General features: G+C 53.5%; 12 protein-coding genes, 1 long non-coding RNA gene and 1 other non-coding gene across 28 annotated transcripts; 7 read left to right on the forward strand and 7 right to left on the reverse strand.

Moving 5' to 3' along the window:
• Nucleotides 1-4171: 4171 nt before the first annotated feature.
• LOC118898814 lies at nt 4172-15245 on the reverse strand. The gene is made up of 3 exons (XR_005020823.1): nt 13601-15245; nt 5874-6157; nt 4172-4341 (listed from the first exon to the last, which is right to left on the reverse strand). It is a non-coding gene; the product is annotated as an uncharacterized LOC118898814 (long non-coding RNA).
• Nucleotides 15246-15467: 222 nt separating this feature from the next.
• Nucleotides 15468-25442, forward strand: SNX32 (sorting nexin 32). Of its 5 annotated transcripts, none has more exons than XM_036859175.1 (13): nt 15468-15885; nt 21061-21165; nt 21557-21667; nt 21788-21909; nt 22106-22229; nt 22376-22480; nt 22676-22781; nt 22944-23019; nt 23251-23290; nt 24047-24133; nt 24213-24398; nt 24474-24559; nt 24888-25442. In XM_036859175.1, the coding sequence occupies exons 1-13, from the start codon at nt 15850-15852 to the stop codon at nt 25021-25023; spliced, it is 1320 nt and encodes a 439-aa protein (XP_036715070.1). In that variant the 5' UTR covers nt 15468-15849; the 3' UTR covers nt 25024-25442. The 5 variants fall into 5 exon arrangements, with proteins under 5 accessions (XP_036715070.1, XP_036715073.1, XP_036715071.1 ...); XM_036859178.1 differs by having other exon boundaries at nt 24239-24398; XM_036859176.1 differs by having other exon boundaries at nt 24047-24398.
• Nucleotides 25443-26386: 944 nt separating this feature from the next.
• CFL1 (cofilin 1) lies at nt 26387-30145 on the reverse strand. Its single transcript, XM_036861934.1, has 4 exons — nt 29876-30145; nt 27610-27917; nt 27277-27353; nt 26387-27052 (listed from the first exon to the last, which is right to left on the reverse strand). Exons 1-4 carry the CDS (start codon nt 30128-30130, stop codon nt 26940-26942), a joined length of 753 nt encoding a protein of 250 aa, XP_036717829.1. The 5' UTR covers nt 30131-30145; the 3' UTR covers nt 26387-26939.
• A 2005-nt stretch (nt 30146-32150) lies between these two features.
• MUS81 (MUS81 structure-specific endonuclease subunit) lies at nt 32151-37762 on the forward strand. Of its 6 annotated transcripts, none has more exons than XM_036861818.1 (16): nt 32151-32567; nt 32661-32790; nt 33034-33113; nt 33663-33761; nt 33877-33945; nt 34106-34191; nt 34467-34607; nt 34780-34875; nt 34962-35083; nt 35177-35274; nt 35831-35947; nt 36042-36137; nt 36319-36447; nt 36524-36627; nt 37424-37507; nt 37599-37762. In XM_036861818.1, exons 1-16 carry the CDS (start codon nt 32433-32435, stop codon nt 37663-37665), a joined length of 1653 nt encoding a protein of 550 aa, XP_036717713.1. In that variant the 5' UTR covers nt 32151-32432; the 3' UTR covers nt 37666-37762. The 6 variants fall into 6 exon arrangements, 5 of the variants coding, with proteins under 5 accessions (XP_036717713.1, XP_036717714.1, XP_036717718.1 ...); XM_036861819.1 differs by having other exon boundaries at nt 32152-32567; nt 32661-32787; XR_005020994.1 differs by lacking the exon at nt 36524-36627 and having other exon boundaries at nt 32169-32567.
• A 211-nt stretch (nt 37763-37973) lies between these two features.
• EFEMP2 (EGF containing fibulin extracellular matrix protein 2) lies at nt 37974-44727 on the reverse strand. Its single transcript, XM_036861824.1, has 11 exons — nt 44595-44727; nt 44170-44287; nt 43895-43943; nt 43066-43272; nt 42339-42461; nt 41942-42058; nt 41678-41797; nt 40195-40314; nt 39981-40107; nt 39543-39738; nt 37974-38677 (listed from the first exon to the last, which is right to left on the reverse strand). The coding sequence occupies exons 2-11, from the start codon at nt 44278-44280 to the stop codon at nt 38516-38518; spliced, it is 1332 nt and encodes a 443-aa protein (XP_036717719.1). The 5' UTR covers nt 44281-44287; nt 44595-44727; the 3' UTR covers nt 37974-38515.
• A 2854-nt stretch (nt 44728-47581) lies between these two features.
• Nucleotides 47582-51381, forward strand: CTSW (cathepsin W). Its single transcript, XM_036861204.1, is given in 10 exon segments — nt 47582-47986; nt 48230-48314; nt 49153-49266; nt 49662-49816; nt 49924-50020; nt 50103-50210; nt 50393-50518; nt 50725-50789; nt 50869-51078; nt 51164-51381. Coding segments are annotated over 10 exon segments (1158 nt in total). The 5' UTR covers nt 47582-47899; the 3' UTR covers nt 51275-51381.
• A 215-nt stretch (nt 51382-51596) lies between these two features.
• LOC118899193 (FGF1 intracellular binding protein) lies at nt 51597-55330 on the reverse strand. Of its 4 annotated transcripts, none has more exons than XM_036860500.1 (10): nt 55064-55330; nt 54739-54937; nt 54411-54537; nt 53806-53906; nt 53141-53295; nt 52711-52819; nt 52570-52633; nt 52234-52320; nt 52049-52146; nt 51597-51718 (listed from the first exon to the last, which is right to left on the reverse strand). In XM_036860500.1, the coding sequence occupies exons 1-10, from the start codon at nt 55221-55223 to the stop codon at nt 51649-51651; spliced, it is 1170 nt and encodes a 389-aa protein (XP_036716395.1). In that variant the 5' UTR covers nt 55224-55330; the 3' UTR covers nt 51597-51648. The 4 variants fall into 4 exon arrangements, with proteins under 4 accessions (XP_036716395.1, XP_036716397.1, XP_036716396.1 ...); XM_036860502.1 differs by having other exon boundaries at nt 55139-55329; XM_036860501.1 differs by having other exon boundaries at nt 53162-53295; nt 55064-55329.
• A 1439-nt stretch (nt 55331-56769) lies between these two features.
• On the forward strand, nt 56770-58226 carry CCDC85B (coiled-coil domain containing 85B). Its single transcript, XM_036860507.1, has one exon. It carries the CDS (start codon nt 57379-57381, stop codon nt 57985-57987), a length of 609 nt encoding a protein of 202 aa, XP_036716402.1. The 5' UTR covers nt 56770-57378; the 3' UTR covers nt 57988-58226.
• A 150-nt stretch (nt 58227-58376) lies between these two features.
• FOSL1 (FOS like 1, AP-1 transcription factor subunit) lies at nt 58377-64758 on the reverse strand. Of its 2 annotated transcripts, XM_036860506.1 has the most exons (5): nt 64412-64706; nt 63302-64071; nt 62391-62588; nt 60353-60460; nt 58377-59902 (listed from the first exon to the last, which is right to left on the reverse strand). In XM_036860506.1, the coding sequence occupies exons 3-5, from the start codon at nt 62529-62531 to the stop codon at nt 59483-59485; spliced, it is 669 nt and encodes a 222-aa protein (XP_036716401.1). In that variant the 5' UTR covers nt 62532-62588; nt 63302-64071; nt 64412-64706; the 3' UTR covers nt 58377-59482. The 2 variants fall into 2 exon arrangements, with proteins under 2 accessions (XP_036716401.1, XP_036716400.1); XM_036860505.1 differs by lacking the exon at nt 63302-64071 and having other exon boundaries at nt 58828-59902; nt 64412-64758.
• A 13894-nt stretch (nt 64759-78652) lies between these two features.
• C8H11orf68 (chromosome 8 C11orf68 homolog) lies at nt 78653-80895 on the reverse strand. Of its 2 annotated transcripts, none has more exons than XM_036861808.1 (2): nt 80748-80895; nt 78653-80074 (listed from the first exon to the last, which is right to left on the reverse strand). In XM_036861808.1, exons 1-2 carry the CDS (start codon nt 80864-80866, stop codon nt 79318-79320), a joined length of 876 nt encoding a protein of 291 aa, XP_036717703.1. In that variant the 5' UTR covers nt 80867-80895; the 3' UTR covers nt 78653-79317. The 2 variants fall into 2 exon arrangements, with proteins under 2 accessions (XP_036717703.1, XP_036717704.1); XM_036861809.1 differs by lacking the exon at nt 80748-80895 and adding an exon at nt 80360-80725.
• A 244-nt stretch (nt 80896-81139) lies between these two features.
• DRAP1 (DR1 associated protein 1) lies at nt 81140-83328 on the forward strand. The gene is made up of 7 exons (XM_036861810.1): nt 81140-81297; nt 81542-81614; nt 81724-81817; nt 82111-82230; nt 82351-82444; nt 82671-82759; nt 83110-83328. Exons 1-7 carry the CDS (start codon nt 81256-81258, stop codon nt 83213-83215), a joined length of 618 nt encoding a protein of 205 aa, XP_036717705.1. The 5' UTR covers nt 81140-81255; the 3' UTR covers nt 83216-83328.
• A 16871-nt stretch (nt 83329-100199) lies between these two features.
• On the reverse strand, nt 100200-100306 carry LOC118900330. Its single transcript, XR_005021109.1, has one exon. It is a non-coding gene; the product is annotated as a U6 spliceosomal RNA (small nuclear RNA).
• Nucleotides 100307-102928: 2622 nt separating this feature from the next.
• Nucleotides 102929-111907, forward strand: LOC118899920 (testis specific 10 interacting protein). Its single transcript, XM_036861944.1, has 8 exons — nt 102929-103446; nt 104326-104459; nt 104561-105258; nt 105428-105575; nt 107690-107860; nt 110696-110795; nt 111004-111128; nt 111755-111907. The coding sequence occupies exons 1-8, from the start codon at nt 103249-103251 to the stop codon at nt 111876-111878; spliced, it is 1698 nt and encodes a 565-aa protein (XP_036717839.1). The 5' UTR covers nt 102929-103248; the 3' UTR covers nt 111879-111907.
• A 1083-nt stretch (nt 111908-112990) lies between these two features.
• Nucleotides 112991-129607, forward strand: SART1 (spliceosome associated factor 1, recruiter of U4/U6.U5 tri-snRNP). The gene is made up of 20 exons (XM_036861205.1): nt 112991-113369; nt 115193-115250; nt 115627-115682; nt 116220-116346; nt 116464-116569; nt 116821-116898; nt 117023-117122; nt 117214-117356; nt 117450-117656; nt 118393-118517; nt 118597-118730; nt 118864-118997; nt 125959-126132; nt 126317-126427; nt 126753-126840; nt 127349-127439; nt 127529-127664; nt 128153-128242; nt 128344-128465; nt 128568-129607. The coding sequence occupies exons 1-20, from the start codon at nt 113051-113053 to the stop codon at nt 128584-128586; spliced, it is 2418 nt and encodes an 805-aa protein (XP_036717100.1). The 5' UTR covers nt 112991-113050; the 3' UTR covers nt 128587-129607.
• The last annotated feature ends 4378 nt before the right edge of the window (nt 129608-133985 follow it).

Raw genomic sequence — 133985 nt, forward strand, 5'->3', positions numbered from 1 at the left:
TGATTAAAGCAGACGTTCAAACAGTACTCCAAACTGACCTATCCACAATTTTCATTTTCATTTTTTCCCATCAAATCAGTGCCTGTCCCCCCTCCCTTTAAAAAGAGATATGTCAGCAGTACATGAACATAACTTCGCCTACTGATTCCCAGCAGGAGGTGTTTCTGCTCTCTATCAGACTGGCTCTTTCCAGATTAAAAAGTAATTCTTCCAAAAGAAGGTTTTATGGTTAAAATTAAACCACAGTCCAAAAGCTATTAGAACCTGGACTGTGGACAAATGCCAAAGACGACAGTCCTGGGCATCTTCCAGACAGAGGAGAAAAGAGACCCACTAGAAGGACGAAATCTTCAATGATCACATAAAAAAGCTAAGTAAAATGTTGGAACCTGTTCAACCAACCTACTTCAGTTAGAAGGTACATTTTAACAACATTAGGAAAGCGAAACTAGCTGTGGGTGGGGTGGAAATGCTGCCAGGTCATCCCGCCTAAAGAAACCCCAAGATTGTGCCTACATGATGGACGTGCTGTGGTGGCACCACGGTGGCACCGCCACACCACGCGGCCATGAGGATCACACTAGCATTTTCCGGACTCCTGCCCGGAGGGCTCTACCCATGTTTGGTGATCACTAGCTCATCACTTGAGGTCACTTGGGTTACTAGCCCTGATTTGTTATTCCACAGCATGATTAAGAAACAATCATCTAGGAAAACGATGTGTGCATGAAAAGGCCCGAGGGTGCTGAGAGCTTGCTGGGTCAGGCGTCTCGGTGGGAGGGTGGGAGGGGAGTGGGCAGGAAGGCAGGACCCGGGGAGGTCTGGCGAGATGACTCCGAGGCCAGCCTAGCAGCGCCCTCCCCTGGAAGGCTGGGAGCACGCCATCTGGGCTGGGTGGATGCTGACCAACGTCCTCTTCCAACCAGATGTGCGACTGCCCTCTATTGGACAAAATGCTTTTCCATTTTGCCGGACAGATGGCTGAAGGGAAACATTGGCTAGAAGGCCCGCCAGGTGGCATCAGGCAAGGCAGGACCTTCTAAGTCTCAGTTTCCACATCTATAAAATGGGAGGGATGGTAACAGTATCTGTCCTTGAAAGGGTCATTATCAGGAGGAAATGAATGAAGTACCACTGTTTTCTACCTTTGCCTGCCTGCTCACTCTCTGCCCTGACATCATCCAGGTCACTTTCCTGAGGTGATCTTTCACTCCAGTGTCTCTGAACCAGAGGCACGATGATAAAAACAATATAGTCATGTTATTCTAAGCTCTAATAGCTAGTGGCATCTCACTTCTGGTAGCGTTAATAACTTCACAAATGTTTTAAACATAATTTTCAAAGCATTTTTTCTTATAAGCATTTATATCATAATTTAAATCAATTTTCTGATAACTTATGTTCATTGTCTAAATCCCCCAGTGGATTATGAGTCCTCTAAATGCAGGGACCTGTGTGTCCTCTGTAACCCCAGTACCTACCCAGCATGGTGCCAACTGCACAGCAGATGCCTGATAAACAATCTGCTGAATAAACACATGGATGAATCATAAGAATTGGTGAAGGCCAGCCAGGAAGGGCAGTCAGATATGGGGAAAAAAGTCCTTTTTCAAGAGTGGTAACATAAACTAATATTAAAAGTGAAAAGAAAGGGTGATGAAAGTTTTGGAACTAAATAGAGGTAGTCGTTGCACAACAGTGTGAAGGCACTAAATGTCACTGGATCATACACTTTAAAATGGTTAATTATACGTTATATGAATTTCACCTCAATAATAAAAAAAATGAAAGGGCAGAATCGTAATATAATAATTACGATCCATGATGATTTAGACATTCTACAAATACTTGATAAATCAATATAAAGAGAATAATTTTGATACAGTGCCTGATGGTTTACATAAATGTTTCCACATAAGTGATTTCATCTGTTCCTCACGACAAGCCCATGGACTTGCAGAGGAGGAAACCGAGAAGTGCAGAGGTCCCGGCAGCGACTTCCTGTTCCTCAGACAGGCCAGACGCACTCGCCACTGGGAGGCGCTGTCCGCGAGGCCTCCTGCCTGAAAAGGACTTCCTCCAAAAAGGACTTCCTCCAAAAAGGACTTCCTACTTCTCTCTCACCTCCGTCTGGGCCCCACTTGGAGAGTCACCTCATCAGAAAGGCCTTCCCCAACCACCTTATCTAAAAGAGCAGCCCAAACACCCCACTCTTGTCATTCTCTCTCCCTTACTCTGCTTGGTTTTTCTTCAAAATTCTTAGCTCATATTACATATTGACACAATTTTTCTGTCTCCTGCTTACAATAGCGTAAGCAACAGAACAGGGATATCTGTCAGTTTTGTTCTCTGTTACAATCGTGACTTCTGGAATAGTGCCAAATAATAGGTGCTTGATAAATATTTGTTAAAGAATGAATAAGCAGTAGAATTTTACCATGAACCTGGCTGGATCTTTTGTGGACCCTAGGCTTTTTAAGCCACACCACAAAAATGAAACTGTAATGTGACTGAGATACAATACCAGTTGTTATAGTGGGAAGCAGCTGCATTGCACGGGGGGGTCAGCTCGGTGCTTTGTGACCAACTAGAGGGGTGGGATAGGGAGGGTGGGAGCGAGACACAAGAAGGAGGGGATGTGGGGATATATGTATACATATAGCTGATTCACTTTGTTATACAGCAGAAACTAACACAACATTGTAACACAATTATACTCCAATAAAGATGTTAAAAATAAATAAATAAATAGAGAAAGGTTAAAAAAAAATACCAGTTGTTAGAGCACTATGACAAAGTGCTACGTTGTTCAGGAATGAGTCCCTTCGTGCTCCTCTTGTCTCCAAGGGTGGGGCACCTGTCTGTTGTATCTCTGGCTCAGCACAGTGCCAACCACCTAGTATGGGCACTTGTCTATACGATATCAATAAGACATGGTGGATTCTGGGCAATACAGCCGAGAATGGAAGAACTGACCACAACACGCGTCCGGGACCCACCCTGGGAGTGCACACCGGGGACTCTCTGAGGAGGAGAGGAAGGAGGAAGGAGAACGTGCTAGGCAGGGGTCAGAGTCCAAGGAGCACCAGGGTATGGCCTCGCAAGCCTTGAGTAATCAGGGTAGAAATGGCTCCTGAGACCAAATTGATCTGCAATGCCAACCTTGTACAATTAATTCAGGCTCTCAGGGAAAGCTTGCAGGGCTGGCCTCTTAACAGTTGGGTCAGGGTGGTCTGACAGGATGGGTGACCCTTGCGAGATGGACAATGAACCTCTGAAACCCAGTGGCCATCCCAGAATGATACCCAGTGGCCTCTGAGAAATTCGTGCCCAGCAGCAGCAGCTGCCTTTCTTCAGCCTCTGAATCAGGCAGCCAGGCATGGTGGAAAACTGTCTGGGGTCACACCGATTAGGGGCCAAACTCCTGAAGCTCTGGTGTCAGCTCTGTTCCTTGCACCTGTTTGAACCTGTGTCTCTAAGTGCAGTTTTCAAATTGCGAACAAACTCACACAAGCATAAAAATCTATCATTTGTCCAAACTGACTGCTGCCATGGGCCTTGTTGCATCTTAAATGGAACAAAATATTTAACATGGACAGATACCTGTTTGCCATCCTGTGCCTCACATTCTAACTTAATGGTACGGAAGCATGTTTTCAACTTTTAGTAAAGTCGTAAAATCTTTTAAAAATGTTCTGAAATTGAATTTCTGCAGAGAATTCCAAGCTATGTAAGCTATGATACACACACACACACACACACACGCATACACACACGTATTTTCTCTAGAAGCTTCCTTATAATACGTCCAAAGTACACAGCTCAAAATTCAAGCAAATTATTAATTACAAAACAAATTAAACAGAAAAAAATCACAGCATGATTTGTATAGCTGCCACTACTTTGGCCATTTTCCATGGGATGACTGATATTTCATTTTAATGGGTGCTGGTTTCAGGAACCATGACCATTCACCTTTGGCCTACACTGCCTGTATGTAACCCTCCTCCCTGTGGGCACTCAAGCATGGGTGGGTATTTAGTTTTTCTCAATTCCCACAGCATGAAAGAAAAAACAAACAAAGCAAAACACGTTACTGTTTTTATCTTATATTCCCTAACATTCAAAAAGAGTATTTGGTCATCAATGGAGGCCTCAGCTTGACACGAGATCAAATGCACAAGCACCGCTTGGCATCAAACTGGACCAGCAAACTCGGGCACCTGCAAAGGTGGGCAGGGACGCCAGGCAGGCAGGCGGGCTCTGGCCAACTGCAGAGCACAGGAATGCAGACAGGCAGCAAGGGTTGCCATATGGGCCCAGGGTGGCCAGATCTTCTTACTTTTCAAGAAAAACCAGAAACCCAGGTTTTAATATGAACTCTAGATTTTTAAACATTAGCAGTTCGTTCTAAAAACTGCTTTAAGAATATTCTATCCAAACACTACACGTCTGTGGCTTGATATGGTGCTTGGGCAGCCTGTTCCTGAATCTGGGGAGTAGGAGGTGGTTCCAGTGGGTCCCGGCCCGAATCTGCCACTCATTAACTGCTCCCTGGTTGGTTGCGTCACGTCCCTCCCTTGGGTTCAAGTCCTTAGGTTCAAAGTGATGTACCTGCCTAATCACTTTGATTGACCAGTCCAGGCTCCAACTTCCTCATCTATAAAATGCAGATAGTAACACAACCCTGCTCATATGGCGATTATGGGAGTAAAGGAGATCCTGCAGGCAAAGCATCTAACTGCAAAGTAAGCATTTGGTGATAGATATCAGACACGATTAGCTGTAAGCTTGGTGCCTCCCTCCTCACCGTCATTCACAATTAATCAGCAAATCCTGTTAAATAGGTCTCCTAAAACCCTCTCCAGTCTATCCTCTTGTTTTCATCCCCACTTTCTGTGCCGTAGTTCATAGCCTCGTCCTCTCAACTCTGAACTGTTCCTTACATCGATCTAATGAACATACCTCCTGCTTTACTGAGCAGGGGACTCTGTGCCAGGGAGCTACTTAGTGTCCCACTTTGACCCACCCTCATACTGCGCCCAGCTGATTCGATCTCTCGGCTCAGCAAATTACTTAAAGCAAAGATCTGCTGGCGTCATTCTCCCTGTCACCTACAGAACAAAGGCCAACTTCCTTAGTCCTGCATTCAAGGCTGTCCCCAGGCTCTCCCCCAGCTCACATCCTACCGGTCTCTATAATCCTCTCTCTGCTCCGGCCACACCAAACTACTTTTCTCGCCTTTTCCAGAACGAGCCACACGGTTCCTGGTCATCATACATCAGCAACACTATTCTTTCTGCTTAGAATGTTTGTTTCTCTTCTTCTCACCCAACGTCAACCCCTTCTCACCCTTTGAAGTCCAGCCCTAAATGGTCATCCCCACCATGAAGCCTTCTCTGATCAGCCCCCTAACCAGCCCCCAGAGTCAGGCCCTCCCTCCTCTGCGTTTCCCACCACACTTAGTACCTATGTCCCTTCAAGCCCATCTCACAATGTGTGGTAACTGGCTTACTGAGACATCTGTCTCAACGTGAGATAGACAGGAGGCCAAGGGCAAGAACCTGGTCCCTTATATTTGTTGCATTCCCAACTAGCACATGGTGAGTGTTCAGTGCTGGCTGAATGAATTAATGGGACCAAGAGGGCATTTGAACAAAAGCCAAACAATGATGTCATTTTTAATACAACCTGTTGTTAGAAACAGGGATCTTTGGGAATATGCAAAGAAAGAATAATAAAAATACATAAAATCACTCAGGAGCTCTTAATTCCCTGTAGTGTGTGCATTTTGGTTAAGTTTAGTAAAAAAGGGTATTATATATATATGTAAAGTTGTAACTACCCAGATGATTGAAAATATCTGCACTTACAAAGCGGTGTCACAGTTTCTTGATCTTCACTTTTTCTTTCTGTGGTCTTGGTGGAATGCATCTGATATTCCAGGAGAAAATGTAATCCAGCCAAAGAACAAGTCTGATTATTTGGTTCACAATTTATATACTGTGAGGCATAATCTGAGAGACCCACACAACCGAAAACTGCTCGTCTTGACCTGGTGCCTGTGCAGGCTTCTTATAAGAAAGGCAACAATTCCTCGGTACTCAGATAATCACCAGAGGAGGCCAGCAGTGGATGGTCTTGGGAAGGCAGAGATCTGGGAAAGAAAATAAACATCATTTTTTTTGGCATATATGTTCTTAAAAACTTGTCTCTGAAGCGCTCATTCAACAAGCATTCACTGGGACTTCCCTGCTGGTCCAGTGGTTAAGACTCCGCACTTCCACTGCAGGGGGCGAGGGTTCCATTCCTAGTCTGGGAACTAAGATCCTGCACACCTTGCGGCAGCCAAAAACAAAATTTAAAAAACAAAACAAACAAAAAACAAAACAAAACAAAAACAACAAACATTCACTCAAGGAGTGGAAGGGTGGCTCCACGGCCTCACTCCCAGCCCCCCAAGCAGGATGGCAGACCTCGCTTTGGCAGGCTAGGAGAACAGGTTGTGGGGTTTGGCTAGTAAGAACAGAGGCAGTTCAGCAGGGTGGTTTCCCATGCGGGTCTGGGGTCAGGCTGCCTTGGCTCAGGGCCTGGCCCGGGGAAGTTTCTAGTTGGTAGAGCTGATAGAGTGATAGTTCTTATCTCAGAGAGTTGTTGGAAGGAATAGATGATAGAGAACATGTAAAGCGCTCAGCATGGTGCCTATGAGATGATTCTGATTATTATAAGAATTCAGTAAATGTTAGCGATCCTCATTTGTTAAAAACATCCTACTAATAGGCTTAAGCCTTCTGCAGCTTATCTTTACAACTCTTCCCACACCCAATATCTCTACTTTATTGTCTTAACTATGAGATCAGAGCTCCTAGAGAATGGAAGAAAGAGCAAGCTATAAACTTCTGACCAATAAATAAGCAGAAATAATGGAGCCAAAGAGAAGAAAACAGCCCACATACACTGAACACCTGGTTGTGTACAGTGGCTCAAGCATAAAATAGATCTGGATGCTTGATGGCCATACTTGAAGGGAGATAACGAAGGGGCATGCCTTTGAACTGCTGAAGGAAATTCTTTACCTAGACGAGCCAAGACAAGTGTGGAATAAGACATTTTCAGGCATCTGAGCCTTCAAAAAGTCTGAGATATTCTAAGGAACAGCATAAATTATTACAGCAACTTCTCAATAGATGTTAAATAGTATTAAGACAGGTAAAGTCACTGAATGTGAAGGACTGATTCATACCACAAATACATGCTGAGTGCCTGTGATGTGTTGGTTAGACAGTGGATTAGAACAAGTAACCCAGCAGACATACGTCATTCCCTCATGGAGCTTACATTCTAGTGGGGAGAGATAGATAGTAAACAACCACAGAAGGGAAACTCCGATTCAGATGAATGCTCCAGAGAAAGAAACTGGGCCAAAAGCCCCAATTTTGGGTATACAAGAACTATAGCACATAGAACATCCAGCTAAATGACATCATCTAGACGCAATCAGATAAATCCAGAATGTTGGCCATCTATAAGAATACAGGCCAGAATTCGTTAAAAAGTCAAAGTTGTTAAAAACAAGTGGGAGATTAATGTAGATTAAAGAGTTAACAATCACATTCAACATATGAGCCTTGATTGGATCCTGGACCACGGGAAAAATTTTATAAAAGATATTTTGGGGACAAGGAAGGACATTTGAATATAGATTGAATATTAGATGATATTAGAGAATTATTCTTAATTTTTAATTTATTAAATTTAAAAAAATTTTAATTTGCTTAGGTATTATGGGTATGTAGGAGAATGTCTCTATTCTTAGGAGATATATGCTGAAATATATAGACATAAAGCAAATAGGGCAGGGCTTCCCTGGTGGCGCAGTGGTTGAGAGTCTTCCTGCCGGTGCGGGGGACGGGGGTTCGAGCCCTGGTCTGGGGGGATCCCACATGCCGCGGAGCGGCTGGGCCCGTGGGCCACAGCTACTGAGCCTGTGCGTCTGGAGCTTGTGCTCCGCAACAAGAGAGGCCGCGATAGTGGGGGGCCCCGCGCACCGCAGTGAGGAGTGGCCCCCACTTGCCGCAACTGGAGAAAGCCCTTGCACAGAAACGAAGACCCAACGCAGACAAGGATGAAAAAAATAAATAAATAAATAATAAAAATAAAAGAATTCCTTTAAAAAAAAAAAAAAAGCAAATAAGGCAAACTGTTATCAACTGCTGAATCTAGAAGAGAATATTTAATTGCCTATTGCTCTAATCTTTCAACTTTTCTGTATATATTAAAATGTCCAATATAAAAAATTGGATAGGTCTTCCCCGGTGGCGCAGTGGTTAAGAATCCACCTGCCAATGCAGGGGCCACGGGTTCGAGCCCTGGTCTGGGAAGATCCCACATTCCGCGGAGCAACTAAGCCCGTGCGCCACAACTACTGAGCCTGCGCTCTAGAGCCCACGAGCCACAACTACTGAGCCCACGCGCCACAACAACTGAAGCCCACACACCTAGAGCCCGTGCTCCGAAACAAGAGAAGCCACCGCAGTGAGAAGCCCATGCACCGCAACGAAGGGTTGCCCTGGCTCACCACAACCAGAGAAAAGCCCGTGAGCAGCAACAAAGACCCAACGCAGCCAAAAAAATATATATGTATATATATATACATATATATATGTAAAACTGGATAAAAAGGAATGGAGGAGAAGTAAGCATAGATAACTTTTTGGAGGAATTTAGCTGTGAAGGGAGCGTATTAATTTCCTAGAGCTGCTGTAACAGATTACCACAAACTCGGTGGCTTAAAATGACAGAAGTTTATTCTCTCACAGTTCTAGAGGCCCAAATCAAGGTATTGAGAGAGGCCACACTCCCTGCAGAGGCTCTAGGGAAGACCCCATTGTGTGCTTTCCACCCTCTGGTGGCTATTAACATTCCTTGACTTGTGGCTGCCTCACTCCGGTCTCTGCCTCTGGGGTCACACTGCCTCCTCTTCTTCTGTGTGTGTCTGATCTCCTTCTGTCCCTCTCCTTATAAGGACACCTGTGCTGGCATATTGGGCTCACCCAGATTATCCAGAATAAGCTCCTTCTCTCAAGGTTTTTAACTTAATCACATCTTTCACCATATAAAGTAACATTCACTCTTCTGCCACAGGAGTAATAGTCACAGGTTCCTGGGGTTAGGAAGGGAATATATCTTTCGGGGCCGCTTCTGTGCCTAGCACAGGGAGGAAGAAAAATGGGACCGTAACTAGAGGGGAATGTGGAGCCAGAAAAGGTTTTGTTTGTTTTTTTTTAAGATACGAGAAATTATAGCATATTTACAATAACTGATTTGGGACAGTTTGTTGTACACTGCAGTAGCAGTACAATAATACAGTTGATTTGTTCATCGTGTTAGCCACTTGCACACAGGAAAATTCATAAAGAAAATAGCAAGGCCATCATCAAAAAGCCTACAAATAATAAATGCTGGAGAGGGTGTGGAGAAAAAGGATCACTCATACATTGCTGGTGGGAATGCAAATTGGTACAACGACTATAGAGAACAGTATGGAGGTTCCTTAAAAAACTGAAAATAGAGTTACCATATGATTCTGCAATCCCACTCCTGGGCATATATCTGAAGAAAACTATAATTCAAAAACATACATACACCTCAATGTTCATTGCAACACTATTTACAATAGCCAAGACATGGAACCTAAATGTCCATTGACAAATAAATGGATAAAGAAGATGTGGTATGTGTGTGTATGTATGTGTGTATATGTGTGTGTGTGTGTGTGTGTGTGTGTGTGTGTGTAATGGAATATTACTCAGCCATAAAAAAGAATGAAATAATGCCATTTACAGCAACATGGATGGACCTAGAGATTATCATACTAAGTGAAGTAAGCCAGACAGAGAAAGACAAATTTCATATGATAACGCTTATATGTGGAATCTTTAAAAAAAAGAAGATACAAATGAATTTATCTACAATACAGAAATAGACTCACATAGAAAACAAACTTATGGTTACCAAAAGGGAAAGGGGGAGAGGGATAAACTAAGAGGAGAAAAAAAGAAAATAGCTAAGTACCCTCAAGATGAAAATAACAGTTACTCTCTGAGAATTTGATTAAGAACAATGAAAAGGTAATGGAGGAGAACTTTTGTCAAACATGGCAGATTGAACAAATATATATGTTTATCTCCAAACCCCACCAAGATGAAAATAAAGGAATAAATGTGGTATAAAACCACAAAGACAGGGGCTTCCCTGGTGGCGCAGTGGTTGAGAATCTGCCTGCCAATGCAGGGGACAAGGGTTCGAGCCCTGGTCTGGGAAGATCCCACATGCCGCGGAGCAACTAGGCCCGTGAGCCACAACTACTGAGCCTGCGCGTCTGGAGCCTGTGCTCCGCAACAAGAGAGGCCGCGATAGTGAGAGGCCCGTGCACCACGATGAAGAGTGGCCCCCACTTGCCGCAACTAGAGAAAGCCCTCGCACAGAAATGAAGACCCAACACAGCCAAAAATAAATAAATTAATTAATTAAAAAAAAAACTTAAAAAAAAAACCACAAAGACAAAAGGAGCAGGAGAGCAGACAACAGTGGATCAGAGAGGTCAACAAAATTTTGGAGATGGAGGGGGAACTAACTTAGCAGAGTGTGGGAAGCTGGGACCTAAAGAGAATACAAACCAAAAGAGTAACAGTTCACTCTACTTGTCCCCCCAAAAGTTCAGGACCTGAAGGGACCAGATACCTCAGGTGGAAGGAGAAAGTCATGGAGCTGAAAACAGGGAAATTGATTAGAAGTCTGTATATAAATCAGTTAAACTCACAAATCCCTTCTCCAGCCCTTTATAGCCTGGCAATGACCCCCTTGCGGGATATCAGACGGTTTATTCTTTGGAGAAATTGAGTCTGCAAAACATTGACTCAGGGCCACCAGGCACAGCTGAAAGTAGTGGTGAGCACTGAGCTGAAAACAAAAGGACTGGGTGAAAGTAGGCGTGCTGAATGTTGGATCCAAAACCCTATCCCCCTTGCCCTGCTGCCAGAACCTCAACAGTGGTGACCATGCAAATAATCCCCAGATAGGAGACTGGAGAATCTTCTCTGGAGAAACTGAAGAGTTCCTGCAATGTGATCTACAGATTCTGACGTTTGAGGGTACCCACTAAAAAAACCCCGCTGCTCCAGTCACCTTAGAATGAAGCCCATCAATTAACAAGCCCCATCTGTGCACCTAGAGTTTCCAATTAGCTCTGCTCAGTGTCCTGTTCTTACATATGAATAGACAAATATCAAACATTTGAGGAAAACCTCCAACAACACACACACACACACACACACACACTCACACTCACACACCAGAAAGCGTGGAAGGGAATTCAGAGGAAACAATGTGAAAACCAGAAGAAAACTTAAAACCAGGAAAATTCCTCAGAGAGCTAAGAGCACATGTACATGAAACAAAAACAGAAATGCTATATGTAAAATAAGAAGCAATCAGTGAACAAGAGAGTTAAAATTAAAAATCTAATAGAAAGGATAAGAAGATAAAATTAATAACATTTTCTATCCAGAGAGTAGAAGAAAAAGAGGGTGACATAAGTAGAAAGAAAGATGAGTATAATGCAGGCTCCCACACCCTGAAAACCACAGAAAATGGGGTGAGAGTGCAGGTTGGGCTGTGGTGTGGTAGAAAACAGGTAATTTACATATGAAAGGAAAACAGGTCACATCCATAGAGTTTAAAAAAGAAGACGAACAAAACTGTACTTATAAACAGCAGCACTTGGAAGTTAGAAGAGCATGCCTTTGAAATTCTAAGGAAAAAACATTGCCAACCTAGAATCGCACACCCAGTTAAACTATCAGTCAAATATGAGAGAAGAATCAATATTTTCAAATAGATAAGGTGTTACAAAGTTTACCTCCCGTGGTTACTTTCTTTGGAAGCTATTAGATGATGTGGTTGACCAAAATGAGGCTGTAAAACAAAAAAGGGGAAGAAGATCTAAGATCCAGGCAGCAGGAGAACCAACACAGAAAAACAGAGAGAAGTGTTAAGAAGCTCAGGAAAGCAGCTCTGGAACAAGCCTAGAACGAGCCACCCTACATCAGACCCAGAGGACAAAGGACTCCAAGAAGGAAATTGCCAGGAAAAAAAAAAAAAAAAAAGGAATTGATAGATTATCTGTTAGATTTGACTATATGAACAAAAATAAGGCATAGAGTTTAACAGCACTTTTGGAGATGGGAAAATTAGGTAGGGGTGTGTAGAAAACTTAACAATTAAAAAACATGAGGCTATTATAAATTTGTGTTATGAGACTTATGATATGATGAAGTTTCTACCCCTCAGAAATTGTATAGACTTTAAAAAGTATGTGGAGGAGAAAGGGTGACGTATTCCTTTCATCCTAAGTATCCATGACTGCTTTTTGCCACCTCTTAGATCCCTACCCAAGAGTCTTGATATTGATGCCTTGACACTAGATACTCAGAGAATCTTCTCTCTTCCCTGGGTGACAATGGATGCTGGATGACATGTGGAAGACATAAAAGAAAGCCCCAAAGGAGACAGACACAAGGGGAAAAGTCCATGTGATTAGATGCGTCATTAAAAGTCAAAGATGGAAATAATAATAATAATACAAAATAATTGAGACCACTTCAAATTCAAATTTGATGTGGAGGTAAGGGGAACTTGTGGAAATGGTGATCATGGTGAAGTGATTAAAAAGGTGGAGCCCAGGGACTTCCCTGGTAGTCCAGTGGTTAAGAAACCCCCTTACAATGCAGGGGACGGGGTTTGATCCCTGGTTGGGGAACTAAGATCCCACATGCCGCGGGGCAACTAAGCCCACACGCCTCAACTACTGAGCCCGCATGCTCTAGAGTCTGCGTGCCATAACTAGAGAGCCCACGTGCTGCAATGAAGATCCCTGCGTGCCACAACTAAGACCCGATGCAGTCAAATAAATAAATAAATACATATTTTTCAAAAAATAGTGGCGCCCGGGACTTCCCTGGTGGTGTAGTGGTTAAGAATCCGCCTGTCAATGCAGGGGACATGGGTTCAATCCCTGGCCCGGGAAGATCCCACATGCCGCGGAGCAACAAAGCCCATGCGCCACAACTACTGAGCCTGCGCTCTAGAGCCCGTGAGCCGCAACTACTGAGCCTGCATGCCACAACTACTGAAGCCCACGCACCTAGAGCCTGTGCTCCGCAACAAGAGAAGCCACTGCAATGAGAAACCCACGCACCGCATCGAAGAGTAGCCCCCACTCGCTGTAACTAGAGAAAGCCCATGCGCAGCAGCGAAGACCCAAGGCAGCCAAAAATAAATAAATAAATAAATAAATAAATAAATGTATATATTAAAAAAAAATGGTGGAGCCCAGCAATTATTCTGGATACAATCTGGGGGCTAGTTAGAGGGAAGATCAGGGAGGCTGGGCTCAGTCCAGATATACAGGGCCCTGCGAGAGGCCTGTCCCATTACACTGTAAAATTGGCTACATGGGAGAGGAGGGTACAGAAATAGTAAAGGAAATAACTTTAAAATCCAACAAACATAATCACTATTGTGGGATTTGGCTTCTTACTTTTTTTCTTCACTTCTTTATTTTCTTATCTCTGCTCTTGCCTTTGTCACTTTGGAGCCCTTCATTATTCTTTAGGATCCTCTCTCAGAAACTGCACTCCAGCCTGCATCTCTGTCCACAACCTTCATGACCTATCCTTATCCTGCTGTAACTTTCCATTTTTCTCACTATGCATTCTCCTACATCTCATAAACCCAATCATGTGTTAAACTAAATCCTTCTAGCCTATCCTAAATCCATTTCTCAAACATTTCTCTGTAAGCTCCTCAGTCACAGCTCTTTTCCAAGAAACCAATGTCCACTTTTCCTCTACCTATCAACACATTAACAAATCTTCTCTTTCTTCTCAAAATGTTCCATTTCCCTCTTTATCACTCTTCTTCACTTCCTTTGGTCCTGGTCTCCGCCTTCATCCCCAGTAGCTCTTCATTCCCACTCTCTCTTCTCTTAGGCAAAGATGCTCTCCTTTCCCTCTCATATTTACCCCTTCAGGGTCAGTAACTTTCTGCTTGTCTCTAATTTCTCCTCTCTGACTTGCAATACTTCCCCTATCTCCTTCTCTTTCCTTCTTTACCTTAAATCCTTCATCTGCCTCATTCACTGGTACCTTTGTCTATAATCTTTCTCTTCCATAGAAACGGATTCATCAATATTATCATTCACTTCATCCAAGACATCCTCCTCAACCTCCACCCCTTCCTCAATCTCTTCATTGTTCTCCTCTACCTTTTCAAAAGGAATGTCCATCTCAGCATCAGTAATTTCTATCAATCTTTCATCACCAGTAACTTTCACCACTCTTTCAATTTTCTGTTCATTTATGCTCCCCATTCTTGAACCCTACAATTTCTCTCCACTAGTCCCCAGCTTCTCTCCCCTGGATCCCCGCCTTTCCCCGCTGAACAGCAGCTTCTCTCCCCAGGATCCCCGCCTTTCCCCGCTGAACAGCAGCTTCTCTCCACTTGACCTCAGCTTCTCTCCACTCGACCTCAGCTTCTCTCCACCTGACCTCAGCTTCTCTCCACTTGACCTCAGCTCCTCCGCATTCTGCCCTAGTTCGTATCCTCTGGATCTCGAGTCCTCTCCACTGGTTCCCACTCCAGTAAACTTCAACCTCTATTTAAACCCAAATCCCCCCCTAGACCCCGCTGTAGTCCCTGCATTCTCAGATTCAGCCTCTATTTCGTGTCTGACTTCTTGCTTTCCCCACACCTCTAGTTGTCTTTCCGCAAACCCGCGGAAGCCTGTAATGCACTTGCTACACTGCGCACTCGTTTCACATCCATCCTTTCCTGACTCCGGCCTGACTTTCCTCTCAAGACTGCCTTTTCCACATCTTCCAGTCTCCAGTCCTCAGACTCAAGCTTCGGGTCCCACATCCTAGGCTTTTGCGTGTTTCTACCCAGGAGCTCCATTCTCTTCCCGATCACGATGAGCCCGTTCCAGGGCATCCACAATTTTTCTCGCATCGTCTGCGCCCCTCTGCTTCCAGGCTCCAGTTGCGACCGCCCGCGGGTCCGGGCCTGGCCTCGGGCGCCCTGGCCGCGGGCCCTGTCGCGCCCCCTCGCCACCCTTTGCGGCTTACCCAGCCACTCCCTCATGTCCCAGAGCGGATGTCCAAACGGAACCCCTTTCTCCAAAGACATTAGCCCTTGTCCTCGTCCCTAGTCCGCCACCCCAACCCCGGCTCCCCATTCCCCTCACCCACGCCACCCTCCCACCCAGCCCTCTGGCCTGCCGCCCCGCCCACCACCTGGAGGGCGCGAGACTACGGTAGTGCGCACGCGCAGGCCGCGCCAGGCCATTAGAAGGCGCGGCACAGAGGGGCGGCGGGCCGGAGTCAGCCAGCCTGGGGCGTGGGCTGACGCGACACTAGACCTCTGCGATCCTAGAGGCCCCCCGCCGCCCCGACTCCATCCCCCACGCTGTCGCTTGTTCCCGGCCCTCTCAGTTCCGCGCTGCCCCTTAAAAGCTGGGGACTGGGCACAGGAACGACAGGCGTTGCAGCCAATGGCGTCCCGCACGGTAAAGCTGCTACCCAATCAAAAGGCGCGGCTGCGAGGGAACGGCGTGGAACCACGCCCGGCTCCAGGTGACTCCTTGGCAGGGAGGGGAGAGTTCCTCTGTCAGCTGATAGGATCCCCGCTGGGTCCGTTTCTCGGGGAGATTTACCGGGGACCAACCTACGGGAGCGCGCGGGCAGTGACCCGCCGCGGAATTCTTGTGTGCTGTAGTCGAGAACGAGAGTGATGGAGGAGCATCGAGAGGCTGGGAAGGAGAGCAAGGTAGAGAAAGGATGCAAACACCCTCCCAATCTTCACCTCACTCCATGATACCCAGTGATGCCCAATCAGGGAGTGGTGTGTGTGTGTGTGTTCGTGCCCACGCATGAGCCAGAGAAAGGCGAGACCTGAGCAAGGGGGTGGGGCGCTTCTGTGGCATCAGCATGGGGGCTGGTGAGGATGCCAAAGGAGGCAGGGTTTACCGTGGCCCAGACAGATGGAAAAGGACCCGTCACTCTTACTCATCCCCTCCCCAGGACCGACTCATGCTGGTTTGATGGGGAAGAAGAAGGAAGGATGTTAGGGATTGAGAAGGGGCTGGAGCACCCTACTCCTTTCCCAAGATGGGGGAATACTGTTCAGCACTAATGGCTTCACTTGTGTATCTATGTTCATGTAATCATGAGACCATTCATTCTTTCCTCTTGACTTCATTCAACAAATAGTTTCTGAGCATCCTTGTGCCAAGGATGGTTAGGGGTGGGGCATACAGATGTGCACACTTTTAGGGGTAGGAGGAATGTGCCTAGTGGTCTGTGACTGAGGATAAGGATGGAGCAGCTGTGGTCCACCTTTGAAGTCCCATCTCCCTCAAGCAGTTACCAAGCAGGAAGGAGACAGGGGACTTGGGGGCCTATTGCACCAATGAGCCAGACTTTGGGGGTGGGGGGCAGTTGGACGGAGGAAGAGCCTGCCATGGGGGTGTTGGAGAAGCCAAGAAGTGAGGAGTGGGGATCAAGTGGAATTTGAAGAAGTGAGAGGGGTGAGAGACCAAAGTATGGAACAGAAAGCATCTGTTTCAGTGTTTATCTATGTTCATATTCACGGTTAAATTAGTTAACACAGGGACTTCCCTGGTGGTCCAGTGGTTAAGACTTTGCCTTCCAATGCAGGGGGTGCAGGTTCGATCCCTGGTGGGGGAGCTAAGAGCCCACATAGGTTGTGGTCAAAAAACCAAAACATAAAACAGAAGCACTAATGTAACAAATTCAATAAAGACTTTAAAAATGGTCCACATCAAAAAAAAAATCTTTAAAAAAATTAGTTAATATATATAAACTGCTTAGAGCAATGCCTGGCATATAGGTAGAGCAAATATAAGTGTTAGCTATTATATTACTACTACTGTTACCAGTAATAGTGGATGCTATGTGTTCTGAGGATATACTGGACTGTCAAACTGAAGGGTGCACCCCTAACCTTTGTAGATGCCAGACTCTTTGAAAATCTATTATTAGACCATGTCCTCCAGAGTAATCATTGCCTTCTTCAAAATTATCCTATAAATATAGAGAAATGAAAAGAGTAATAAATGAATATGTAAGTAAAAATATGACAGAGAAAATGAAATAACGTAAAATACTTGACTAATCTAACAGAAATCAAGAAAGAAAGAATAAAGCAACTATACTCCAATAAAAATTAATTTAAAAAATAAAGAAAGAAAGAATAAAGGAACAAAAAACAGATGAGATGAAGAGAAAACAAAAAGTAAGATGGCAGGTTTATAGCCTACTATATCAGTAATTACAATAATAATGAATGGAACAAAAACTACAGTTAAAAAACAAACATCTGGGCTTCCCTGGTGGCGCAGTGGTTAAGAATCTGCCTGCCAATGCAGGAGACACGGGTTCGAGCCCTGGTCCAGGAAGATCCCACATGCCGCGGAGCAACTAAGCCTGTGTACCACGACTACTGAGCCTGCGCTCTAGAGCCCACAAGCCACAACTACGGAGCCCAAGTGCCACAAATACTGAAGCCTGCGTGCCTAGAGCCTGTGCTCTGCAACAAGAGAAGCCACGACAATGAGAAGCCCGCACACAGCAACGAAGAGTAGCCCCCGCTTGCCACAACTAGAGAAAGCCCGTGCACAGCAATGAAGACCTAACACAGCCATAAATAAATGAATAAATAAATAACTAAATTTATTTTAAAAAATCTTCAGATTGGATTTTTAAAAAACAACTTAATTCTGTTAAAAGAGACATACTTTATAAGGACACAGAAATATTGAAAAACTGATGGAATATATACACTATCAGCACACTAACAAAAAGAAAGCTGGTGTGGCTTTATCAATTTCAGACTGGAAGACAAGAAAGAAGTATTACTAGAAATAAAGAGGAACATTTTATAATGATTAAAGAGTCAATTCAACAGGAAAACACTCCTCAATTTTATGCACCTAATAACAGTTTCAAAATATGCAAAATAAAAAATTACATATGCCACAGAGCAGCTAAGCCCGTGCGCCACAACTACTGAGCCTGCACTCTAGAGCCCACGAGCCACAACTACCAAGGCCCACGCACCGCAACGAAGAGTAGCCCCCGCTCGCCGCAACCAGAGAAAAACCGCACACAGCAACGAAGACCCAACGCAGCCAAAAATAAACAAATAAATAAATTTATATATATATTAAAAAATTACTGAGAAAAATTAAAGACCTAAATCACTGGAAAGATATTCCATGTTCATGGATTGGAAGATTCAGTATTGTAAAAACGTCTGTCCTTCTCAATTTGATCTATAGATTCAATGTAATCTTAACCAAATCCCAGAAAGTTTTTTGGGGGTAGAAATTAACAAGCTGATTCTAAAATTTATGTGGAAATGCAAGGGACCTACAATAGCCAAAATGATTTTGAAAAAGAACAAAGTTAATTCTACCTGATTTCAACGTTGCCTGTCAATTACAGTAATCAAGAGAGTGTGATATTATCAAAAGTATAGATATATAGATAAGTGGAACAGAATAGAGAATATAGAACTGATCACACTTATGAGGTCAATTGATTTTCTACCAAGGTGTATACTAAAACAAATCAATAGTGAAAAAATAGTGTTTTTAAACAAATAGTGCTAAAATCACTGGCTATATATAGGGCAAAAATGAATCACAACCCATACCTTACACTGCATACAAAATGAATGAAATGGATCATAGACCTGCATATAAATATATGAAAATGGATCATAGACCTAAAACTGTTAATTTCTAGAAGAAAAAAATAGGAGAATATCTTCATGACCTTGGGGTAGGAGTGCTTCTTCAAGAGTACACAAACCACAAAAGAAAAGATTGATATGTTGAGCTTGTAAAATTATAAGCCATTAATAGAGTGAAAAGGCAACCCATAGAGTAGGAGATATTGGCAAAACATATGACTGACAAAGGGCTTGTCTCCAGGATATTTAAAGAGTTCCTACAAATCAATAAGAGAAAGATGATCTGATTTTTAAAAGAGGATGGCAGGGAGGAGCAAAAGACTTGAATAGGCACTTTACAAAAGAAGATATCTGAATGTCTAATAGGTACATGAAATGGTGTTCAATATCATTTCTCACCAGGGAGTACAAGTTAAAGCCACAATGCACTATTTTTTTTTTAAAGATGTATTTATTTATTTGGTGGTGCTGGTCTTTGTTGTGGCATGTGGGATCTTTTAGTTGTGGCATGCGGGATCTAGTTTCCCGACCGGGGATTGAACCCGGGACCCCTGCATTGGGAGCATGGAGTCTTAACCACTGGACCACCAGGGAAGTCCCCACAATGCAGTATTACTGTACCTCCACCAGTAAGGCTAAAATTAAAAGGACTAACAGTTCTGGGGGGCTTCCCTGGGCGTAGTGGTTGAGAGTCTGCCTGCCAATGCAGGGGACACGGGTTCGAGCCCTGGTCTGGGACGATCCCACATGCCACGGAGCAACTAGGCCCATGAGCCACAATTACTGAGCCTGCGCGTCTGGAGCTTGTGCTCCACAACAAGAGAGACCGCGATAGTGAGAGGCCCGCGCACCGCGATGAAGAGTGGCCCCCACTTGCCGTAACTAGAGAAAGCCCTCGCACAGAAACAAAGACCCAACACAGCCATAAATAAATAAATAAATAAATAAATAAATGGAGCATCACGTTTTAAAAAAAAAAGGACTAACAGTTCTAAATATTGGCAAGGATGTGGTGCAACTGGAACTTTCATTCAATGCTGGAGGGAGTGTGAATTAGTACAGTCACCTTGGAAAACTGTTTGGCAGTATCTATGAAAGCGTTTTAAACACATGCCTACCCTCTGACCAAGCCATTCTCGTACCCAACAGAAATGAGTACTTAGGTCCCTCAAAAGATATATGCAAGAATGTTCATGGCAGCTTTATTCATAATAGCCCCAAACTTGAAATAATCCAAATGACCACCAACAGTAGAATGGATAAACTACAATACGGTCATATGATGGAACACTACATAGCAATGAAAAAGAAACACTGCGCTCAATGACATAGATGGGTCTCACTAAAGAACATGGACACAAAATAGTATATACTGTGTAACTGCATTGATATGAGGCTCAAGGCCATGTAAAATTAATCTATGGTGCTAGAAGTCTAAGAGTGGTCCCACAGTGTCCCAAATAAGTGCTAAAGCCTGAGGAGAGAGGGAGGCCTCTGGGTGTGAGAGGTGGGCAGGTGCCAGTTTATATACTGGTGAGTAGTACTTGAAGGGAGAGTGGCTTCTGAGCCTCTACCTCTCTCCCTAGTACCTCTTGGCACAATGGTGTGGACATAGCAGGTGTTCAATAAATGCTTGTTGAGATAGCTCAGTGTAAGAATGAACTAGTAACTTGGTGCCTCAGGGACCTTTTCACTTAGAGAAATACAAGTGCTTGGCCTCCAAGTCAGTGCCTCTTGGCACCAAACGTAGTGAATGGAATGGTCTCAGGAGCTCCTCAAAAGGGGTGGGACCGTCTCATCCAGCTCACTTTACACCTGGTGAAAGGTACCTGAGGTAACCAGCTGAGAAGGGGTGGGCAGGTAACTGAGGAAGTGCATGGGGTTTGGAACCGAGAAACTCTGTTCAAATCTGGCCCTGCCACTTTGCAGCTGTGTGATCTCGGCCAAGTTATTTCACCTCTCTGGTGGTCGCAGCTTCCAGGCCTATAAAACGGGGAGAGTTCTGCCTACTTCAGAGGATGGAGGTGTGGGAAAGTGTCATTGTGAATCCCTGAGCAGTGACTTATCAGGATCCCTCGGGAGGTGGGGGGGAACAGCCGGCGACCCCAGGGCGTGGGGGAAGTAATGCTGCTGAGGTGGGCTCTGCAGGAGGACCAGGAGCCTGCGGCGAGGATGGGCGGGGGGGGGCCGTGGTCAGTCATGTCAGGGACCTCCCTTCCCCCACAGCCCTCCTCCATGTCCGTGGACCTGCAGGGAGACAGCTCCTTACAGGTGGAGATCTCTGATGCCGTCAGCGAGCGGGACAAGGTGAAATTCACTGTTCAAACCAAGGTGAGGCTGCGCGGGAGCGGGCGTGGGGGAGAGTGGGGTTCACATGGCTGCTTCAGGAGCCTGAGGAGCCTCCTTCCCGCAGCCTCTGCTCGCCTGGCGCGCAGATGCCAGCGCAGCCTCTGGGCCCTGCCCCTCAACCTGGCTCTTGGCCCCTGGCCCTCTGAGAAAGAGGGCATCTTGTCTAGTCTCGTACAGCCTCTGCCTAAGGCCCCAAGTCCTACCATCCCCTGTCCACCCTCCTGAGAGTAGTCATGGACGTGTGAGCCCCAACTTGGGCCTCCCCTGGGATGTGGGATTGGCGAGGCCCAAAAGTGGGTGCCCAGGAAGCTTGGTGGGTGTAGGGTTTGGGCAGGGGAGGAAAGACACCTCAGATAGGCTCCCCGGCTTCCAGAGCTGCGTCCCTCACTTCGCCCAGACCGAGTTCTCAGTCGTGCGACATCATGAGGAGTTCATCTGGCTACACAATGCCTACGTGGAAAACGAGGAGTACGCCGGTCTCATTGTGAGGAGAGGCCGGCCTGGGCACCCGGGGGAGGCCGGGAGGCTGGGCCAGGCTTCGGGTTGCGGGTGACGGCCTTCTCAACAGCGAGAGGACTTCCAGCTCTGTCCCTCCTTGGAGCAGATCCCCCCAGCCCCTCCAAGGCCAGACTTTGAGGCTTCGAGGGAAAAACTGCAGAAGCTGGGTGAGGGAGACAGCTCTATCACGCGGGAAGAGTTTGCCAAAATGAAGGAGGAGCTGGAAGCGTGAGTGCCACCCTCCTTTCCTGTCTGTGACAAAGCCCCAGCCCAGCCTCTCCTGACAGCCCCAGGGTTTCTCCCCTGACTGTCCCCCGTGGATGTTTAGGACCCTGCTCCTCACTCCAGGGCTGCCGAGGGGCAAGGGGGCAGGAGGGGGGAAGGAGGCAGGGAGGGCCCGTGAGCTGCCTGCCGTCCTCTGCAGGGAGTATCTGGCCATCTTTAAGAAGACAGTTGCGATGCACGAAGTCTTTCTGCAGCGCCTGGCGGCCCACCCCACCCTGCGTCGAGACCACAACTTCTTTGTCTTTTTGGAATATGGCCAGGATGTGAGCTGGGGTCCCCCCTGGGGGTGGGGGGCAAGGTTCTAAGCGGGCTCAGGCCTCTATCTCATCAGCTCGGCGAGTGGTATATGCCCGGGGTGGGAGGTGCAAATGCCCACCCTGACGTTGCACCCTCCCTACGTGTGCCTCAGCTGAGTGTCCGAGGAAAGAACAGGAAGGAGCTCCTTGGGGGGTTTCTGAGGAATATTGTGAAGTCTGCAGATGAAGCCCTCATCACTGGCATGTCAGGGCTCAAGGTGACTTGGGGGGGCCCCCTCTCTGGATTCAACCCAGGGCCTCAAGTCCCCAGCAAGGATTAAGACCCTGGGTGCCTGTGGGAGGGAAGCCACTGATGGGGCCCTGCCTAGAGGGAGATTGTGCCACGCCCGGGAGCCCGAGGCTGCGCTGCTCCTGGTGACTCGGTGTGAGTGGGTCCTGTCTGGCTCCCTTAGGAGGTGGATGACTTCTTCGAGCATGAGAGGACCTTCCTGCTGGAGTACCACACCCGCATCCGGGACGCCTGCCTTCGGGCAGACCGAGTCATGCACTCTCACAAGTGTACGCAGGGCCCCAGGGACCCTGGATTCTCCCCAGTGGCCCTACTCCCCAGGGGAGAGGAGAGAGCAGGAAATGCCCTGTGTCTGTCCGTGGCCACAAGCACCAGGGGTGGGGCTTGACGTGCAGACCAAGGGGCTCTGATAGAGGGCTCTTCCCCAACAGGCCTGGCAGATGATTATATCCCTATCTCAGCTGCACTGAGCAGTCTGGGAACACAGGAAGTCAACCAGCTAAAGACGTGAGGACTCCCTCTCGCCCCTCTGCCCTCTTTCTTTGCCTGTAATACTGTGTCTGTCCATGAGGGGTCACTCCATGGAAGCCTACTATCAGCTCTAGTGGGAGATGCAGAAGCTCCTCTTGGGCTTTGGGAGAGAAAGAGAGGGAGGGTTCCCCAAGGGGGACCCAAGGGCAGGGAAGCTTTAAGCAACCCCTAAGACCCCTGCCCTAACTCCCCCCCACCGTCTCCTAGGAGCTTCCTCAAATTGGCAGAGCTCTTTGAACGATTAAGGGTGAGTACTGCCTTCTGTGTTGAAAGGCCACCCAATGATCCTTTGCAGGGAAGAGAGTGTCCCGGGAGAGGGGGAAGCTGCAGAGTGATAACTGGGGCTCAGTGAGGCCCTGGACTCACTCTCCAGACTAGTTTAATAAGAGATGGAGTGGAGACAGGCATCCAACCTCAAGTGTGGGTGTGTGGTGATGGGGGAGGAGGTGGGAGGTGGGCTTGGCGAGGCACTTAGAAGGATGTGCCGCGTACCTCTGGCAGATCGTTCTGTGCTGCCAGCATCCTGCCCCAGACACACTCTTCCTGAACTCCTCTCCAAGAAAGTCACCGGAGTGTGCCAGTCTTCCTAAAATGTCCGTTGGACCCCATCTCTTCCCTGCTCAGGGCCCTTCAGTGACCCTATCCCTCCTAGAAACTACCCAAGACACAAAGCTCAAAGTCCCTAGCTTGCATCTTAAGCCTGTTGTGATCTGGCCCACTGCTGCCCAAGTGCCCCACTGAACTTATGGTTCCCTGAAAACATACCAGGCCTGCACAACTGCAAAGCCTTTGGCTGTTGTCTAATCCCTACTCAACCCCCAAGATCCAGATCAGATGCCACCTCCTCTGTGAAGCCTTCCCTGGCCTGCTCCCCTGAACCTCAGGGCTTGACATAGCGTGGGTATCAAGTGACCCTACTTGGTATTTAGATGAACAGCAGCACCCCCAGTCCTTAGCTGCCCCCGCACCAGCTCCCTCCCCAGCCTCCACTTTCCTGATTCAGAAACTGGAGGGCCGAGTGGCTTCTGATGAGGACCTGAAGCTGTCGGACATGCTGAGGTACTACGTGCGCGACTCACAGGCAGCCAAGGTGAGAGGTGGCCCCAGAGCAGACCTCAGGGCTGGAGCCACCAGGGAGGGCGGGCAGGCAGGCAAGGGCCGTGGGCCAGGGATCCTGTGCCCCTGCCGGCCCCAGGGCCTGCTGTACCGGCGGCTGCGGGCGCTGGCAGACTATGAGAATGCCAACAAGACACTGGACAAGGCGCGCACCAGGAACCGGGAGGTGCGGACCGCCGAGAGCCACCAGCAGCTGTGCTGCCAGCGCTTCGAACGCCTCTCCGACTCAGCCAAGCAGGGTAAGCCCCACGGCCCTGGTGCCCCTGCCACTGCACTGCTGACCCTGCCGGGGTCCCCATTCCTCTCTTCTCCAGAGCTCATGGACTTCAGATCCCGCCGCGTCTCCTCTTTCCGCAAGAACCTCATGGAGCTGGCGGAGCTGGAGCTCAAACATGCTAAGGTGAGCCCTCCAGCCTCCCCAAGCCTTCTTGCTGCTTTCCTGGCCTCCCACCCCTGGGCCTCTAGGCTCTTATCAAGTGTCTTGGTGCATGGGGGGGTGCGGTGGAGCTTGGGGGGAGGTTAGGCTGCCAGGAGCAGCCCCAGCTGTTCAGGGCCACACAGTTCCCCATCTTGGATCAGGACCATTCCCTTCTGTCATTGGTAGTGAGGCCTCAGTAAATGGTAGCTGTTATTGCTGAGGACAGGGATGGGGACAGAGGAGCTATCCAAGGTGGGGTAACAGAGGCGGTAGCAGCAAATGGGAGACATCAAGAATCTCTCCTCTGCAGGCCAGCACCCTGCTTCTCCGGAACACCCTTGTCATCCTCAAGGGAGAACCTTAGAGCCACCAGAGTCCCCCCAGACCTCCCACCCCAGCAAGATGCCTCCTTCCCCACCCCAGGAGCCACTCACCATGCCCCGTGACTTCTCAGGGCAAGGCCCACCCCCACCCCAAGGTGCCAGGCCCTGCAAGATAGGGCAGCATGGGCACCACACTTGGCCACAGGTAAGCAGAGCCCTCACCTGGGGAAACCCAGGGGCCCTGACCTCCCTCCCCAGAGGCTATGGGGCAGCCGCAACCCACCTCTGGCCCCCCAAATTCATTTGTCTCCAGCTGGTTCACAAATAAAAAGCCTGGTTCTGTAGCAAGGAGGCTTGCTTGTCCTGACTTCCCAGTTGGAGGGCCCACCAAGTACATCCTCTATCGGGGCACCATGGTAGAGACCAGATCCGGGGGGGACACCCCTGCAGTTTCTTCAGCCACTTTTCAGAGTGCCAGTAGTGCTCTCTGTGGGAAGGTACAAGACCCAGAACTTGGAATCCAGGAGCAGTGTTCAAGGCGTGCCAACACCCTCATAAACCCTGGCACAGACCACACATAAAACGAATTACAAATCCTCTACACCCATTTCCTAATCAGTAAAATGGAACTACCCCTTCCTGCCTCCCTACCAGAGATACTGGCAAGCTCCAAGGAACTAAGGAACCAGCTCTAACTCCAGGAGGCTTTTTTTAGTTGATTGGGGCAGGGTGGGGGCCGGGTATAAATCCTCCATCACCACCACCCCTAGGGCAACACTTCCACTTTTACCTGCGGGGCAGGTGAAAGCCCAAAGCATGGGCTGGAAAGAGCCCACAGCAATGCCAGCAAGAAGCGTGGGGCTCCAGCCAACACCCTCTTAGTTAAACACAGGCAGTTGGAGCCCAAGACACTTGGGTCTGAAGTCCCGGACTCCACCTGGCTGGCCCCGCCCCAGACCCCGGCCACATCTGCAGAAGGCCAGAGACTCAACCTGGCGTCTGACTCACAGCAGCTGCTGGACCCAGCGCTCATAAATGAGTCAGCCATCCAGGAGAGAGCGCAGAGCAAAGACCAAATACTGAAGGTGGAGAAAAAGCTCAAGAAGCAACCAGTGACTTGCAGTCTCAGGGCCCACATCTGGGCGAGACTGCACAGGGATCAGAGAATGGGCCTCACTGTCCTGCTGCCCACCTGGGTCAAGGCAGCAGAAGAAACCAGTTCAGGGATTAAGCCCCTCTGTTCAAGGAACCCCTGCGGCCAGTAGCAGACACACCCTGGCTCAGCTACCTTCCGCACAGCCAGGCTGGTGCCAACTATGACACCAGCATGTAGAGAGGGAACTGTCAGAAGGGAGGCTCAGCTAGTCACTGGGGCCAAATGAGGGTGTGTGGGGCTGGCTGGAGGCAGGGTCAGGGAAGAGATGCTGCTCATTCTCCCAGCCTACGCCCCCCCAAGGTCCCCTGGGCCCCAACCTCGAAACAAACATCCCATTAGTGAGCCTTTTTATTGTTGTGTGTTTTTTTGTTTTTTTGTTTTTAATTGAGGGTCCCTTACTGGTCCTGCTTCCATGAGTGGCTGTGACCAGGGGCAAGGGGGAGGGGAACCAGGCGGCGCAGGGAGGGGTCATCTCCACAACATTCCATTTATACACAGAACTAAACAGACAAGCACAGAGTCACTATTGCGGTTAGAAGTTGGCAGCATGGGAAAAGGGAGGAACAAGGGGGGAACTGGGGTGTCGTTAAAAAAAATACAGGTCCCCCCCAAACAGGGGTTCCTGGGGGGAACTTGGTCTGTTTCAACCCAAGAGGAATCAGAAGATCAAAAGCGGTTTGGGAAGGCCAGAACCGTCAGGGATGGAGGGAGGAGGAGGAAGGTCCAGGGGGTGGGGGGGCTGTTTGGCAACTGGGTGAAGGGACTGCCCTCCCCCTGCTGGGATCCCCCCAGCCCCTCCGGTCTGGCAGGAAGGGGGCAGCCTGCAACCCCCATGGGCAGGTCTGGGGCTGCCAGATGCTCCAGGCAGGGGGCTGGAGGGGGCTCACAAAGGCTTGCCCTCCAGAGAGATGACGGCGCTGCCCCCCAGCTTCTCTGCCAGGGTGCAGCGGTCCTTGACCTCCTCGTAGCAGTTTGCTTGCAATTCATGCTTGATCCCTGTGGAGGAGAAGGGGGAGCATCTGTGAGGAGGAGCACTGGGGCGGGGGTGGGTGTGCTGCGGCTGGGAAGGAGCCAGTACAACAGATGGCGGGATAAGGCTACATCCAGCAGGCAGTGAGGAGGAGACAGAGAGAGGGCTCTCCTCCACCATGCCGTCTACCCCACCCTGCAGCCAAGGCCTGAACGCAAGGGCATATGGCACCACCAACGCTGGCCCTTACCCGTCAGCTTCTTCTTGATGGCGTCCTTGGAGCTGGCATAGATCATTTTGCTCTTAAGGGGTGCACTCTCAGGGGCCCTGGAGGGAAACAGAATCAGAGAACTTGCCGCAAAGCCCCCTCCTCCAAGTCTAGCAAGTGCCCTCAAGTGATACAGGACTTCCAGAAACCCCTGAGCTGGCCCCTAACATTCAAGCTTTTATCAAGTTCCTCACTGACAGGCATTTTATTACAACACCCTACCCTGAAACGCACACCTCTGGGTTAACAAGGAGCCACAGACCTTCCTGTCCTGAGAAAAGGGGGTGGGGCAGAGCTACGGCAGGAGAAGCTCACCAGAAGATGAACACCAGGTCCTCCTTCTTGCTCTCCTTGGTCTCATAGGTTGCGTCATAGAGGGCGTAGCGGCAGTCCTTGTCTGGCAGCATCTTGACAAAGGTGGTGTAGGGGTCGTCTACAGTCTGGCCCACATCACCTACCAGGATCTCCTTGCCCTCCTCCAGGATGATGTTCTTCTTGTCCTCGCTCAGGCAGAAGAGCACCGCCTTCTTGCGCTTCTTCACCTCCTCTGGTGTTGACGACTTACGCACCTTCATGTCGTTGAACACTTTGATGACCCCATCAGAGACAGCCACGCCAGAGGCCTAGAGGACGAGCCACACGCACCTCATAAGGAACAAGTTTCTGGGACGTGCCCTTAAGTCCTTCCTTTGCTTTCTTAGAAAATCTGTCTAGATGTCAACAAATATAGTCCTCAGCCCCAAGAAGTCATTAATCCCCTTCCCAAGACAAGTATCACTATTTTCCCACCCAAGTCACTGTCAAAGGATCAGATGTGACACAACCCCAGAATAGCCGCCATAGAAGAGACCTCTGATCACATAATTCAACACCATTCCTCCCCACCCCGACATCCTGCAAGCTAGATTAAAGACCTGTGAAAAGCAATGTCTTGGCCAAGATGTGAACCCAGAATTAAAAGAACCTACAAGCTCACGGTAAATAGAACCTACAGACTCACGGTACTCAGTCTCAGCTTTTGCATAGTGCTGACTCAGAACTTCACAGAGAGTAGAGGGGACCCAGACAACCAAGTCATGGTCATAGATAGATCTAAGAGAAAAACAGGACCCACAACGCTAGATGGGTCACCAACGGTGCTCAACGGTTCTAGCAAGCCCATCAGAACTGTTCAACGCAGTTATCACACAAGGTATCCCCTTCTCTGCTGGGGTCTTCCTAAACCAAAGCAAGAACAACAAACCCCTAATTACGGCCCTACCCGACAACTCCCTACAACAAACCCCTAATTACGGCCCTACCCGACAACTCCCTGTTCTCCGGAAAAAAATGCAGGCCCCAAAGATCGCTGATAGAAGTTAGCAGTCCAAACTCAAGGGCCCACGGTCCGTGAGAGCTCTTTAAACTTCTATTCCGGGTCGTGCTGGGGGCCACCCTAGCCAGGAATGGGAGTGAAACTGTCCACGGTGAAATCTGCCCCCGCTCCCGGAACTGCAGAGGAAGCCGGCCACGTGATTGAGCCACTTCCGGAGTAGGCGGGGAAAGGAGATCGGCTAGACTCAGCCCCCTCCCCGAAAAAAACCCGTACCTAGAGGCAGCAGCACCTCCAAGGCCTCAACGCTAAGGAAGCGCCCTTACCGACAAGCGTATCGGCCCTCCGCGCTGCGGGCCTGGGCAAGTTACCCAAGCTTGGGGTCTCGCAGCCCTCGGGCCGAACACAGAGGACGGGGTAGTTTCCGGGCGGTGCCCGCCTGGGTCACTTCCCTAAACTCGGCTCCACCCTCAGGCCCCATCCGGGAAAGCCGACAGCCCCGCTGGTCCACGGCTTCGGGCCCAGCAGCCAGGCCTGACCGTGTGCGCACGCGCCGGCCGACAGCGCCGTTCCAGCCTCCGCCGGGTGTAGTCTGCGAACCCAGCTCGCCTTGTGGGCTCGCTAGCTCCCGAGCACGGCCGTGATCTCCGCGGTGTCCGCTCTGTGCCGCGCGGTGCAAGTCCCTAATCCCAGGCGCCTGCGCCCGGACCCGGACACCCCCGCATCCCCGCCGCCCCCGCCCCTTGCGAGCATCCCTGCCACCTGCTCTCGAGACAGACCCGCCTGAGAGGGAGGGTGACGCCGTGACAGGAACAGCCCTTGGGTGGGGCGCGCGCGCCGAGACCGCTCGCGCGCTTTTCCTTCGCCGCTCCCGGGCCAGCTTTGGATGCCGCGTGCTCCCGTCGAGCGCGCCCCCGTGAACCGACTCTCTTCGGCCCCGCCGCGGCGCGCGACACCGGCTGCTCAGCGAGGGACGGGCGCGCGCGCCCTGGACCCCTCCCCCACGGCCCTTGTCCGCGCGGGCGCAACAGCGGGGTGGGGGAGGGGAAGGGAGTCCAGGGGGCGCGCGAGCGACGTCCAAGCCGGCCCTCACCGGCGCCCGCGGGCGCGCACGCGCGTCCCGGCGCCGCCCGCCCCTCAGCACGAGACCCTCATCCCGCCCGGGGAGCTGGGGGAGGGGGTTCCGACGTCGCTCCCCCGTTCCCTTTAGCGCGCGCAGATGATCGACTCGCAGCCACCTCCCCTCCGGCGCCGTGGCCTGCCGCTCACCATGTTTCCGGAAGAGAAAAGGAGATAGCAAGGAGAGCCAGAAAAGACAAGAGGCGCTGCAGCTGCTGCCGGGATCCGACTGAACGCGGCCTCTCCCGGCCCCTTCCGTTTAGTACGAGCCGCACAATGAGGGGCGGGGCGGGCTTCCGGCGCTCCCCCCGCGGGCCGACGGGAAATGAAGTCCGAGGGTCCTGCGCCGTCTTCGGGCTCGCTGGGTAACAGAGTCTTTTTCATCTGACGGCCTCCTGGCTCCATGTTGCATACTGGGAAATGTAGTTCAAAACAGCCGAGAGAGGCGGGGCTATGGCACGGAGAGCGCACCCGCTGGTCGAACTTCCCAGGAAACGCTCGGAGCTGAGCGAAGGCCTCGGCGTTGGGTAGTATGACCTGAAAATGAGCCCCGACTCCGCGGCTCTCTCCCCCCGAGGGAAACGGTTTTCCTAAGATCTATCTTGGCACTGTCTGGATCCTTTGGTCTGAAAATTTTCAGTGAGTTAGTATTTTGGTTTTCCGAATTGAAGCACCTATTCATTGGCCTGGAATCCAGTCCTAGAGCAAGGAGAATCGCAAGTATAAAGCACCTTCTATCCAATAAACATTCGTTAAGCATCCTCCGTGTGTAAAGCCACTCTTGTCTACTGAGAAAAAGCCATATGCAACGTCAATAAAATAAGAGAAAAAAACACAAGGGAAAGGCTACAAGGAAATCTTTGAAAATAGAGATTTGTACTTGTTTTTAGGGTGTTTGGCAAAATCATGAGGTAATAAAGGGAGGACAGGGGTTTGTGCCTTCAATTCAAGGATATGTGCCTTTTACTAAACAGTGAAAAGCGGAAATAGATATTAAACCAAACTTGAGTCTCATTCTCGACTTGGTAACCAGGCATATGGTTAATTAGTACCCGCAGAAATTGAGACAGAAGCTCTGTGGGAGCATAACCTTCAAAAAAAGAAACTGGGGTGGGGGACTCCGGGAAGATTTCTTTGGCCTCGAACAAAGGCCATGGCCTCTTACTCTGCAGGAAGAGAAGACAAGGTCGCAAACAAGAGAATTGGGGGCATTGATCCCATATGCAGAATAAAGGGTGTAAATGAAGAGCCAGAAGCCTGGTCTTCAGGACCCGGGGAGCGACTCCCGAGAGTGGGGTACGTCGCAGAGCATGCCGGGGGTTGTAGTCGGGGACCTTCCGCCGCATCGCCCACCAACCGATCTCCCGGGAGCCTCAGGTGGGGGCCGCAGCTCAACCGCCTCCCGCAAGCGACCCTGCCTGGAGAGGAGGCTGGCTCCACCTTTTTTGAGCTTCGGAGTTTCCTAGAGCAACGACGAGGGGGAGGGAGACTTCGCAGTTACCCTGGAGACGCGCTCCCGCCCGCCCCTAGCTGCGGGATGCCCTAGATGTCCTTATTAGGACATGTGGCTAGAGGGGGCGGGGCCAAACCGAATGCCCGCTAGAGGCTCCTTATAAGGCAGCGTCGGGCGGGAGTGTGGAGCAGGCTGGGGGGTGAGGGATCGAGGCGGGGCGGAGTTTGAAGGGGCGGGCCTGGAGCTCTGGCGCCCGCCTCTCCGCTCCAGTAAGGCCTCAGATCCGCACCTCGCCACTTCCGGTGTAGCAGATGAGGGCTGCTCTAATTTGCTGGCGAGACTCTCGTGTTCAACTGGGTCCCCTCTGCATAGTTCCCATCTTAACCTCCCTGAGGGTCCCCCACCTCCAATGACTCTCAAAAACGATGAAGTGTTTTCCCCTTGTCCGAGCTTCTTACTCCCAGGCTGCTACCCCGAATCCAACAACGTGCCCACTTCAGCCCCTCCCACATATCCCGATGTCCAGTACCTCCTATTTGTTCCCTCTTTACTTGTCCTCTGTCCCACTCTCCCCGTCCTGCAAGCTTTGGCCTTCCCTGCGTGTCCCCGACTTCGCGCCCCTCCCCCATGGAGGCCCCAGCTCGGGATCACCATTTCCTCGGAGGGTCTTTCAGCTGCTCTCGCGTTACCTTTGTGTCCTCATTCCCTGTACCCATTTCTAATGTCCCTCCGACAAAACTACCTGCAACCCATTTGTTCCCCCACCCCCACCCCCACCCCGGACTCTTCATAAACCCAGTCTCTACACAGTCCTCCGCTAGAGCGAGCCTGAAACTGACATTACTCGGTATGCACCGCCCCAACCAGACCTCCCAGCCACAGGGCGGCGCTGTCCACCTTCCTCTCTCCTGCACAAAGAGGACCCCCCCCCACCCCCGCTCTCGAATCTGGGGTGGGAGGAAGGGGCGGGTCAAGGCCTGGGGCGGGTGGGGCGCGTCCGAAAGGCCCGTCCTGTCCCGGGGCGGCGGGAGGGCGAAAGGCGGTAGAGATTGCGCTTGGCAGCGACCACTTAGAGTAGTACGGGGGCGGGGAGGGCAGCAGAAATCAGTCCTCTGGTTAGTTCCCCGCGTGGGACCACGTGATTGGAGAGGTCCCGCCCCCCTCCGCCGGAACCAGGTGTTCGAATCCCGTCTCCAGAACTAGCGGCATTTCAGTCCTGCCGGCGTGAGGGCTGGGGCTCACACCTCCGGGCTCATGGCAGCGCCGGTCCGCCTGGGCCGGAAACGACCGCTGCCCGTTTGCGCCAACCCGCTCTTCGTACGCTGGCTGACCGAGTGGCGGGACGAGGCAGCCAGCAGAGGGCGCCGCACGCAATTCGTGTTTCAGAAGGTGGGTTCTGGCCGGGCCTGATGGGGGACAGGTGCTGGCCGGGCCAGATAGCCCCGTCCAGCCTGACCCAGTACTGTACCTCTACCCCGCCAGGCACTGCGCTCCCTACGGCGGTACCCACTGCCCCTGCACAGTGGCAAGGAAGCTAAGATCCTACAGCACTTCGGAGACGGGCTCTGCCGGATGCTGGACCGGCGGCTGCAGCAGCACAAAGCATCAGGTGGTGAGCGCTGGGAGCAGGGGTCGGTGGTCCCCTGAGCCTCCCCCAGATGCAGCCTCTGTAACCACCTGGGATACCTTGGCTTCAAGCTCTCTACTCCTGTCCAAGTTGCTCTTTGACGTTGGGCTCGTGGCTGACCTTTTCAGAACCTCACCGCTCTCACCAACCACTTGAGCTGGCAGCGTCCCAGACCATCCTACCTGCTGGATTCCAGGGTCCAGGGTTGACTCTCTTCTACTCCCGCAGGTGACCATGCCCCATGTTCACCACCTGGAGCGAAGAGTCCAGCCCGGGAAAGGCCTGCCGAAGTCCAGGATCCGAAGCCAGTGAGGAGAGGGCAGGGGGAGTGAAGGGAAAGCGGGAGCACCAGGAGTAAGATTCTCTGGCTTGGGGGACTTAGCTGGGCTGGGTCCAAATCCCACCAGTGACACCTGGCTCTGGGCAAATGACTTATTCTGTCTGATGCTTAGTTTTCTTATCTGTAGGTGTAGATAGTGAGTTATAATAGAGTCAGTTGAGAGAATTCCATAATCGAGCTATTTAGGGGGCCAAGCCCAGTAAGTTATGGAATTTGCTGTTGAGTCTTCTTGTCTTACCTCCTTTGTCCTGTGCTAGAACTGAGGCTGGGCCAGGCCGATTACACCCCTACCCCACCCCCCCGTACCCTGAAACTGTCCACCGTCTCATCCCAAGTTTGCAGGAGATCATACTATCACATGGCTCATTTTAAAGACACAGAAGCTAGAGAGGCAGCTGAGTAATTTGCTCAGGTCCATTTAGCCTGCTGAGGTAGAACCTGAACCTCAGCTTTGCCAGGGATTCCGTCTGCAACAGCTGGCTGGCTTTTGGCTTCAAAGGCCCCCTGTACCTTTCAGGGTCCAACCCAGCTCAAAGCAGGAGGCTCTGGCAAGTATTGGCCAGCTCGGCACTCGGGAGCTCGAGCAGTACTGCTGCTGCTGTACGGGGAACACCTGGTGAGCGCCCGACCAAATCGGGAGTCCGGGGAACTGAGGCCACGGGCCTGCGGCTCCTGTGGCAGGCTGCTCGGGCACTGAACCTAAGTTGGTTACATTTCTGCCTTGGTTACAGAATCCTAGCAGTCACGGCTTCCTAACCAAGGAGGAGCTGCTGCAGAGGTGTGCCCAGAAGGCTCCAAGGGTGAGCACTGAGAGGGGGAAGGAGGGAGCCAAGTGGCTCTGGATCTGACCCTGAGCCCACCACAGGCTGCCCTTCTTGGGAGCAAGCAGCGGGGTGGGGCAAGGGAGTGGGCAGGTGGTAGCCCTGGGAGCTCTCTAAGGGTCTCCTCCCCTGCGAACAGGTGGCCCCTGGAAGTGCTCGGCCCTGGCCAGTCCTCCGCTCCCTCCTCCACAGGAACCTGGTCGTCAGGACGCAGCAGCCAGCTAGGTGGGGAGAACTACGTGAGATGCAGGAGGCAGGGTCGGGGAGCAGGCGTGACGTGCTGAGTTGTTGCCGACCTGAGGAGTGGCCCTGGGCAGGTCCAGAGGCAGCTGGTCTGAGGGGCGAGAACATGGCTAGCAGGAGGGGCGTTGGGCAGCCACTGGCCTTGTTTGTGAAGGGTTGCCCAGGCTGGTGAGACCAGCCTAGCTGGGGGCAGGCAGGGGAGCCCGCCAGGCATGAGTGAAGAAGGGAGATCTGTGCTCTTCTTTTCCACCCACCAGGTACTCACTGACCCCAGAGGGTCTGGAGCTGGCCCAGAAGCTGGCTGAGTCGGAGGGCCTGAGCTTGCTGAATGTGGGCAGCGGGCCAGAGGAGCCCCCTGGGGAGGAGCCTGCGGTGCCAGGAGCGGCCTCGGCTGAGCTGTGAGGAGGGGGAGGGGGGAGAACAGGGGAGCAGGAGTCGTCCCCAAAATGAGGCCAGGACCCCACCCTGTCTCCATCCGCTCCAGCTGAGCTGTGGCTGCCCCACCTCCTAGGGGTTAGAGCAGCAGCCCCGGCCTTGCACACGCCGACTCCCACCTCTTCTCCCTGGTAGTGGCGCCAGCGAAGGGAATGTCCAGCAGCCACCGCTGCAGCTGGGGCCTGGAGAGTACAGGGTGCTGTTGTGCGTGGACGTTGGCGAGACCAAGGGGTGAGTGAGGTGGGGGGAGGTGAGGGAGAGGATGCGGCGAGGGCCCTGGCCTGCCCTGCCTCAGGCCTCCCACCGTGCAACTCCAGGGCGGGACCCAGGCCAGAGCTGCTCCGAGAGCTGCAGCGGCTGCACGTGACCCACACGGTGCGCAAGCTGCACGTCGGGGACTTCGTGTGGGTGGCCCAAGAGACCAGTCCCAGGGACCCGGGTAAGGGGTGTGGACGGGCAGGTGGGGGTCAGAGGCAGGGCCTGGCGGGTGAGGGGACGTGAGCCGACGGGACCCTTCTTGGCCTCTCGGCAGCACGACCTGGAGAACTAGTCCTGGACCACATCGTGGAACGAAAGCGGCTGGATGACCTGTGCAGCAGCATCATCGACGGCCGCTTCCGGGAGCAAAAGGTTCCTTCACTGGCCTCACCACCCTCCCTGCCCCGGGCCCGCTCAGGGGCACTTCTGGGTGGTATCCAGGCAGAGCTCCCACACCTCCAGCCACACCCCCTCTAGAGCTGCTCCAGGGCAGCCCCGAGATCAGACCCCCTCGGGCCCCTCCAGGCGCACAGTAGGTGTGCAGGGTCTCTGGGCGGGGCTGAGGAGCATGTGAAGACCCCTAGGGCGTCCAGCCCCTGCAGTCTGGGGTAAACAAGGCTCACCCCTCCAGGACTGGAGTGCAGCAGCTGTGTGTCAGTGCTGGCTGCTAGGCTGACCCCATAGGCCACGTGTAGGCCAAGGGAAGCTTGAAGAATGGGCATTGCTCAGATGGTGGCCGGGCTTTCTGTGCAAGAGTAGCAGCGTGAGCAAACGTGTGGAGGCCACTCTGAGGCAGGTGGAGAAGCTAGGGAGGATGAGGAGGCGAACTGGTGGGACCAAGGTCTCGTGACCAGGGAGACCTGATGGACACCTAGCATGTGAGCATCCAGGTCTTGACCCACCTCACCCTCCCCAACTGCCTGCCCAGTTCCGGCTGAAGCGCTGCGGCCTGGGGCGTCGAGTATACCTGGTGGAGGAGCATGGCTCAGTGCGTAACCTCAGCCTTCCCGAGGGCACGCTGCTGCAGGCTGTCACCAACACTCAGGTGAGCCGGGAGGGCGGGGCCAGGCTGGCAGGGACCCTGTGGTCTACGGCTCCGCTCAGGAGCCGCTCTGCTTCCCTTGGATCCTCTCCTCCAGGTCATCGATGGCTTCTTTGTGAAACGCACAGCAGATATTAAGGAGTCAGCAGCCTACCTGGCCCTGTTGACAAGGGGCCTGCAGAGACTCTACCAGGTGAGCAGGTGCATCTGTCCGGCACTGGCCCCTTACTTGGGTCCCGTGTTCCCTCAAGGAAGGCGAGGTGAGTGAGATCCCTGTTTCTCAAGCTGGCCCACTGAGGCCTGGAATGGGGCAAGGCCTGGCTGGGGGTTGTCCCCTAGAGCTCTGGCCTGGCCTCAGCTCCCTCTTCCCTCAGGGCCACACCCTCCACAGTCGCCCCTGGGGAACCCCAGGGGACCCTGAATCAAGGGCTGGGCCCTCCGCAAACCCTCTCTGCTCACTCCTCACCTTCAACGATTTCAACGCAGGAGCCATCAAGAACAAGGTACTGCCTCTGCCCAGCGCCTCCTTATAAGGTCCAGTCCCGGGCCGCTCCTCATATGGTCCTCCCCCGACCCCAGGCCCAGTCTGTGCGGGAGGTGTTTGTCAGGCAGCTGATGCAGGTGCACAGAGTGAGCGGGGAGAAGGCGGCAGCCCTGGTAGATCAGTACAGCACCCCTGCCAGGTAGGCCGCCACAGAGCCCCTGTCCTCTGCCCCCGCCCACCCTGCGTGGACGTCAACTCAGCCAGTGCCTTGCGGGTGGTCTGGCTCTGTGAGGGCTGGACAGACCCAGCTGATACCTGAGGAGTTCATGGAGGTCAGGTGGTGAGGAAGACAGAGCCAGCCAAGACCAGACAGAATCTCAGGCATTGGGAGGAGGGAGAGAAAGACATTCTACAGTAAGTCGCCTACATACGAACAAGTTCCGTTCCGAGAGCACGTTCATAAGTCCGATTTGTTTGTAAGTCTAACAAAGTTAGCCTAGATACCCAACTAACACAGTCAACTACATACTGCTGCTTGAAATAAAGATACTGTACTACTGTACTCTATACAGTACTGTAAAGCACACGAAAGCACAACCACCTGTAGAGGATACACGTGAGTGAGCGTGTACACCAGACACGTGAACTAACTTACGTGACTGGACATGCGAACATATGTTCGCATCTTTGAAAGTTTGCAACTTGAAGGTTCGTATGGAGGGGACTTCCTGTACCTGGTGCAGCAGAGAAGGCTTCCTGGAGGAGTGGGTGGGCCATGAAGACTGGGCCAAGAACAGCCATACTTGGGAAACATTTGCAGGAGCATGAAAGGGTGAGCAGGATGGAGCAGGGCCTTGAATGCCAGGTTCAGGAAGTGCGGCCATGGTCCTGACTCCTCTAACCCATGCCAACCCCTTCCGGCCTGTCTCCCGTGATGGGCCAGTAGTCAGCCATTGCCGAAACTTAGAGACTCATACTCCCCACCCCACCCTCAGCCTACTGGCTGCCTATGACGCCTGTGCCACGCCGGAGGAAAAGGAGATGCTGCTGAGCACCATCAAGTGTGGACCACTGCAGAGGTGAGGGCAGAGGTGAGACCCTGGAGAGAGCAGGTGGGGTGCGGTGACCCTCACCCAGGCCTGACCCTTACTTGCCTTTCTCTTTGTGCAGGAATCTGGGGCCCGCTCTGAGCAGGACCTTATCACAGCTTTACTGCAGCCATGGCCCCCTGACCTGAGCTATGCCACAAGACAGACCCCCGCCCCCATCTTCCCAGGCTATGCAGCCTTTTAACTGGGATCTTTGGGCTACAATAAAAATCTTAAGTGTTTGCAGCTTTATGTGTTAGGAGGAGATGCCAGGTAGGAACTGGGGAGACCATTGGGTCCAGTTTGTAAACTGAGCTCCTCAGGACCCCTGGGGTTCCCCTGGCAGGGCACTGAGACTGCCAGGGAGATGAAGTCAGTGAGGCGTTGCAACTTTGAATCTGGTTTATGTCATCAGAGTTCTCTGATCAAATAAAATTTCCTTTGAGAAGAAGTTCTGTAGCTTGGAAAAGAAAAGTTTATAAAGCGCTAACAGTCCAGTTGCCTCATTTTATGGATTGGAACAGTGAGGCTCAGGGAGCTACTAGGATTTCTCCAAATTGATCATTTGAGGCCAAGCTAGGATTGAAACCCAGGGCCTCCTGGCACTGTCTAGAGCAGGACTGTTCGGGCCCACTGCAGACCAGCCAAGCCCACGTTTCTGGGCTGGGGCCTGGGGTCTGCAGCCTCATTACCTCTTCCCGTCTCGGGGTGATTCTGATGCCCCTGGTATATAGGCTGGTTCCAGTGTCAATGGAGCCCTTCAGCCTGGACAGAGACACCCCCCGCCTTTAGGTGGACGTGGCCCGCCTCCCATGAGCCTGCCCTTTCCCCACTCTGGGGTTCACTGCAGTGTGACCCACCCACCTCAGCCACCAGGACTCCTTCTTTCTCCCTTTATTGCCTTTCTCTCTCTACCCTTCACAACAGCGTCATCCCTGAGCCCCAGGCTCCTCGGCTACAGGGAACCTCCCCCTCCCTGAGAGCTCCCCCGCCCACTCCTCAGAAGGTGTAGGCCCCCACGAAGACGGTGAGTCTCAGTACAGAGCTGGCCCGGTAGCTCATGAGGGAGTTCATGGTGACCATCTCGAGGTCCAGCACGTACTCCCGGGGGCCTGTCACAGGCCGCGCGAGGACCAGCATGGCGCTGACATTGTTGATTTGCTGCAGGGTACAGTGGGTGGGGGGACACGTAGATTGCGTCAACCTACGCACCAGGACCCTACCCCGGCGTCACCTCCCTGCCCCGAGTCTGGTATCCACAACCAGTGGCTGTGAAGTGGAGAGAGCCCTGGCCAGCCTGGGACCCCAGGCGCTCATCCAGATCTGTGACTCCCTCGACATCTGCACCCGGGCTCGTGCCCTCAGAAACATCTCACTGGTGCTCTTCCCACCCTTTCCAGCTAGTTCTTCTTTTGTCTAACCACGGTCAACTGATTCAGGGCCAGGTGTGAGACTCTGGGGAGCAGTGGGGCCTTTGGTGACCTGGAGCAGGCAGACTCCCCTTCAAAGCACTCAATTCCAGAAAGAGAAAACCAGCACCGGAACCAGACAAACCCTTACACCCCTCTCACTGTGTCACATCCGGACCGTGCCCTCCTCCCACCTCCACCAGCAGAGAGCTGGATTCTCAGACCCCAGGCCCCTGCGCCAACCCCTGCTGCCTCTCTCTCCAAGATCCAGCTCCACTTGCTTGCCCTTCCCAGAATCTGCTGTGTCTGTTACCTCCAGCCTCTCATGCTGGTCCCTTGTCCTGAGGGTGAAGCAGTTGAAGCCAGATACGCAGACAGGGACTCAAACCCCAGTGTCTGAGTGCCTTGCTAGAATTGTATTTAACAATCTGTAGTTTGTACCAAGGGAACTTAGAACACTCCTACCTCGCTACAGAAATTCTGACCCCTGGGGGGAGGGACACTGAGAGAAGAGGCAGGGCATGGTGGCATAGTTGAGTCTCCCACTTAAGGTTTCCTGGAATTCAGTTTTGGATTATGCAAGTCAGTTGAGGGGTGGGGTTAGGGGAAAGCCTTACCCTAATGTAGAAGTCTCCCTGCGAGTTTCCAGCACGGATCTGAAAAGCATTGTAGGCGCCAGGGTAGACGGAGGTCGCTTGGATTTGGAACACGTCGGCCGGTACGCTCCGCTCCGAGGTGATGCTCATGTAGCGGTGCACGATGGACGAGGGCTGCTCCCGGCACAGGGGGTTGGAAGCCGGACAGAGGCAGCGACTGGAGACCCCGAGATGGGAACACGAATAAGGTCATAGCCCATCCTCCAAATCTGGCCCACCCCCAAAATTAGGGATCCCAAAAGGATCCTCCCACTCCTGCTGTAACAGCATATGTGATTTAGTCGGACTACAACTCCCATCGGCCCTCAGAGCACTCGCCAGCCCGAACAGGTGCCAGTCAGCCGCAGAGCTCTCTGGGAGTTGTAGTTTCTGCCATGGCCTGGTGTCGAGTTGACTCACTTGTCCGACACCTGGACATAGGGCTCCACGCAGCGGTTGGTGTCCACGCAGCGGTAGCCCCCGTGGAAGTTGACACACGTTTGGGCCTCAGAGCACTGGTGCGCACCCGACTCACACTCGTCAATGTCTGTGCCGGGGGAGAGGGGCTGGAACCCGGATACCAGGCCACCAGCCCCTGACACCACCCTGCCCGCTGCACCGGGGCAACCTGTACCTTGGCACAGGCGCGTGGCCAGCAACTGGTAGCCCTGCGGGCAGTGGCAGGAGAAGCGGCCTGGCTCGTTGACACAGCGGTACTGGCAGAGGTAACTGGAGTAGCTGCACTCATCGATATCTGGGGGGGGGGGGGGGGGGCGGGGCGGGGCTGAGGACTGGGCTGCGGCAGTCCTCCAGCTCAGCCCCACACATGCTCATCTCATCGACTGAGCCTGGCCCCAGGTTAGGCTCAGTGTAGGAAGAAGCAGAAGAGACAGGCCCTGCGGAACTCAGCAGCGGACAGAGGGTTCAAGAAAGAACTGCCCAGAGGACTTTCCTGGCGGTCCAGTGGTTAAGACTCCGCGCTTCCACTGCAGGGGGCACGGGTTCCATCCCTGGTCTGGGAACTAAGATCCCAGAAGCCACGTGGCCAAAAAAAAAAAAGAAAGGACTGCCCAGCTCACAGATCTCTCTTTGCCCCAGGACTATAACGTGATACTAAATGAGAGCACTGGGAATCTAGAGGTTTGGCTTTATATCCTACTGACTGAGTTTGGGGAACCTCAGTTTTCCTGTCAATAAAATCAGTGGCTTAGACTGATGAGCCCTCGAGGCATCCCAGCCTGCTCTGGGTTTCAGCACTTTGCCCGAATCCTGCAACCTACAATCCGCCCAAGCACACAGTCACCTCCTGCCAACCGTGAGCAGCACAGGCAGGAGCCAGGTTTTCTCCTCTGTGCCCCTTACGCTGCCCGGCACCTAGCCAGGTACCAATGCGGCCTGCCTCGGCAGCAAAGCACAAAGTGTAACAGAAACAGCGTACATGGCCGGTTGACATGGAGTGAGATAGAACCCTGGCCCCATTGGGCAAGTCACTCAACCTCTCCTCATTGAAGTATTTTATCTTATTTTTTGTAATCCTCCCAACAAAATTTGAGGGAAGTATTAATGTCATTTTGCAGAGGAGGAAAAACTGCTATTTATCTCATAGGATTGTTGGCAGGATTAAATAAGGCCAAATATGTAAGGAAAGCATACTGCACAGGGCAGGTTCTCAATAAATGCTAATTCACTTTAAAGCGTTGCTGCTTGGGACTTGAAAAAGTCTGTCGTCATTTTCTCACTTAATTCTCAAGACAACCTATTCTACAGAAGAAGAAATGGACTCAGAGAGAAGAGTGACTTGCCCTGGTCCAGGATTCGCATGCACATCAGCCTGATTCCCAGGGAGGGGGGCACCTACATCTTCGTTCAGTCTCCCTACTGAGCTTCAGTGGGGATCTAACTGCTCCCCTCTGTGCCTTCCCCACCAGGCTGGGAGTTCTGGTGGGCAGCTGTGTAGGTGCCCAGCCACCAGCTGGGGTGGAGTACCAGGAGGCACATGGGTGCAGGATGGACAGGACGTGGAGGCATCAAGGGGAGGGCTGTGTGGCAGGAGGTGCAGCATGACACAGGGCCTGGGGGACCAATGGAGGGACACGCGGCAGGGGCAGAGCTCTCACCACTGCAGGAGAAGCCATCCCGGTGCAGCTCATAGCCCTGGTGGCAGCGACACAGGAAGGTCCCATAGGAGTTGAAGCAGCGCTGCTCGCACGGAGCCCCCATGTCGCATTCGTTCACATCTGGGGGTGCCGGGAAGAGGGGGAGGGGTGAAAGCCGAGGAGCAGCCCAGAGCCCCCGCTGCCCCTGGGCTGGTCAGGAAGGGAGCTCCCCCACCCCACACCACCCTGCTCAGGACCCAGTAGCCTGGCCCAGCCCGGCCTCACCCACACAGGAGCGGTTGTTGGGCCCCAGCTGGAAGCCCGGCTCGCACTGGCATCGAAAGGAACCAGGCAAGTTCACGCAGCGGTGCTGGCAGTAGCGGTAGCGGCACTCGTCTATATCTGGATGGAAGCAGGGAAAGGACAGCAGAGGGCAAATATCAGGTGCGGCCCAGGCCAGCTGGGACTCATCACCCGTAGTCTTGCTTGTGTCTGGGCTGGGCCAGATCAGCCAGGACTCACACATACACGCATACAGTCCTGTGTCTGGGGACAGTAAGGCAGAGGTGGCAGGGGACTGGGGTGAAACCTGGGGGTGGGTTGGAATGGGGATCAGGTGCTAGAGTGAGAGCCAGGCCATGGGCACAGAGCAGGGACCAGAAAGGCCGCTCCCCAGACTCACCCACACACTCGGGCCCGATCTTGCGGTAGCCGTCGGGGCAAGTACACTGGTAGGAGCCAGGCAGGTTATGGCACTCCTGGCTGGGGCGGCAGTCGTGCAGGGCCTGGGCACACTCGTCCACGTCTGCAGGAGACACCACTCAGCCCCCGCCTGGCAGCCCATGCACCACCCGACATGACAGACACCTCAGTATGGGAGCACACAGGTCAGGTACCACTTACATGGATGTGTGGGTGACTGACGCACCCACAACAGGAACACGTGGACCCGCCCAACAGCACAAATAAGAGTCTACCAGCTTGGAGCCAATGAGAACGGCACCCCTACGCTGGGAGGCCTCATGCCAGGGAAGCATAGGATAAGGCCCTGCCCATACTCCCAGGAGCACAGATTCCAGGGCCTTCCTCCAAGGCCCGAGGCACCCAGGGGTGGGGTGCAGACCAGGAAGGGGCAGGGGCAGAGGCTGAGAGGCAGAGCTCTTGCAGTACATCTGCAGCAGTCAAGGTGAGGGTCCCAGAGGCTGGCTGGGCAGTATAACAGGAGCCGGGGCCACCTGCGGCAGGCCCCACGCAAAGTGAGGATCTGGACAAGGGTCTGGATGTTATCCTAGTGGCCCTGAGGAGGCTCTTGAGCAAGGGAGGAACACGAGGTGTAAGTTTTTAAGATGCAGTGAGAGACGCTCGGTAGAAGGGTTGGAAGCCTCAGTGCCAGGGTGACCCTTACTCACCCGTGCAGCTCTCTTGCTCATCGGGCTCATAACCCGGGAAGCAGGGGTTGGGGTGCTCAGCAGGGGGCACTGGTGGTGGTGGTCCCTCGCCATGCAGGTCATTGATGACAGCAGCCGAGCGGGGAAGGCACAAGTAGCCCCCATAGTGGTTGATACATTTCATTTCCCCCTTGCAGGCCTCCGGGATGGTCAGGCACTCGTTGACATCTGCGGAGAGGGGCCTGCTGGGCACAGCCAGTCTCCTGGGCCGGCCGTGGAGGGGGTGGGAGGCAGGAGCCCAGCTCAGCCTTCTCTAAGCTGAGTGACCCGGGCAGGGCCTTCCCTCTCTACTCAACAAGCTAAGGCTGCCTGCCCAGGACCCCTTCCCAGGGCCTGTGAGGGCTGATGGTGGGGCAGCTGTTCCTATAGTCACCCCCATTTTCTTGCCCCCGAGAGGGTCTCTGTCCCTCTCCAAAGCCCTGGCCCTGACTCAGCCTAAGAGTGATGTGCAGGCTTCCTTACCCACCCCCGCAGGCACTGCTCTCCTGGAGCCGTGATGGGACAAAGCTGGATAGGACAGTGATTAGAGGAGGTATCCAGGGCAGTGCCCTGTTGCTCTCTAGACTCCTGAGGGGGCGGGGGGGGGGGGGTGGGCTGGCCGGGTGTCCTGGGTTTCTCTGAGAGGGAGGGGCCTGGATGGTTTCTCCACCCCTAGCCAAGCTGGCCCCCTGAGAACCAGCGCTGGCCGCGGCCAGGCAGAGCTGGGCAGGAGACAGAGCAGCTCTTGGAGGTGGGGTTGCAATCCCCTTCCCGGTTCTCGGGGGTGGCTCGGTCCCCCAAGCATCCTCACCCCGGCAGTGCTGGCTGTCAGGGTCCCACTCATAGCCGTCTGTGCATTCCTACAAGGGGACCAGAGGTGGCCAGTGGTCACCCCTGGCCCCCTCTAGCTGACCAGGCCAAGACCAGGGCCCAAGCCTGGCCACCCTCCCCGCCTGCTCCAAACAATGGCCCCAGCTGCTCCACCAACCAGCGGAGGGGAGAATCTTCCCCAGCAGCAGCCGCCACCCCAGGATCCTGGTCTCTGTGTCCCAGCCCAGCCCAGGCCAGTGACCCCACTGTCCCCACCGTGTAGCTGTCGGGCTCCTCGGAATCCTGGGGAGACGCTGCCCCCAAGAGCAACAGCAGCAGCGCCCAGAGCAGTAGAGACGCAGGGAGGCAGGAGGCGAAGGGGAGCATCCTGGGGCTGGGGGATGGTGGGCGGGGGTCAGGGCGCCTCTGCCACAGCAGCCCGCACTCCCGGTACCAGGACTCAGAGCCGTGGCCCCGGCCGCCTCCCGCCCGGAACCGTGCTTGGGGCCCCGGAGCCTCCCAGGGCCGAGGGCCGACTCCTCACGCAGGCCGGGGTTCAGGGCCCACCCGCCCGGGGCCGCCCCGCCCCCCGCCCGGTCCCCCAGCGGCTCCGGCCGAGGAGCGCGGGCCTCTCGGCTCCTTGCTGACGCGACTCGGCCGAGACTCTGGCTCGCGCCCTCCCCCCATGGACGGCCACTCACTTGGGCCCGCGACGGCCCCGCGGCCCGCGGCTCCGGCGGCTCGGCTGGCTTCGGCAGTGCCTGCGGCAGACGGACAGGCGGACGGCGCAGCTCCCTGGACGCGCGGCCCCAGGAAGCGCCCCCCGCCCGCCCGCCCGCCGCGGCGCGGCCCACCCCGGCGCCTCCGCCCGCCCCTCAGCGGATTCCTGAGCCCGCGCCAGGGGGAGGGACCCCGACCCCCCACTTCTCCGCCCCCAGCCGGCCGCAGGCCCCCACCCGGTCCCCCGCGGCGCCGCCCGGAGCCGCCTCCCGGCGCCGGGCCAGGGTCCCCGAGCGCCCGATCCTGGGGGCATTGGCCCTGATGCCAGGCCCCCGACTCACTTAGGAGCCCCCACGCTTTCACTTTGCGCACCCCAAAATGTCATCCTGCGCACCTAGACCCTACCTAATCTGCGCCCCCAGAATTCCTGTGCACTTAAGGCCGGGGCCCACAGACTCTTTCTGCGCCTCCCAGAATGTCATCCTGGGGACCTAGACCCCACCTAATCCTGGGACTTCCAGATGCTCACTCTGCACCCTCCAGAATGTTATTCTGTGCACGCGGACAGTCACTCTGGAAATACCAAAACCTCGTCCAGGGTCCCCAGACCCTCGCCCTAAGAAGAGACGCTCCCAGGTCCAGAACTGTCCATCTCGGTCCCTTCTCCCCTCCATCCCCAGGGCTGTCTTCAGCCAGGTGGTCCCTTCACTCCAGAACGGCCTCCTGCGAGTCCTCAGTCCGAGAGGCTACCTCAGTTTGGGGCGGGGGGCGGCAGTTCACTTCTGGCCCAGAATGAATGGAAGCCCCTGAGAAGGCTGGCAGGGCGAACTCGGGCGTGCAGATGCCAGGGTCCGGTGCCATCGCCTTCCTGGCCATCCTCCCACCAGCGTCCCTCCCCGACCCCACACACACCACCCCGCCCCCCAGTCCCCGGGTTTCTGCCTCCTCTCCCAAGCAGAGGGAGAGCCCTAAGGGGAGGAGTTAGGGCGGAGCTGGCTCCCAGCAAGGGGTTGGGGTCTTGCCCTGCCCACGTCTCAGGGCGGGGCCAGACGGGAAAGGGCTGAGTGTCTAGGGATCCCCCGCCTGGAGGCAGACAGCGTGTGGGAACTGCCGAGCCCTCGGTCCCTTTCCCACCCCCGTTATCTTCACATCGCCCCGCCCGGGGAGGGGGGTGTAGTAGGAGAGGACTTAAACGGTGGGTCCTGGGGTGAGCCTTCAGGGTGCGGTGTGAACTGGAGAGCACCTCGCCACCCCCAAATCCTTCCCAGCACCATCCCCCAACGTGGGGGGGAGGAGGCTAAAAATAATAGTTCTTTAAAACCAAAAAGACAGACAGTAACAAGTGCTGGCGAGGAGATGGAGAAATTGGAACCCTCACACACTGTGGGTGGGAATGTAAGATGGGGCAGCCGCTGTGGAAAACAGTCTGGCAGGTCGTCAGAAATGTTACCACGTGACCCAGCGATTTCACTCCTAGGTATATACCCAGGGGGATTGAAAACACAATCCACACACACACACGAAATCTGTACACAGTGTTCATAGCAACATTATTCATAAGAACCAAAATATAGAACCAATCTAATGTTCGTCAATTGATGAAAGGATAAGCAAAAAATGGTAACACGGTGGAATGTTATTCAGCCATAAAGAGGAATGAAGTACTGATATATGCTACAACATGGATGAATCTTGAAAATAGTACACTAGTTGAAAGGAGCCAGACACAAAAGGCCACATATGCCATTTATATGACACAACCAGAATAGGCAAATCTGAAAGACAAACTAGATGAGTGTTTGCGAGGGGAAGGGGGAATGGGGAAATGACTTCTAATGGGTATGGGGTTTCTTTTCGGGTGATGAAAATGCTCTGATATTAGACAGTGGTGATGGTTGCACCATTATGCAAATACGTGAAAAACCGCTGAATTGTACACTTAAAAATGGTGAATTTTATGGTATGTGAATTATACCTCAATAAAGCTGTTATTTGAACCTCCAGCTCTGAGGGCTGACATGGGGCTTTAGTCATAGGTCACACACAGCCAAAACCAGCTTGGGACACATGCCTGGGATCTAGAATCATGAAGCCAGGTACCCCTCTGTGGATGGTCTGTCTACTGTATTTTAATAAAGGCAGCATCACACTTTTTTCCAAATAGAGGAGTCCCTTGGCTTACTATCCGGGGTGTGTGTGGGGGGTGGGGTGGGGGCTGGGTGCAGCAAAACGAGATCTCACAGCTTTGGGAAGATTCCTAATGAACGAAGAAACGAGGTGGTGAACACATGAGTGGATGGATCCCTTCCCCTCGCTCCCATCTCCTTGGAACCCCGAGAAAGCCAGTTTTTTTTCTCACCCATCTCTGGTATTGGGTGCTGGTTGCCAGCTTGGAGGCCCAAATGGGAGCTCCCTAGCCCAAGGACCCACTTAAAACCAAGGCAGAAGTAACAGGTGTCAACACCCTTGCCCAGCCCTTAGCCTCCGGCCTTACTCGTCTGAGATGCCAATCCTGCTATCTTTCTGCCCCCTCAGGCCCACCCACACCCCTCATCCCCATCCCCAGACTGTGACAGGAATGAAGAACAGAAGGAGGTAGTAGATGCCACTTGCTGTCCCCTGGACCCTGAACTTTACTGTTTAAAACCCATGACGACCAATCGCTCAGTCAACAAATCCCCATTGAGCCAGCTCTGTGCCCGGCCCCTTCCTGGGTGCTGAGGACACAAGCAAGGCAGATACCTCCGGTGTGGTTGGGACGCAGATGCCAAGTAGGCACAGGCACACCAGGGGCTCAAGGAGCTGCAGGTTACACCACAGGATGGGTGAGCTTCTTGGAGGTGACTTCTGAGCTGACTGAGCTTTGTAATAGGATGAACAAGAATGCTTCCTGGGGGGCACTGACCACCATCCATCCCCCCAGTCATCAGGGCCCGTGGCTTCCATAGCCCCCCGTTTCCCCCTCAAGGCACTGATGGCCTTATATTGTCACTGCCCACTTAGGATCTGTCTCCTCCTGTCCCCTTAAGGACAGATCCATCTCCATATCCCTAGAACTGCCCAGAACAGGGTGGGCGGAGAGCCTCTGTTGAATAAAGTGGTGGAGCTGGGTACAGGAAGGCAGGGGGCCATGTAGGGACAAAAGCCTGAAGGCCTCTTGTGCTTGGGGGTCCTCCTCCCCCTCGCAGCCTGGTTTCCCCTTTGTGGTTTCTCCAGCTCCACCCTCTCAGCCCCTCCACCTTGCTCTGCATAGCTTCCTGCCCCTGACACTCTGGTCTGCAGCATCATGTCACTAACTGTCCATCTCTCCTATCTCCTGGCCCTGTTGGTGGCAGGCCTGGCCCAAGGCATCAAGGGCTCCCTCAGGGGCCAGGTAAGTGTCCCCAACCTGCTCCTCATGCCTGGGGCTCACCCCCTCAGAGACAGTGCTTTGTTCCTATTTCTCAGAGGGAGGAACTGAGGCTGGAGAGGTGACTGACGTGTCCAGGCCCCCACAGGGAGAAGAGCGGGTGAACTTGCTGCTCCCCTAACCCAGTCCTGGCACATCTGGGAGCTGAGGTCCCAGCGATGACTCTGCACCTCTCCCCCTCCCCACTGCCCTTGGTTGTTCTTCCAGGACCCAGGTCCCCAGCCTCTGGAGCTGAAAGAGGTCTTCACATTGTTCCAGATCCGATACAACCGGAGTTACTCACACCCAGCAGGTATCATGGGGCGCAAATGTCTCCGGTCCAACCCCCCTTCTCCCATTTAATAGACAAGGAAATCAAGGCCCAGCGTGGGGAATGTGCTTGGCCACAGCCACTCAGCAGGACAGGGACAGGGCTGGGGGTGTACGCCCTGGTTTCCCAAATGCACAAGTGGGGACAGGATCATCCTTGGCTACGAACCTGGAGGAAGGCGGCAGCTGTTGGGGGTCTGACTGGTCCAAGAGGATCCTTCGCCTCCAGGGCCACTTTGCTGTGACTGCAGGCAGCAGGCAGGAGGCCGCCATCTAGTCATGAGTTCATTCAGCAAACACCCAAGGATACCCATGTTGTCCCCAAGCTGGGGACTCTCTCCACCCCCAGGAGCTGCCAGCCCTGCCCCTGCCCTCTGGATCTCATCTCCCATAGGGGGATGGTCTGTGAGCACCTTTCAGCCCAGACTTCCTGTGCCATGGACCTGTACCCCACCCTCCCCCACCTCGTTCCAGCCACAGACTTGCGGTCAGAGATGTGAAGTACAGAGAGAGATGACCTGGCAGGAAGCCGGTCTCTAACCATCCACTTTTCCCTTGAGTCACTCTGCCTTCCGACCCTTTCCTTGGCTTCTTCCCCAGGTGGGCGGAGATACCCCTCTTCTGGCCTCCTAGGAAAACCCAACCCTAGGGGCGCTGGGGAGCCACTTCCTTGGCCCAGGTGTCTGTAGCAGGGCCTGCAAGGACCACGGGAAACGAGCCAGTGCTCACCTGGGCGAGTGTGGATGGGAAGCCAAGCCAGTGACCACTTCCTACCCCTGGGGGCTTGGGAGCCAGCCTAGGACAACCTCCTTTTGGTCTAGAGCATGCTCGCCGCCTGGACATCTTTGCCCGAAACCTGGCCAAGGCTCAGCAGCTGCAAGAGGAGGACTTGGGCACAGCTGAGTTTGGGGTGACTCCATTCAGTGACCTCACAGGTACTGGGAGCCCCTCCTGGCCCCTAGGTGGTAGGTGGGGAAGCAGAACCTTCTCCAGGGATACTAGCAGATGGACAGGGCAGGTTTTTGGCTTTTGTTTCCCAGAGGGACTCTGAGGACCAGAGGCCTGGGTGCTTGGCCCAAATCAGAGATCAGGGGCAGGAACTCCGGAGGCCTGGGTCGCAGCCCAGCTCAGGGGGAGGCAGCAGGTGCAGGGGAGTGCACCCCAGCAAGGAACCTGGCCTCTCTCTAGGCCTCAGTACCCTCGCCTTGCTGTCTCCCAGGGTATTAGGGGGACTCAGATGGCTGAGGATGTGGATGGCTGAAGTGAGAGGCAGCCTGTGGGGGAGAGGGGGTAAAAACTGCGAAACTTGGGGGCCCCATCTGTCTCCCAGAGGAGGAGTTTGGCCAGCTTTATGGGCATCAGAGGGTGGCTGGAGAGGCCCCAACTGTGAGCCAAAAGGTAGGGTCTGAAGAGTGGGGGCAGTCGGTGCCCCCGACCTGTGACTGGCGGAAGAAGGCTGGCATCATCTCATCCATCAGGAACCAGGTATCTGCCCCCATGCGGCCTGGCCCAATCCAGCCCTGGTGGCGGGAGGGGGAGGAGAGGGACAAGGCCTGCATTCCCTACCCCGACCCCCATCCTTCTACCACTAGCAAAACTGCAACTGTTGCTGGGCCATGGCAGCAGCGGGCAACATCGAGGCCCTGTGGGCCATCAAATACCATCAGTCTCTGGAAGTCTCCGTGCAAGGTATGGCTGGGGGAGGGGACCTGTGTGACTGAGGCGGGGATGCCTGAGGCCCGGGCACCCACACTGTCCCTGCTTGCAACAGAGCTGCTCGACTGTGACCGCTGTGGGAATGGCTGCTAAGGGCGGCTTGTCTGGGACGCGTTCATAACTGTCCTCAACAAACAGTGAGTGCCTGTCTCTCGGGGCAGGGGTGTGTGTGTGTGTGTGGTGTGTGTGTGTGTGTTGTGCGTGCGTGCGTGCGTGCGTGAGGGTGTGTGTGTGTGTGTGTGTCTGGGGGGGGTGGGATGTTCGGAGTAGTGAGTGTTGTGTCGGGGGGGGGGGGGATGTTCCGGAGCTGAGCCGAGTCTCCTCCGGGGCCTTGCCCATGTCCAGGTGGCCTGGCCAGTGACAAGGACTACCCATTCAAGGGGAACAGCAAAACCCACAGATGCCTGGCTAAGAAGCATAAGAAGGTGGCCTGGATCCAGGATTTCATCATGCTGCAGCCCTGCGAGCAGAGTACGGGCAGGATGGAGACACACGGGCGGGCCCAGGGGGGAGAATGACAGGGACAGACAGACCAGGACAGACGGGGCTACAGACAGAGATGGAGGGATTTGGGGGCGGGGGGTAGGGCGTGGGAAAGAGAAAGAGATAGAGACACCCATGAGCCGAGAGCAGGGGGCACAGGGCAGGCAGGGCCTGACGGCACCTTCCACCCCCAGGCATCGCCAGGTACTTGGCCACCCAAGGCCCCATCACTGTGACCATCAACATGAAGCTACTGCAGGTAGGTGGGATAGGTAGGGAACTGGGGGGAGGGGTATACAGGGGAGGTGGCCCCCGACTCAGCCTCTCTGCCCCTGCAGCAATACCAGAAGGGTGTGATCAAGGCCACACCTACCACCTGTGACCCCCAGCTTGTGGATCATTCTGTCCTGCTGGTGGGTTTTGGTAAAAGCAAGTCGGTGGAGGGGAGGCAGGCAGAGGCGATCTCATCCCGGTCTCATCCTCATCCTCGCTACTCCATCCCATACTGGATCCTGAAGAACTCCTGGGGGGCCAACTGGGGTGAGGAGGTGAGTGTGATCTACTGGGGGCGGGAGGACAGGGCAGGACAGACCTCTCCCTACCGTCTGGCCCTGATGTCCCCTAACTTCCTAGGGCTATTTCCGGCTGCACCGAGGGAGCAATACCTGCGGCATCACCAAGTACCCGTTCACTGCCAGAGTGGACAAACTCGTTAAGAAGCACCAAGTCTCCTGCCCTCCCTGAGCCCACCTGGCTGCCCCTCAGCTCTCTCCTGCTGTGCCAGCTACCTCCCTGCCCACCCCACCCCAAGGTTTTTGCCTATTCTCCCAGTATTTCTGCTACGGATTGAATAAACCTAGACAAGACCCCTGTCTTCAGAGTGGACTCAGCTGGGGTGGGGAAATGGATGGGGAGTACATAGATACCATTCTCTGACATGTCCTAGTCCCTGCGGGGCCAACGGACACATACATCCTTAGACACTGTGACACTCAGAGACACACGCGTGCAACCTGCACACACTCCCACACGCAGACCCATATGTGTACCCACTCACAGCCTCCTCCAAAGTCATGGCAACTTTATTGTCAATGTGGGCAGGGCAGGGGGAGGGGGCCTCAGTCATGACAGAGACGCAGGAGGCAGCCACGGAGGGTGCCCATGTAGCGGTCCCAGAGGGCCTGGTGCCTGCAATGATAACAGTAACGGTATTGGCTGATGTTTACTGTATCCCCATCGTGTCATGACACTGCTCTAAGTGCTCTCTACACCTTCACTCGTTTAATCCTCACAATATTCCTATGATCCTTATCACCCCCAGCTTATGTATGAGGGAACTGAGGAAAGGAGAGGTTAAGGAACCTGTCCAAAGTCGGGGTCACAGCTTCCAAGAGGTGGAGCTGAGCCTCTAGTCGACAGAGACTTCCACCTCCAGGGTGACAGAACAGGGAACTCTGAGTCTGCAGGAGGGCTAGGCCCCAGGAGGCCGGCAGAGTGAGGAGGCCTGGGGTGTCTCACCGGAAGCCATCCAGGGAGTGGACCGATGCCGAATACTGATTCAGGAAGAGTCGCACATCATTCAACGGCCAGTGATCGGAGCGGCAGGGTTCCACGAACTGTGGGCCCAAGGTAACATCTAGCACTGGTACAGCCCAGGGACAGGCCAGGATGGGGATCAGACGGCAGCGGGCAGGACAGCTCACCTTCTCCACAAGGTCCACAAACAGGTCTCTGACATCCTTATTGTGGGTCAGCTTGGCGGCCACATTCACCAGCCCCCGGGACAGGTTCTGTGGGGCAGGGAGCCTGGGAGTTCTGCCTTCTGCCCAAGAGGCTGGGGGCTGAGCCCAAATCTATCCACCTCCCTCAATCAAATAACTCCCCATTGTTTAAGAGCTGGCTCCCCGCTCACAGGCAGGCAGAGGGAGCAGCAGCGCCACCTGCCGGTCAATCTCAGGCATGAGCAGAGTTGCCCGGAGGGGACAGTGCTCTGGAGGCTGACGATGCCAATGGGACAGAGGCTGGATTGGGCCACAGACCTTGAAGTTGGCTTCCATCTCAGAGAAGACCCCGAGCTTTCCCCGGAGGGCAGTGCACACCAGGCTGCAGGGAGACAGGGTCAAGCCCAGAGTCGCCTGGGCCCCCACTTCAGGCCCCGCCCCACAGACCCCAAGGGTCACCTCTTGTGCAGGTCCAGAAGGTCCTTGTCAGCAACAAGCACCTTGAGCTCCTTCAAGTCCTGGAGAAACTCCTTGTCTAAGTCCATGTCCATGTCATCCGCCTGGGGGTCTGAGTGAGGTCCATGAAGGGAGTTGGGGTGGGAGATAAAAACCCCTCCTGTGACATCCCGAGCCTTCCTCCCCCACCACCTCATTGCGCCCCATGAGACAAAAGAGCAAGTGGAGTGTGAGGGAGGCGGAGTGACTGGCCCCAAGCCACAGGGAAGCCGGGGGCCCTTTGTCTGCAGACGTGTGGGTGGGAACACTGGAGTGTGAGCAGAAGTGGTCGGGGAGGGGCCCCGAAGAAGAAAGGATGCTGGCAACGGGGGCCTGCAGGAGAAACCGCTGGGGGGAAGCCAGGCCCTGAGAAGGTGAGGAGGTGTCCAGGCACCTGGGTCAGTGGGGGCCTCACCGACGGCTCCAAGGGTCCAGTTCTGGATCATGAGCTCAGCACAGAAGGCAAAGTCCCCAAAGCTCAGATACTGCAGTTTTTTCTTCCCTGTCTCAAAGCGATTGTTGGCAAAGAAGACGATGGCTGCATAGTCTCTGCAGGGAGGGGAGAGTGGGCCCATCAGGGCTTGAAATTCCTTCTTAGCAAGCAGCTCCCACCTGCAACACTGGCTGGGCATCCGAGTTCTGGCCTCTCTCTACCCTAACTCACTGTGTGATGTGTGTTTCAAGTCACTTTTCTCTGGGCCTCCTCATCTGGGCAAAGAGAAGGTTTCAGCCCAGGTCTCCTAAGGGACACAATGGGAGACCACAGGGTAACAGCTACCATTCACTGAGTACATACTAAGCCCCAGGGGCTGTGCCATCATGGGCTTTCCATGTGGCACCTCACAATAGCCCAGTTGGTGAATGGCCAGGCTGGGATTCAAACCCAGGCCAGTCTGATCCAAAGTACAGACCAGGAGTGGGATAACCATCCCCCCAGCCCAGCCAGGAGGTCAAGCGGGTTGGGGTGGGGAATATGGACCAGCCTCAGGGGGCAAGGAAGGAGTGTGCAGGAGGGGGAGGCAGCTGGCTCCTCACCTAGCCCCTCACCTGGCCCCTCACCTGGCCAGCCGGTCGGACAGGAGGAAGTGTTGCTGGATGTTATCGACCAGGGAGCCCCGCATTTCCTCCACCACCTTGAAGACTCGCTTAAAGTTGTCAAACTGCAGGGCAGTTAGAGGAGGAGGGAGGACTGGTCAGAGGTTGCTCACCCAATAAGCTGTTTAGTGAACGTCCCTCTATCACCTACCCACCTATCCAGTCAACAGACACTGATGGAGCATTTGTTATTCCTTCAACAAACTATTAATTATTAATACCCGTTATCAATTCAACAAGTGTTCACCAGCTTCTGCCATCTTGCCTTGGATACATGTTTACTCACTCTTATCAATAAATTCACCCCCATTTTAGCATCATGTTCTCTAGTTCGTCACTAATTTGTGCTGAAACTGACCCTCCTGGCTAAGCCCCAGGAAAGCTAAGGTCAGATCTGGGCTTCTGAGAGGTCACTCTGGCTGAAGAGTAGGGGATGGCTTGGAAGGGACAAAAAGGGAGCAGAGTGGATATGAAGCCACTGCCACCGAGGTGCTGGAGGAGCCTGGAGGTGGGGCAGTGACCAAAGGGATGGTGTGAAGGGCTGGGCTGCAGACGAGTGTGGTGTCCACCTGTCTCCGGCAGCTCTTGAGGGTGATGCCTGTTTTGGTGCTGATGTCATCCAGGTCTTTCTTGGTGCCCTTGGACAGCTTCTTGCCCAGCACCTCCCGCACAAAGGCCTCGTCAAAGGCATAGTACCTGTGAGGAGTCAGGGGACACTACTGACTTTCCATAAAAGAGGGGAAAGGAGAACTGGCAGGACCTGGGTTTGGCCCCTTCTGCTCTCAAATTTCTCCCGGCCTAGATAAGCCCCGTCCCTCCCTGGGCCTCATTTTCAGCCTGCAAAATGGGTATCTGGCCAGACTGGTTGGCGTCCCCACCATCCCGCCAAGTGAGCACCTCTCGATGAGCAGCGCCTGTCGAGAGGGCGGGATCTGAAAGATGAGCTGGTGCAGCAGCTTGGGCGGGGCGTGTAGCAGGCGCTCGAGCATTTGGAAAGTACGGTAGTGGTCCATGGTGTCGCTCTGCAGCACCGCTGCTGTGGCGCCAGTCTGCTCCAGGATTCCCGAGCGCACCCTCAGGGCCACCGCGTCGCTCACTGGGAAGTGAGCGCTAGCATCAGGCCCCGCCCCGCCGACCGCAGAGGCCCTTCAGGGATTCCAGCCCCGACCCCTAGGTATTCGGTACTCCCAGGTCTCTGCCCACTGCCCTATAGGATGCGTACTCCTGGCTCTGCCCGCTCTCCCATCCAAAACAACAGCTCCGCCAAACCGGCACCCACAGACGGTCCCCCACAGACCCGAATAACCGTCCAGCCAGAGGCGATACACGTCCTCGTCGATGAGGGTCGTGTTCCCCACGAAGATGTCCAGCTCGCTGGTCATGGCGACGCCCGGACCCGGGCGCTACCGCAGCCCCCCAGCAGGAGCAAGCACTGCCCGGGCCCGGCGCGCCGCCGCCGGGCCACTTCCGGGAGCACAGACATTCGGCTCCCGGCACCCGGAGCCAGAAAAGGACTACTTCCGGGACAGAGCGAGTCGGGGCAGGAGCGGCGAGGAAAGAGGCGGAGGCGGAGGCAGTGGAGTAGCCCCTCCCTCCTCCCAGCGGGAGGGAGAATCTCAGGCTCTCAGTCCCCACCCCATCCCACCCTCACCCCGGCCAGGTTAGCTGGAGGGCGTCCAGAGTCAAGGTCTCCGGCCAGTTTGCCCTATCCCGGCAACCTCTACCCTCACATCCTCCTGGTTTTTCTCTGCCCTTTTCGGGGCCTCCCTACTTTGACCTGTATCCTAAATTTAGGGGCTCCACTGGGCTCTATCCTAAGTCTTTTCTCTGAAAAAAAGGTGTCTGGCTCGTCCTCAAGGGCCCTTGCTGGGTGGGAGCCCCTCAGTCCATCCTGCAGACGAGCCCCTCTCTTGAACATGGGGCACCTGTTCCCATGGTTTTAACCACCCCTCCCCCCCACACACACACTAATGACCTCTCTTATTCTGCAGCTTAGAGTTCTGTCTGGAAGTCCACATCCAGACGGCCACCTATGTGTGACTCCACTCTGTCCCCCACAGGACCTTCAAAAGCCAGACAGACCTGTGGGTCTCCCGGATCTGTTTCTTTCCTGCGTTCCTATCTCGGTGACAGCCCCACCATCCACGCGGTTCTCATACCAGAAACCTGGGCTTTCTCCCAGACTCCTCTCTCCCTACATTCAGTTCTGCCGATTTGCCTCCTGAATATTTCTAGTATCTGTTCTGTCCTCTCCACCCCCACTGGCACTGTCCCAGCCCACTCCTTCTGCATAGCTCTCCTTGCCCATTGACACAGTGTTCTTAGTAATCTCCCTGCCTACATCCCCTCCCTGTGGTCCATCCCACACATGGCCGTCCAAACAACCTTTTTAAAAAATGCGTATTTAAAAATGTTACTCTCCTGCTTAAATTCTTACTGGCCTGTGTAAATGCTCCAGCCTGGTATTGAAAACTCTTAAAAATCTGGCTTCTGACTACCTTTGTTACCTCCCTTCCTCTCTTACCACTTTCTCTAAGCACCTGCCTTTCCAAAACAAACAAATAAACAAAAAACCCAAAAAACAAGCTACTCTCACTGTTTCTAAAGCAGCGAGGCTCTTTCAGACCCCAGCGATTTTCATCATGCTATTCCCTCTCCTTGAAATAGCTCTCTCATTACTTGCCAAAGTCCTATGCATCTTTCAGGGCCCTTCGGATATCACCTCTTTTGGGAAACCTTTTGCAGGTAGGGGGTGGTCCCTCAAAATGTGCTCTTCTTCCATTTGCTTTTTGTTTAACGCAGCTTGTCTCCTCTGCCAGATTACGATCTCTTTAAGGACAGTATAAGGATATTGATCGTTTGTTTCTGCATAATCCTTACATACAATAATAGTTTATTGAACAAAAGAATCCCTTGTATGCCCCTCCCACTGGGCAGGACACGGTCCGTGAGAGGGAGAATAGACTGATGGTGAGCCAGGACGTTTGGACTTATGTTTCCGTGGACTGGGAGCGATGCTCAGTGAGCCGAGACTCTTGAGTTCGAGCAAAGCTAGGAAGGAAGGAAAGGAGATCCGTCTGGATTTCGTCCGGGGGTGGGCAGGAAAGTCGGGGGCCGACCCCCGAATCTTGGTTCTCAGAGGGAGCTCGAGCTTGAGGAGGTTTGGAATTGGAAGGTACGAAGCTTCTGGTTTGCGGTTGACTGCCGCGGAGGTCGGTGACGCGGATACCGAGTGTCCGCGAGGGTCGGGGACTCCGCGGTCCAGAGTGGGCGGGGAAGGGTCTCGCTCCCGGCTCCTAGGCCCCGCCCCCTTCCGAGGGAGCTGGCTCGGACTGGCTGTTCTTCCTAGACGTCATGCGGCGCCGCCCCGGCGCGCGCCCCGCCGCGTGCCCACCCCCGCGCGGCTGCTGCAGTCTAAGCTAGCTCGACCACAGCCTGTCCGCGGAGCGGATGCCTGAGCCCCAGCGGCGAGGAGCTCGTCTGGGGGCTCCTGGGCCGCGGCGGCGGGCAGGCGATGCTCCAGAGGCTTGAGCAGCCATGGAGGCCGAGACGGGCGGCCTGGAGGAGCTGACGGATGAGGAGATGGCGGCTCTGGGCAAGGAGGAGCTGGTGCGGCGCCTGCGGCGGGAGGAGGCGGCGCGCCTGGCGGCTCTGGTGCAGCGCGGCCGCCTCATGCAGGAGGTGAATCGGCAGCTACAGGGTCACCTGGGCGAGATCCGCGAGCTCAAGCAGCTCAACCGGCGCCTACAGGCCGAGAACCGCGAGCTGCGCGACCTCTGCTGCTTCCTGGACTCGGAGCGCCAGCGCGGGCGGCGAGCCGCTCGCCAGTGGCAGCTCTTCGGGACCCAAGCATCCCGAGCCGTGCGCGAGGATCTAGGCGGTTGTTGGCAGAAGCTGGCCGAGCTGGAAGGCCGCCAAGAGGAGCTGCTGCGGGAGAACCTGGCTCTTAAGGAGCTCTGCCTGGCGCTGGGCGAGGAGTGGGGCCCCCGCGGCGGTACCGGCGGCTCGGGGGGCTCTGGCGCTGGGCCGACACCCGAGCTGGCCTTGCCCCCCTGCGGTCCCCGTGACCTGGGCGATGGAAGCTCCAGTACCGGCAGCGTGGGCAGCCCCGATCAGTTGCCCCTGGCCTGCTCCCCAGATGATTGAGGGCACAGCTTCGCGCCGACGCCCGCCCGGATTGCTCCTCCCGCGCGGAGATTGCGGTGGACCTCGGCACCCGGCCGCCGCCCCCGCTGCGCACGAGGGGCCGCTGGCATGGACTTAGAAACCCTAACACTGAGGAGGGCCCCTGGCGCTCGCTGGCGGGGCAGGAGGGGGACTGGAGGCTGGAGCGGAGGGACTTGCTGGGGGCTGGGTGGAGGCTAATAAACTGAGGCGGAAGCAGAGCCCATGGCTGGGGCAGCGTCTGTTTGGGACTCGCCGGCGTGGGGACGAGGGCGGGGACGTTGAGACTGGGTACCATTCCCATCTGGAGGGACTGCAGAACTAAGGTGGCTGACTCCCCCATTACTTCCATCCTGGGGCGGGATGTGGGACCGTGGTAAGCCACTGGCTCCCCCCATCAGGCCCCAGGACAGGCCGTAATCCAGCCCCTGAAGTGTCTCCAGCTCCCTTCCCGGCTCCTTCCTGTCCAAGACAATGGGGCAGGAAGCAGGTGTTGGGGGCCTGAAACCCACTCAGCCTCCTCCCGGGAGGCTGGAAGGGGCATAACAGTGCCCTCCTGTGGGAGCGCTGTGGGCCCCCACCAGGAGGAGGATGGTAATCCTCTTGGCTTGGCACCTCACAGCACTTCTGTTCCTCCTCTCAGTCTTGGAGATGAGGCAGAACAGACGTAGCCTCACTTGTCAGATAAGAAAATCAAGGTCCGGAAATATCAAATAATTTGTCCAAGGTCATGTAGTGAATTGGTGGAGCTGAAATGGGAGCCTAGGGCTTCTGGCTCCAAATCTTCTCCCTTTAGCCTCTGGGTCCAATGAGAGCAGGCTAGAGCTTGCAAGGCTTTTATTCCATTTTGGCAGGTTTGTATAAAAATACTCTCTTTAGGAAAATAAATAGCAGCTGCCCACGCTGTGGAGGCTTGGAGCTAAAGACTTCTCAGAGCTGGGGGCTGCAGGTCAGCTCATCACAGAAACCTCTGGCACCCTCCTGAGCTGTTCCATTTAGGAGGGGCTGGCAGAGTGTCCTGGTTCAATAACCTGGTGCTGCTGGCAGTGGGGCTGGGTGAGTTAGTGTTCTCGGCGGGTAGAGCATCACCTCCTGTCAGGGGTAGGATTGGGTGAATCACAGGAAGAGGGTGATGATGACTATAGGGGTGATCTGCAGGGGTTTAGGGCTCCAGAGGACCTCTGAGAATCTACAAAGTCCCTTGGGAGCTGCCCGGAATTTTCTCCAACAAACAGGAACCATTTTGTCTCTGACTTAGTGCAAACTGTGCTAGAGAGGCCAGCTCTAGAGAAACAGTGGGCAGCTTTGGTAGCCCCAAGCTGTCACTACCAGGAAGCAAAATATGCCCAGTCTCATCTGGAGGGATGGAGAAGAATCTGCTGGGGTTGGACATGAGATATGGTCCAGGCCAGCTGGACCAATGGGCAGGGAAATATTGGTGAGGGTGGCACCCGCAGGGAGTGGGGGCTGGAGTGCCTCATAAGGCCAGGAGGGTTGGGGAGCCAAGGGGGTCAGAAGAGGGGTCCCCACTGCTGCTGCTACTCCTGCGGTGGGCTGAGGCACAGGGCTCCGGTGTGCTGGGGTAGGTGAAGACTAGACTGGGGGTGAAAGGAGTCAGGGAGGGTGTGGTCATGAGCGTGGGAGTGTGCAATGCTTCGGGTTCAAGCACAGGCCCTGGGGAAAGGGAGATACAAGGCACAGAGCGGGAGGGGGCTGGTGGGCTGCTGGTGCCACTGGTACTGCCTGTGCCGCTGGTTTCGCTCTCCTTGGCCCCTTCTGGGATTTTGCAGATGGGGCGGTGGGCTTCCAGCACCAGCTCCAGGCGCTCCTTCTGTTTCTGCAGCTCCTCAATCTCTCGCTGCAGCCCGGATTTCTCGTCCTCCAGTTTGTCGGTCTCCTGTGGACGATCAGGAGAGGAGTCAAGAGGATGAGGGCTGAATACCGCGGAGCCTCCCGCGGTGGTAGTGATTGGGAGGTTGGGCCGCGGAAAGTGGGGGGTGGTGGCGAGGGCGCGGGGGGAGTGGGGCGTCTCCAGCAAGTCTGGACTACAACTCCCATGAGTCGATGGGAGAAAATGGGCACGACTCCCATCAGGCTCGGGGGGGCATCTTCGAAGGACATTGTTGGTCCCAGCTTCAGCTCTTCTCTGTTCAGAGTGAGACGTGCTGCAATTAATTTTTAATCACTTTTTCCTCGTCGGAGTGCGCCTCCGACAGGGAGCCGGGTGGGGGGGAGGGGACTTCATATACCGGCGCCCCCTGCGGCCCCGCGGGCTCTTGGGAACTCGGGACCTTCTGGGGTTGGGTGGGCCGGGACCTGGGCACCCTCCGCACTCGCCGGTGCTCACCGCCTGCAGGAAGTCGGTCAGTTCTTTCCTCCGGTTCCTGCACTTGGCCGCGGCTAGCTTGTTCCTCTCGCGCCTCACTCGACGGCGTTCCTCCTCCTCGGGGCTGATCTGGGGAGGGTAGAGAGAGCAGTGAGGTGGACTCTGTGCTGCTGGCCCAGTGATAGGAGCCTGGCGGAGGGCATGGCAGCGCAGGGGCGCCCTCAGCCTGCGTTTTGGGACCTCCGCACCCCGACCGGTTCCCCGCTTTAGCAAGCTTGGATGAGTCATATTTCCTCCTCGCACCCAGCTTTTGCCTCCTATGATTTCTCTCGGAATGCCCTTCCCGTCCTTCTACAAACCTTAACCCTCTTCCTCTCCCAGGACTCAGCTAAGATCCCCTACCGGACCCCAGCCGTTCCTGGAAGACTTCTTTCATTCCGCAGCTATAAGTGGCCTTTCCTCCCCTGAGCCTCTGGGACCAGGCCACTCTTTTTAATAGGAACCTCATTCTTTTCAGTATCTTGATAACCAGGTCTCCTCTTCCCCAGGGGCTGTAAACACCAAGAGGGGCTAATGGGAGTTGCTAAGTAGTTGTTCATCGGGAATCTACTATGTGCCAGCTAAGAGCTTTACACAGATTCCTTTTTTCTTTTAATCATTTAAATTTTATTTTATTTATTTTTTATACAGCAGGTTCTTATTAGTTATCTATTTTATACATATTAGTGTATATATGTCAATCCCAATCTCCCAGTTCATCCCACCCCACATGCCCCCCACCCCGCCGCTTTCCCCCCTTGGTGTCCATACGTTTGTTCTCTACCTCTGTTTACACAGATTCTTAACCCAACTTTTCGTGTAAGGAATTGAAGCCAAGAGAAGACGAATAACTTGTTTGTGGTTCCAGAGCAGAAATTAAAATCCACTCACTCTATTTGACATTGAGAAAGAGGCCAGCTGATGGAGACCACCTCCCCCGAAAGGACCCCACTCACAGCTCACAGCCCCAGTCTAGGAGTACCCAGGATCATGGCTGAAGGAAGTCCAGGAGCCTGCCTCTGGGGCTTACACCATGGTCCCCTTCCAGTTGGTCACAAAAGCCAGCCATTCTGTTTCTGGGGAAGTCACCCCTGGCCAATCGCACATCTTTCTTAGGATCCTGACGTCCTCCCCATCCTCTACCCTGCTGTCAGAGCAAGCTCTTTAAAGTGCAGACCTCACCCACTATAGTCTCAGATACCAAAATGCCCCAGAGAGAGGAAAGAGGAACCACTCCCTAAAGACCCTCTAGCTCTTATTCATTTATTTTGGCACAGACTTTATTAGCAGTGTGCTGCTAAGAACCCTGGTTTGGGAGGTAAGAGTTCCCAGCTCTCTAAGCTTCAAGCCTTCTCTTAACCTCCTAGTGAGACAGTGTGGATTAGTGGTTACGATCTGACTTTAGAATTGGACAGACCTGTCTCATTACTCACTACTTGTGTGATCTTGGGCAAGTGACTACCTCTCTGTGCCTTCATTTCCTTGGCTGTAAAATGGGGAAAACCAGAGTTCATAATAAGAGGGTTTTCGTGAGGATTAAATGAGATAGAGAAACAGAGCCTCAGAGAGTAGCTGAAGGGAACCCTCCTCTTTCTGTTCTCTTCCCAGCAACATAGACAGCATAAGCCCGCCCTCTCCATACCTGTCAGCAGCTGGAGACCCTCTACTGTCCACACAACTTTCCACACATACACCTTACATGTTCTCACTGCTACCTCCGTTCCTGCTCCTGCCATCTCCTCTTCCTGGAATGTCTTTTCTTACATCTTTCTCTCTATTCAAATCCTACCCATCCTTCTAGGCCTGCAGGAAGCCTTCCTTGATCCAGAAGTGACTGCTTTTGCCCTCTGGGTCTCCCCAGGGGATCTCATCACTTTCTGTCTTGGCCAGTAGTCACCAGTGGGTCTGTTCTCCCCATGCCCCTTCTAAGCCTGTGTTCTCCTTCTGGGCAAGAGCCTATGCTCTGCACCTCAGCACCCCTGTGGACACAAGAACCCGTGCAAACGCCACTGCTTCTTACCTGTTCACAGGGCCGGCGACGCACTGCTGGAGTTGGGCCCAGGGCCCGGATGACTCCTGGCCGGGGCTGTGGGGGACTGTACTGGGGGTAGGCCAGAGGCCTGGGGTAGCTGCTGGGTCCCAGGAAGTGAGGCTGAACCATCCACTGGAGCTCCTGGCTGCCACTCACAGTGTTGATGCTTGGCACGAGGTGGAACTTCTGAGGGATAAGACATGGCGGGCCAGGGATAAGGTCTCTGTGGATTGAGGGGCTTCCAGTAATAAAGTGTGAATTCCAGGTGCTGTCCCAACCACTTTACAAATACTGACTCATATAATTTGCACAACAGTATCTTCATTTTCCGACAGGAAAACAGTTGTCCCTAGACACACAGCCAATAAGTGGGAAGTGGGGTTTGGACCCAGGCAGCCAGGTTCTTCTTACCCGCTTTTGCACCCTGTCTGAGCCCCATCTACATAAAGAGGATAATGACAGCCCCTAACTTCGAGGGTGACTGTGAGAATCAGGTGAGAGAATGTGTGTGTGACAGAGCCTGGTAACTGGCAGGTGCCCAACACACAGGGGCCATGGTGGGCAAGAGCCACTGCTCTGGGTTCAAGCTAGCCCAGTTCTAATCTTACCTCAGCCATTTACTGGCTGTCAGGGCGAATTATGTAACTTCAGTGTGCCTCCGTTTCCTTGTTTTTAATATTGTCATAGGTGAGGATTACAGTATTTCACTGATGCTCACAAGTTCCCTTCAGTAGCTCTGAAATCATAGTTGAATTGGCAACTTCTTTAAAAAAATTAGTGGCACAAAATAATGGTGGGTTTTTAAATCAGTGGGGTCTTGGATTCTGTGAGGTAAAGTAAATGAGGTGGAAACTGCCCATCACAATGCAAGGCTGCACAGTATGCGCTCCAGGTATTACCTGTCATGATACTTTCAGCCAGAAACGTGAGGAATGGGTTGAGATGGGGGCTCAGTGTTCCGGAGGAGAACTGGGTTCAAGCCCAGGCAAGTCTGGACAGCAGTGTCCCCGGCTCAGCGCTGCGGGCACAGTGACCCAGTGACCCCAGTTCCGGGCCGAGGTGCCGCCGGCAGCATCTCCCGCTCCCGAGGTTGTCCGGGCCCGGGACGCTCCGGGCCAGGAAGGGAGGGGCGCTCCGGGTGAGTCAGCCACCGTGACTCGGCCGCCGTGACTCGGCGGAACGGACGCCGCTTCTTCCCTCCCCTAGCGACACGTGCTCACGGCCCCTCGACCGGAAATGGGCACCTGCAGCCTCCCGGGTCCCCCCCTCCAGCCCGCAGCGGGCGCCGTTCGGGGCCGAGAGTCGGGGGCGCGGGAGTTGCCCGCTGCAGGACCTCGCGCACTTCCGGCACCCCGCGGTTTCCACCGGCCCCAACCCGTAAAAGGGTCAAGGGCCAGTCTCCCGGAGCCCACCAGGCTCCACTGCACCGAGATGGGGATGAGGACTTGGCGACGGGGTGGGGAGGGACAAACAAACGGTCAGGCACACGGATGATCACAGACTGCCGAGGATTCGCAGTCTGTCGGGGCTAGCCTGGCGGTGGATCCCGTGCGTAGGGACATCTCGGCGGCCGCGGCTCAGACTCCGGACCTCGGAAAGTGAGTCCGAGATGGATCAGACCCTCTCTGATCCTGTCGGGGCTAGGACTAATCCCGGACTAAGGGGTCCCCTTCCGACGCAGATGGGACAAAGAAATTACCGGTGAACAGGAAGAAGGAAAGAAGGTAACGGAGACGAAGGGACAGATAGACAGCAGATAGAGACGGGAAGGGGTACGAGCGCGAGAGGGGATGTTCGCAGATGTTTGCTCCGCCCGCCGCGCCCCTTCCGCTGGGTTGTGGGGGAGACAGTGCCCTTAGACAGCGGAGAATGGGCAGAATACGCTGCCACTGCTCCGAGACCCATTCCCTGCTCCTTGTTCCCGGTCCCAGTCCCCGAGTGTGCGGGAGCGGCCCGCACAGTCCCAGGCTCCGTCCACCTGGCGATCCCAGGCGTCGGGTTCCTCTCACCTGCTGGCCTGTCGCCGGGGGATGCGCCGGGCCGCCGTACGCACCGCCGGCCCCGGAGCTCGGCCCGGGTTCCCCGTAGTCTCGGAACATGCCCTGGGCTGGCTGCTTTGTGGGGTCCGCGTCGGCGGCTTCGGTTCTGACTCACTCGCTCCTAGCGGAGTCTTTTCTTTTTATGAATGAGAAGTCCTAGGGCTGAACCACTTCCACTGGGGGTGGGAGGGGAGAGCGGGCGTATCGCAGAGGCTCTGGACAACTCTGGGCTCCACCTCTCCAGACGCACTGCCTTTTGTCAGTCCGCCCTGAACTTTTCATCGCCTCCTACGGTCCAGTAGCCGACTTTTGTTGGGCAAAAGGGGCGGACTTGGCGGCCCCCAGAGACAGCGGCGGGTCCGCCCCCTCTGACGTAGCTGCCCATACATGGTGCAATTTCCTCGCCGCGCCCAAGTGGAGCGAAGGATTCCCCTGCGGACAAACACACCTGAGAGCAGCCGGGCGCCCCGCCCCACCCAGCCCCGCCCAGGCCCCAAGCGCAGACCTAGACCCCCGCCGCCAGACTCCAGAGCCTCTCACTGCTTGGTCTGGCCTCAGTGTTTGCATCCGTAAAATGGGACGAAATAATCACATAGCGAGCTTGCCACGCGTGGGAAGTTGGAATGAAGAATGTGAAAGGGGTCTGGAAACTGTAAATCGGATTATAAATGTGATTGATGTAATTATTATCATCATCATCATTTACTGCCAGGGACCGTGCTACTGCCATTATTTCATGCCAGGAATCGTGCTACTACCATCCAAGTCATGGCGTGAGGCCCATTCACTGGCATTGTTTTCAGGTTCAGGTATACTAAAAAGTAAATAAATGATAAACCAGGGTTACCAAAATGGTGTATATTTTAAATGCTTACAATGACATGTTAATGCTTTGAACTACCCACAAATACAATGCAATATAATTACACTACTCACAGGATAATTTCAGGAGCTATAACAAATTTTAATTCAGAGCCCCTATAAGCAGTGAGAGCCTGTGGTGGGACACAGTTGTCCTGTGCTCTGATAAACGCCATCTTCTTTAAATACTGTAACTGCTCTTCCAGGACTGCGTAGTCACCAGCCTTGTTTGGGGATTATGTCAAAGGTCTGTGTGAATGTGAGGCCAGGACCAAATGTCAACAACCAAAGACCAACAACCATGGGAGGTAGGTGTCGTTATCATCCCCATTTTACAGATGGGGAAACTGAGGCTGAGAGATGTTGAAATGAGGTGCCTAAGATCACTAAGCCAGTGGCTGAAGCAGGTTGCCAAATCAGGGCTGTGGGAGCTCCAAGCCCAGGCTCAGGCAAGAGTTTTCAAAGCCCTCACAGACAGACATGTTTTCACACATGCACAATATCAGTGCTGAGAGAACCACCCCAAAACTTCTTCTTTGCCGCTTCCCATTCTACAGATGAAGAAACTGAGGCCTGGAGAGAATAAGGAGCTGCCAGTGTCACACAACTACAGAGAGAGCTGGGATCTCCTGCTTTCCACTGGTACCTCCTTTTTTAAAATTTATTTATTTATTTATTTTTGTCTGTGTTGGGTCTTTGGTACTGTGCGCAGGCTTTCTCTAGTTGCGGTGAGCGGGGGCTACTCTTCGGTGCGGTGCGCGGGCTTCTCGTTGTCGTGACTTCTCTTGTTGCAGAGCATGGGCTCTAGGAGCGCAGGCTTCAGTAGTTTTGGCACGTGGGCTCAGTAGTGTGGCTTGGGGGCTCTAGAGCTCAGGCTCAGTAGTTGTGGCGCACGGACTTAGTTGCTCCGCGGCATGTGGGATCTTCCTGGGCTGGGGCTCAAACCTGTGTCCCTTGCATTGGCAGGCAGATTCTTAACCACTGCGCCACCAGGGAGGCCCTCCACGGGTACCTCCTTTTGATCAGCTCCAGTTTTGTCCTCAGGGAAGGAAGATTTCAGGAAGGTGGGGACCTGGGCTGCCTTCCTTGGGGACAGAGGCCAGGGTCAGTGGACACATTCAGGACTTAGAGACAAGAGGCCAGCTTGGCCCTGGGCTTCCAGTCTCAGTACTACCATTTTCTGTCTCTGTTACCCTGGGCGGGTCACGTTCCTTCTGAGTCCCACTCCCAATGGGTATAATTGAGCCTCCTGATGACCTCATGGGGTTGCTATGGGATCAGATGAGATCACAAATGTGAAAGTGCTTTGTAGGCTGTAAAGTGATGTGCACTCAGAAGGTGGTTACCAGCCTGGTGCCTCTCCCTTGCCCTTATTCTACTCAATGCTTGTCATTCTCTAAAAAGAAAAGGAACCACCAGCAGTTTACCAGAATGAGAAATATATGGGGGGTGGGGGGTGTGTGTGTGCGTGTGTGTGTGTGCACGTGCGTGCATGAGAGAGAGAGAGATTTTTTGAGGCAGTGTGATTCATGGAAAAGAACAGGTATGCTGGAGTCAGACAAGCCTGAGTTCTGAATTCGAATTCTGTTTAGGCTGCTCACCAGCTGTGTGCTCTGGATGAGGCATACAATCTCTCAGAGCCTCATCTGTAAAATGAAGACATAACAATAACTATATAGTGATAACATCTCAGGGTTGTCAGAGAATAGATATAAAATAATGTCACATGCTTCATACAGCATATAGTGAAAATTTGACAAATAGCAAAAATAATTATGTGTTAATAAAAAGCCCCAGGGGTGGTAGCTTTGGGGGCTCTGATCACATGCTAAGGTACTCATGCGCATGCACACACACTAAATGATATCTGAATTCCTTGGCTAAGTCCAAGCAGGACAGGTCAAAGTGACACAGGCAGCCAGGTGGTGGCACATGCGAGGCCTAACGCAAGTCAGCCTTGACTGCATTCGTCTGCCGGCTCCAGAAACACCACCCTGCCCCCACTCCCCAAGCAGCCTGGGACAGTGACTGAGCAGGGCCTCAGGTTTCGTGTGTGTGTGTGTGTGTGTGTGTGTGTGTGTGTGTGTGATTGCATGACTCTGAAAGTCCCTTCCTGCTCTAACCGTCAATGGAGCCACAAGGAGGTCCGTTCAGAGGCAGCACATTCCAAGCTCCTCAGTCACTAACGCCCGCCTCGTGGCTGCAGTAACGTTCCTGGCCCCTGACCTCACCAGCTCCCACCCAGGGAGGCCTGGTGAGAATCCCAGGGGGCCACAGTTGTTTCAGGAGTCTGGGGGCTGGAAGGTCTGAAAGACCCAGGCATTGTCCCTTGGCAGCTGTGTGAGCCTGGCTCAATCACTTTCCCTCTCTGAGCCCCTGACAATCCCCACCTCCTGGGGCTTCAATGAGGCGAAAGGAGGCAGTGGATGAGTGTGCCTTGCGCCCGGTAGGTCCTGTCAATGCTCCCAGGGCACTGTAGGTGATGATTATGTTTTCCAGTTTCCGTTCACTTTCTACATTGAAGTTTATTTATTTTTAAAATTGAGGTGAAATTCATATAACATACAATTAGCCATTTTAAATTAATTTTTTTAAAAGTCAATTAATTAATTTTTGTTTTTGGCTGTGTTGGGTCTTCCTTTCTGCACATGGGCTTTCCCTAGTTATGGCGAGCTGGGGCTATTCTTCGTTGTGGTATGCACACTTCTCATTGCGGTGGCTTCTCTTGTTGCGGAGCACGGGCTCTAGGCCCGCAGGCTTCAGTAGTTGTGGCTCGCGGGCTCTAGAGCGCAGGCTCAGTAGTTGCGGCGCACGGGCTTAGTTGCTCCGCAGCATGTGGGGTTCTTCCCGGACCAGGGATCGAACCCGTGTCCCTGCATTGGCAGGCAGATTCTTAATCACTGCGCCACCAGGGAAGTCCCTTCCTAGCCATTTTAAAGTATACACTTCAATGGGATTTTGTGCATTCACGATGTTGTGCAACCACCACTCCTCTCTAGTTTCAAAACTTTTAAATTGTCCCAGAAAAACACTCCATATCCATTAAGTAATGACTCCCAATTAGCCCCTCCTCCCATCCCCTGGTATCCACTAATCTGCTTTCTGTTTCTACAGATTTGCCTCGTCTGGACACTTCATATAAATGGAAAATTTACTGTACAATTTGTGACCTTTTGTGTCTGGTTTCTTTCACTTAGTATAAAGTTTTCCAGGCTGCTGAGTGTTGTAGCAAGTAGCAACACCTCATTCCTTTTTATGGCTGAATAATATTCAATTGTATGGCTATACAACAATTTATTTATTCATCAGTTGATGGACGTTGGGTTGTTTCTACTTTTTGGCTATTATGAATAATGCTTCTATGGACATTGTGTACAATCTTTTGTGTGGACATGTGTTTCCATTTATCTTGGGCATATACCTAACAGTGGAATTGCTGGGTCATATGGTAACTCTCTGTGTAATCTTGTGAGGAACTGCTAGACTGTTTTACACAGTGGTTGTACCCTTTTACATTCCTACCAGCAGTGCCTGAGGGTTCTAATTTCTCTACATCCTTGCCAACACTTATTATTTTCTGTTTTTAAAATACATCCTAGAGGGTGTGAAGTGATTGTGTCTTTTTTTTGGAATTTAATTTTATTTATTTTTTTATACAGTAGGTTCTTATTAGTTATCCATTTTATACATATTAGTGTATATATGTCAATCCCAATCTCCCAGTTCATCACACCACCCCCCCACCCCACCCCCCACCGCTTCCCCCCCTTGGTGTCCATACATTTGTTCTCTATTCATTGTGTCTTGATTTGCATTTCCTTAATAACCAATCATGTTCCTTAATGACCAATGAACATCTTTTCATATGCTTGTTGGCCACTTGTATATATTTTTTGGACAAATGTGTATTTAAGTCCTTTGCCCATTTTTAATTAGGTTGTTTCTTTTTGTTGTTGCTGAATTATATGAGTTCTTTATATATTCTGGCTACCAAACGCTTATCAGATATATGATTTGCAAATGTTTTCTAACATTCTGTAGGTTGTCTTTTCACATTCTTCATAAAGTCCTTTGATGCCCAAAAGTTTTTATAATTTTTTTGAAGTTCAGTTCATCTATTTTTCCTTCTGTTGCTCATGCTTCCAGTGTCCAACTGAAGAATCCATTGCCAAATTTGAGGTCATGAACATTCACCCCTATGTTCTCTTCTAATAGTTTTATAATTTTGATTCTTATATTTAGGTTGTTGATGAAATTGAAGTTTAACATACCTACAGTAAAGTGCACTCATCCAACATGTTCAGGTCAATGATTTTTTACATGTATGTAAACGCATGTAGCTACCACCCTGATCAAGGTGTAGGGTATTTCCAACAGCCCAGGACCTCTTTGTGCCTCCTCCCACTCACCATCCCCCATCTATAGGTAACCATTATTCTGACTTCTAGAGTCATAGATCAGTGTTGCCTGTTCTTGAACTTCTTGTAAATGGAAACATACAGCATGTACTCTCTTGGGTCTGGTTTCTTTTTTTTTTTTCTTGGCCACACCATGCGGAATGTGGGATTCTGGTTCCCTGACCAGGGATCGAACCTGCGCCCCCTGCATTGGAAGCGCGGAGCCTTAACCACTGGACCACCAGGGAAGTCCGGAGTCTGGCTTCTTTTACACAGCATGTCTGAGGGAGTCGTCTACATTGCTGGGTAAAGCAGTAGCTTGGTCTTTTCCATTACTGTGTAGCATTTCATTGCACAAATATCCCATAATCACTCTATACATTCTTCTGATGATGATATTGGGGGCTCTCCAAGTTTGGGGCTCTTCTGAATAAGGCTGCTGTGAACATCTTTTTTTTTTTTTTTTGGCTGTGCTGCGCGTGACTTGCAGGATCTTAGTTCCCCAACCAGGGATCGAACCCGTGCCTCCTGCAGTGGAAGCACGGAGTCCTAACCACTGGACTGCCAGGGAATTCCCTCGTGAGCATTCTTGATATGTCCTTCGGTGGCCAGTTGCACTCACTTCTCTTGGATATGTGCCCGGGGTGGATTTGTGGGTCATAGGGTACCCATAAATTTGGCTTTGATTCTCTCCAACAGTTCTCCATCCCACCAGCAGTGGGTCAGAATTCCAGTCTCCCCACATCTGGAGGTGACATTTCAGTTCACTCCAACAAAAAGATTTCTTTCCCTTGGTCCTAGTCCCCTCCCATCTGTTCTGGACACTCTCCACAGCCTCCAGCTTGCTCCCTCCCCTCCACTTCCCACGAGCAGCCTGAGGAATTTTTAAAATCCTGACAATGTTCACAGAAGAATCTTTTACAATTCTGACCATTTCACCCTCAGACTTGGACCCTTCTGAGCCACCACGGCACACTTCAAATTGCTACACAGGAGGGTCTGAGGTCTGGGAAGGGGTGGGGTCAGGATGCTTGATACACTCTGTGTTCTTTTAGGTTGTCTGTTGATTGGGGGACTTGGAGGGCCAAAAGGGTCACACTAGCGGCTCACGCTCACGTAGCTCTTATGAACCAGGCACTGTTCAAAGTAATTCATTAATCCTCACAACAACCCTGTAGAGACAGATAATAATATTATACCCATTTTACAGATTAGGGAATGGAGGCATAGAGAAATTAATCAACTTGCTAAAAGCCACACAGCAAGGAAATCGTGGAGCCAGGATTTGAACCTAAGCAGTCAGTCTCCAGAGCCTGAGCTCCTCACTGCCTTACTGGTCTATCCTTTGAAAACAGCCAGAATCCTTAACATGGCATCCCAGGCCCTTCCAGGTGTGGGCCACCTGCCCAGGCTCCTCCCTCAGCAGCACCCAGTTACTCTCTCTGCTCCAGGCTTACTACTGGACCAAGTTTCTCACCTTTGCACAGGCTATTCCCTCTGCCCACAATGCCCTCCCTCATCCCCTTGCCTGGCCAACTCTCATCTTGCAGGTCTCAGTTTCCCCATCACTTCCTCAGGAGGCCTTCCATGAGTCCACGAGTCCTTTATTTATTTACTTATTTATTGGCTGCATTGGGTCTTAGTTGCGGCACGTGGGCTCTTTCTTCGTGGCATGCAGGCTCTTCTTTGTGGCACGCGGGCTTCTCTCTAGTTGTAGCGTGTAGGCTCAGTAGTTGCAGCACTCGGGCTTAGTTGTCCCACGGCATGTGGTATCTTAGTTCCCCGACCAGGGGTTGAACCCGCGTCCCCTGCATTGGAAGTTTGATTCTTAACCACTGGACCACCAGGGAAGTCCTCATGAGTCTTTTTTTTTTTAATTTTTATATATTTATTTATTTTTGGCTGCATTGGGTCTTCGTTGCTGCATGCGGGCTTTCTCTAGTTGCGGCGAGCGGGGGCTACTCTTCATTGTGGTGCGCGGGCTTGTCATTGTGGAGCACGGGGTCTCGGTGCACGGGCTTCAGTATTTGTGGCTCTCTGTAGAGCGCAGTCTCAGTAGTTGTGGCATGTGGGCTTTGTTGCTCCGCGGTATGTGGGATCTTCCTGGACCAGGGCTCGAACCCGTGTCCCCTGCATTGGCAGGCGGATTCTTAACCATTGCGCCACTAGGGAAGTCCCATGAGTCCTTAACCTAGGTTAGATCCCTCACGTAATAGAGTCCCATAGCACTATGTAGGCTGTTACATTTTTTTTTAACCTGCTCAGAATAATTTTCAAAGATTTTCTGTTTGGGGGAGACAAACACAAAACACTATATATACATAGTGTGTGTAAGAGAAAAAAATTATTTTAAAACATGATTTTTATTTTTTACTTTGCCTTACGTTTTTAAATTTTTCATTGCATTTGTTTTTCAACTAGGTAATACATTTACATGCTTCAAGATCCAGAAGCTACACAAGGGTATACAGTGAAAAGCCTCCCTCTCTATTGTATTCAGTCTCTTGCCTATCTTTTTACCCAGAAGTTAGCCTGCTCTATACCCTGTTTTGCTCCTTGCTTTTTTGTTTTCTTATATCTTGGAAATGCTTCCACTGAGTATATATAGACCTGCCCCATCAAACAAAAATCTACTTCGTTGAGGTATATTTTACATTCAGTAAAATTTACATTTTAAAAAATGTGCTGGTCTTATGTTTGACCATTTGTATTCACTCATGTAAGCACATTCCAGTCAAGATACAGAATATTTCCATCCGCCAGAAAATTTTCTCCTGCTCCTTTGCAGTCAATCCTCCCTTACCCTAGAAAGTCACTTATCTCGGTTCTATCACCATAGATCAGTTTTGTCTCTTCTAGATTTTCACATCAGTGGAATTGTACAGTGTGTGCTCTTTTGTGTCTGGTTTCCGTTTCTCACCATTATGTCTGTGAGATTCATCCAGGTTGTGGGTAGCAGTAGTTCACTTCTTTTGATTTCTGAGTCTGGTCCCATTGCATGATGGACACGTTTATCCATTCTCCTGAATTAACAGAGTTAAAGTTGAATGGAACCAGCAGTTGGGGAGGTAGGGAGGTAGACTTTGTCCTGGCCCCAAGGTGTTTACAGCCCAAAAGAGGGATCAGCTGCTGAGGAAAACATCCCTGGTGGAAGGTAGAGAGTGCTGGGGCCAGGAGCTGGAGAGCGTCAGGGGCATTACAGGAACGCCCAAGAAGGAAGAATGCTTTCCTATTGCGAGAGTAGAGGGAGCAGGTTTCCTGGCTGATGAGTATCTGAAGATGGGGGAGATATTTCTGGATTTGGAGTCAGTAGGCTTTACAAAGCCCTGGGGGTTGGGGGAGGCGAGGCCTGGCTCCCTGTTGTCCAGGGCATGTGGTAGAATGTGTATTGGGACCATGATGGGAAGGGTGGGCCGAGTGAGGCCTAAGCCAGGGCCCTTAGTCCCGTGTTGAGGGGCTTGACTTGGGGCTGGAGGACAAGCGGACCCCTGAGTGCTGTTTGAACAGGGAAGGGACCTATGCTCACTTTACTGAGGCTGGAGTCTGGGGAGGAGGGGGCTGGAGTCCCTTATGGGAAGATCTTCTGGCCCGTGGGGTTGGAGGGAGACATTTGGTGGGGCCCGGGCTGAGGAAGGGGGTGGGATGAGAAGGGGCTGGGCTGCTGCTTCCAGGGCCTAGGTCTCACCCTCCTCATTCCCCAGATGCCACTGAGCACTGGTCCCTCTGCTGTCCTTTGAGCCTCATGCCACCCTGCTGTGAAGGCAGTCCTGTCCCCATGATGCAGAGGAGCACAGGAGGGAAAGGAGCCGGGCTAAAGGGTTACAGGGAGTCGGGGCGGGGCCGACCTCTCCATCCCAGGGCATTGGGGAGAGTGTTAACTACATGGTCCCAGCTCTGGCTGCACCTCTGATTTGTGCTGGGACCTCAGGCCAGTCTTTTTCCCTCTGGGAGCCTCAGTTTTCCCTTCTTGCAGATTAGTGGTTTACATACGGTGATCCCTAAAACCAGAGGTTTCAGCAGAGGTGTGCTGGGGGGAGGGGCAGGGCAGACTGGGCCGTCATCCCTCTTCCAACCAGCGCGGCTCAGGGAGGCAGGAGGGATAACGACGTGAGCTCTGGAGTTGGATGGCCTGGGTTTGAGTCCTGGCTGTGTGACCTGGGTCATTCTCTTCTTTATGCTTGTTTCCTCACTTGTAAGATGGAGATCATAATGATTGTACACGCTCTTCAGGGGATTATTGGGGCAGTACACGAGGGAAGGCGTGGATGGCACTTAGCACGGGACTGGTATAGTAAGCGACCAATACATGTTAGTGAGGGATTTCTTGCTGTTATGTTTTGTGCCATGTGGACCATTTCCTCTGAATGCAGGACATCGAGGGCTCTGCTGTTGGTGCCCATGATGGCGCTCTGCCCACTCAGCCTGGCCTCTTATTTCTTGGAGTAGCTGCTGTTCCCTGCAGACCCAGGCCCAGGGAAGTTGGGGACTGCCACTCAGTTCTTGGACTCTCCTACCCTCCCAGGCCTGAGGCTTCCCGCCACCTCCGGGCTCCAGGCTCCGGGTGCCAGCTCTGGCTGTGGGCCAGGAGGGGGATGAAACTCTCATCCTGGGAGGAAAGGCTGGCGGGCCTGGGCTGGGCTAATAAACCGCCCCACCCTCACTGGGAGGACCTCTGGGCACCCGTGTAAACTGAGTCATGGGGGGCAAGGGGGTGAGTCATCCGCTTGTGAGTGGGAGCCAGATGGGCAGAGGTTGTCTGCGTGGGGTCCTGGGCTACACGCCACAGAGCCACACCCTCAGCTCCCCTCGAGTAGCCAGCGGGCCCCTGGCCCCGGGCAGAGGGCGCAGGGCCGGCCTGCTGAGGGGCAGTGGTCTGGAGGCTGGACTCTCGGTGTGCACGTGTGTGCCTGTGTGTGCGGGCATGAGTGTGTGTGGTGTCAGGGCCGGGGGCAGGCAGACAGGAAAGGGAGGCTCTGACGCCAGGGGGGGGCAGTGCGGGGAGGGGGGAAGGATTGGGCTTTGGAAGGAAGTCAAAAGCCTCCAGAGGAAGATTTTGGCGGGAACGCTTCGCTGCCCTCTCCTGCCCTCTGCGGGTTAGGCTTATTTTTTTTCTGCAGGAGCCAGCTTTCTCCCTTTAGCCTTGGAGGAGCCAGGGTCCCGTGGGTGACCTGCCTGTCCTCTAAGGGTTCCCAGGGGCCTGAGTTGGGACGTGAGGATAAAGGGTCCCCAGAGACCACTTCAGACTTCACCCCAGGGAGGTCTCTGGCCCCTGGGGCCAGAGGTGCTCAGGGAGAGGGGGGGGAGCACCCTGCCGCAGGGGTGTGCACAAGCGCTCGGGAGTTGTGGAGAGCCTCCGGAGCATTTCCAGCCTTGACCGTGGCCGTTACTTAACCTCTTTCTGCTCAGTTTACTCCTCAGGAAAACGAGGGCTGTGAGGACCAAAAGGGGTGAATGCGTACAAACTGCTTAGAGTAGTGTCTGGAACAGAGCAGGTCTGCGTGTGTGTTTGTTCTTGCTATCTGAGCCTCAATTTTCCCATCTGACAAATGGGTAAGGGGGGGGATGCCTGCGGTGCCCCTTGTCCGGCTGTCGCTCTGGTTCCAGTCTCTGCTGTTATTCCCTAGGAAGCTGCCCCGATGCCCTGCCACCCTGCCCAACTCTGTCCCTCTGTCCAGCCTGGGGGGTTTTCAAGCCCTATTGGGAGGCCAGTAATCAAGGAAAGGTGGGTTTGGTGGGTTTCTGGGCTAGGTGCCCTCAGGTTACTCCTCAGCACCTGGGGGATGCGCGTCAGAGAAACGGGGAGTTTCCCTCCTCAGATGAATCAGCTGTGTGACCCAAGCCTGGTCTCTGCCAGGGCCCCTCCCAGTGGGCGGGAGTGGGGCGCAGCTGCCCTGCTGGGAAAATCCCCAAAACCTCGCCAAAGCTCTGGCTGAAGCTTTCTCCCGACTCAGCTGTTTCCTGTCCTCCTGGCCCCAGCCGGAATCAGGAGGTGGGCAGAGATTCTCCCCACTCACAGGCTAGCCCCTCTGCAGCCTCGTGCCTGGGCGCTGGGGGTTCGCGGTGCATGCGAGCGGGAGTAGGTGCAGTGCGGGTGTCCTCCTTTTCCTGGCTCCGTCATCCTTCCGTGGTCTTATAAAAGCGAGCAGAGGACAGGGGCTTGTCCAAATTTACCCAGCCTGGCCTACCCCGGGTCAGGGCTGCCCCCTGACGCCTGTATGGGAACGGGCCAGCCAAACAGGACACAGTCCCCTGCCAGCCTGAGTGGGTGGGTCTTGGGAGCTCTTGCCCTGGCAGGGGAGCAGTCCCCACTGTAGGCCCGGGAGGTCCTTCCTGCTTAGTAGGCTTGGTCACTCTACTCTCTGGGCCTCAGTTTCTCCAACAGTAAAATGGGAATCTTAGTCTTGGCCCAGCCTCTCTCTCAGGTGGTTCTGAGGACCGAACCTGTGTGCTTTACAAATCAGATCCTAAGTCCTTGCTGGATCTCAATTATCTCGGCAGCCCCCCCTCCCCACAGCACTTTCATATAGTGGGGGCTCAACAGTGCACTGGGTGCTGTGGAGCTGAATGACTGGGATTCAAATAGTGAACTCTGTAACCTTGAACCAATTACTGAACCTCTCTGGGCCTCAGTTTCCTCTTCTGCAAAATGGCAATAATAATAGAGCTGGGCGAAGCTTAGGTAACGTAGGTACACACTTCGCACAGTGCCTGGCTCTTGTTATGGATGGAATGAGGAAACTGAGGCCCAGAGACAGAGGGCAACTTTCATTCAGTCACTCATTTATTCAATCATGTTTATTTGGCACTTATGCTAAGCCAGGTCCTATGCTGGATGCTGAGGACATCCTGTGGGATAAAGCGCAGCCACTGTCCTTGAGGGGCCTCAGATGCACAGATGAGAGCCACAGCTGCGTGTGCGTTATGGGAGCCTGGGGTGAGGATGGATGGGGGAGGGGGAACCTCTGAGAGGATGACACCTGAGCATGTGCATCTGAGATCTGGAGTCAGCCAGGGAAGCAGGTGAGGGTCAGGTATACCAGGCGGAGGCAACAGCATGAGAATACGCACAAAAGTGAGGAGGCCAGCGGGTGTGCAGGAAAAACACAGGCAGCTCATGGTTCTGGACCCAGAAGTAGTGAAGCAGGGAGTGGAGGAGATGAGGCTGCAGGCAGTGGCAGGGGATAGACTTGAGTCACTCATTCATTCATTCAATAATTTATGAAAAGGTTGCTCTGGCCACACATTGTGCTAGGCCCTCTGGGGACAGGGCTGAGATTTAGGCATTGTTCCTGCCTTCACTGAGCATAGTCTGGGCACGTGGCTTAGGGGCCAGCAGCGGGAGAGAGACATTAATCCAGTGGTTACATAAGTAACCCCTCGACCCTTGCTGCAAGGCAGGTGTTCAAGCAGAAGGAAGAGCCTGAGGCCCAGGGCTGCCTGCCAGGGGTGAAGGGAGAGCCAGTTGGCTCCGGCAGGGTGAGCACGGGCAGAACGGGGCGCCTGAGGGAAGCTGGCGCAGCTGGGGGCGGGGGCTGGGCCATAACGGGCTCAGGGGAGTGGACTCTAAGTTGCAGGCTGTGGGGAGCCAGAGAAGGGCTTTGAGTAGCAGATGGACACAGGCCGCTCTGCAGGGCAGCGGGCAGTGGGGGGAGGGAGGGGGAATGGGGCAGAAGAGGCAAGTTGCAATGGTTTGGGAGAGAGAGTGAGGAAGGGGCTAAAGCAGGGCCATGACGATGGGGAACAGGCGCCAAGTGTGTGAAATGCTTACTTATGGAAGAAGAACCAGGTGGTGTTGACACCACTTGGGCATCTTTGTGGGACCCACAAGGGCCTGGCCAGGATCCTCCCAAGCCTTAGCCCCATTTGGGTAAGTGCAAGGCACTGACAGTCTGAGGGGCACCAGGCTTTGACCTGGAGACCACCCAACCCTGGGAACTTCCCAGGGCTGGGCTGAAGGGGACTCAGCTCTGGGTGCGGAGGAGGCTGGGGAGGGGGCCGAGCCAGCATCTATGACTCACCTACTTCCACCCAGTCAGCCTGGTGGCATCTCCGCTCCCCTGCTCCAAATTCCAATTTGATGAGGCTGCTGGAGGCTGAGTCAGCCCTGGCACGGCACGAGAGCAACGTCCCAAGGGGCTCCCTGCCAGGAGCCCCCAACCAAGCCCAGGGCCAGGGCCTATGAAGCCAAGCTCCCAGAAGCTATAGCAGCCTCAGCTGAGCGGTATGGCCCAGGGAGGTCATGTTGAGTGAATGTACCCGCTGGGTTGCAAAGAGCTAACTGCAGGTGAGGCCAGGGACGCCACTCTGCCTGAGAACTGGGGTGCAAGTCTTAACTCTGCCCAACTCACTGCGTGACCCTGAGGGAATCTATCTCCCCTCTTGGCCTCAATTTTCTTGACCATAAATTGGGCCAAAATCTTCTCCTGTTAGGTTGCGAGAATTAAATAATCCATATGGGAGTGATGTGCAAACAGTCTGGTGGCCTCTGTGATGGTCAGGGTGGTGGGAGAGGTGAGTATAAGTGGAAGGACTTCCAAGGCTTCTTAAGGTTGTGCAGGTTGTTCACTGCACAAGGATATCCAGCCTAGGCAGTTGAAACCCAACCCATCCTCTGCTCACCAGACCATGTGCCCTGGCCTAGAACTGCCAGGACCAAGGAGGTACCTTTCTCTAGTGGGCACAAATATACCCTCTGAGCTAGCAGTAGCCCCTCAGACTTTGCTGGGCCAAATCTTTGAATTTATGGGAAGTCACTGAGAAACTGATTCTGATTCTTGGGATGGAGGGGAAACAGGGCCGGCTTTGCAGAGGCTCTCAGAGAGGTTCCCAGCCTTGGCTGTGAGGCATATCTTACTACTGGAGGCAGTTGGGGGGGCCCAATCAGAGAAGAGGGGCAGTCTCTCCTAGCCCTGCCTCTCTCCAGCAACCAAAGCAGGTAACCACCAACACAGTGTTTTCAAAAACACTCAAGACACAGACCCAAGCTGGGTTTTATTGAAATGCCAGGAGAAGGCATGTGACAAGGTAGCCAAAGAAAGGAGGAAGGTGGTGTGGGCTATGAGATGGCAGGGAGGGGCAGGCCCCGTATCCATGGCCCTGGCAGCCCCTGTCTCTGCCAGGGGCTGAGTGGAACCATGACCCACCCACCCCCAACAAAACGGCATGCTCAGGCCTGCAGGGCCTCTGCCCCCTGGACTGTGAAGGCCCCAAGGCGAGGGACTGGAAGCACGAGGTCTTCTCTCCCGCGAGGGAGGAAGACAAGGGGAGGATGCAGGAGGAGGGGGAGGTACAGCCAGAACTGAGGGTATGGCCAAGGAAGGCTCCCCTGCGGGTGGCCGCGCCCAGCCTGTGGTCCTGGATGACCAAGGGGAGCAGCGGCGAAGAGAGAGGCTGAGGGTCTGGCACTCAGGGAGCCAGAGCCTCCAGCCAGTGGGGACTTGAGTCAGCCCTGAACACAGGACAGAAGTTCAAAGGGTTCGTAGACGCAGGCAGTTCCCGAGTGACCCAGTCCTCAGAGCTGGGGACGCTCAGCCTTCTTGGGACAAGGAGGGGGAAGACAGACGGGAGCATCCATCCCTAGCAGGGGCGGCAGAGGGTGGTCTCCCCCACTTGGCCCCACTAGGTCAGTTCCACATTGTTGGCACGGTCCAGCACACGGGAACCACGGGCACTGCCCCCCAGCTGGAAACGGCTCTCATAGAGAGTGGGGCAGAGGTGCCAGCGGTTGGCCCGGTAGATGCCCAGGTAGGTGTAGACGTCAGGTTTGTAGGTGAGCAGACACTTAATGCCTGCTGCACGGATGGCTGCATCTGCTTCCAGTACACCCAAGCGGTCCGTGAAGTCGTCTGTATAAACACAGATGACCTGCCGCCCACCCTCCTTGGCCCGTGGGCTCACCTTGGCCACCTGAAGCCGGCCCTCGACCACGGCTCGAGCAATGCCAGCCCAGGCGTGGTCCAGCTTGAAGCCAGGTGCCAGGTGTATCAGCCATTTGCCAGAGAGCACCTGGTGGGTGATGGCCAGCTGGCGCAGGGTACCTGGCGTGATGGGCCGCCCGCTGGTCTGCAGAGCCTCCCAGGCTGCCTGCAGGCCCTGCACATCACCCGAGTTGGGGACGTAGCCCTGCCCGTATGCTGCAATCCAGCCCACAGGCTCAGAGTTGGGCGAGCCAGGGTCCCCATAGCGGGTAACTTGGGATGGTGGGTACTTGGCCAACCAGGCATCCAGCTCTGTGGCAGGTGTGGTGCGGGCGTCAAACACCAGCCAGGGGTCCATGTCAGCCGCCATGGCCTCTGCAGCCAGGTGCTCGGCAGTGAAGCCATCTTCACGACCACCTGGAGAGTCCTCGTCCTCCAGCTCCTCACCTGGTTCCATCCTGCCGTAAGGGAACTGAGTTAGGGCAGGTCCAGGACAGACCCAACTTGCAGGGCCCTAGTGGGTGCCAGACACTGAATTAACTGTGTGGCCTTGGGCAAAACTTAAGGTCGCCGTGCCTCAGTTGCCTCATCTTTACAATGGATAACAACTGTTCCTGTCTCAAACAGCTGTAGAGAATTAAATGCCTGAGATGGAACAAAAGCTGTGCAGATGTTGTTAATGTTATTACTACTCTCCCTGACCTACAGATGAGGAAACAGAAACTCAGAGAGACGGGACTCACCCAAGGTCACACCTGCAGTGAGTGACAGGGCCGAAATGTGAATTCAGGCGTGGGAACCTCCCGGCCCTGCCAGAGGATGGCAGCTTTCCCGGGCGCCGGGAGTTAATGGAAGGAGGCAAAGCACACGTTCGCGCAGCACCGCGGCAGGCCCCATGGCGCCAGGCCTCCGGGCGGGCGTTATCCAGCCCATTTAACGACGAGGACACTGAGGCCAGAGACGGCAGTGACCGATCCGAGGCCAACGGGGCGGTGTCCGGACTCGAACCCACGGTCGATAGAGCCTGCAGGAGGGCCAGCCTCCCGCCCCGCCGCGCCCGCCGCCATTAGCGCCCACGGCCCTAGCTGCACCCCCGCCCCTCCCTGCCCCCTCCCGCCGCCCCGGGGTCACCTCCGGCCTTCGCTGCGCTCGGCGCCGGCCCAGCCCGGGGCCCGGCTCCGCTCCTGCCGGGGCTCTGCGCCGCCGCCGCCGCGCCCCGCCCCCGCCACGGCTGCCGCCGCCGCCGCCATCTTAGCGCCCCGCCGCTTCAACAACAACTTTATAGACAGGCGCAGTACAGTGGGGGCCGGGGAAGGGGCGGGGCCGTCGGGGAACGCGAGGAGGGGCGGGCCTGCGGGGGGCGGGGCTAACGTTCGTTCTTCTGGCCTTGTGGGTGAGCGGGAGTGGCGGTACAGTTCGGGACAGAAGCGCACCGCCTGGGAGGCTCTAAGGCGGGGGCGCTCGGGCCCTGCGGGCGGTGTCCTGACCGGCGGCGCTAGGACCCTGTGGGCAGCGGCGGGGGCGGAGCGGGCGGCACCAGGACCCGGGGGAACCGCGGCGGGCGGGCGACGAGCAGGCCCGGGGGCCGGGAGGCTGCGGGCGGCGGCGCTGGGCCCGGCGCGGCGAGAGAAGCCCCGAGATGCCGAGCAAGAAGAAGAAGTACAACGCGCGGTTCCCGCCGGTGAGCACGTGGCCAGGCCCCGTAGGAGCGGCCGGGCTCTCGGGAGGCTCCGGCCCAGGCCCGGCTAGGGAGGCGGGCGCATCGCGATGTTCGGGGGCCCGGACGCCCCGCCCCCTTCCGTGCCCTCTCAGCGTCGGTGCCCCCCCGCCCCCTTTCTCCTGGGATGCTCCCTTTCTCTCCCCCCACTTAAGCACCCTTCCCGGGACGGAGGCGACGGGGTCCGAGCTCTCTACCCCCTCCCCAGGCACGGATCAAGAAGATCATGCAGACGGATGAAGAGATTGGGAAGGTGGCGGCGGCTGTGCCTGTCATCATCTGTATCCTGTCGGGGGCTGGTCGGGTTGAGGGAGGTGGGGGAGGCCGGCAGCCCGGGGTCGCTTTGTGTGGGCTGGGACACCACCCGGCGTTCTCCTTGACCCCCCTGAGCTCGGGCGCTCGAGCTTTTCCTGGAGTCACTGTTGAAGAAGGCCTGCCAAGTGACCCAGTCCCGAAACGCCAAGACCATGACCACATCCCACCTGTGAGTGGCTCTGATCTGGGAGGGCCCGGTTGGGGTCCTCTTCCAGAAGTTCACACGCTTAGGGGAGGCTGTGCCCTGATAGTGCAGGAGGTAGGGGGTGCTGGGAGATCAGCAAGGCCTCAAAGACTAGTGGGTTTGAACTTGGGAGGAGAGGTTGGGTGTTCTAGCAAAGGGGGGGATGGTTGGGATTGAAATTTTCCAGGCTCCATTCCCCTGACATCCAGAGAGCCCCTTGCTGAGGGCGCAGATGGCTGTGCCCCACCTGAGTGCCATCCCCTCCCCACCTCTTCCAGGAAGCAGTGCATTGAGCTGGAGCAGCAGTTTGACTTCTTGAAGGACCTGGTGGCATCTGTGCCTGACATGCAGGGGGACGGCGAAGACAACCACATGGATGGGGACAAGGGTCCCCGCAGGTGGGGAGCCAGGGTCCAGTGTCCAGGTGGGGAAGGCCAAGGCCCCTGGGGTTGGGGGTGGCTGGGGGGTGGCAAAGGAGGGGAGAGACCTCTGGGCAGATGCACTATACCTTCCTGAAGGGGCCGGAAGCCAGGCAGCAGCAACCGGAAGAATGGTGGGATGGGAAGCAAGGGCAAGGACAAGAAGCTGTCGGGCACGGACTCAGAGCAGGAGGTGAGTGAGGCCCCAGCCCTCTGTGCTGCCCCGCAGGGCAGGCAGGGCAGCCTTGCATCCGGCCAGGCCAAGCTGGCTGGAGGCCTAGTCCCATCCTCACCTGTGATCTTTTCGTTTTGGTTTGTTTGCTTGTAAATTGGGGCTACGGAGGTCCATCTCCTATTTCTGCTTTTCAGTGATGAGCCCATGTCTTTCTGGTCATCTCTCATTCCTGCCTTGTTCCCAGGATGAGTCTGAGGATACAGATACTGACGGCGAAGAGGAGACACCACAGGCCCCACCCCAGGCCAGCCACCCCCCTGTCCACTTTCAGAGGTAAGCAGTTCAGTGGCACCAAGAGAGGGCCAGCCGACCCCAAGGCTGACTTGTCTCTCCTGGCCTCCCTGGCCACTTGCTTCTGTTGGTTGTAGCAGATTTCGGGGATAGGAGGGGAGGAACTGAGGAGGACTTAAAGGCTGAATACTGTGCTCTCAGAAGGTCTCCTCCCCCTGGGTGGGGCTGTGTGACCTGCCCTGGATCCTTCCCCTCTCTGGGCTTGGCTCCCTGTTGGTACAGAGGGCGGTGGGCTCCAGGGCTGCCTGTGTGGAGGACCGGGTGGGGCTGAGTGGGCAGGAATGGGCACCGGAGAGTGGCCTGATCTTCCTTTCCTGCTTTCTGCCCTGCAGCCCCCCGACACCCTTCATGCCCTTCACCTCGACTCTGCCTCTGCCCCCAGCACCCCCAGGCCCCTCGGCACCTGACGCAGAGGATGAAGAGGATTATGACTCCTAGCGCCCTCTGCCCCCCAGGCCCCACCCCCTTTTAGTTGGTTTTAGTTGCTCTGGGGAGAAGAGAGAAGTTAGAGCTGTTCTTAAATTTATTAATAAAACAATAATAAAAGGGAACACCAGTGTCTGTCCCAGCTTGTGTCCAGGGCTTTGTGGCCTCCTTCCCATCCGTCCACCTCGTTCCCCATGCTGAGCTGGGGCCAGGAGCCGTGGTGGGCTGGGCAGCAGCTGACTGAAGGGAGGGGCCGGAGGCCACGGTTCTGCCAGGGCAGGACCCGGGGTGCTGATGGAAGGAAGGCGGGTCAGAGTGGCGGAGGGCCTGAGCTAGCTGGTGCCGGTCATGCTGGGAGACAACCTGTCTCATTGTGCTGTGTGACCCTGGGCAGGTTTCTGCCCTTCTGTGAGTAGCCTCTTCTTGTCTGTCTAATGGAGACCGCTCTGCTCACTTTAGGCTGCTGCAAAGGGACAGATGGGACAGGAAACGGCAACAGTCTTGAAAACTAGAGCTTGGGCCAGTTGCCTTGCAGGGCGTGTGGGGAGGGGCAGTGGGAGCAGAGGTACGTGGGGTTGTGGCGGCCTTGAAGGCTGGCTTGTGAGTGAGCAGGCTGTGACCCTGAGTAGACCCTGGAGCTACGGGGCGTGAGGCAGAAGTGTGTCTTCAGGGAGCAGTGGCTTGGTGAGGCGGGCGGGAGGCGTGGCGTGCTGTCGGGAATCCTGGACCCTGATGACTGACTGCATCAGGGGGAGGGTATCCTCAAGGACTCTCAGGTTTCTTTGGGTGGGGCTGGGGGAGCATAGGAAGAAGAGGGTTAGCAAGATCTCGAGTTTGGCTGTGACGGGTTTGGGGTGCCTGTGAGGCCACTGAGGAGAGGCGTGGAGTGGGCGCTTGGACGTAGGCGGCTAAAGACAGGTGTGTGAACCTTGAGAGTCAGGGAGAAAGGGGAGGGCTGGGGCAGACCACCAAAGGAGACTGAAGAGCAGCCAGCCCAAGGGCCCCCCAGGAGCCACCGTGGTGCCCACCCAGGGGCGTCTGGGAGGAGGGAGAACTCAGCTGTCGAATGCCTCAGTGGCTTGGGGATTGTGGATGGGACAGTGAGGTGAGAAACTTGGAGGTGAGTGGAAGCAACACTCAGAACCATGGAGGGGAGGTGGGAGAGGGCAGTGGCTCAAGAGTGAGGACGGAGGAACGGATTGGGGGTTTGTTTTTTAAGATGGCAGAAATGCAGACTGAAGGGGCTGAAGGGATGGGAGGGGGGACTGATGGAGTGAGGTGGGGTTGCCCGAAGCCAACCCCAGCCTAAGTGGGGAGAGGGGTTGAGTAGGTTTTGGTGGGGGACTGAGGTATTCAGTTTTTATCTGATGGCGTATGACTTCTTTGTGAAGTAGGAGGCACTGTGGCAGTCCTGGATGGGCCCAGAGCAGCTGGAGCCTGAGGGCACGTGGGTCCTGTCTGCTTCTTATCTGCTCCTGCTCTAGGTGTAAGAAAAGAAAGCCCCCGGATCCTTTTGGGGAAACATCCCTACTCAGCCTGTGGTGTGTGCAGCTGACTGCACTCCGTGGGGTTGAGGCGTGGGAACTGCCAGCCTGGCCAATCAAACAGGCTCTGGCCACTGTGAGTATGTAGGCAGTGTCGTGACCCCAGTGGGCAACGCACCTGAGCCCTGGGACTTCAGGTGGGACCCTTGGGAAAGGGTTTTGACAAGATCGCTGGCTTCCCCGTGGCTCTGGTGGCAGCAGGGAACCCTCTCAGGAGTCCAGGTGAGGATGACGGCGGCCACACTGGGGTAGCAAGGCTAGCGGAATGGAGGCTGGTGGGTGCTGAAAGCTGCTTCCCACCCCAAAGGGTGATTCTGACTGAGCACAGAGCCAGCACAGCAGTGCCAGGAGGCTCAGAGGCACCATCTTCTGGTAACATCTGAAAACGAGGACCCTGACGCCTGTATACCTTGGACTTCCTAGTCACGTGAGCCAATAAAATATTTTTTCTCCCTAGAAGCCAGCTGGGTTTCTGTCACTTGTAACTAAGAGAGCTCTGGCTGGCAAGGACTGTGAATGGGAGGTGCTTCCCGTTGGCCCCGGAGAGGGAGCAAGCGGTTTTCTCCAGCAGCAAGTTGGGCGCAGTCCCAGGGAGGGTGAGCTCCTGGGGGTCCACGGAGCCGAAGGCCTGCCGAGCCGTGCGAGGCACGTGGGTGGGAGACAAAGAGACCCTGGGAGCCCGTTGCTGGGATCTGTCCAAAAGGTGAGATTTTGCACGGAGAGGGTGGGTGATGGCTGGGGAAGGCGAGGAGGCCAGGGTGCAGGGAACAGCCTCCCTTCATCCAGGAGGTGCAGGTGGGAGTGAGGTGCCCAGGAGCCGCTGCCCTGGGTCTCTGCATTCTCAGCCCGTTGGCTCAGCCTTGACAGAGTGCTTATGAGTAGAACCTCGTTAGTCCCGGATTCAGATCCTGGCTTCTCCACTTATTAACCTTGAACAAGTTCTCAGCTTCTCTCAGTTCTCTCATTTGTAAAACGGGGCCTAGTTATTACCTGTGTTAGTTATATGTACTAAATTCTATGTACGAGTTATACCTATTAGTTAGGGTAAAGGGTTAATGTAACAAACTCAATACGTATAGGTTCAAATACAATAGAAATTTATTTCTTGCCCACGTAAGGTTCATAATGGGGTTTCTCTGCTCATTGGGCCGTGCTTCTCCAAGAGGGACTTCCGGGCCCAGGCTCCTTCCATCTTGTGGCCCCACCACCCTCAACTCATGGCTTTCAAAGTGACTGCGGAAGGGGGAGTCTCAGCCCGCGGAGGTTTTCCTGGGCCAGGGCTGGAAGTGGTCCCATTGCCTCTGTTTTCTTTCCCACTGGAGCTGTCACAGGGTCCCACCCGAGGGAGGCTGGGGAAGGTGGTCTAGCCAACCTGGGTGACCAGCCAGCTTCTGCCGCAGGACCTCATGGGCCATTGGGAAGGCCCTGACCCAGCCTTTGACGAGTGTTAGGAGTGCAGCCTGCTGAGTCAGAGGGCAGGGGCCCCAGGGAGACAGTGCTTCTGGCTGGGCCTGGCCTCTGGGTGCTTTCTGGGAATGGGAAAAGATGGCTCTGCCCTGCCCTCTGGGTACCACTGGGCACCGGGAGGGGGCAGCCTGTCAGTACCCCATCTGCAGAGCTCTTCCTGGGAACCAGGTGATTGTCATTCTTTTTTTTTAAATTAATTAATTAATTTATTTATTTATTTATTTATTTATGGCCGTGTTGGGTCTTCGTTTCTGTGCGAGGGCTTTCTCTAGTTGCGGCAAGTGGGGGCCACTCTTCATCGCGGTGCGTGGGCCTCTCACTATCGCGGCCTCTCTTGTTGCGGAGCACAGGCTCCAGATGCGCAGGCTCAGTAGTTGTGGGTCACGGGCCTAGTTGCTCCGCGGCATGTGGGATCTTCCCAGACCAGGGCTCGAACCCGTGTCCCCTGCATTGGCAGGCGGATTCTCAACCACTGCGCCACCAGGGAAGCCCCTGTCATTCTTTATTGTCTGTCCACTGGGGAGCCTTGAGCCTGAATGCCTCAGCCCGGCATCGACTGTGCCCCAGGGTGTAAGTGTGACCAGTGTGTGAAAGAGGGAGCAGCTTCTGAGGCCAGCGTGGCAGCCGGGGACTGTGACCCTCCTGTGAAGAGTATGGACCCCCCCTCTCCCTGCCAAGTGGAAAGCCCCCCCTCCACAGCCCATTTAAGGATCCATTCAGCAGACGTTTATTAAGCACCCAACATCATCACCCAGCAGGGAAATGAGATACCACAGTCACCCACCAGAAGCCAGAAACTAAGAAGTCTGGGAATTCCCTGGTGCTCCAGTGGTTAGGATTCCACGCTCTCACTGCTGCGGGCCCGGGTTCAATCCCTGGGTGGGGAACAAAAATAAATAAATTAGATAAATAAACAAAAAGCTCTTTTATTAAATAAATAAAATCTGATACCACCTATGCTAGGGTAGAAGTGGCGACACCAGAAATTACACTGCTGAGGGGAATGGCAGTGGGTGCAACCACCTTAGAAAACGGTTTGGAGGAAAAAAAAAAGACTTCCCTTGTGGCGTGGTGGATAAGACTTCACACTCCCAATGCAGGGGGCCCTGGGTTCGATCCCTGGTCAGGGAACTAGATCCCACATGCATGCCGCAACTAAGAGTTTGCATGCTGTTAACTAAGACCCCACACAACCAAATAAATAAATATTTAAAAAAAAAAAAAGAAGAAAGAGAACGCTTTGGCAGATTCTCATCGAGTCTATCAACATACGTTTCCGTGTGACACGGTGATGCCACTCCTAGGCATACGGCCACCAAAAGACACGTACAAGAATGTTCCTAACCCCCAATTGGAAACAATCCAAATCCGATCAACAAGAGCATGAATAAATAAATGATAGGATAATATATAATAAAACAGAAACACAAAAGAACAAACCACTGTGACACGCAGTATCAGGGCGAATCTTGTAGACATTATGTTGTGCAAAAGAAACCTAACAAAAGAGTACATGCTATGACATAATTCATTTAAATAAAGTTCAGGGACAGGTGAAACTAACCGATGGTGATGGAAGTCAGTATAATGATTACCTTGGGCTGGGGGCTGATGGGGGGGGCATTGGGAAGCCTTCTGGAAATGTTCCATAGCTTGAACTGGGTGGTGGTTATGTATAAAAATATACTAAGCTGCACACTTAATGATACACGCACCTTTATGATACAACATAAAAACTTTATTTTATTTACATGTCTGTTGAGAACCTACTGCACACCAGATACCATTCTAGGTAGTGGTGATTACACGAAGCGTTTCTTGGAGTTCATTTCTGATGGGGAGAGACAGACAATAAAGAAGATAAATAGTATGTCAGATGGCGATAACGTGTACTGGGGAAAAGAAAGCATAATAAAGGAGTGGGGAATCCCAGGCAGGACAGGACGGGTGGCCCCAGCCATTCTATGCAGCGTTCAGGGGAGACTGATAAGGTGAGATTTCAGTAGAAAGCCCTATTAAGTGAGGAGTGTGCAGGCCACAGGCTATCTGTGGGGAAAGAGCAGAGGGGACAGTGCCAGCAAAGGCCAGGATTGAGATTTGATTCGGTCAGCTTTCCCTGTGGTCTCCCCCAGCTCCCACTTCCTCATCCACCACCCGGGACCCAATTCAGGAGGCACCAGGCCTGTACTCAGCCCACCTTGGCTAAGGGGTGTCCTTCTGGCATTGACGGCCCCTCAGGGTCCCAGAAGCTTCGTGGAGGGAGAGGAGGTAGTGGTGTGGGCTCCTCCCCCACACCTGCCCCCGGGGCTGCCAGACCTGGAGGCCCCAGGGGCTAGAGGAGGAGGTGAGGGGGAAGGAGAGAGAGATAAGGGGTGGGAGTGACCTCACCCACCACCCACTGGCCTGGTGGACTGATCTGCAGCGCTGTGTATCTGAGTGCAGCAGGGCCCTGCGCTTGTTGTATCTGAGTCCACTCTCTCAGAGAGGTGTTCTCATCACCTCCCATTTTACAGAGGAGGAGACTGAGGCTCAGGAAGTGGGACGAGTGCCCTGAGTTTGCTCATTGGCACAGAGACGGGCAGGGGCTTGTACACAGGCCTGCCTAGGGGTCCAGAGTGTGGGGAGGTGGAGTTCTGAGGTCGCCCCATTCCTTCTCGGGTGTGGTAAGCTTGTCTCCGGGACGTGGATGGGACCAAGTTCCCACTCTTCTAGGCTATAGGCACTGCGGCAGGGGAATGGCACCTGTGATCCAGGTGCTCCACCAGGGTCCTGGTCCTTCCTCTCCCTGGGCAGAGTGTTTGGTGAGAGTGGCAGGTAGTTCTGGACTCTCTCAAGGGGCTCCTTGTAGCTGGGGAGTGAGGCAGGACCTGGGCGACACTCCCCTCCCATCACCAGAGTGAGCTTTCTTTATTCTGAAATCATGTCTTTCCTATTTTGTGTGCTTGTGTGTGTTCAAATGTTATTTTTAGAAATGGAATAAGGGCTAAGATTTCTGCACCCACCCCAGTAATCAGAAAGCTACAAAGGAAAACACAAGATCTCACATGAGACCCGTCAGATTGGCAAGAACAGAAAGTCAGATAAGGGAATTCCTTGGCGGTCCAGTGGTTAGGACTCCATGCTTCCAATGCCAGGGCCAATCCCTGGTCGGTGAACTAAGATCCCACAAGTGCCAAAAAAAAAAAAAGGAAGAAAGTCAGATAAAACTAATGGCTGGTGGGGAGGTGGGTACACAGAAGTCTGGTGCTTCTGGTGGGAGTGTAAACTAGTGGGCATGTTTGAAAGGTCAGTATGACAGCTAAGTGACTTCCGGCAGTTCCACTCGTGGGTAAAACCTCTCACAAAGAAAAAGACATGTCCTAGGCATGGTTAGAGGTGGTGAAGTATTACAGGCTGCCAAGCTGTCTGTCACTGGGGTGCTGCATGGCAGGTAGCAATGTGGACAAAGCTTCAACGTATCAGAAAAACGAAAAATGCAGAACAAGATCTATAGCACAGCAGTTTTTATGGAAAGTCAAAACACAGACAAGCACAACAATGCCGAATATTTCTGCCATTTATTCTGTGACCTTGGGCCAGTGACTTAACCTCTCTGTGCTTCAGTTTCCTCATCTGTAAAGTGGGGGCAATAATAGCACCTCTTGGGCTTCCCTGGTGGTGCAGTGGTTAAGAATCCGCCTGCCAAGGCAGGGGACACGGGTTCGAGCCCTGGTCCGGGAAGATCCCACATGCCGCGGAGCAACTAAGCCCGTGGGCCACAGCTACTGAGCCTGCTCTCTAGAGCCCGTGAGCCACAACTACTGAGCCCGTGTGCCACAACTACTGAGGCCCACGCACCTAGAACCGGTGCTCTGCAACAAGAGAAGCCCCTACTCGCTGCAACTAAAGAAAGCCCGTGTGCAGCAACAAAGACCCAACTCAGCCAAAAATAAATAAATTTATATATATAAAAAAAAATAATAGCACCTCTTTCGGGGATGTATGATGAATAAATGAGACATGACATATAAAGTGCTTAGCACAGTGCCTAGCACATGGTAAGCTCTCAATAAATGGTGCCTGTAATTGACACAGATGGAAATAAATGCCTGGAAAGCAGACTGGAGGGACATGTGCTAGACACACAAGAGTGGGGTGCTGTGGGGAGCAGGAATGGGATTGGGGATGGACTGAAGGGGAAAGTCCATTTTATTTAATTAATGTATTTATTTTGGCCACGCCTCGCGGCTCCCAGGATCTTAGTTCCTTGACCAGGGATCGAACCTGTGCCCCATGCAGTGGAAGTGCGGAGTCCTAACCACTGGACCGCCAAGGAATTCCCAAGGAAAGTCCATTTTAAAGGAAGGCTTTTCAGGACCCTGGTGATGCCTGAAGTGCTCAAACCAAGGAGATGAACAGCTAAGTCTATGCACCCCATGTTTAAAGCAAAACCAAAAAATATTGTCAATTGTCATCTTCAGAATGGGCCAGATGAATTGATCCTCCTAGACAGTGTCCTATAAGGACAAGTAAACAGTGGCCCTGCAGTGTTCTTGGGGTCATAGATATTTCCTTCCTTCACTCACTCGACAAATATTTCCTGAGCACCTACTCTGTGCCAGGCGCTGCTCTGGGCTCTGGGGAGGAGAGCACAAAAGAAAAAGGTCAACCTGCTCCGATGAACAAATGTGCAAACAACCAGTTTGGGTGGGGGGTGCCGGTGAGGCCAGTGTGTGGAAGCAGCAGCCAGCAGGTGTGCGGGGGCCCTGGCCGTTGGAGCGCTCACCCTTCCTTGTTCCTGTGAGGGGCTGGGGTGCTGCCCTTGTTTCCAGCCACTGATTCTCTCCCACCCCTGCCCTGTGCCTGGTGTTGGTTTCACTTTCCCCTTCCCCTAAATTCTCTGAGTTTTGTTTCTGTCTGTGGGTTCCCCGCGCCCGCGCACCACCTTTGTCTGGAGTTACACCTGAAGTAGCAGGGAAGCCGAACAGTTTTGAGGCGGGGGACAGAGGATGAGGTAGGGGCCGGGGCCTCCATTGCTCCTCCAAAGGCCCCACTTCATCACTTACCTGGTCCCATGTCCCCCTCAGGATCCACCTCCCTACCATACTCCAGGGAGCAGAGCCCTCACCCCCACCAAGGAGTCTGGGCTCTGGGCTCATACTCCTTGTATGTATTTTGGTTCTAGCACCACCCCTTACCAGCCTTGTGGCTTTGAGCAGATAATCCGACCTCTCTGTGCCTCAGTTTCCTTATTATAAAATGGGCCTCATAAAAGGGTTGTTAACAGAGATATTTATAGAGATCTTCTGACCACCTGCTTAGTGCCAGGCTGTGCTAGGTGCTGGCCTTAGGCTGTGAACAAACCCAGTTCCTGGTCCCCGTGTACCTGACCCAGTGAAAGCGCGGAGTCCTAACCACTGGGCCGCCAGGGAATTCCCTTTAACCAGTTTTAAGTGAACAGTTCAGTGGCATTAAGTACTGTCACATTGTGCAACCATCACCATTCTCCATCTCCAGAATTTTTTTCACCATCCCAGACTGAAACTCTATTCTCATTGAACACCAACTCCCCAGTCCCCCCTTCCCACAGCCCCTGGTAACCACTGTGCTACTTCCTGTCTCTATGTCATCGACTATTCTAGGCATCTTATGTAAGTGGAATCATACAATATTTATCCTTATGTGTCTGGTTTATTTCACTTAGCATAAAGTCTTCAAGGTTCATCCATGTTGTAGCATGTGTTAGAATTTCTTTTTAAGGTTGAATACTAGTCTATGAATGTATATACCATATTTTGTTTATCCATTCATCCCTCCGTGGACATTTGGGTTGTTTCCTACTTTTGACTGCTGTGAATAATGCTGCTATGAACATGGATGTACAAATATCTATTCCAGTCCCTGCTTTTAATTTTTTGGGGTATACATGCAGAAGTGGAATTGCTGAATACAGTAATTTTGTTTTTTTGAGGAACCACTCTACTGTCTTCTCAAAGCAGCTGCATCATTTTACATTCCCACAAGTGATACACAAGGGTTCTGATTTCTCCAAATCCTCACTGACACTTGTTATCTTTTGTTTTTGTTTTTTGCATTTCCCTGATTGCTAATGATACTGAGCACATTTTCATGTGCTTATTGACTCTTTGTATATGTATATTCTTTGGAGAAATATCAATTCAAATCCTTTTTCCATTTTTTAAAAAATATTTATTTGTTTGCGTGGGGTCTTAATTGCGGCAGGCGGGATCCTTAGTTGTGGCATGCGAACTCTTAGTTGTGGCACGCGTGTGGGATCTAGTTCCCGGACCAGGGATCAAACCCGGGCCGCCTGCATTGGGAGCATGTAGTCTTAACCACTGCACCACCAGGGAAGTCCCCTTTTTTTCAATTTTAAATCCGGTTATTTGGGTTTTTATTGTTGAATTGTGAGAGTTCTTTATGTATTTTGGATACAAGTCTTTTATCAGATATATTATTTGCAAATATTTTCTCCCATTTTGTGGGTTGTCTTTTCACTTTTTTGATGGTGTCCATTGAAGCACAAAAGTTTTTGTTTCTTTTTAATTTATTTTATTGAAATATAGTTGATTTACAATGTTGTGTTAATTCCTGCTGTACAGCAAAGTGATTCAATTATACTTATATATTCTTTTTCATATTCTTTTCCATTATACTTTATCACAAGATATTGAATATAGTTCCCTATGAAGCATGACAGTTTTAAATTTTGATGAAATAAATTTTTTAATTTTTAATTTTTTAATTTTTTAATTATTTCTTTGCAGGATCTTAGTTCCTCGACCAGGAATGAACCCAGGCCCCGGGAAGTGAAAGTGCCGAGTCCTAACCACTGGGCACCAGGGAATTCCCAGGTGAAATCTAATTTATCTATTTTTTTCTTTTGTTACTTGTGCTTTTGGTATCATATCTGATAAACCATTGCCTAATCCATGGCAATGGTTTATTAGATATGACTGTTTTTTTCCTAAGAGTTTTAGTTCTTGCATTTAAATCTATGATTCATTTTGAGTTAATTTTTGTATATGGTATAATGTAAGGGCCCAACTTCTTTCTTTTGAGTATGGAAATCCAGTTGTCCCAGCATCATTTGTTGAAAAGACTGGTCTTTTCCCACTGAATGGTCTTGGTACCCTTCTCTAAAATCAATTGACCATAAATGTAAGGGTTCCTATTTCTGGACCCTCAATTCTATTCCATTGATCTATATGTCTATCCTAATGCTAGTACCACACTGTTTGGGTTATAGTAGCTTTGTACTGTTTTCAAATCAGGAAATGTAAGTCTTCTAACTTTGTTCTTTTTCAAGATTGTTTGGCTACTGTGGGTCCCTTGACTTTGCATGGAAATTTTAGGATCAGCTTGCCAATTCCTGTAAAAGGCAGCTGAGATTTTGATAGGGATTGAGATAAATCGGTTTGGAGATATTGTCATCTTCTGGGGTTTTTTAATTGACAGATATTTTCTCCTGTTATTAATCAGATTTTCCTCCTTCTTTGTATGTATATTAATTTTTTATTGGATGCCAAACATTGTGAATTTTACATTATTGATCTGGATTTATTGAATTCCTTTAAAGAGTGTTGTACTTTTCCTGGCAATTTGGTTGTTACTTGTGGGTTAGTTTGATCATTTCAAGATTTGTTACAAGCTCTTTTATGGTGAGTCTAGAGTAGCCTTCATTAAGGGCTAAACCCATAGCCCTGCTGGGTTCTCTACTGAATTCTCTGTGTATTCTGTGAGATTTCTTTACTCTGGAGATAATCTTCCTATAAAGATTTGTAGTCCTGTGTGAGCTCTGGGAATTATTCCTGCTTCCCTTTCTCAGGGATTACAGTCCTTTGCTACCAGTTTTCTAACATCTGAAATTAGTTGTTTCATATACTTTATCCAGTTTCTTAGTTGCTTGTGGCAAAAGGATCCACTTTACTTGCTCACGGCCAGGATCAGAAGTCCTCCTGTCTCCTCTGAACTCCCCAAGTCCTTTGCCCTTCCCTCTCCCAAAATTATGCTCATGCTCTGATTTGGATTATAATTGTGTGTGCATGTTTTATCTCCCTCATTGGACTGTGACCATCTCAAGGGCAGGGGGGCTTATCTTATTGATAGCTGCATCTACAGGTTGTTTCATAGGGTCTGTCACACGGTAGACATGTTTTTGTGCTTTGGTTTGCCCTGCCCCTCTCTTCCTTCAAGACACCTCAAATCACGTCACCATCTTTTTAAAAATGAATTTAATTAATTAAAAAATTTCCTTTTGGGCTTCCCTGGTGGCACAGGGGTTAAGAATCCACCTGCCAACGCAGGGGACACGGGTTCGAGTCCTGGTCTGGGAAGATCCCACGTGCCGTGGAGCAACTAAGCCCGTGCGCCACAACTACTGAGCCCACGCACCTAGAGCCCATGCTCCGCAACAAGAGAAGCCACCACAATGAGAAGCCCGCGCACCACAGCGAACAGTAGCCCCCGCTCACCGCAACTAGAGAAAGCCTGCGCGCAGCAGCGAAGACCCAACACAGCCAAAAATAAATAAATAAAATCAATAAGTTTATTTAAAAAATTTTTTCCTTTTAAAAAGTTGAAGTATAATTGACTTACAATATTATATTCGTTTCAGGTGTACAACATAGTGATTCAATATTTTTATAGATTACATACCAAAGTAATTATACTACTGACTATATCCCTGTGCTGTACATTACATCCCTGTGTCTTATTTATTTTATAACTGGTAGTTTGTACCTCTTAATCCCCTTCACCTAGTTTGCCCATACCCTACCCCACCCCCTCCCCTGGCAACCACTAAGTTGTTCTCTGTATCTGTGAGTCTGTTTCCTTTTTGTTATATTTGTTTGTTTGTTTTGTAAATTTCACACATAAGTGAAAACATACAGTATTTGTCTTTCTTTGTCTGATTTATTTTACTGAGAATACTCTCCAGGTCCAACCATGTCACAAATGGCAAGATTTCATCTTTTTATGGCTAATATATCATATATATGTATATATGTGTGTATATATATATATATATATATATGTATATATACACACACACATATATACATATGTATCTCACATCTTTATCCACTCATCTGTCAAAGGGCGCTAGATTGCTTCTATATCTTGGCTCTTATAAATAGTGCTGTAATGAACACTGGGGTGCATGTATCTTTTAGAATTAGTGTTTTTGTTTTCTTTAGATAAATACCCAAGAGTGGAATTGCTGGATTGTGTGGTAGTTCTATTTTTAATTTTTTGAGGAACCTCCATACTGTTTTCTATCCTTAGAGAATTGCTCCTCCCACTCCACCCAGGAGGTACCACCAGGACTGTGATTGGTCCGGGGTGGCCATGAAACTCAAGGCAGGATGTGTCAGAATCCTTCCCTGGGTTTTTGCTACCTGGATATGTGGGAAGAGTCCTCTCTCTACTCTGGTGACAAAAGTCCAAGGACAGATACCTGGTGCTGCCTGCAACCAACATCCCCATTAGAGTGAATGAAGCCAACAGAGAGAGAGAAATGAAGATGAAATGAGGAAGAGAGTAAGACACACACACACACACACACACACACACTCACACACACAAAGGGACTCAAGTCTCTCAATCCAGGCAAAATTGAGGTCAGGCCCTTTTTATGATTTAGTAAAATAATCCAATTACTTATTTTACCCTTTTGACTTAATTTAGTTCTGTCAATTGCAAACCAAAGGGACCTAACTAGTACAAGGCATCTCCATATATTTGCTGAATGATGGAATTAATTTGCATACCTGCCTCATTCCCAATGTATGTGAGGTAGCGTCTGACAAGAACAAGGAAGATAAAATCTTAAAACAGAAATGGAGGGAATTCCCTGGTGGCGCAGTGGTTAAGACTCCGCGCTCCCAATGCGGGGGGCCCGGGTTCCATTCCTGGTCAGGGAACTAGATCCCACATGCATGTCGCAATTAAGAGTTCACATGCCACAGACCAGGAGCCTGCGAGCTGCAACTAAGACCCAGCGTAACCAAATAAATTAAAACAACAACAACAAACAAACAAAAACCAACAGAAATGGGGACTCAAGAGAGCAAGAACATCAAAATATAAATACGCAGGTCTATTATTAAATAAAGCCCATAAAGTGCTCTATTAATTGAACATCAAATTTGGCTCTGAGCTTCCTGGCAGCCAAAGCAAAAAGGGAGAGGTAGTAACTTACATTTTCCCCCCCCCCCCTTGGAGATAACAGAACCTACAAGTTCCTCAGGGGAAAGAAAATTTTCCTAGTCTTTAGCCACAAAGGAAAAGTTTCAGATGGGGCTCTGTAAGCAGGTACTGAGGCCAACGTCAGCCACATTCCATCAGTCAAAATCTGTAATGAGCCTTCTACATCTGGTCCTTGGAGTATGGGCCTAGGTAACAAGTGAGGTTGCCAAATTTCATTGTCAACTTGGTCAGCCTTGCCTTGACCTCTCAGTGGCTCTTGTCACAGTTGGTCACTCCCTCCTTTTTGAAACACTGTCTTCATTTGGCTGGGAGCCCTTGCTCTCTGAGCTCACTTCCTCCTCACTGGCCTCTCTTGTCTGTTGTCCGTGGCCATGTCTCCCCGTCCTCCCCTGACCTCTAAATGGTGGCAGGCCCATGCTCAGTCTCCAGACCTCTTCTCTTCTTTCCTCTCTCTGCCTCTCTGGCCCAAGTCCTCCGGTCCCTCTTCTGTAGGACGGTCCCTCTTTCCACCCTGACCCTCCAGTCTAAACTCTACACAGCAGCCAGAGAGAGCTTTTAAAAACCTAAATCAGGAACCCTGCCCACCTGTGAATGGCTGCAGAAAAGAAGAAATTAACATGTCCCCTCCCCGATGCTGGCCAAGCCATGCAAAGCTAATAGCCTATTTACTTTATCCCTCACTTCCCCCCCATCTCTGTTCTATAAAAGAAACTGGCATCCAGACCCCGATAAGATGGTTTTTGGGGCACACTAGCCCGCCATCTTCTAGGTCTGCCGGCTTTGTGAATAAAGTCGCTACTCCTTGCCTCAAAGAAAAAAAAAAAACACAACAACCTAAATCAGGGACTTCCCTGGTGGTTCAGTGGTTAACACTTTGCCTTCCAATGCAGGGGGTGTGGGTTTGATCCCTGGTCAGGGAGCTAAGATCCCACATGCCTCGAAGCCAAAAACAAACAAACAAACAACCCACCCCCATAAAACAGAAGCAATATTGTAACAAATTCAATAAAGACTTAAAAAAAAAATGGTCCACATCAAAAAAAATCTTAAAAAAAAAAAAAAAAAGCCCTGAATCAACCCCCATCACTTCCTCCCCTCAAAATCTTCTACTGTGATGGCCACTGTGATGATACAAGATGCGTGCGATATAATAAAGGATGATTTGTCTCCCAATGTCCCTCTAAAATTCCAAAGGAAACTTGTCTCTATGTCCTCAGATGAAGTCGTGACTTTCTGTGCCATGTTTCTTCACAGTGCTGGCCAGTTCCCACCATGGCTCCGCAGCCTTTCTGGAAGTCTCCTGTACCCTTGATCCACTGGGCTGCCAAGACTTCAGGGAGCCCATCTCAAGCTCTCCAGGCAGCTTCCTTGAAACAATTCTCCCAGATTTAGGATTAGAAGGCAGACCCCAGCCCTAGTCCCTGAGGCGAGTGTTGGGACTCCCTTTCTAAATCAATCTCATCACAAAATTTCCCTTCCAGAATCCACCCTCCCAACCCTTTATAATCTTGAAGTAGACCAGGGGTTTCGCGTGGCAAAATGGGTCTTCTAATATCCTCTCACACTTTCCGTCATGCTTAGGACAAATCCCAAGACCTGCCCGTGGCCACTGGGCCACATGACCTGACTTCTGAGCCCACAGAGAAGTTTAAAATGCCATAATAACAAAGAATATTACAGAAACTGACACAGCAGTGTAAAGCAACTATACTCCAATTTAAAAAAAAGAATGTTACAAATAATTGTATGTCACAAAAAATAAAAACTTAATCAAATTGAAGGCCTTTTCAGAAAAGTGTGAAATGCCAAAATTGGTACAAAAATATCAAAAACTTCAATAGATCAATAACCAGTAAAGAAAATTATAACCTAAGACTCCAGTGCCAAAGAGTCCCAGTGGAGTCCACCAGACTTTCAAGGAACAGATAGATGGTCCTTATCTTATACCAGTTGTTCCAGAAAACAGAGAATGAGAAAAGGCTGCCCATTTCCTCAGGTGACTCCCAAACCGGATAAGGACAGTATCAGAAAAGGAAAAGTGTAGAGCATTTCACTCTGAACACAGATGTTAAATTATGATCTAATAGTGTAAAATATAGAAGAATGCCCCACCTAGGGGTAGGGAAAGGACTTCTTAAGACATCCAGAATGCAAACCCTCATTCAAAACATTTATGGATCTGACCACATCAAAATTAAGGATTTCTGTTCCACAAGGCCATCAGAGATAAAGTTGATAGATAGCTGGTTGCAATCTAGTGAATGAAGGACTCCTGCAAGTTAATAAGGAAAAGCCAAGAAACACAGTAGAGAAATGGCCATGAACAGAAACAAGCAGCTCACAGAACTGGCCCAAAGGCAAAAAATTAATGAAGATGGGGTCAAAGAAGTTATCAGCACAATTCAGTTAAAATTACAATGAGATACCATTTTTTTAATGTATTTTTTTGTTCATTTTATATATACATATATGTATTTTTCTTTTGGCCATGCCACGTGGCATGCGGAATCTTAGTTCCCTGACCAGGGATCGAAGCTGTGCCCCCTGCATTGGGAGCACGGAGTCTTAGTCACTGGACCTCCAGGGAAGTCCCTAAAATTTATTTTTTTATTGAAGTATAGTTGATTTACAATGTTGTGTTAATTTCTGCTGTACAGCAAAGTGACACAGTTATACACATACTTTTAAAAAAATATTTATTTATTTATTTGACTGCATCCGGTCTTGGTTGCGGCACGCGAGATCTTTGTTGCAGCATGCAGGATCTTTTGTTGGGGGCGCGTGGGCTTCTCTCTAGTTGTGGCGCACGGGCTCAGTTGCCCCGTGGCACGTGGGATCTTAGTTCCCCCACCAGGGATTGAACCCGCATTCCCTGCATTGGAAGGCAGATTCTTAACCACTAGACCACCAGGGAAGTCCCATATATACATTCTTTCTTGTATTCTTTTCCATTATGGTTTATCCCAGGGAGATACCCTTTTATAACCATCAGGTGAGTAAAAATTCATAAGGTGAATACTGATGTTTGGTGAGGGTGTGGACCGACAGAACCCCTTATCACTTTTGCAGGCATATAAACTGGTACAGCTTCTTTTTCAAGCAATCTAAAAAGAGATATACATTTGTTTCAAGATCCCACACTCTCAATCCTTGGTAAATAAGCCCCAGAAATTCTCGTGCAGATGTACAAAGAGGCATATACAAGGGCGTTGACTGCAGTGTCCTGTGTGGAAACTGGAGTTGGGGGCAACGTTGGCATCCAACCTCAGGGGAATGCATAGTAAAGCGTAATGGAAGCAAACTACAGAACGTTAGGCAACAGAAACAACAGTCAGACAGCTTCTCACAACGTGGCGTTCAGAGAGAAGAGTAAGGAACAAAAATGAGGTCAACAGCATAATACATTTATATAAACTAAAACAACCAATGCATGAACATGATATTAGATATTTCGCAGATCCATTCATACTTAAGTGAGATGGGAATGAAGAGCAAAGATAAAGGAGAGAAAATGCTAAACCAAAACAAGAGATTGACCTTGTATCCATTGGTGATTCTCATACACTGTGAAATAAGGAACATAATCAACTCAGCGCCCTGTGCCCGAGGACCAGAAGAGAATTGTGCAAAGGACGTGAACAGGAAATTCACAGAGGAAGCACAAATGGCCCATAAAGATAGGAAAATATACAAATCTCACAAATAATGAAGGGAATGCAAGTTATAGCAACGAGTTCGTATTTTTTCACCTATGAGATTAACAAAGATTTTTTTTTAATATGGAATGCTCCACAAATTTCCATGTCATCCTTGTACAGGGTCCATGCTGATCTTCTCTGTGTCGTTCCAATTTTACTATATGTGCTGCTGACGTGAGCACAAGAAAGATTTCTTTCAATTATACTATGTTTTGCTGGTGAGGGTGTAAACACTGTGGATTGAAATCTATATTGATTGAGCATTTGGGGACAGTGATTAAGCGTTATCAGAATTAAATTGCTGACAGCCAGCAAGTTTGCTTAAAGGAACTTATCTTGCAGAAATACCTCATGTGCAAAGGCGCATTTCCAGGGATGTCACTGCTGCAATGTCTGTCCCAGGGAAGCTAGCAGAAGCTGTGTGTGTGGTTGACAGGAGGAGATGAATTTAGTACATCATGTCAGACATATGGTGACAACCAGTGTGAAGGCTGAGGTGGCTCTGCATGTACTGACATGGAAAGATAAGCATAATATACTATTAAGCAAAAAAAGTATGATGTCACTTTTGTTGAGAAATTACACACACACACATGCAAAATCACAAGACATTAAAAAGGTCCACGGTTTCAGGTCTGTTTTGGCATCGAAGGCCAAGCATAAGTCAATAGTTCAAGGGCTCCCATGTTCCGAAGCAGGTGCTTGTGGTGGGACCTGCAGGTAGATGGGGCAGATGGATCACACAGGACCTAGTAGGCCATGGTAAGGACTTCGGCTTTTACTCCTCAAGAGATGGGATCCCGGGAATTCCTTGGCAGTCCAGTGGTTGGGAGTCGGCGTTTCCACTGCAGGGGGCCTGGGTTCCATCCCTGGTTGAACTAAGATCCCACAAGACAAGACGTGCGACGCAGCCAAAAAGAGATGGGGGGAGGAATCCATTGGAGGGTTTTAAACAAAGACAGGACAGGCTCCGGTCTTAACAGGATCACTCTGGCTGCTGAGTAGAGAACAGACTTGGGGCAAGAGCAGAAGCTGGGCGCAGGGGCTACTGCAGTGATCCGGATGAGAAGGGGTGGGGGCTTGGGGGAGCGTGCTAATGGTGGTGGAGGGGAGAAGTGGCTGGATTCTGCGTGTATTCTGAAGGCGGCAGCAGCAGGGTTTGCTAGTGCTTGGGGTGTGGGGTGTGAAGGAAAGAGAGGAGTCCACAGTGACGCCAGAATTCTGGCGTGAGCAGCAGGAAGGATGGATGTGGCCTTGACTGAGATGGGGCAGATGGAAAGCCTGAATTTCAACATGTCAAATTAATTAATATGCTTATTCGTCATCCAAGTGGAGTTGTCGAACGGGCCGTTGGATGTGAGTCTGGACTTTGCGGGAGAGGTCAGGGCTGAGATGCGTAAACTTGGGCAGAGCTGGAAGGTGATAGATGGCTTTTAAGGCTATCAGACTGGAGGAGCTCACTTGAGGAGTGAGTGTGGCTGGAAAGGTCTGTAGACACCTCGTGAAAATATTGACCTGAGGAACCCAGACCCGTCCTCTGCCAAGGAAGGAAGTAGCCCAGAGTTTGTCCAAAAAATCAATTCGGTGGGGTCTGGAGGGGACTTGCTCTCTGAAAATGCAGCAGCCCACACACTTGCCCTCCACCTGGGGTCCCACGGGTGACATTCAGCAGAGGAGGTGGATGGGCGGGGCTGACAGCCCACCAGAAAGAGCAGAGTTGACCTATTTTGAATGGAAAAGATTTCACCTGGAGCGTTATTTAGGTTGTTCAGTGAAATGTGCTCATTGCAGAGGTGCTACCGGGATGGAGTCTGCAAGCAGACAGGGAGGGGTCCACAGCAACAAAGCTCTGAGCAAAACATGCCCGTAGGGCATCTGCTGGGATTTACTTCCATGAGCAGTCTCACCGGGGCCGCACTGTTGGCTGATTAATAACAACTCTTACCTGGCAGTTGTGACGAGCTGTGGAAATGTTCCATGATGCATGTGTGTATATGTTAACTGATTTAATCCTTGCCACAGCCCTAGAAGGTAGACACTATTATAACCAGCCCCATGTTGCCCATGAGGAAACAGAGAAGGTACGTGACACGTGGAGGGGCTGGGATCTCAACCCCGGTGCTTCCTCTGTTTGTTTCGTTTTTTTTTTTTTTTGGCCATGCCCTGCGGCTTGCGGGATCTTAGTTCCCCCACCAGGGATCAAACCCGTGCCCCTGCAGTGGAAGCGCGGAGTCCTAACCACTAGACCGCGGGGAAGTCCCTTTCCTCTGTACTCCTGACCACTGTGCCCTGCTGCCTACCAATAGTCATCAGTCATTTTTAGCAGTTTTAACCAACATTTACCGAGTGTGTTGCCTTTGTGATTTCATTGAATCCTTGCAACAAACCTACGGGATTCCAGTCTGGCAGGGGGAGAAGTGACTTGCCCAAGGTCACAGAGCCGGTGAGAGGCTAAGCCACGCTACTCCATCTCCAGGGCCTCAGCTCGGCACCATGTCCCTACACTGCTGGTCATAGTGGTCAGCTCCGGGCATCTCATGGGGATTTACCATGTCAAGGCTTTTTGGCGAAGCTTAGAAGTTTGGAATAAGAGTTGCAAGTTCTCCCTCCAGAGCCTCCTCTGTGCTCTGGTTTGCCTGCTGCCTTGTTCCTGGACGTGGTGTTCAACTTCCTGGCCTTTCCTGTCCTGTCAGGGCCTGGGAGGATAAGTGGTTTGAACAAGATCTTGTTGTGAGGGTTCAGTTTGCCCCTTACATGGCCTCAGCAGGGGCTGAGGGGCAGCAAGGAGGCAGGCGGAGGGAGAGGGACACGGCAGGCGCCATCTGCCATCTTCATAGGGTGTGAGGACCCTTTGAGATGGAGAGTCCTGAGACCCCTTTGATAGATAGATGGTGAAACACAGGCTGAGCAAGGGCAGGGGAATTGTACTAGGTCAACGGGGAGTCCTGCAGAGTCAGGAGCAGAGGCAGGCCTTGGCCCTGGATCTCTGGACTCCCAGGCCTGGACTCTTTCTCAGCATCCTGCCCAACTCTCCCCTCCAGAAGGAAGTAGGCCTTATATATACCCTTCCTGGCCTGCTTTTGCCAGAGCCCTTGAGACTGGCTGAGGACTGGTTGCCATAGAGATGGTGGGACAGGCAGTTCCAAGGTTGGCAGATGCGGGGCGGGGGAGGGGGATGGGACAAGACACCAATATGCTAAACGCCCACCGACAGTTGGTCAGGACCGCATCGGGGAGACCAGGGCAAGACACACCACAGCAGGCTCCAGGGACGGCCACACGTCTGCTCAAGCTTCTCTCAAGCATCCCCCAAGCTGAGCAGGTGAGGGGGGCCCCTTGGGGGGATAGCCAACTGCCCAGAGGCAGGTTGGCTCTCTGGGGTGGGGAGGCCAGGGCTGAGGGAGGCCCTTGAGAAGCCACGAGACTGGAGCTGAGGCCCAGGTGAGAGTCAGGGAGGCCCCAGGTGGGCAGGGACTATAGGGAGGCCTGAAGGATGTGGGGTGAAGACAAGGATGATGCCCAGGGATGACTCCCAGGCTTCTGATGGAGGAATTTCAGCAACACTGTGGGAGGATCAGGATTTCGGGAAAGACAATGAGTTTTTCCCACTTTGGCTTAGTAAGTCCAGGGCCCTATGGGGCATTCAGAAGAGCTATCCAGAGCCCAGAGGCAGTACAGTGCAATGGTGACAAATCTGGACTCTGGGGACAGACTCAACACATTCAGGTCCTGGCTCCACTTACTGGCTGTGTGACCTTAGTCAAGTGATTTCACCTCTCTGAGCCCCAGTGTTCTCATCTGCATGACAGGGATGATAGCGAATATCTACCTCATAGGAACCTTGGGAAGGTTAAACGAGTTAATACTTGAAAGTCCTGAGCTCCCAGTAGGTGCTCAGTAAATAGCAGTTGTTGCTATTTTAATATTAATAATTCAGGTCATGATCAGTCAGTTTCAGTGGTAACAAGGGCCCAGAGGGGCCAGCCTGGACAGAAAAGGAGGGTCCTGGGACCTCCCTGGCGGTCCAGTGGTTAAGACTCCGAGCTTCCACTGCATGGGGTGTGGGTTCGATCCCTGGTCAGGGAACTAAGATCCCACATGCCGCGTGGCACAGCCATAAAACAAACAAACAAACAAAAGAACAGGAGGGTCCCCTGGGAGAGCTGCTCAGAGCTGGGCCTCCTCTCCTGCCTTTGCCCAGGGGAGTCTTGGGAGCAGTGATGGTGTAATTCAGGGCCAGCAGCAGAGGTCTCAGAGCGCAGGGCAGACGGCAAAGAAGGACCGGAGGCTCAGGGGCCGGAACAAGAAAGGGCAAGGCTCTGCTGAGGCTGAGGAGTAAGCAGCTGCGGAAGGGCCAGGGGGGTGCTGGGTGCCAGGCCCCACTGGGGGCCGGTGCACAGACCCTGACCCCTGCCCCCTGTCCTCTCCCTCCTCAGTCTGGTCCCCTCTCCTCCTCGGAAACCCTCCTTCCCCTTCCAGTGGGCCTGGGAGAGCTTCACCACAGATGGCCGGGCTCCGCTTCAGCCAGGCTCCACCTCGGCCCCTGGTCACCAAGCCCTGCCCTTGCCCCTGGTGGTCCATCGGCACAAGTCCAGGCGCAAGTCCACGGCCAACATCCCGGAGGCCCATGGCTTCTGCCGGAAGACAGAGGCGCCAGATCTGGAGAGGAGACAGCAGCTCAGGGCCTGTAGCTGCATCCCCATCCCTCCCGGAAAAGCAGGGGGCCAAGAGCCGGAGCTGCCTGGGAAGAGCTCAGAATCGGGGTCAGAGTCCGAGGAGGCCGAGCCGGAAGGCCTGGGCGCTGAGGAGGCCAAGAGGGGTCTGAGCCCTGGGGAACTGCCCCAGCTCCCCAGAAGGGGGTCGATCTTGGAGGAGGAGCCATTTGCAGAGGCCACAGAGGAGGCCGAGGAGGGGGAGCACAGGGTCCCCCAGAGAAGGAGGGCTAGTTCTCGAAGAAAGGGGTGGAATTCTGGTGAGGAGGCCTGGGACGAGAGTGAACTGCAGAGCCAGGGGAGCGGCTCTAGCTCCAACAGCCTCCGAGGACCACAGAGGAGGAGGCCAAGGGCCAGGGAGCTGGAGGGGCCGTGGGACCTGGAGAAGCTGCAGAGGCAGCTGCAGCAGGAGTTGGATTGCGGTGAGCGTGGGGCTCAAGGCCCGGGTTCCCCCACGAGGCCGCGCAGTGCGGAGAGGGGCTGGAGCCGGCGACCTGGCTGGGCTGGGCTGGGCTGCGTTCCAGGTGCGGGGAGGGGTTGCCCAAGGGGCCAGGAGAGACGGCAGTGCCTGATTTGTCCCTCTGTGGACAGGTCCCGAAAAGCTGCCCTGGAAGCCATCGTGGGCTGCTGTTCAGGCCTCCCGCTGGAGCAGGAAGGCCCATGCCTTGGGAGCTGATGAGACTTTCCTGTTTGCAAACTTCCCTAACCGCACCTTCCACAAACGACAGGAGGCCACCAGGTGAGGCAGAGAAGAAGGAGGGCGGGAGCGAAGCACAGGGACTAGAGAAGGAGCTAGTTCTTCAGGAGACGGTCATTCATCCTCTCATTCGTTCCTTCATTTATCCATTCACCAGCCTTTCTGATCATCCAATCATCTGTCCATCCATCCACCATCCATCATCCATCCATCCATCCATCCATCCACCATCCATGCATACATCTGTCTGCTTGGCCAACTGTTTATTGACACAAGCCAGTTTTCATTCACTTCCCATCTTCTATCCATTCATTAATTTATTAGCTAAGTGATTAACGCAACATATATCAGGTATCTGCTCATGGGTCCTCAGGATATAAAGGTAAAAAGACTTGGTTTCAGCCCTAAGAAGCTCAAGGTTGGCTGGAAAAGGAGACAGATGGGCAAAACAGCGACAATGGCAGAAGAGTTAGATCATTACTATACTTAGGGCTTGAACAAGAGACAGTGGGAGTGGAGGGGAAGACAGATGTGGGCTGTTGACAGTGTCTAGGTGAGGGTTGATGAGGGCTTGGACCAGGTGGCCATGTGAGTAAACAGAGGGGGATTTATTTAAAAGATATTTGGAGGCTGGCTCAGTGGGCCTCGATGACAAGTTAGAAATGGTAGGTGAGAATCCATTCAGCATCCTGATAGCACCCTTCAAGTCTTATCCTGTTATCCTTCCTTGAGATCTTTCCATGCTTCCCAGTGCCCTTAGGACAAAGCCCAGATTCTTTGGTAAGGTGTTGGGCTGTCTGTCTATCCCTTTGTACAGACTGAGGGCTCCTCCACGGAAGATGCCAGCTCTTTTATTTTTTTTTAATATTTATTTTATTTATTTATTATTTTCTTGGCTGCATTGGGTCTTAGTTGCGGCATGCGGGATCTTTTGTTGTGGCGCGTGGGCTGCTCTCTAGTTGTGGTGTGCTGGCTCCAGGGCGCGTGGGCTCTGTAGTTTGTGGCACGCAGGCTTTCTAGTTGAGGTGCCTGGGCTCAGTAGTTGTGGCGCACGGGCTTAGTTGCCCCGCAGCACGTGGGATCTTAGTTCCCCAACCAGGGATCTAACCCGCGTCCCCTGCATTGGAAGGCAGATTCTTTATCACTGGACCACCAGGGAAGTCCTGGTGCCAGATCTTTTCGATCACAGCCCCCGTCTGGCACCCTAAAAGGACCTGGCACATAGTTGGTGCTCAATAAACATGTGCTGAGCGTGTGTCTGCATCTACCCCTCTGTTTGTCTATCTGTCCATCTTTCTATCTGACCATGATTCAGTTGTGCATGAACTCATCAATACTGAGTTTCTGTCTGTGTTAGGCACTGTGCTAGGTGCTGGGGATACATTGATGGTGAAGAGGACAGACAAAGAATCCTGCTCTCATGAGGCTTACATTCTACTTGGGAAGGAGGATAATTAATAAAGAAATGAAGAAAATGTATAGCTAGAGATAGAAAGTCCCTGGGAGGTAGATGGGGTGCTGAGGTCTCATTTTCTCTGACCTTTGAGCAAAGACCTGATTGACCAGAGGAACTGACCATCAGATCTGGGGGAAGAACGTTCCAGGTGGATCTAGGTGCTGTCTATTCAACCATCCACACCACCCATCCATCCTTTCATCCACCCACTGATCCCATCACCATTTGTTTCTTTTTCCCATCCATTCATCCGTCTGTCCCTCAAACCCGTAGGCATTACCCTAGCTCCTACCAGATATAGGGGTCAGAGAGAAAAAAAGATCTGGGCCCTCCCCTCAAGGAGAGCTGCTTTGAAAGCAGAAGCTGGCAATACAGGTGAGGTCATGGGTGTGTGCGCTGAGCTCCACAAGGCTAAGGACTGTCAGAGTTGGGGCACTCCCCTGGCTGGAGTAGGCAGGAGGCTTCCAGGCAGAGCAGGGAAAGGCCTTGAGCTAGGCCCACGGGCTGAGCCCCCCAGAGTCAGCCTGCATCCTGTCCAACTCCCACAGCAAACCCCATTCCCCAGGCCCCTGGCTCTCTGGGCTGCAGCAGTCCCTCCCTCCAGGCCCCCATATGCCCCTACCTGCCCCTGGCCCTCCATGAGGCTCCTGGCTCCCTGCAGACTTCTCCCACCCCTCTTTCTTTCCTCTCCGCGCCCAAGAAACCGGCTGCAGGCCTGGGAGCGGCTGCAGCAGGAGGGGCGGCAGCAGGCCGAGCTGCGGCGGGCCCGGGAGCAGCGGGTACAGCGGCAGGTGGCTCACTGCCTGGCAGCCTACGTGCCCAGAGGGAGCCGGGGGCCGGGGGCTGCCCAGCGCAAGCTGGAGGAGCTAAGGTAGGGAGCCCGGGGCTGCGGGGGGCCTGGAGGCGAGAGCGCAGGGAGGCGGTGCTGGGTGTCAGACCAAAGGACCAAGGAGAACCTGCCCTCACCTTCCCACTGGCTGAGCTTCCAGGGCCATCCTCCCCTCCAGGTGGGCAGGTCGGACCACTTTACAGATGAAGACACTGAGGCCTGGGAGGAGAAGGGCATGGGCCAAGGTCACCTTGTTAATAATAATAATTCCTGGACTTCCCTGGTGGCGCAGTGGTTGAGAGTCTGCCTGCCAATGCAGGGGACACGGGTTCGAGCCCTGGTCTGGGAAGATCCCACATGCCACGGAGCAACTGGGCCCGTGAGCCACAATTACTGAGCCTGTGTGTCCGGAGCCTGTGCTCCGCAACAAGAGAGGCCGCGATAGTGAGAGGCCCGCGCGCTGCGATGAAGAGTGGCCCCCGCTCGCCGCAACTAGAGAAAGCCCTCGCACAGAAACGAAGACCCAACACAGCCATAAATAAATAAAATAAAAATAAAAATAATAATAATAATAATAATTCCTGCAGCTGTCGAAGGCTGAAGTTTAAAATGTTCTACTTGCATTAGCACACTTTCAAATCTTGTTTTCTGATTTCAAATGCCAGGCATGCTTAGTATAAAAATTCAAATATTGCAGAAAGGGTTCGTGGAGAATGTGAACAGTGCCTGTGATCCGGCTTCCGGAAACAGCCATTGTTCGTGGTCAGGGGAAGAGTCGTCTGTTTCATTTTCTTCCTATATTTTGATCATAAAAAAGCAAATTCATATTTAAAAGCAAATCTTTTTTAGACTCATAAGAGGCGAGTGAAGTAGGTATTATCACCACTCCCATAATTTTACAGATGAGGAAAGTCAGTCTTCAAGAGCTTAAATAATTTGTCAAAGGTCACAACAGAGTGGCAAAGCTGGGATTCCAACCCAGGTAGCCATTCACCTGCCCTGCTATGCTGCCTCGGAGGGCTCAAATGCCCAATCTTCAGATAAAGTGCACCAGGATCTTCCCCCCAAAGCCCGAGCTAGGGAAACAGATAACTCAAATAAATGTGATCACCGATGCCATTGACACTGAGGACCTACGGGGTGCAGCTGGCACCAAGGCAGCCCTTTCATCCAGGGAGAAGCACTAGGTCAAGCTGAGTTGGGTGCTGCTGAGAGACCACAGGGTTCCTGCCCTGCAATGGGGCCACTGAGGACTCAGGGGGGCTCTGATCACCTACTCTTTGAGGCTCAGCCTTATCACCCCCAACTTTACAGATGAGGAAACCAAGACTCGAGAGGTCACGTGTATTTTAAAGGAATCCTTGGCCAATGATCGGGGAGATGCCTTCTCCCTGCCGGACCTCAAGTTCATTGTTTTTTCACAAGGCAGGAAGCGGAAGGCTCAGACTCCAGTGGCAGATGTCAGTGAGAGAGGGTTCCAAACGCACTCCTTTCATTTTTGACTTGGGAGAGGATATTTCCCACGGGGTGTCTCAGCCCTTCCAGCCCATGAACTTTGCTCTGAGCTTCACGGGAGACTCTGCCCTTCCCAGGAGGGCGGGCACAAAAGATATCGCCCTGTGGTAGGGAAGCTCCGTACCTTACTTTTATTCTGAGACAGGGCTGACATCCACTGACATCACTTCCTTTCTCGCTTAGAGCTCCAAGACATGGGCTTCCTCTCAATTCTAACAGAAATAGCATCAAGAACAAAGCAGGAAAAATGTACACAACCTCACGGGCAAGACAGAGACTGAACGCAGCTCATGCTTCCCCCACTCCCCACTCCTTGTAACTGCTGTAAAATCCCCTCTTGAACAGTGAAGACTTCTCTTTGCAGTGACTTCTGTTCCTGGCCATGGTTTTCAAGTCCATCTTTTTCTCGAATGGAGGAAGTTTCCTTCCCTGGCGCATAGCCAAGGGGCCTGGCCCAGCAAGCCAGTGTTTTCCACAGGGCTCAGAACACTTGCCGGAAGTCCCAGCATGAGTTTTGGAGTCTTGTGTGCCTCTCCCCTCCCGTCCTGTCTGTGGGTGCTGCCACCACACCCTTCGGCCTCTCTCGTGTGCTCCGCAGAAGGAGGCCCGGTCCCGTGTGCGGTGTAGCCAGAGGTCCCCTCACTGCCAGGATGCACGGCTTGCAGAGCAGACAGATTTCCGCCAAGTGCACAGACTGGGTTTTTGTAAATGGGATTGTGCTTCTCCAGTGGAACCTAGATCTTTCTGGGATGTGTTCTTTCATTTGCAATACATTTCTTTAGTTCCTCTGTCCCATTTTCTAAACTATCGGCTTATAAGAACCACAGAGAATGCTGGCAAGCTTGTCCCATTCGGGCTATAGCACAGAGAAGAAAACTGAACCCAGAGCCCAGACTGGGATTTTGCCCAAAGCCACAGCCAACAGTCACAGCGTCTCCTCACAGGCACAGTGTGAGAGGGTGCAGGGGTGGATGTAGAGAGGGGAGGGCTGTGCATGCAGATGTCCAGTTGCTCAGAAGACAGTGCTGGCCCCTCTCCCTTGGGGATGGCTGGGAGGAGGGCCGAGCCTGGCACCGCCTGCAGACCTGGGTTCAGCGCTCAGTCCCTCACTTCCCAGCTGTGCAACCTTGGACAAGTCCCTTGACCCTCCTGAGCCTCAGGCGTGTCATGGGTAAAATGGGACAGATGATTCCCGCCCCACTGACCTCAGGAGGAATCCAGGGCAAGGATGGAAATCAAATGGTTTTGTAAAGCTAAGGGCAGGAGGACAGAAACAGAAAGTTCTTAATGAGGACAAGTGGGCTCAGGAGTGGGGACGGCTCGTGTCCACGGTTAGCTGCCCGGAGGCCCGTCTCCCCGCAGGCGCCAGGAGCGACAGCGCTTTGCTGAGTACCAGGCAGAGTTGCAAGGTATCCAGCATCGGGTGCAGGCCCGGCCCTACCTGTTCCAGCAGGCCATGCAGGTGAGGCTAGCACCTGGGCAAGCATGTGGCTCCCCGAGAACAGAGCATCTCACTGGCCGAGTGGGTAGGGAGATGAGGTGGGAGTGGGCCCCCTTAGGTGGGACCCCTGGGCTGCTGCCCATCTGGAAGCCCTGGGACCCCCTCGGTAAGCAGAGCCTGTGTCCTCAGCAGCCCAGGTGAGAGAGGAACCCCGCTTCTCTCTCCTCAGGCCAATGCCCGGCTCACTGTGACCCGGCGCTTCTCCCAGGTGCTGTCGGCACTGGGACTGGATGAGGAGCAGCTGCTGGCTGAGGCAGGAAAGGGGGATACGGAGGGCACCCCCAGGAAACCCAGGTGAGGCCCAGCTGTGGGGAGAAACGGCATGGTCACCAGCACTCTGCCCTGCAGGGCCTCATCCAGCTGTCACCCTGCCCTGGGGAAAGGCCGAGGGGACTCCTTGGGCAGCCACATGGATCCACCGTGAATTCAGTCCTGCCCCGTCCACCCCCTGGCCTGGAGGACTCTGTCTAGCTTTCGCAGTCAGCAGGGCCTTCCCCAGGCACTGTCCTCCATGTCACCCAAGGAAGGCAGGGCCAGGGTTATTTTCCCCACTTCCAATGAGGAAACTAAGGACCCCAGGGGTAGGGTCTTGCCCAAGGACACAGGAATGAATAAGCAGCAGAGCCTGTCTGGGAACGTGCAGCCACCTGAGCGGCCACACATCAAGCCCCCACTGTGGGCTTGTGCCACGCTGGTCACTCCACGTACCCTTATGCTTTAGAACAACTTGGTGCAGAGCAGGGGTTATGAGGCTTGAGGAGGGGAAGTCACTTGCTCAGGGTCACACAGCATAGGAGTCAGATTTGAATCCACAACATCAGTGATGATGGTCTTTCCCCTTCTACAGCCCAGGTCTCCTTGGTTATGGGGGTGGGGAGCTGCACAGCCCAATGGCCTCTATCTGTGTCTTCATCTTTAAGGCGCCACAGGTCAGTGGGAGTGAGAATGGAGCACTCTTCTCAGAGTCCCCCAAAGACAGAACCCACTGGCAGCCAGCCTGACAAGCACTCCGCCCCAAGCCCAGACCGAGAGTCCAGTCCCTGAGATAAAAATTAAATGCTTTGTGGAAAATACGGTGTGGAATTTCTGGTGGTAGTGGAAAGAGGCTGCAGGTTGGGAGTAGGTGGTGGCAGGTGGGTATGCAGCGCTCTTGGCTTGTTCCCAGGACAAGGAACTCTGGCTGTTCTGGATGCCCCCTCCCAGCACACACGGCTCTGCCTCTGCCCTGAGGACTGAGTGGGGCATCTCCAAGAGCGAGAGCTGCAACTCCTAAAAATGCTGGGTGCTGGAATTCAAGAGTGAATAGGACAGAATGGCTTCCGCCTTTGGGAACTCCCAGTCCTGTGGGGGAGGGGGGCGGACCTTTAAAGGGGCGCACGATCACACCGTAACAGACGGGCCGCCAGAACGGGCAACTGTGAGGCGGAGGTGTCAGGAGGGATTGTGTGGTCTGAGCTTATACACTTAAGTAACTTCAGGTTAGAGCCCCTCTCCTCAAGGGGAAAAAGAAAAAAAGCTCAAACACACGGACGTGCCAAATTTTACATTCAATTTCAAGGGACTCAGACACGCAGAAGCTCATCTCGCCCTCGGTAGCAGTCACAGGGCGCAAGTTAAAAAACCCAATCCAAGGAACAAGGGAAGGCAGAGTGTGCAGACAATACTAGTTGTAGGGGTTGGGAGGAGGCTGGACTGTGGAGCTGGGGGGTCTCAGGAGGAGAACACGCTCGTCGTTCAACACCTGATGGAGCCACGACCCCAGGGAGTTCACCAGGAGGACGCCTACTGAAGCGGTGGGCGCTGCCGACGGAAAGTCCGTGAGGCAGTGATTGTCCCGTGACTGAGGGTGTGCAAGCGGAGGGAAGCCGGGGAGGGGCTTTTCTGCGTCGCCGATGCTGGCTTAGACGGCCCCTAGATCATTAAAGTTCTGCGATGCCGTCTTCCTCAGGACGGGTCGCACAACACCTTGAGGCGCGCACGCGCATTTGAGCGACCTGCTCAAAGACTGCCCCACGGCCCGAGGCTGCCGCGACTGCGCAGTCGGGCTCCGATCCCGGCTTTCCCATGAGCCTTTGGGGCAGGTTCCGAGGCAAGCGACGGAAGTAGCCGCTCTTGGTTTCCGGCAATACGACACCGGCTGTCGGGCGACCCGGAAGTGTTCCCATTTTGCGTTGTCGGGGCTCGGCGGCAGCCGGGCTTGGGGTGGACACACCACCATGGGGTCGTCAAAGAAGCACCGTGGGGAGAAGGAGGCGGCCGGGACCACGGCAGCGGCCGGCACCGGGGGCGCCGCCGAGCAGCCGCCTCGGCACCGGGAGCACAAAAAACACAAGCACCGGAGCAGCGGCGGCGGCGGCGGCAGCAGCGGCGGCGAACGACGGAAGCGAAGCCGAGAGCGTGGGAGCGAGCGCGGGAGCGGGCGGCGCGGGGCCGAAGCTGAGGCCCGCAGCGGCGCGCACGGGCGGGAGCGCAGCCAGACAGAGCCCTCCGAGCGGCGGGTGAAGCGGGAGAAGCGGGAGGACGGCTACGAGGCCGGTGAGGGGCGGGGTCTGTGCAGGGGGCGGGGCGACGGGGGTTGTCGGGGGAGGGGTGGGCTCTGGGTATGGAGGCCGAGCACACCAGGCCGAGGCATCGCCAGGATCTCTTCGTCAGTACTTTAAAGGGTCTTCCTATGGTTATTTGCGATTAAAGGTTTTCTTCTGCTAAACTCGTGAGGATAGAAGTTTTCTGTTTTCCTCAATTGGCATATCTCAGGCCCTCCCTGAGTGTGTTGAATGAGTGAATGAAGTGGTGCCAGCACGTGAAGAGACAAGAAGAAACCTGGTATTGCGCGAGTTGTGTAGAGTTCACAGCAGAGACACGAGGCTGTGAGATAGGCCCTGTTAAGAAATTTGAACTTTGTTTTGAGAGTAGTAGGGAGCCATGAGTTTGAGCTGAGGAGTGAGTTGATCATATTCGTATTTGGCAAAGATCATTGTGTTGAGAACTGGGTCAAGGGCAGTGAAGATTGGAGGTGAGGTGAAGGCTGATGGTGGCCTGCACCAAGGCAGCAGCAGTGGGATGGAGAGGAGATTGGACAGGTGTTTCGGAGGACGATGTGGCAGAGCTTAGCACTTGGAAGAGGTCAGGAAGGAGAAGAAGGAATCGAGGATGCTCCTTGAATCGTGGCCTGAGCGATTAGGTGGGTGGGAGTGCTGTCGACTGAACTTGAGGAGTTTGGAAGGGAAGCAGATTTTTGGAGGGAGACAGCGAATTCACTTTTGGAGAGTGTTGCATTTGATGTGCATAGAGCAACCCAGCGTTTGGGCCAGATAGAGCAATTTGGGAATCATGAGAGTTTAGGTGGCAAATGAAGTCCCCTGAGAGACTGAGGAGTGAGAAGCCAGGGTTGGGAGTAGAACCTGAGAAATGCCAATGTTTTAGTAGTAGGCAGAGCAGGAGGCTAGAAAAAGGAGATAGGCTATCCTCCAAAGCAGGAAAACCGTAGAATCTTGTGTCATGGGATCTGTGGGAGTGATCAACAATGTCACACACCACAAGAGATCAGGCGAAAACCAGAGCTGAAAATAATCCATGGGATTTCGAATTAAGGAGGCTGGTGACCTTGGAGAGAGCCTGGAAGGGTTGGGATTCAGGGTCCAGGTGGGATAAAAAGGAAAGAGGGAAAGAGGTAGGTTGTGAGGTGGGCCTGCCGGAAGGATGAGCACGTGGTGGCAGCTGGTTGGGGCAGCTCAACCTGATGGAGTCTGGCTGCTGTCTCTGGTGTTTGGTGAAGTTATTTGCTGTTTGTGAGGTGAGTGGAGGAGGTCTGAAATGCCCCTTTATCTCTGTGACCCCGATATCATCATAGAACAGGCACCAATAAGTGTGTTTCTTGATTGCACGAATTACACAGAGGACACAGTTATGCTGCCAAGGTGGTTCCTGCCCTGTGAGGAGAAGCAGACCCAGAAATGACTGACCGTGTTATGCAGTGCAGGGGAGAGCAGTTCATGCTGATCAATAGTTAAACAGGACTCCACGAAGGAAGTGGCATTTCATTGTTGCATTCGGATAGGATTTTGTTAATCAGGGTGAGGCCAGAGAGGGCAGTACAGGTTGAAAATACAGAATGTACAAAAGTGAAGAGGCGGCAAAGTGAAGGACGTAGAAAGCTGAACCTTTTGGATCAGGAAAGGAAGGCGTGTGGAGAGGTGGCATTCTCAGAGCCTGGGACTCAAGTAGAAGGAGCTCCTGGGGAGGAGGAAGCAGGCCCAGGTGCTGGTGAGGGCCCCCCATCTTCGGCCCTGCAGCTGGAGCCAAGGCTGTGGCTGCAGGCTCTGTGTTCAGCTCCTGAGCCTTGCTGCTTCTTGTTCCAGCTGCCAGCTCCAAAGCAAGCTCAGGTGATGCCTCGTCACTCAGCATCGAGGAGACCAAGTAAGTACTGTCTCCTTTATGTTTCCGTGTTTTCTTACAAGCAGTTTCAGGGGCAGCTGTTTCGGGTGGCTTTCGCACAGTAACACGTTCTGATTGAAGTTGGAAGTTGCCACATAAATCATCTTAGCCAACCATTTGAGTTAGAGAAGTGGGCACTCAAGACCCAAGAGGAAGGATGGCATTTCACTGGTTAGAGGCAGGCCAGGCCTTCCGCCTGATTGGGAGGCCAGTGCTCTTCCCAGTGCTGGGTCAGGCCCTCGGTTTGGGACCCTTAGGACCACTCAGTCCCCTCTTGTTTTCACCCCGTCTGTCCAGAAATGCATGCGGTGCTGCTCTTTCTTTGACAGCTCCTAACACTTGTATCTCTTGCCCTCAGTAAACTCCGGGCAAAGTTGGGGCTGAAACCCTTGGAGGTCAATGCCGTCAAGAAGGGTGAGTGGGGGGCTGAGGGTGGGGGAAGGGAGGGTATCTGGGGCCAAGGACAGAGGCCATCTGAAGGGGTCTTTGAAGAAAGTGGGCACAGGTTCAGCACCATTCAACGGTCCTGTGTGTGTGCTGGCATTGGGCGCGGGGCCCTCCTTGCTGTTGTGATGCGGATCTGGGACTCAGCTGCTGCTTGTAGTTTGAGCAGTTGGCGTCGTATTCTCAGTCTGGCTGTGAAGTAGCATTAGATGGGCCGAGAGATGTGCACAGTTCCTGCAAACGGATCTGGGCTGTGCAGGTGCTGGTTTTTTCATTTTGTTTTGTTTTTGAAGTATGATCAGAGGGGCTCTGGAAGGCATGGAGGGTCTCGTTTAGCTGTGGGGAGACACGGGAGGGTGGGGTCGCGCAGGAGTAGGGAGGCACGGATTCTTCCCCCACCCCTGGCCCCTCTGGCCCCCTGAGCTGGACGGGGGCAGCATGAGTGGCTCCCTCCTCTCCCCACCAGCCTTGGGCAGGCATAGCCTCACGCCTGGGCCTCCCTTCCAGAGGCGGGCACCAAGGAGGAGCCCGTGACCGCCGATGTCATCAATCCCATGGCCTTGCGACAGCGAGAAGAGCTACGAGAGAAGCTGGCGGCTGCCAAAGAAAAGCGCCTCCTGAACCAAAAGCTGGGGTGAGGGTCCCAGCCGGGCAGGCAGGGGGCGGGCCCGAGGAGGCACCAAGGAGCTCTGGAGTCGGGGTGGGGGGAGCAGGAGCTGGTTCCCAGAGCATCACTGTCTTCTCTCTTCAGGAAAATAAAGGCCCTGGGGGAGGACGACCCCTGGCTGGACGACACTGCAGCCTGGATCGAGAGGACCCGGCAGCTTCAGAAGGAGAAGGACTTGGCAGAGAGGAGGGTGAGGTGCTGGGAGCTGGGGTGTCGTTCAGTGCCTCTGGTGGCCTGACCGGCTGGTGAGGCAGAACGTGGACCCTGGGGAGGGGAGACTGGGCTCAGAGCAGTAGGAGTGGTCAGCAGCGCCTGCGCTGGATTTTCAGCAGCTTGCCTGCAAGTCCTGTGCTTTTTGCCCTCACGTTTAGTAAGGCCCTGTATCTTCTGCTGATCCTGAACAGCCTGAGGTCATAGATCACCCCCCTCCCTGTCCCATAGGCCAAGCTGCTGGAGGAGATGGACCAAGAGTTCGGTGTCAGCACCCTGGTGGAGGAGGAGTTCGGGCAGAGGCGGCAGGTGAAGTTGCAGCAGCTGGGGGGTGGCGGTGGGGTTGAGCCCGGGGGTGGTGGGGGGGTGGTGGGATCCCAGTGCTTGGTGGGTTGGGCTCCTGACCCGGCTGGACCTTCTGCCTCCCTTCTAGGACCTGTACAGTGCCCGGGACCTGCAGGGCCTCACTGTGGAGCATGCCATTGACTCCTTCCAAGAGGGGGAGACTGTCGTCCTCACCCTCAAGGACAAAGGTGGGTTGACCTGGGGTGCTCTGGCTGGGGCCACAGGCACTGCTGAGTTGAGGGCGAGCGTGACCGGCCACTGCTTCCGCCCCGGCTCCAGGAGTGCTGCAGGAGGAGGAGGATGTGCTGGTGAACGTGAACCTGCTGGATAAGGAGCGGGCAGAGAAGAACGTGGAGCTGCGCAAGAAGAAGCCTGACTATCTGCCGTACGCAGAGGACGAGAGCGTGGATGACTTGGCACAGGCAGGCCGGCAGCGTGGGCTCCGGGCCGAGACGGTGGCTCTGTGGCTTTTCAGGAGCCGGGTTGGGTCCTAACCTGTACTTCTTGTCTTGCAGCAAAAACCCCGCTCTGTCCTGTCCAAGTACGATGAGGAGCTCGAGGGCGAGCGGCTGCAGTCCTTCCGTCTGGAGCAGGGCGGCGTGGCTGATGGCCTCCGGGAACGGGAGCTGGAAGAGATCCGGGCCAAGCTGCGGCTGCAGGCTCAGTCCCTGAGCACAGCCGGGCCCCGGCTCGCCTCCGAGTACCTCACGCCCGAGGAGATGGTGAGCCCCGAGGCCTCCACCCGCACTTATGACTAGGGTGATGACCCTCCCTCCCCTCGGAGGTCACAGGCTGCCAGAATGAGCTAAGGAGGGGGATCAGGTGATCGCGTGGTGCTTGGTCCCTGTGGATGCGCAGTAATTGGTAGCCCCGAGGAAGAGCTGTGGGCAGGCAGTTGGTGTAGACAGAACAAGGACTGTGATCCAGGCGGCCCTGAGTTGGTGTTCAGACCCTGCCGCTTAGCCAGCCTGTGCCTGGGGTGAGTGACGTGAGTACCAGGCGCCCCGTCTGAAATGGGGATGGCGGGAGCCAGCTCTTGGGGGCTGATACAAGGATTGGTGGTGATCTGGTAAGTGGTCATTTTATAGCTGCACGTGGCTGTGGCCTTTGGGATGGCTGTGTGAATTCGCAGGTAGACCACGGGCTCAGTAGGTTGCTTGGCTCTGTGGTTATGAGCAAGACTTTGGAGCCAGACTCCCGGGATTCACAATCCCGGCTCTCCTGGTTAGGAGCTTTGGACAAGATACATAATCTTTCTGAACCTCGGTTTTCCTCATCTCACAGGCGGGAGGATAATCGCCCACACCTCATGCCTTGCCCACGTACGTGAACTGCGTAGGACCACAGCCGGCGCAGAGTAACGTGAAGGCAGCGTTTGCTCTCGTGGGCTTGTGCTGCCTGCCTTCCCCCCACCACCACCCCGGCCTTCATGTTTCTCTTTTTCTCTCTCCCCTTCAGGTGACCTTTAAAAAGACCAAGCGGAGGATGAAGAAGATCCGCAAGAAGGAGAAGGAGGTGGTAATACAGGCTGATGACCTGCTGCCCCTTGGGGACCAGACTCAAGATGAGGACTTCGGTTCCAGGTGGGCATGGGGGCAGGGGTTGGTGTTGGCGCTGAGCCAGCCCCGGGGCCAGGGCTCATACAGAGGCCTCTCCTCACAGACTGCGGGGCCGGGGTCGGCGCCGAGTGCCCCAGGCAGACGAGGAGGCCCAGGAAGAGGGGGAGAAGGAGCCTGTGTCTCAGCCCTTGCAGTCAGATGACACCCGCGTGGAGAACATGGACATCAGCGATGAGGGTGAGGGCCCAGCCAGACCATTTCGGGGGGTGGGAGGGCAGAGGGGGAGTTGGGGGCAGGGGCGGAAAAGCAGGGACAGGAGCCCAGGGCCCCTGGAAGTGATCTGAGCCGGCATCTCCCATGTTTCCACCAGAGGAGGGCAGAGCACCATGGTCTGAGTCACCCGAGGTGCTGGAGGAGGATGAGGCGGAGCTGGAGCTGCAGAAGCAGCTGGAGAAGGGGCGCCGCCTGCGGCAGCTACAGCAGCTGCGGGACAGCGGTGAGAAGGTAGGGGGGCTCCTGAGGCGTGGGCGGGCGCTGGCCCTTCGGTGACAGGTGTGTCTGTAGTGGCCTGTCCTTAGGAGCACGTGCTCCCGCGCCATCGTAGGCAGCACCCGCATTTCAATTTGCGTCCTCTTTTTTGTTTCATATGGTGTTATTGGTAGATTTCTAGGTTTCTGCAGCGTTTTCATTAGGGGATGCTTTAGTGGTTGGATCTTTCCCTCCCTTCTTTCCTTCTGGAGTGTGTATTGCATGCCTTACCGTGCGTGAGGCATTGTCCCAGGGCTGGGGAGTCATTGGAGAACAGGAGAGCCAAGGGCTCCTATGCCTTTCACGAAGGCAGAAGTGGCGGTGAACTTGTGAACACGAGCAAACAGTAATTTCTGATAGTGACTAGAGCTGAGCAGACGAGACAGGAGTCACCGGAGGGTTGGTCTCTTGGTTCGGGTGTTCAGGGAAGACCTTTCAAGGGGTGACACTTGAGCTGAGACTGAAATGACACACAAGAGCCGATCTTGCACAGATTCAGTGTGGAGGTAGCGTAGACAGACGTTCAGGCCTTGGGGACAGCAGATGTCCTTTGGAGAGATGACCTTAGAATGTTGGAGGACCAGGTCCTCCAGGACCAGGAGCAGAGTGAAGGGCTGGTGGTGTGAGCTGAGGCGGAGAGGTCAGCGGGGCCTTGAGGCCGTGGTCATCACTGACCCTCATGGGGCACTGACACGTGCCGGGCACTGCTTAAGTGCTTTATGTGCTACTTCATTTAATTCTCACAGCAACACCCTATGAGGAAGGTTCTGTTATCTCCATTTTATAGATGAGGAAACTGAGGCACAGAGGCGTTAGGCAAGTTGCCCAAGGTTACATGACTGGTAAGTGGCCGAGCTGGGATTTGCACAGCTTGACTCCAGAGCCCACACTTGTAACCCTGCACCTCCCACCGAGGGAGAAAGTGGGGCTGGAGACAGAGGCTGCAGCAGCAAACCTGGGGTGCCTACCATGTGGGGTAGCGTAGGAAGGGAGCCACAAGAGTGAGGCCTCCCTGAAGCCAAGGAGGGGTTTCGAGGAGAGGGAGGGCGGCGTCATCTGACACTGCTGAGGGGCAGGTCAGATTTGGCACCAGTGGAGACAGTGCCCTGGCAGAGACAGTAGCTTCTAGAAGATTGAGGAGAGATGGGACTCAAGGAGGTTAGGGCAGCAGCTTGGGATGATTCCTCAGCGCAGGAGCGTGAGCGCTTTTTGTTAAAGGGCCAGAGAGTAAACGTCTGAGGCTTAGATCTCAGCAGCAGCTGCTCAGGTGCTCTGCCTGCTCTGCCAGTGTAGCCAGTGGGCATGGCTGCGCGCCAATACAGCTTGCTTTACGAGGACAGGCGGTGGGCCCCAGTTTGCCCAACCCCACTCTAATAGAGGACGGGGAAATGGGGCAATAGCTGAAGGGGGCGCGAGTTGAGGGAAGTTTTTCTCTTTCATAGTTAATGTGGAATAGCGTTAGTATTTAAAAATTATGTGCGAGTGTCCCAGAGTCTACGGCTGAAAGGATTGTAAAGGTTATGTGGCCCAGTGGGATTAATCACGATTGGGTTTTCTACTGGCTGGGCCATTTACTGAGATGGGGAAGACTAGGGGAGGGACAGGTGTGGGGGAGAAAAGCAAGTGTTTCCTTTTGGTTTAGTTAGCTTTGAGGTGCCTCCTTATTGGAGGTGATTGATATTGAATAGGCAGTTGGATATATGACTTTGAACTTCAGGGGAGAGGCTGAGATGAGAGATATAAGCATGGAAGTCTGTGTAGCTGGGATTTAAAACCAGAGGACTGGATGGAATCACCAGGAGAGTGAGTATAGATAAGGAAGAGACGTAGGGCTCCAAGCGAGGAGGGTAAAGAGGAGAGGGTGCCGTCCTGGAAGCCATGTGAAGAAAGGTCTGGAGTGGAAGGGTGTGAGCAGCTGTGGCGCATGCTCGGGAGAGTTTGGATATCAGGAGGACGAGAACTGACCTTGGGATCGGGCAGCACGGAGGTCACTGATGCTCCCATCTTAAGGTCAGCTCTGTGGGGTGGTGGGAAATGGGGACCAGATCATGCAGGCTTTAACAAGGTTGCTGGACACAAGATTAATAGATGAAAGTTGATTATGTTTCTGTACACCAGCAATAGGTAGAAAATGTAATTTTAAAAAAGACACCATTTATGAAAGCAATATAGGTGGTGAAGTAATGTGGATAAGCAAGAGAAGGCAATGTGGGAAAGGAGTAATCAGCATAGCAACAAAATAAAAAGGAATGAATGATTAGTAAGATCTATATGGGGAAGATTATAGTCCATTTTCGAAAAGAATTAAACAAGACGTGTTGTTTTAGTTACTGAGGGCTACCATAACAGAACGCTACAGGCTGGGTGGCTTAAAGAACAGCAATTTATTCTAACACTTCTGGAGGCTGGAAGTCCAAGATCAAGGTGTTGGCAGGTTTGCTATCTCTTCAGGCCTCTCTCCTTGCCTTGCAGATGGCCATCTTCTCACTGTGTCCTCACGTGGCCTTTGTGTGTTACTCCCTGACATCTTTCCTTCTTATAAGGACACTAGCCTATTGGATTAGGGCCTACCCTTATGACCTCATTTTGACCTTTATTATCTCCTTAAAGGCCCTGTCTCCAAATACAGCCACACTGGAGATGAGGGCTTCAACATACAAATTTTGGGGGGACACATTTCAGTCCATAACAACCATGTTAATGGATACCACTAATACTGTAAAGATGTCGGTCTCCTCGAATTAATTTATAGATTAAATGCTGTTCCAACAGAAATCCCAATAGAGATTTTTGTGGAAGCTGGCAAGGTGATTCTAAAATTTACACGGAAGATCAAAGGGACCGAAATAGCCAAGACGCTTTGGAATAATAACGTGGTGGGATTTGCTGTAACAGATATCAAGTCTTTTTAGAAAGTTGTAATTGAAGCAGCATGATATTGGCATAAGTGTGGACTAATAGGGCTGAGATTGAATACAGGGACCCAGAAACAGACTACTGAGCTAGGACACGTGGTGTCCCAGTGTGAAAGGTGCTCAGCTCAATAAGTGGTGGTGGGACAATTAGTTACCTATTTGGAAAAATGTGAAATTGGGTTTGTACTTCACACCTTATGCAAATTCGCTTAGATTAAGAACTTAAAAGTAAAAACTTGGGCTTCCCTGGTGATGCAGTGGTTGAGAGTCTGCCTGCCAGTGCAGGGGACACGGGTTCGAGCCCTGGTCTGGGAAGATCCCACATGCCGCGGAGCAACTAGGCCCGTGAGCCACAACTACTGAGCCTGCGCGTCTGGAGCCTGTGCTCTGCAACAAGAGAGGCAGCGATAGTGAGAGGCCCGCGCACCGCGATGAAGAGTGGCCCCCGCTTGCCACAACTAGAGAAAGCCCTCACACAGAAACGAAGACCCAATACAGCCATAAGTAAATAAAATAAATTAAAAAAAAAAAAAGAAAAGTAAAAACTTAATATTTGAGGCCAAAGTAAAAAAATTACATTTATTTATGACTTCGTGGTAGAGATTTTTTTTTCTTTTTTTTATTGTGTTAAAATACACATAAGATTTACCATCTTACCCATTTTCAGGTGTATGGTGTGTGGTATTAAGTATATTCACCTTGTGTGCAGCCGTCACCGCCATCCATCCTCATAACTCCTTTCACCTTGTAAAACTGAAACTCTGTCCCCGTTAAACACTAACTCCCCATTCTCCCCTCCCCCCAGCTTCTGGCAACCACCATTCCACTGTCTGTCTCTATGACCTTGACTCCTCTAGGGACCTCCTATAAGTAGAATCATAGAGTATTTGTTTTTATGTGACTGGATTATTTCAAGAGAAAGATTTCTTACAATATAAATGTAAAGCATAAACCATGAAGAAGAAAACAAACATTTTACTTAGAAATTAAATTTTTTAATTTATTTTTAAATTTACTTATTTATTTTTGGCTGCATTGGGTCCTTGTTGCTGCACATGGGCTTTTCCTAGTTGTGGTGAGCAGTGGCTACTCTTTGTTGTGGTGCACGGGCTTCTCATTGCGGTGGCTTCTCTTGTTGCGGAGCACAGGCTCTAGGCGTGCGGGCTTCAGTAGTTGTGGCACATGGGCTCAGTAGTTGTGGCTCGTGGGCTCTAGAGCACAGGCTCAGTAGTTGTGGCGCACGGGCTTAGTTGCTCCGTGGCATGTGGGATCTTCCCGGATCAGGGCTCGAACCCACGTCCCCTGCATTGGCAGGTGGATTCTTAACCACTGTGCCACCAAGGAGGCCCCTTAATTTTAATTTTAAAACTTAGTTTTATTTAAAATACATTATGAAGGAGAATTCCCTGGCGTCCAGTGGTTAAGACTCCGCGCTTCCACTGCAAGGGGCATGGGTTCCATCCCTGGTCGGGGAACTAAGATCCCGCATGCCTCGACACGTGGCCAGGAAAGAAGAAAAACGACATCATAAAGAATGTAAGAAGACAGGCCAAAAGGAGAAGATATTTGTCCATATGCAGAATGGCATTCAGAGAATTAGAAGGATAAATGGCCACTAAAATACCCCGTGAGGCCCAACCTCAGTAGTGATCAAGGAAAGGTGAGCTGAAACAATGACAGACTGTGTCACACCCGCATCATTTGGCAAAAATGTCAGTCTGACAACATCAAGTGTCAGTGAGGATGTGGAGCAGCCAGAATTCTTAGCCACACTTTTCATGGACGTGTAAACGAGTCTAATCAGTGGGAAGACACTGACGAACCTTGCAGAATGAAAGTGAGTGTGTTCCGTGCGGCTCAGCGGTCCGCACTCTCACGTGTGCCCCAGAGAAATGCTTGCGTCAGATTGCTTCGGCTGCGTTACTCGTGGTAACAGAAAAAGAACATCCTTGGTGCACTAGATAACTAAATTGAGGTATGATCATGTCACGGAATATGATTCTGTAGTTAAAAGCTAATGAACTGTAGCCGCTCGTGTCAAGATTAACCTTAAAAAATACATATATACATATTTTTATATATATATATATATATATATAAACAAGTCATAGTAGAATCATACAGTACGATTCAGATTACATAATGTTTGAAAAATGCACAACAAAATAACAGACTGTTCGTGGATAGGTCTTTATGTGGTAAAACTATAAAGGAAAGCCAGTGAATCATGACCTCAGATATGTGGGGAAGAGACACTTGGGGTTAATAATGTTTCTCAGCCAGGTGATGGGGAAATGGGTGTTTGTTTGGTGGTGGTTATTTTTAAAAATATGCATGTGTTATAAATAACCCTTTTATTTGTAGGATGGCATTCATTTAAAAATGTAGCATAATAAAATGGAAGGAAAAGGGTTGCAAAAGTGGACATGGAGGCTAGAAACTTCTCGGAGGAGTTTGCTGTCAGGGGGGAGAGCAGGAGGGCTGCGGTATTGAAGGAGGAGTTTTTTTTTTTTAATTTATTTTTGGCTGTGTTGGGTTTTTGTTGCTGCGCGCGGGCTTTCTCTGTTTGTGGCGAGTGGGGGCTATTGTTCGTTGTGGTGCGCGGGCTTCTCATTGCGGGGGCTTCTCTTGTTGCGGAGCACGGGCTCTAGGCGCACAGGCTCAGTAGTTGTGGCTCGTGGGCTCTAGAGCGCAGGCTCAGTAGTTGTGGCACACGGCCTTAAGTTGCCCCGCGGCATGTGGGATCTTCCCAGACCAGGGTTCGAACCCGTGTCCCCTGCATTAGCAGGCGGATTCTCTTTTTTTTTTTTTTTATAAAGTACCTTTTTTTTTTTAAAAAAAATATTTATTTATTTATTTTATTTATGGCTGTGTTGGGTCTTCGTTTCTGTGCGAGGGCTTTCTCTAGTTGCGGCAAGTGGGGGCCACTCTTCATCGCGGTGCGCGGGCCTCTCACTATTGTGGCCTATCTTGTTGCGGAGCACAGGCTCCAGACGCGCAGGCTCAGTAATTGTGGCTCACGGGCCCAGCTGCTCCGCGGCATGTGGGATCTTCCCAGACCAGGGCCCGAACCCACGTCCCCTGCATTGGCAGGCAGACTCTCAACCACTGCGCCACCAGGGAAGCCCTAGCAGGCGGATTCTTAACCACTGCGCCACCAGGGAAGTCCAAGGAGGAGTTTTTAAAAGAGGGAAGAGGGACTTCCCTGGCGGTCCAGTGGTTAAGACTCCGCGCTTCCACTGCGGGGGGTGTGAGTTCGATCCCTGGTCGGGGAACTAAGATCCCACATGCCACGCAGCCAAAAATAAAACAGGGGAGATCCTAGGTCATCCCTGTGTGCTTGTGGGAATGACACAGTAGAGGGGACAGTGAGTGCAGTCAGAGGGGGGTGGTGTCAGGAGCAGAGCTCTGAGGGCCCTCGGAGCCGTGCCAGGCAGGGTGGCCTGAGGTGGGAGCAGGGCCGGGCGTCTGCTGTGATGGGAGGGCAGGCAGGGTGGGTGGGTGGTGGATTCTGTGCCAGAAGCAGGTGGAAGGTCCACAGAGCATCTAGCCTGCAGCCTCAGGGACGGGGTTCCGGGAGGAGGGATGTTTACGCCGAGTTCAGTTTAAAACTGGAGTTCCTCAGGTGAAGAGTGGGTGGCGGAGGCGTGGCGGGAGAGGCCCTGGCTCTGTGCTCCAGGCCCTGGAGGAAGGCGTGCGTGTGAGGCTGCAGGAGTGAGCTGAGGGGCTCTGGAGAAGGGTCGGCACAGGCCCGGTCATGAAGGGCCGTGTGGGATGTTGGATATTACTTCAAAGGGCAGTGGGGAGCCATTGACGACTTTGGAGGAGAGAAGCGAGCCAGTGAGATCGGTGCGGAGTGCAGAGCAGACCGGGGGTCAGGGAGGAGTAGAGACCGGTCTGGTCTGCCATGGGCAGTGGGAATGGCTTGTCATACTGCCACCAGGGAGGGTCTTGGGTTCCTGGGTCTCTGTGGCACCACTCCAGAAACTTCCGGGTTTGCCCACAGCCACTCCCTCCCTCAGGTGGTGGAGATCGTCAGGAGGCTGGAGTCTCGCCAGCGGGGCTGGGAGGAGGAAGAGGATCCGGAGCGCAAGGGGGCCATCGTGTTCAATGCCACGTCCGAGTTCTGCCGCACTCTGGGGGAGATCCCCACCTACGGGCTGGCCGGCAACCGGGAGGAGCAGGAAGAGCTCATGGTGGGTTCTCGGCAGCCCACCGCCCACGCGCTCCCCTGGCCTGCTCTGCTCTTGGGGGCGGGGGGGGGGGCGGCGTGGGCAGCGGTGTCAGCCCTGCCGGTTCTCAGTGATGAGCCCCGGTGCGCAGGTGGGACGGGCCGGCTGAGGGCTGGGCCACCTGGGCTGAGCCTGATCTGTCCTCTAGGACTTTGAACGGGACGAGGAGCGATCGGCTAATGGCGGCTCCGAATCCGACGGGGAGGAGAACATTGGCTGGAGCACAGTCAACCTGGATGAGGAGAAGCAGCAGCAAGATGTGAGGACAGGGAGGAACGGGGCTGGGGGCCGGGAGGACACAAGAGCGGAGACCCCGCTGCCTTGGGATCAGGAGCTGGGCTGGAGGCTCAGCTCTGTGCCTTCCTAGCCGTGGGGCCTCCACGTCTCAGAGCCTTGGTCTCCTCACGCATAAATGGAGTGTATAAACCTCACGGGGTTATTGTGGATTAAATGAGACGTCTTGTCGTGCAGGGCCCGGTGCATAGAAAGGTCCACAGTCCATTTGGGGGGTGACTGTTGGGTTGGAGGGTCAGAAGAGCCCGTGTGGCCCGCTTACCACCCCCATCATTCTGTGCCACCCCCAGTTCTCCGCCTCCTCCACCACCATCCTGGACGAGGAGCCCATCGTGAATAGAGGGCTGGCAGCCGCCCTGCTCCTGTGTCAGAACAAAGGTAAGGGGCTCGGGGCAGCCTTGCTGGGGCCTGGGTGCTGTGGCGGGAAGGGCAGGTGAGGCAGGTGCTGGCGCGGCCTTCCCTGGTCCCCTCTGCTGCCTCTTCCTCGTTGTGATGCCGTGAGCCACTCCTTCCCCTGCACCCTGGTTCCGGGGCAGTCACAGTAGCGGCTGGCCTTTCTGTGCTGCATCACCCCATTTTCAATGCCCGTGCTCACGTATTCCCCTGCAAAGCATCCTTTGAGGCTCGGTGTCTCCTCTGGGGAGGAGTGTGGGGAGCTGAAGCAGTCCAGGCTGTGGCACAGAGGCCTTGGCATTAGGATCCCAGTCCTGCCTTTTACTTGGCCAGTGGCCCCTGACAAGGACCTGACTCCTGTCTCCGTTTCCTCTGTCTACACAATGGGCCTGATGTCCGTCCACTCCCACAGCATAGCTCTGAGGGTCTCCCAGTGGCCCCGTGCTGTTGGTGGGTGCTGGGCAGCCTGGAGTCTCATAACCCCCGTCCTCAGGGCTGCTGGAGACAACGGTGCAGAAGGTGGCCCGGGTGAAGGCGCCCAACAAGTCCCTGCCGTCAGCCGTGTACTGCATCGAGGACAAGATGTGAGTGGGACGCCAGCCGGGGCCGCGCTGCCTGGAGCCCGGGCCGGGGGGGCAGCGGCTCACACTGAATCCCCGTCTGTCTCGGGCAGGGCCATCGATGACAAGTACAGCCGGCGGGAGGAGTACCGAGGCTTCACCCAGGACTTCAAGGAGAAGGACGGCTACAAGCCTGACGTCAAGATCGAGTACGTGGACGAGACGGGCCGGAAACTCACTCCCAAGGAGGTGAGTGGGGCCTCTGAGGCGGGGCCGCGAGGCAGAGCCGCGCCCCGGGGTCTGGGCCGGGGGGCTGGTGTTGTCTGTCTCTGGCAGGCACGGTGGTCCCCCTCGCAGGCCTGGCGGGAGGGTGCCTTTGCCCGCCTGCCCCCTCAGAGGCCCGCCCTGGCCTGACCCCTCACTCTCACCGCCGGCGGCCCTCGCGGGGCGGCCGACCCTCCCGCCTTTTCTTTGTCTTCCACCCGCCAGCGCTCTGCCCCACACGCTCCCTGGGTGTGCTGCCCCCTCGCTCCAGCCCCAGCCCCGGTGCCCCGACGAAGTCCATCCCTCCCACTCTGCTGGGGGCCCCAGAGGGTGCCGGGGCCGCTGGCCTTCTCCCATCCCCTCCCAGCCACCCCGCCCCACCCTGGGCCTAGCGCTGGGTTGGGTGAGCCGCTGCCCCTCCCCTGCCCCTTGCGGCTTGGGCGGCTCCAACCTGGTGCTGCACCCCGTCGCAGGCTTTCCGGCAGCTGTCCCACCGCTTCCACGGGAAGGGCTCGGGCAAGATGAAGACGGAGCGGCGGATGAAGAAGCTGGACGAGGAGGCGGTGGGTGCCCGCGGGGTCGCGGGGGCGGCCTCGGGACGCGTGGCAGGCGGCTGAGGTGCGAGGCCCGCTCCCACCCGTGTTGACCAGCCCTGCCCCCGCAGCTCCTGAAGAAGATGAGCTCCAGCGACACGCCCCTGGGCACCGTGGCGTTGCTGCAGGAGAAGCAGAAGGCCCAGAAGACACCGTACATCGTGCTCAGCGGCAGTGGCAAGAGCATGAATGCGTGAGTGGGGAGGCGGGGCGGGCACAGGGCCTCGCGGTGCACGCGTTGGGTCGGGGAGGCGCGCAGCCGCTCTGCAGCCTCACGCCCCTCTTCTCTCCGCAGGAACACCATTACCAAGTGAAGCCGACCTCCCTTCTGATCCCCTCCCGACTTTAATATTAAATAAAGTTCCCTCCTTATTTTCCCCCCCTGGTCATGGTGCAGATTCCAGGGTTAGACCTGGGAGGAGGGCAGGTGGAGGAGCATCGGCGACACTGCCCTCAGGCTCCGTCACCACCTTTGTGACCTCAGGCAAGTCACTGAACCTCTCTGGGCTTTAATTCTGCCATTTGTACCATCAAGACACCTCTGCTTCATAGAATGTCTTGTGACAATTAAATGAACTCATTCGTTCATTCACCTGCAATGCGAAGGTGAGCGAGACCCCTCAGAGGTGGCTTAGAGTGATGGCCTCTGCCAGGTGAGACCTGGTCGTAGGTGACACGGATAACTGAACGGAGATGCAGGGAGAAAGCTAGCCTGGATCCTCTAAGGCGGTTCTCCAGCCCACCCTGGGCCCCAGCCAGCTAAAGAGAAGCCAGCTGGTTCATTTTCTCGCCCCCTCCCCTGGCCGCCTGGTGTGGTTGCACGGGTCCAGGCCGTCTGTTGAAGGCCGTGCTTTATCCTGTGCAAGGCTAGCTTTTGGGTAAGAAGTGGAAGGTGTTTTAGAGGCTCAGTCACCCTGGTCTCTCCCAGCCTCCAGAGCCACAAGTGGCACTGCCCTCCCCGGCCAGGACGGGCGGGCCAGGGACTGGGGGCAGCGCAGGGCGGAGGTGCTACCCGAGGCTGCTCCGCGATCCTGTACCGCCTTGGTGTGTGTGGAGCGAGAGGCTGAGGGTTCCTCGGAGCGCCTCCTGGGAGCCGTGTCCAGATAAGCAGGGAAGAACTCTGTGAGGGACGAGCAAGAGCCTGAATCAAGGGAAAGGTGACAGCTGGCTCCCATGGGAGTTGGACCAAACCAGCACCCACCCCGACGTACACCCGGATGCATTCCAGACGCTTCACGGATTTTTTTTTTTTAATGAAACAGAAGAAAAGAGTGGATAACCTTAGGGTGAGAGAAATGTAAGCAAGGGACAAAAATACAGTTGCTTAACACGTTGCCTTTGATGACAGTTCTTGTGTGCCAGACCCACCAAGCACCAGCCCCTCGTGCTTTCTTGCGCTCATCTCCTCGTTTTGAGGTCTGATTCTGATTTAAGTTTCATTTGGGCTGCTTCCTCACGGAGGGTCCCCATAGGATGTCTAGCCCAGATCTGGGATTTGGGGAGTCTCGGTCCATTTCTCCCGGAAGCCTCTGAGGCACGTCCGGTGTTATGGACGGGCAGTGTCCCTGGTGGCATAGCACCAGCTCTGGCCGAGCTCTTGTCGAAGCTCACACCGTACGCTCTGCAGCCTGTTAGGAGGCTGTCACCGTCATCAGAGCCAGAAACGACCAAGGCCTAAAGCAACAGTGGACCAGGGTCAAATTGACCAGGTTTGGCCCAGGATGCCTCCCAACACTGACCCTGTGACTGAGGAGACAGGAAATAGTGAACCAGGGACTAGGAGGGGCTTCCAGGGACTCTCAGGGGCCTCTCCAGGAAGCCTCCCTGGTTGGCCGTCCGCTTCCTCTCTGAGACATCCTGTGGCCTCTGGTCCCCAGGCCCCGTGCTTGCCCTTCCCTGCCCTAATGCACGCCAGTCCCCTCCCCAGGCTGTGCTTGCCCCTGCCGGGGGCTTGGTAGCAGCAAGGCATCAGTTCAGCTCCCTGGAGGTGGGAGGGGCTGGGAGCCACCAAATCTTTTGAGGCCTGAGCCCCCAGCGCAGGCAGAACCCAGGGAGAAGGTGGGGCCCTGCCAGCATCACTTGCCCCTTCAGGAGCTGCAGGCAGTGATGCCTCGGCACAGGCTGGTGTGAGGGTCGCTGAGGTCTTAGCCAAGGGCCTGGGGGCGAGCCGGCTGGGGCACTAACTCACCTGGACTGCTTTTCCATTTACAAGCTGTCTGACCTCGGGCGAATTACCACTGAGTCCGTGTTTCATCTCAGACTTCCAGGGCTGGTGTAAAGCAGAGTTAAGAGCGTTCATCCTTTCATTACTTCAGCAAATGTTTACTGAGCATCAGGGCTGCTGGGCCTGAGGATAAGGAGCAGGGCCAGACTGGCTGCCTGGGCCCGTGAGGGTCTGGTGGGTGAGCAGCCGCCCAGCAAGGACACCACCGGATGTGAAGGGGATGGGAGGGAGTCCACGCCCTCCCACGTGACACAAGGCCTCCAAAGGGGCTCAGAGAGCCCAGCTCTAATTTACAGAAGCCCATACATCTGCCTCTCTGCCACCAGCCCACGTGGCACCCTCACCAAGGCACAAAGGCCTGCCCAGGACCCTTCGCCACTCTGTGCCGCTTCATTCCCTGGCCAGCCCCCAAGAAGGCCCTTTCTTCTGGGCCTGGTGATGGGAACCTCGGCCCAAAAGCCGATTATCTGAAGTGGGTGTGGCCTGCAAGTGAAACGGGCAGGATGGGTCCCCTCCTCACTCAGGTGGTCCTTCTCCCTCTGAGCTGTGCCCACACCCTGCCCAGGTCCACTGAACCCCTTCAAGCCCCAGCAGCCATACCCAGGCTGTGGCTCCTGTCAGCTCATGGTCCAGTTCTGTGTTTCCCCGCAGGACCGGGAAGCTGCCCCTCCCAGTCCCAGCAGGGTCCCTGCCTTCTCCCCTCCCCCTCGCCAGGGCTGATTCAGAAGCCTCCCCAGTTCTTATCCTGGAGGCCCAGGCAAGCCCTGCCAGTTCAGGTACCCTTCTGAGATTTGTTCTCTGACCCCCTGGGATTCTGTGAGTGTATCAGTCAAAGTTCTCCAGAGAAACAACCGTTAGGATATGCACACATACATGAGGAGGTTTATTATAGGAATTGGCTCACGTGATTATGAGAAGCCCCAGATACGCCATCTGCGAGCTAGAGACCCAGGAAAGCCGATGGTGTGAGGCTCAGTCTGAGTCTGAAGGCCTGAGGGGTGAGGAGGAGACGGGTGTCCCAGCTCAAACAGAGCAAACTCGCGCCCCCCCTCCTCTGTCCTCCTCAGGCTCTCAGGGCGCAATGGGTGAGGCCCACCTGCATTGGTGAGGGGGGCCCTTCCGTACTCAGTCTACTGCTCCAAATGCTAATTTCCAGAAACACCCTCGCAGACACACCAGAAGTAACGTTTTACCAGCCATCTGGGAATCCCTGAGCCCAGTTAAGTTGGCACACAAAATTAACCATCACAGTGAGTCACCTAAAATGGTCTAGAAAATTCCTTGTCTGCTTAAACAGAGTAGTTTCTGTTCTATACAAGTAATACTTTCTGTTTGTCCTGTTTCTCTGGTTTTTCTCCTTTGCTTTCTTTTTGAGTGATTGAGTTTTGAACACCTTTTCTTCTTACTGGCTTGGAAGTTATCCACTCTTCCTATTCTTTCGGAGATTACCCTTAACATTTCAACGTGTGTATTAAAGTCTAAACTTGGTCAATAGATCTATCTCCCTTCAAACTATACAAGGCCTTTAGAACCCTTTAATTATGATTGCTCCCTCTCTATTCTTACATGCGTTAGTTTTTTGTTTGTTTTTTTTTTTTGGTTTTATTTTTGGCCGCATGGCTTTCGGGATCTTAGTCCCCAACCAGGGATGGAACTGGTGCCACCTGCAGTGCAAGCGCAGAGTCCTAACCACTGGACCGCCAAGGAAGTCCCTATTCTTAGGTGTTTTTATTCTCCGGGACCTTATCTTGACTTTTTAAGAACCACCCCCTAGTCAGACATCATCATTAATGAACTTGTTCCTCGTTCCTTCTTGCCTCTCAGATCTCTCCTCTGGAGTCATTTTCATTTTTTTCTGAAGTTTGTCTTCTAGCAGTTCTGTCTGTTGGTGATAAACTCCCCTATTCTGCTGCTCTGAATGTCTTCATCTTGGTATAGGATGGAGATGGCTGTCCTCGCTCACAGGGCCGAGGTGAGAGCCAAAGTCACTCCCCCAGGGCCATTTCTCCGAGGCCCTAATGCCCTGGGTAGTCGGGAGTCAGCCTCACTCGGGGTCTTCACTGCGGTGGGTCCCAGCCCTTCCTGCGACACCCATTTCCCCCTCTCTGACTCCTGACGCACCAGGTCCTGCCATCTCAGGTGACTCCCAGCAAAACCCCCTAGGCTGGCACTCCAGGCCCATACCTGCCAGACTTAACATGCCCCTGCCCAGTGAGACCACGTTACCTGCCCTTCCTCAGACCCCTGCCCTTTCCCTCCTCTGTACACCTGCTCTGGGGACATGAAGAAAAGCAAAATTGCCCTCTGTGTCAATATATGCTCCCCTGCGGGGGTGGGGGGAGACAGGAGGGGTCCCAAAATGTGTCTGATTTGTCAGCCTTGGACAGAAAGGGAAACCGAAAAAGGGGAGGACCTCCCCGCAGAGGCCCCCTCCCACAAAGCTCTGTGTGAGACAGATCAGTCAGGGCAGATACTGCTGTATGAGTTCCTCTGCACCCTGATTTGGGTCCTTTAGAACTGGAAGAAGACTAGGGCAGCTCCCCACCACTCTCCAAGTGCTCTTGAGCACGTACTCCAGTCTGCGTGCTGAGGGTTGAAAGACTAACGCCTGGGTAAGTGAACTCCCCTCGGGTTGTGGAACTTGTTACCAGTGGCCAACCAGTCACAACTGCTCTTGGGGCCCTTGCACCCTATGCTTGGACTGAGACTGCTACTGTGTTACTGGATTGTATCATCCGAGTGGACTGTTTGGGCTGCTGCAACCCAGGACGAGCGCTGACTTACTGGTGGACATGCTTATTGTGACCCTGCTGGCAGCTTCTATGAACGTTGACTGAGTGTGGAGCCAGGAACTGATTACACCCCTCTCACTTTGGCCAAGGTCATGCAGTTCGAACCCCAGGAAGAAAAAGAGTACTCTTCTCATACAAGAATTCATGAAAACAGAGTGATACACAGCGCTGTCTCCATGCTTAACAAGCTGCACTGGCTAGAAACAAGGGTTTCAGGTGCTTGGCACCTCACTGTGAACAAGCAAAGGTTACCTAATGAAGTGGATATTTTAGCATCACCAGATTCTATCGTAACAATAACTGAAGAAATTGCTGCCACTTGGGAGACAGCCTTGGGCATTGCTAGCGGTTTATTCCTCTATGTCGCCAGGCAAGGTGCGCAATGTGCCTTGACACATTCCATAGGGATTCTGGATTCCCCAAGTATGTCATCAATGCATCACACGTGAGCACATGAGCCACTGTTGGTGTCCCGACTTTCCCTCACATCGATGATGATATTCCGAGAGTGGTTCCTACTGAGGAAACTGCCCACACTGCTTTACGTGCTCCTCAGACACAGGTAAGCAGAGATGGTTGGGCCTTGAATGACGACAAAATCCAGGGTCCCGCAACCCAAGGAATTTCCTAAGGGGATATCTGGGCAACTACTAAGGACAAATTGCTGTCCTTTTCCTCAAACTACAAAGAGGCCCTA

Source organism: Balaenoptera musculus, chromosome 8, assembly GCF_009873245.2.
Source record: "Balaenoptera musculus isolate JJ_BM4_2016_0621 chromosome 8, mBalMus1.pri.v3, whole genome shotgun sequence".
NCBI classification, from domain to species: domain Eukaryota; kingdom Metazoa; phylum Chordata; class Mammalia; order Artiodactyla; family Balaenopteridae; genus Balaenoptera; species Balaenoptera musculus.

What these genes read in the sequence shown, in the direction of transcription:
- SNX32 (XM_036859174.1), top strand. Translation starts at nt 15,850, where the DNA reads ATGGAGGAGCATCGAGAGGCTGGGAAGGAGAGCAAG. An exon ending in AATTCACTGTTCAAACCAAG is followed by an intron (nt 21,166 to 21,556) that starts GTGAGGCTGCGC and finishes CCCGGCTTCCAG; the next exon opens with AGCTGCGTCCCTCACTTCGC. An exon ending in AGTCATGCACTCTCACAAGT is followed by an intron (nt 22,782 to 22,943) that starts GTACGCAGGGCC and finishes CTTCCCCAACAG; the next exon opens with GCCTGGCAGATGATTATATC.
- CFL1 (XM_036861934.1), bottom strand. Translation starts at nt 30,130, where the DNA reads ATGGAGCCAGGAGGCCGTCAGATGAAAAAGACTCTGTTACCCAGCGAG. An exon ending in TTTTCTCTTCCGGAAACATG is followed by an intron (nt 27,918 to 29,875) that starts GTGAGCGGCAGG and finishes CTCGTCCTCTAG; the next exon opens with GCCTCTGGCGTGGCTGTCTC. An exon ending in GACCTGGTGTTCATCTTCTG is followed by an intron (nt 27,354 to 27,609) that starts GTGAGCTTCTCC and finishes GTTTCCCTCCAG; the next exon opens with GGCCCCTGAGAGTGCACCCC.
- MUS81 (XM_036861818.1), top strand. Translation starts at nt 32,433, where the DNA reads ATGGCAGCGCCGGTCCGCCTGGGCCGGAAACGACCGCTGCCCGTTTGC. An exon ending in GCAGCACAAAGCATCAGGTG is followed by an intron (nt 32,791 to 33,033) that starts GTGAGCGCTGGG and finishes CTACTCCCGCAG; the next exon opens with GTGACCATGCCCCATGTTCA. An exon ending in GGAGCGGCCTCGGCTGAGCT is followed by an intron (nt 34,608 to 34,779) that starts GTGAGGAGGGGG and finishes TCTCCCTGGTAG; the next exon opens with TGGCGCCAGCGAAGGGAATG.
- EFEMP2 (XM_036861824.1), bottom strand. Translation starts at nt 44,280, where the DNA reads ATGCTCCCCTTCGCCTCCTGCCTCCCTGCGTCTCTACTGCTCTGGGCG. An exon ending in TGACAGCCAGCACTGCCGGG is followed by an intron (nt 43,273 to 43,894) that starts GTGAGGATGCTT and finishes CCCTCTCCGCAG; the next exon opens with ATGTCAACGAGTGCCTGACC. An exon ending in GGCCACGCGCCTGTGCCAAG is followed by an intron (nt 40,108 to 40,194) that starts GTACAGGTTGCC and finishes CCCCCGGCACAG; the next exon opens with ACATTGACGAGTGTGAGTCG.
- LOC118899193 (XM_036860500.1), bottom strand. Translation starts at nt 55,223, where the DNA reads ATGACCAGCGAGCTGGACATCTTCGTGGGGAACACGACCCTCATCGAC. An exon ending in CAGGCGCTGCTCATCGAGAG is followed by an intron (nt 54,538 to 54,738) that starts GTGCTCACTTGG and finishes GACTCCTCACAG; the next exon opens with GTACTATGCCTTTGACGAGG. An exon ending in TCAAGAGCTGCCGGAGACAG is followed by an intron (nt 53,907 to 54,410) that starts GTGGACACCACA and finishes ACTGCCCTGCAG; the next exon opens with TTTGACAACTTTAAGCGAGT.
- CCDC85B (XM_036860507.1), top strand. Translation starts at nt 57,379, where the DNA reads ATGGAGGCCGAGACGGGCGGCCTGGAGGAGCTGACGGATGAGGAGATG.
- FOSL1 (XM_036860505.1), bottom strand. Translation starts at nt 64,501, where the DNA reads ATGTTCCGAGACTACGGGGAACCCGGGCCGAGCTCCGGGGCCGGCGGT. An exon ending in CCCCGGCGACAGGCCAGCAG is followed by an intron (nt 62,589 to 64,411) that starts GTGAGAGGAACC and finishes CTTATCCCTCAG; the next exon opens with AAGTTCCACCTCGTGCCAAG. An exon ending in TGACCGACTTCCTGCAGGCG is followed by an intron (nt 59,903 to 60,352) that starts GTGAGCACCGGC and finishes GATCGTCCACAG; the next exon opens with GAGACCGACAAACTGGAGGA.
- C8H11orf68 (XM_036861808.1), bottom strand. Translation starts at nt 80,866, where the DNA reads ATGGCGGCGGCGGCGGCAGCCGTGGCGGGGGCGGGGCGCGGCGGCGGC. An exon ending in GAGCGCAGCGAAGGCCGGAG is followed by an intron (nt 80,075 to 80,747) that starts GTGACCCCGGGG and finishes CCCTTACGGCAG; the next exon opens with GATGGAACCAGGTGAGGAGC.
- DRAP1 (XM_036861810.1), top strand. Translation starts at nt 81,256, where the DNA reads ATGCCGAGCAAGAAGAAGAAGTACAACGCGCGGTTCCCGCCG. An exon ending in ACAACGCGCGGTTCCCGCCG is followed by an intron (nt 81,298 to 81,541) that starts GTGAGCACGTGG and finishes CCCCCTCCCCAG; the next exon opens with GCACGGATCAAGAAGATCAT. An exon ending in CCCCCTGTCCACTTTCAGAG is followed by an intron (nt 82,760 to 83,109) that starts GTAAGCAGTTCA and finishes TCTGCCCTGCAG; the next exon opens with CCCCCCGACACCCTTCATGC.
- LOC118899920 (XM_036861944.1), top strand. Translation starts at nt 103,249, where the DNA reads ATGGTGGGACAGGCAGTTCCAAGGTTGGCAGATGCGGGGCGGGGGAGG. An exon ending in CGCAAGCTGGAGGAGCTAAG is followed by an intron (nt 107,861 to 110,695) that starts GTAGGGAGCCCG and finishes GTCTCCCCGCAG; the next exon opens with GCGCCAGGAGCGACAGCGCT. An exon ending in GGCACCCCCAGGAAACCCAG is followed by an intron (nt 111,129 to 111,754) that starts GTGAGGCCCAGC and finishes TTCATCTTTAAG; the next exon opens with GCGCCACAGGTCAGTGGGAG.
- SART1 (XM_036861205.1), top strand. Translation starts at nt 113,051, where the DNA reads ATGGGGTCGTCAAAGAAGCACCGTGGGGAGAAGGAGGCGGCCGGGACC. An exon ending in ACCTCACGCCCGAGGAGATG is followed by an intron (nt 117,657 to 118,392) that starts GTGAGCCCCGAG and finishes TCTCCCCTTCAG; the next exon opens with GTGACCTTTAAAAAGACCAA. An exon ending in TACTGCATCGAGGACAAGAT is followed by an intron (nt 127,440 to 127,528) that starts GTGAGTGGGACG and finishes TGTCTCGGGCAG; the next exon opens with GGCCATCGATGACAAGTACA.